Source organism: Oncorhynchus kisutch, linkage group LG27, assembly GCF_002021735.2.
Source record: "Oncorhynchus kisutch isolate 150728-3 linkage group LG27, Okis_V2, whole genome shotgun sequence".
Lineage (NCBI taxonomy): Eukaryota > Metazoa > Chordata > Actinopteri > Salmoniformes > Salmonidae > Oncorhynchus > Oncorhynchus kisutch.
In genome coordinates, this window is record NC_034200.2 from 32,500,438 (window position 1) to 32,617,155 (window position 116,718).

The following is a 116,718-nucleotide window of genomic DNA, read 5'->3' on the forward strand; positions in this document are numbered from 1 at the left end:
AGGGCCCAAAACACTGACCCACCCAAAACACAGGGCCCAAAACACTGACCCACCCAAAACACAGGGCCCAAAACACTGACCCACCCAAAACACAGGGCCCAAAACACTGACCAACCCAAAACACAGGGCCCAAAACACTGACCCACCCAAAACACAGGGTAACACGGTCCGGAGCACAAAAACACCTACGACACAAACATGAACACAAAATAATCCCGCACAATAAAGGGCGGGTTTCACACGCTTAAATAGGGAAGCAAATGAAGAAAACACAAATCGGAACAAGTGCAACTAATAAGATAAAACTAACAGAAAAAAGGGGTGGGTGGCGGCTAGTAGGCCGGTGACGATGACTGCCGAGCACCGCCCGAACAGGCGGGGGAGCCAACTTCGGCGGGAGTCGTGACAGTACCCCCGCCTCGAGGGCGACCTGGAGGGAGAGGTGCCGGGCGATCCGGGGGGAGGCGGTGGAAGTCTCTCAGGAGTGAAGGGTCCAAAATGTCCCCCACCGGTACCCAGCACCTCTCCTCCGGACCGTACCCCTCCCAGTCCACGGGGTACTGTAGGCCCCTCACCCGGCATCTCGAGTCCAGAATGGTACGTACTGTGTACGCCGGGGACCCCTCGATGTCTAGAGGGACCTCAGGCACCTCGCCTTCTTGTAGGGGACCAGCCACCACCGGCCTGAGGAGAGACACATGAAACGAGGGGTTAATACGATAATAAGTAGGAAGTTGTAACCTATAACACACCTCGTTTATCCTCCCCAGGACTTTAAATGGCCCCACACACTGCGGCCCCAGCTTCCAGCAGGGCAGGCAGAGGGGCAGGTTTCTGGTCTAGAGCCAGACCCGGTCCCCCGGTGCGAACACGGGGGCCTCACTGCGGTGCTGGTCAGCGCTCTTCTTCTGCCACTCCCCAGCCAGTCTCAACGATTCCTGGACGGCTTTCCAGGTGTCCTTTGAGCGCTGCACCCATTCCTCCACCGCAGGAGCTTCGGTCTGGCTCTGATGCCATGGGGCCAGGACCGGCTGGTAGCCCAACACACACTGGAGGGGAGACATGTTAGTCGAAGAGTGGCGAAGGGAGTTCTGAGCGAGCTCTGCCCAAAGAACATACCTCGCCCACTCACCTGGCCGGTCCCGCAATACGACCGCAGAAACCTGCCCACATCCTGGTTTACTCGCTCCACCTGCCCATTACTCTCGGGGTGGAAACCCAAGGTCAAGCTGACCGAGACCCCAGCCTCTCCATAAACACCCTTCAAACTCTGGACGTGAACTGGGGACCCCGATCAGAGACGATGTCCTCAGGCACCCCGTAGTGCTGGAAGACATGGGTAAACAGGGCCTCCGCAGTCTGCAGGGCCGTAGGGAGACCGGGCAACGGGATGAGACGGCAGGACGACCAGGATCGTGGTACTTCCCTAGGACTTTGCCCCCTCAAGCCAATGTCTCCACACCTTCAGAGCCTTGACTACAGCTAACAACTCCCTGTCCCCCACATCATAGTTTTGCTTTGGTCGCGCGCCCGAGTGCTGAGACAGCACGGCCCCTACCCCAGCCTTGGACGCGTCCACCTCCACTATGAACGCTAAAGAGGGTTCCGGATGTTGGTGAACATCTCCTTCAGATGATTGAAAGCTCTACCCGCCTCCGCTGACCAGCGCAAGCGCGCCGGTCCTCCCTTCAGCAGTGAGGTAATGGGTGCAGCCACCTAACCAAAACCCCGGATAAACATCCGGGAGTAATTGGCAAACCCTAAAAACCGCTGCACCTCTTTTACCGTGGTCGGAGTCTGCCAATTACACACGGCTGGAACGCGGTCACACTCCATCACCACCCCGGAGGTGGAAATGCGATAACCCAAGGAAGGAAACGGCTTGTTTGGAGAACACACATTTCTCAGCCTTGACATACAGGTCATGCTCCAGCAGTCGCCCAAGTACCTTACGCACCAGAGACACGTGTCATCGATGTACACTACCACTCCCTGCCCGTGCAGGTCTCGGAGAATCTCGTCTCTGAAAGATTGGAAGACGGCTGGAGCATTCTTCAACCCATATGGAATGACGAGGTACTCATAATGGCCAGGTGTAGTACTAAAGGCGTTTTTCCACTCATCTCCTCCCCGGATACGCACCAGGTTATACGCACTCCTCAGGTCCAGTTTTGTGAAGAAACGTTCCCTGTGAAATGATTCCACCGCTGTAGCGATGAGAGGTAGTGGGTAACCAAACCCACTGTGATGGAATTTAGACCTCTATAATAAATGCACGGACGCAGACCTCCGCAGACTTCTTTTTCTTCACAAAAAAGAAGCTCGAGGAGACGGGTGACGTGGAGGGCCGAATGTACCCCTGCCCCAGAGATTCAGTGACATATGTCTCCAGAGCCACTGTCTCCTCCTGGGACAATGGGTACACGTGACTCCGAGGAAGTGCAGCGTTCTCCAGGTTTATCACACAGTCCCCTCAACGATGGGGTGGTAATTGGGTCGCCTTCTTCTTACAGAAGGCGATAGCCAAATCGGCATATTCAGAGAAAATGCGCACAGTGGAAACCTGGTCTGGACTCTCCACCGTAGTCGCACCTACGGAAACTCCTATACACCTGCCTGACCACTCCTCTGACCACCCCCGAAGAGCCCCCCGGCTCCATGAAATAACTGGGTTGTGATAAGCTAGCCAAGGAATTCCCAGCACCACTGTAAATGCAGGTGAATCGATAAGGAAGAGACTAATCCGCTCCTTATGACCCCCCTGCGTTACCAGGTCCAGTGGCACCGTGGCCTCCCTGACCAGCCCTGACCTTAATGGTCGGCTATCTAAGGAGTGCATGAGAAAAGGTTGGTCTAATGATACCAGGGGAATCCCTAGTCTTAGCACGAGCCCATGATCCATGAACTTCCCAGCTGCGCCTGAATCGACTAGCGCCTTATGCTGTAGAGAGGGAGAAAACCCAGGGAAAGAGGTTAGCACAAACATATGGCTCACAGGAAGCTCTGGGTGAGTCTGATGCGGACTCACCTGGGGTGAACGAGTAGTGCTCCGCCTGCCCTCCCGACTCCCAGACGAGCTCCTCCAGCACTGGTCGGCTGTGTGTCCTCGCCGACCACAACTAGTGCAAGAGGAAACTCCTCGATGCAGCCCCTCCTAACTCCATGAGGATGGGAGCAGGAGGGCCTGGGGGTGGAATCAACAGGTCTTGTTCCGGATGCCCGCGGGGAGCCAGCAGGTTGTCCAGACGAATGGACATGTCCATCAGTTCATCCAATGAGATGGTGGTGTCCCGACACGCTAGTTCCCTGCGGACGTCCTCCCTGAGGCTACAACGGAAGTGGTCCATCAAAGCCCTGTCGTTCCACCCCGCTCATGCGGCCAAGGTCCGGAACTCCATGGCAAAGTCCTGCACGCTCCTCGTCTCCTGTCGCAACTTCGGCGGGAGTCATGACACTAAGTGCACAGTTCTGAGTAAAAGGTGAAATAAATAGCACCTGAAATAAAAATCAAAAAGGCCCGAGTCAGATGAAACCAAAATATTGTTGCGGTTTGTTGCTGATGCCAATCTTGCAGTCAAGTGATTGAAATACAAAAACAATTGTCTTTCGAGACTATGTTGCATAGGCGGCTTTAAGAACTGAAATCAGTTTTATTTGTTTAAGTAAAAAGGTCCATGAGATTTTTGCATTCAATGTTCGCACTGATCAAAGTCATAAAATATAACCGCACAGAAGGAAGAAATTTAAGGAACAAAGTCCTTTTTAAGAGGTTCATAAATGTAACTGTAGATATCTAAAAGTACAATGATTGCATATTTTTTTAAATGCAGCAAAAATGTTTATCTTCAGAACATATATTGTAAAACACAAGTAAAAACGTGGGTACATTACTCAACCTTTCAAATGTAACAAGGCCTAACGGTACCAGTTACCACATACACATGAATTCAGTCACTAACGTTCTTTTACACAAGCTCAGCCCTCAAAGCAAATTCTACCAGTAATTAATAATGCATTAGAAAAAGTCTGAGTAAAACCTTGACATAGTGTAGATTTGGACTAGAACACAGTGAAATTAATACTATTCATAGTGAGATGATTTGCAGAACATTAGAGGCTAGAGGTTACACGCTTTCAGCTGCCAAAGACAGAAAAGAGAAACTTCATATCTCTAAGTGATTTTATGAGCCTGGGTACAACGGGTTCAGGAGAATTGTTGAGAACAGGCTGAACTTGATACAGTATGTGCAATGAAATCCAAATCGTAAAAAAATGAACTGTCTCACTAGACACTCGAGGCATAAAAATGTAGAAAAGTAAAGTTATATAATAATTCATAATAAACAATAATAATAAACGGGTTTGCAGCAGCACAACATCATCTCTGTTGTTTGAGTCCCTCTCGAACATCAACTACTCGCAAACACTTTCAACATATCAGGTCAGGTGCAAAGACACTCAAACACCATTAGGCTGTTCATTAGGCTGTTCATATACCACAAACCCCTGAGGTGCCCCCTTTTATACTGATAACAAGTTCAAACAGGTGCCATTAATAAAGGTAACGAGTGGAGGACAGAGGAGCCTTTTAAAGAAGAAGTTGCAGGTCTGTGAGAGCCAGAAATCTTGCTTGTTTGTAGGTGACCAAATACTTATTTTCCACCATAATTTGCAAATAAATTCATAAAAAATCCTACAATGTGAATTTCTGGATTTTTTTTCTCACATTTTGTCTGTCATAGTTGAAGTGTACCTGTAATGAAAATTACAGGCCTCTCATCTTTTTAAGTGGGAGAACTTGCACAATTGGTGGCTGACTAAATACTTGTTTGCCCCACTGTAAGATAAGTGGTGATTACAGAAATAAAGAGAACAGGTGGGAAAAAGAGAGAAACAAAGTGAAAGAGGAACTGTGGAATAGATTTGATATCCAAGAGCAGAACAGTAGAGATAGAGAGAGACAGAGGGAACTGAGGAGAAAGACAAAGATAGTGACTGTGTGAAAGACTGACTGACTGACAAAGAAAGAAAACAAGAGAGCGAGAGAGACAGCAACAGAGAGAGAAAGAGAGACAGACATAGACAGCAACAGAGAAAGAGACAGCAACAGAGAGAGAAATAGAGAGACAGCAACAGAGAGAGAAAGAGACAGAGACAGCAACAGAGCGAGAAAGAGAGAGAGAAACAGCAACAGAGAGAGAAAGAGAGAGAGAGACAGACAGAGACAGCAACATAGAGAGAAAGAGAGACAGACAGAGACAACAACAGAGAGACGGAGACAGACAGAGACAGCAACAGAGAGAAAGACAGAGACAGCAACAGAGAAAGAGAGAGACAGCAACAGAGAGAGAAAGAGAGAGACAACAGAGAGAGAAAGAGAGATGGAGAAAGACAGCAACAGAGAGAGAAAGACAGAGAGAGAAAGAGAGAGACAGCAACAGAGAGAGAACGAGAGAGACAGCAACAGAGAGAGAAAGAGAGAGACAGCAACAGAGAGAGAAAGAGAGAGACAACAACAGAGAGAGAGACAGACAGAGACGGCAACAGAGAGAAAAAGAGAGACGGAGACAGACAGAGACAGCAACAGAGAGAGAAAGAGACTGACTGAAACAAAGAGAGAGAGAAAACGACTGACAGACACTACAAAGACCGTTGTTGGGCCCTGTTGTACCTGCCGTTCTCTCTCCTCCAGCTGCAGAGAGGAGACAGTGGCTTGCAGTCTGACCTCTGCCTGAACCACACACCTGTGCCTCCTATAGAAGACAACACACAGGTCATCTTCTAGCCATAGTAAAATTGACAGAAATACCACACTTCTTTGTGTTATAGATACAACACAGAATGCATGGTTTCATTTGGGTATTGTCCTTTTATAAACAGCAACAAAATGAAGGTTTCGCCTTGCCCCTGGCATGTTGGGTGATGCTTTCCATCGCTCTGCACAGGCTCTCCCAGCGAGTGTATCCTGCAGCTCCCCAGCCATCCTCTGGAGTTCTTGTGTTGTTCTCTCCCGAGACACAGGTGCTGGCTCTGCTGCAGAGTCCTGGAGCAATAGGTCAAAGGTCAGTTAGAGGGTGCCTACTCCTAGATGGTCAAATCAGATATCTGAAGCTGATCTGGGACCAGTTTATGGTTTCAGATGGTTCTGAAAGGTAACTGAAGACTGAACTCCATGAAATGATGTTATGATGTTACTGGTGGTGTTTTGTCAGAACAATACTTCAGGTACGCAACCATCAATCTCTCCCTCCATCCATCAGTATAATAATACCATAACTCATCTCTCCCTCCATTCATCAGTATAATAATACCATAACTCATCTCTCCCTCCATCCATCAGTATAATAATACCATAACTCATCTCTCCCTCCATCCATCAGTATAATAATACCATAACTCATCTCTCCCTCCATTCATCAGTATAATAGTACCATAACTCATCTCTCCCTCCATCCATCAGTATAATAATACCATAACTCATCTCTCCCTCCATCCATCAGTATAATAATACCATAACTCACCTCTCCCTCCATCCATCAGTATAATAATACCATAAATCATCTCTCCCTCCAGCAGTACAATAATACCATAACTCATCTCTCCCTCATCAGTATAATAATACCATAAATCATCTCTCCCTCCATCTATCAGTATAATAATACCATAACTCATCTCTCCCTCCATTCATCAGTATAATAGTACCATAACTCATCTCTCCCTCCATCCATCAGTATAATAATACCATAACTCATCTCTCCCTCCATCCATCAGTATAATAATACCATAACTCACCTCTCCCTCCATCCATCAGTATAATAATACCATAAATCATCTCTCCCTCCAGCAGTACAATAATACCATAACTCATCTCTCCCTCATCAGTATAATACCATAACTCATCTCTCCCTCATCAGTATAATAATACCATAAATCATCTCTCCCTCCATCTATCAGTATAATAATACCATAACTCATCTTTCCCTCTCTCATACCTTCCTAAGAATCCTCCTTCCCTTGTAGTTGTGCTTTTAGCAGGTCTAACCTGTCACTCAAAAACTCCACCTGTAGAGACAAAACATGAGGTGATAGTCAACAGCTCTTCACATTTATCACTATACCAGAATGGAGAGTATGTGGTTTCCAGGGTCAACAGCTCTTCACATTTATCACTATACCAGAATGGAGAGTATGTGGTTTCCAGGGCCAACAGCTCTTCACATTTATCACTATACCAGAATGGAGAGTATGTGGTTTCCAGGGCCAACAGCTCTTCACATTTATCACTATACCAGAATGGAGAGTATGTGGTTTCCAGGGCCAACAACAACTCCAAATGAGTGTAATGTGGCCTTTATGATGTCTGTCTCAGTCTTTAACCTCTTTCTCTGGTCCAGTCTGCTGTAGGGACTGACCCTTTTTGTCTATCTCCAGGGTATGGTCTCTGATGACCACGTCCAATTGGCCCAGCTGAGGAAGAGGAGGGAGACACACACAGAGAGAGAAAGGCCTTATTTCTTATAATTCCATCCATTAAGACTTTGGCCATTCAAATTAAATATACTATGGCGTGCCACACAGTTAATGTTGCCTCACACACACCCGGTGGATCTGAAGGCATGTCATGTGGAGCTGGGGAACCTACCCAGAAGCACCGGCACAACTGTGAAATCACACACGCGCACTCAAGATCTCATCTGATCACACCTGAGTAAAGGGCATTTTGTTTCACACAAACGAGGGAATCAAAGGAAAACTACTTGCGACTGTAATGCAGAGATGTTGTGTGCGTTTGAGATGAACTGCATCGCAGTCCGAGTCACTGATCAACAAATCACCTTGCATCCTAAATAACTAGTCAGTGTGTAATCTCAGTTAACCCATAACAAAAAATCTCACACAATTTGGTCAGATGTTCATGTTTAGGTAGTTCTGTCCAGGAGAGATGAATCAGTGTGTGACCCAGATAAGTGATTCTGATCCCCTCAGACAGCCTGTACTCAGTCACAGAACGTAGTCTTTTTGACGCCTTTAGTTTAACTTCAATACTACTGCATCCATGCCTGAGGGGAGGAGTTACAGCACAGTAGCTGTTCAATAGGATTTTACAGATCTACAGGTGTTGCTGTAGTTGTCATTATGTTTGAATGAGAGACGATCCACGTGTATACATGTCAAAGCTTCACAATAATCCCCATGACATAAACCCGGTTAGAGCGTGCCCTTTGACAGTTGGTGACACTGTCAACTTGTCAAGTCATGTTGGCTGGGGGACAACTGTGTATTTGACAAAGATGTTTACCAAAGATGAAGTGGCTGGTTGGTATCAAACAGAGGGCATTAACTCCATACCAGACAGACAAGAGTGATATTGTATTTGGAATGGAGAACAGGACTTCAAATGTAATATCCTGTTCTGTGTCTCTATGTACACAAAGAGACCATGTGTATCAAATGGTTTATGACTCATCACGGGTGCTTGATATCCGTGTGTGTGTGTGTGTGTGTGTGTGTGTCCAAAGCAACTGCTCTTTGTTCTCCGACACTGCGACAAAGCCTCAAAAGAATACACACTTTATACTTTCTAAAAACAATACATTCTGAAATATGTAATACAAATAGAATGATCCATATAATGAATGACAGAGTCCAACTCAGCCTGCCACTGTATAGTGCAGTTAGCCTCCTCCTCTTGAAACGGAGGCTTTCCCTTGATGATGATGATGATCACGTCAGGATTCAGTGTAAATAGGAGCTACGTTTTCAGCATTGCACCTAATTCTCAACAAATAAGTTATGCACAGTACGTAATATGTACTTAAAAAAAATAGTATATACATACTACACATATCATATTTTCTTTTTTATGTAGTAAAAAGTCACAGTAAAAAGACAAACAAGGTCCTCCAAAATCAATGATTATTAAATCTGACCAAAGAATGTTTTCATTTTGTTAAAACCAAAACAAAAACGCAGGACTTTGGATCCAGTCTTCCCAAATCGGTCTGTCAACGAAGTCGCAGACACAAATCCACAGCGCTCGGCAGGTCAGCGGTTGCCATGGTTACACTGTCCATAGACAGCACGTGTTACTTCCGGTGTGCTGGCAGCGCTTCTTCAATGAAATGTGTAATGAAATAGGTTTTAGAAATTAAATACCTTCACCTTCAAATTGCCATGCAGTCATTTTATTACATTTTCCCCTGACCGTACTTGGGGAGGGGGACTTTTGTCTGTTTGGAGATGATTTTGTTTAAGAAGCATTTCCTAAAGGTTTGAGGGGAAACCTGTCTTCTTCAATGAAGCAACAAATGGAGACCACCGGTCATGGTGTGTGTGTGTGTGTGTCGGGCGGTTGGCAGAGAGGCTCACCTGAGCTCGGCGGACAGTTTCTCCAATGAAATCTGTCGTTCATCTGCGCCAAGCTGCGTGGCCTGTAACAGGTCTCTCAGCTCCTGTAGTTTCTCTAGGGTGTCGTGCATCTCATCGCGCACCTCCTGTAGCTGTCCCTCCAGATCCTTCACATGCTGCACAGAGGTCCGCCTGTCCTCCTCACAGCAGTGGAGCTTCTCCTCCAAGTCCACAACTGAAGGGGGGAGGAGAAGGGGAGGAGAAGGGGAGGAGAAGGGGAAGAGAAGGGGAGGAGAAGGGGAGGAGAGGGTTTCCACAATGAAGGTTCTTTGTTCAGTTCAGTTTTAGAATCACAGAAGTCTAAAGGAAATGGGCCCTAATGAATGAAGAAATGAAGAAAAAAGGAAGGATCTAAAATACCCCCGCCCCCCCAGTGTCCTACCCGTGTCGTTCTTCTCCTCCAGTAGGCCCTGGGTCTTCTGCAGGGTCTCCTCCACGTAGCTGAGCTGGGAGGAATTCATACTGGTGTCTCTTCGCAGCCTCTGCAGCTCCTGCTCCATGGATGACAGCTCCCCACGACACGTATTTATCTCAGACGACAGCTGACTGGAACACACACACACACGTTAGTAGGCATATCCTCACACAGATCAAATCAAATACACTGTCACAGACATGCAGATATCACACCGGGAACTCACACACATTCTAGACACCCTCCATCTGGCGTCCACCTAACAGTGCACAACCGTGCCCCCATAATGCTACTGCACTACCCGCAAAAAACTCAGGATCTGTAGGACCTGGGACCAAATTAAAGTACTAACTGAGTAACTTAAAACTAGAATACTGAGTAACTTAAGTACTAACTGACAAGTGTTAGAAGCATCTTCCATCCCCTGTATAGACTACTACATAGAAGAAGCAAAAGTGCTCCTCTATTCTCCGCTGTTAAACTCCACCCTGAGCACAGAAAACTCACTCTTCCTAGGAACGATGCTTCAGAGAGCAGAGCGCTGTATATATATATATATACCCCATGAGAGTAGAGTGTGGGGGGAGGAGATAGGGTGTGGGGGGGGGGGCATGAGGGGGAGGAGATGGGGGGGGGTTAGAGGAGGAGATGGGAGGTTAGAGGAGGAGATGGGGGGTTGGGGAGGAGATGGGGGTTAGGGGAGGAGATGGGGGTTAGGGGAGGAGATGGGAGGTTAGAGGGGGGAGGTGGGAGGTTAGAGGGGGGAGATGGGAGGTTAGGGGAGGAGATGGGAGGTTGGAGGGGGGAGATGGGAGGTTAGGGGAGGAGATGGGGGGTTGGGGGAGGAGATGGGGGGTTAGGGGAGGAGATGGGACACAATAAGAACACTGGTTGTGGAGGCACTAGAGTCATGGGGCTGTCTCTTTCTGTCAGCTCCTCAGGGGATAATAATATCTCTCCCTCTCCCTCTCTCTTTGTTATAGGGTAGGAGCTGCTCTGTCTGACTGAACTCAAATGACTCCCATTATACAACAGTGAACAGTTGGAGTCTACAAACATAAATTATTTTGTGGTCTTATCTGATGGCTTCCACAACGCCTTCAAAAAGTATTGACACCTCTTTACTTGTTAGACATTTTATTGTATCACATCCTGAATTTAAAATAGATTATTTTGAGAATGTTTTGACTCACAATACCCCATAATGTCAAGAAAATGAAAAGCTGAAATGCCTTGAGTAAATATGTATTCAACCCAATTGTTATAGCAAGCCTAAATAAGTTCAGGAATAAGATTTTTTTAACAAGTCACATAAGTTGCATGGACTCACTATGTATGCAATAATAGTGTTTAACATTGTTTTTGAATGACAACCACACATACTATTATCTGTAAGGTCCCTCAGTTCAGCAGTGAATTCCAAACAAAAATTCAACGCAAAGACCAGGGAGGTTTTCCAATGCCTCGCAAAGTAGGGAAGTTATTGGTAGAGTAAAAATATACATTAAATAAAACATTGAACATCCCTTTGAACATGGTGAAGTTCTTAATTACACTTTGGATGGTGTATCAATACATCCAGTCACTGCAAATATACAGGCGTCCTTCCCCACTCAGTTGACGGAGAGAAAAGAAATCACACGACTGCCCTCATTTCACCATGAGGCCAGTCGTGACTATAAAACACTTAGTGTTCTACTGTCTCAGCCATTAAACTCTAAAACACCAACAACGTCGTAGTTACTCCACAATACTACTCTAATTGACAGAGTGAAAAGAAAGCCTGTACATAATAAAAAATATTCAAAAATAATCCTCCTGTTTGCAACAAGACACCACCAACAAGACAACAAAGGGATTGAACACATATTTACAGCTTTTCATTTGTAATTAATTTGTACACATTTGTAAAAACATAATTCTATTTTCACATTAAATCATATCAAAATGTTATTTGTCACATGTGCCGAATACAACAGTGAAATGCTTACAAGCCCTTAACCAACAATGCAGTTAAGAAAATACCTAAAAGAAAAGTAAGAGATAAGAATAACAAATAATTAAAGAGCAGCAGTAAATAACAATAGCGGGGCTATATACAGGGAGTGTCGGTACAGAGTCAATGTGCGGGGGCACAGGCTAGTCGAGTTATTAAAGTGACTATGCATAGATAATAGAGTAGCAGCAGCATTGATGCAGATAGTCTGGGTAGCCATTTGATTAGCTGTTCAGGAGTCTTACGGCTTGGGGGTGGAAGCTGTTAAGAAGCCTCTTGGACCTAGCCTTGGCGCTCCGGTATCGCTTGCCATGTGGTAGCAGAGAGAACAGTCTATGACTAGGGTGGCTGGAGTCCTTGACTATTTTTAGGGCCTTCCTCTGACTCCGCCTGGTATAGAGGTCCTGGATGGCAGGAAGTTTGGCCCCAGTGATGTACTGGGTCGTACGCACTACCCTCTGTAGTGCCTTGCGGTCGGAGGCCGAGCAGTTGCCATATCAGGCAGTGATACAACCCGTCAGAACGCTCTTGAAGGCGCAGCTGTAAAACCTTTTGAGGATCTGAGGACCCATGCCAAATATTTTCAGTCTCCTGAGAGGGAATAGGTTTTGTCATGCCCTCTTCACGACTGTCTTGGTGTGCTTGGACCAATGGGGTATTGTGTGTAGGCCAGTAACAACAAATCTCTAAATAATCTATTTTAAATTTAGGCCCAGAACCACCAAAATGTCTAAAAAGGGGTGTGAATTCTTTCCATATTTTCAAGCATACCGGTGGCTGCATCATGTTATGGGTATACTTGTAATCGTTAAGGACTGGGGAGTTTTTCAGGATAAAACATTTACAGAATGGAGCTATGCATAGGTAAAATCCTAGAAGAAAACCTTCAGTCTGCTTTCTAACAGACACTGGAAGATGAATTCCCCTTTCAGCAGGACAATAACCTAAAACACAAGTCCAAATCTACACAGGAGATGCTTACCAAGACAGTGAATGTTCCTAATTTATTTAAATGAGATATTTCTGTATTTAATTCTCAATAAATCTGCAACAAATTCAAAAAAAAATTGTTTTCACTTTGTTATTATGGGGTACTGTGTGTAGATGGGTGTGGGGGGGAATCGATGAATTCAGGCTGTAACAACTAAATCTGGAATAAGTCAAGGGGTGTGAATACTTTGTGAAGGCTCTGTAAAGGCAGTGTGGTATGTTTCCGTGTGGCACCAACTACAACTATAGAGGGTTATTGTAAATTAAACTTTTCATAGATTAGATATCATAATATCTGTTTTGTTTTGTGCATAAACAAAGAAACACATTTGACTGGCTTGATTAACGAATCAGCCATTAATGCAATGACTTAATTAAATTAAATAGAGTGAATTGTGTGACTGAAGCGTTCTATAGAAAACTACACATCAAATGTGAATTAATAAAAATCTGTGGAGCCGGGGGAGCTGCGGAGCCGGGGGAGCTGTGCAGCCGGGGGAGCTGTGCAGCCGGGGGAGCTGTGCAGCTGTGCACCCGGGGGAGCTGTGGAGCCGGGGGAGCTGTGGAGCCGGGGGAGCTGTGGAGCCGGGGGAGCTGTGCAGCCGGGGGAGCTGTGGAGCCGGGGGAGCTGTGGAGCCGGGGGAGCTGTGGAGCCGGGGGAGCTGTGGAGCTGTGCACCCGGGGGAGCTGTGCAGCTGTGCAGCCGGGGGAGCTGTGCAGCCGGGGGAGCTGTGCAGCCGGGGGAGCTGTGCAGCCGGGGGAGCTGTGCTGCCGGGGGCGCCGTGCTGCCGGGGGCGCCGTGCTGCCGGGGGAGCTGTGCAGCCGGGGGAGCTGTGCTGCCGGGGGAGCTGTGCTGCCGGGGGAGCTGTGCTGCCGGGGGAGCTGTGCAGCCGGGTGTTCTCTTCTCCTGCATCTCCTTGTCAGCTCCTCATCTATAGACAAGCGCGCCCACTCCAGCTCCAACGCAGACACCTGGCACAAAAATCATTCACTCTATATATCACATATTCATATTAAATTACTAATAACGAGTTTAAGCACAATCCTAAACATACAGTGCATTCGGAAAGTATTCAGACACCTTTACTTTTCCCACATTTTGTTACATTACAGCCATAATAAAAAATGTTCCTCATCAATCTACACACAATACTCCATAATGACAAAGTGAAAACAGGTTTAGACATTTTTTCAAATTTATATATTTTTTTGAATGATAAATTATTTACATAATTATTCAGACCCTTTGCTATGATGAGACTCAAAATTGAGCTCAGGTGCATCCTGTTTCCAATTGATTGAAGTCCACCTGTGGTAAATTTAATTAATTGGACATGATGTGGAAAGGCACACACCTGTCTATATAAAGGTCCCACAGTTGACAGTGCATGTCAGAGCAAAAACCAAGCCATGCGGTCGAAAGATTTGTCCGTAGAGCCCTGAGACAAGATTGTGTTGAGGCACAGATCTAGGGAAGGGCAACAAAAAAATGGCTGCAGTATTAAAGGTCTCCAAGAACACATTGGCCTCCATCATTCTTAAATGGAAGAAGCTCTCTTAGAGCTGGCCGCTCAACCAAACGGAGCAAGCGGGGGAGAAGGGCCTTGGTCAGGGAGGTGACCAAGAACCTGATGGACACTCTGACAGAGCTCCAGAGTTCCTCTGTGGAGTTGGGAGAACCTTCTAGCAGCAGCACTCCACCAATCAGGCCTGGTATAGTGGCCAGACGGAAACCACTCCTCAGTAAAAGGCACATGACAGTCCACTTGAAGTTTTCCCAAAAGGCCCCTAAAGACTCTCAGATAATGAGAAACAAGATTCTCTGGTCTGATGAAACCAAGATTGAACTTGAATGACAAGTGTCACATCTGGAGGAAACCTGGCAACCTCCCTATGGCAAAGCATGGTGGTGGCAACATCATGCTGTGGGGATGTTTTTCAGTGGCAGGGACTGGGAGACTAGTCAGGATTGAGAGAAAGATGAACAGAGCAAAGTACAGAGAGATCCTTGTTGAAAACCTGCTCCAACAGGACAACAACCCTAAGCACACAGCCAAGACAACGCAGGAGTGGCTTCGGGACAAGTCTTTGAAGTCCTTGAGTGGACCAGCCAGAGCATGGACTTGAACCCAATCAAACATCTCTGGAGAAACCTGAAAATACCTGTGCAGCGACGCTCCCCATCCAACCTGACAGAGCTTCAGAGGATCTGCAAAGAAGAATGGGAGAAACACCCCAAATTCAGGTGTGCCCAGCTTGTAGCGTCATACCCAAGAAGACTCAAGGCTGTAATCGCTGCCTCGAAAGGTACTTCAATAAAGTACTGAGTAAGGGGTCTGAATACTTATGTAAATGTGTAAATCATTTTCTTTATTTGCAAAATTTTCAAAAAACAGTTTTTGCTTTGTTATTATGAGGTATTGTGAGTAGATTGATGAGAAGAAAAAAATACATTTTATAATAAGCCTCTAACGTAACAAAATGTTGAAAAAGTTTAATTCACATTAAGTTGCTTTCATCCCTGTGTAGTCATGGAAACAAATGTTTTTTATTTTTTTATATGTTTTTACAGTTGTAAATTTTGAACTGAATGTCAGATAAGCAAAGTACAGTACACAGATAAATGAACGATAAATATTTATTTCTGTAGGCGATAGTATGTGCGTCAATGGGAGGGATTTCAAGAAGCACAAGACTTGCATTCAAATCTCTTTTTCTAGTGCTGCTTCCAGTAGGAAAACAGTGTTATTACTGTCTGTAGCCTAGTATTAGACAGACACAAACCAGGCCACATCAGCAAGTTAGATCAGAGTCCATATCACCAGAGCTAAATTCAAAACTCATGATTTTTCACTATGGACCGACCCTGATTTGTGATAATCTGTGGGCGTAACATTAAAGTTGAAACAAATGCAGACCATTGTGGATAAGAAATTGCACGTCTTAAAATGATTTGTCAAGTCAGCAACAGAACTTTGATAATTTCCTGAATTGTGTTGGGATTGACCCACAGCGCTGCATCTCACAAAGATCACGATGTCTGCTAGATATGTCCGTTTGGAATTCCCCATGATAGGGAATGTCCTCGCTGCTCGAAAGACTCCTTTCCACTACCGCAAAATAACAGTTAACATGATTCACCTTAAAACAACGGAAGACTTGGTGATACCCTAAGATTTCAAATTTTATACAGAAAGAATGTTGCCTTTGGGAAGTTCAGATCTCATGTCTCCTGTCAAGCCACGCTTTCAGAAATGTTAATCCCCGCAACTGTAGATATTTAGATTTGGTCAATGGAGTCCTTTATACTCTGTTCTTGGTGAAGAACAAGAAAAAAAGAACAGTGACACAAAAATATGGCAAGAGCATCTGAAATGAATGGAGTATTATGCAATAGTTTTTGCTTGACAGATGTGTGTTTTACCTTAGGTCTCAATGCAATGTTAGGGTTCTCCCTGTCTGTAAGACACATATTCATACCTGGCGTCTAGGTAGACCATTTGTCTTAGTCTCTCTAGTTGGTTTACCGCCCTGTAGCTGGCTCAATGGCCAAGTGTTTTACCAAGTTGGCGCTACACCTCGTTATTTGTGACGTCCCTCTATAGGACACATTTACACCCATCTAGGTAGAGTATTTGTCTTCGTCTCTCATCTAGGTAGAGTATTTGTCTTCGTCTCTCATCTAGGTAGAGTATTTGTCTTCGTCTCTCATCTAGGTAGAGTATTTATCTTCGTCTCTCATCTAGGTAGTGTATTTATCTTCGTCTCTCATCTAGGTAGTGTATTTATCTTCGTCTCTCATCTAGGTAGAGTCTTTGTCTTCGTCTCATCTAGGTAGAGTCTTTGTCTCCGTCTCTCATCTAGGTAGAGTATTTGTCTTCGTCTCTCAACTAGGTAGTGTATTTATCTTCGTCTCTCATCTAGGCAGAGTATTTGTCTTCGTCTCTCATCTAGGTAGAGTATTTGTCTTCGTCTCTCATCTAGGTAGTGTATTTATCTTCGTCTCTCATCTAGGTAGTGTATTTATCTTCGTCTCTCATCTAGGTAGAGTATTTATCTTCGTCTCTCATCTAGGTAGAGTATTTGTCTCCGTCTCTCATCTAGGTAGAGTATTTATCTTCGTCTCTCATCTAGGTAGAGTATTTGTCTCCGTCTCTCATCTAGGTAGAGTATTTGTCTCCGTCTCTCATCTAGGTAGAGTATTTATCTTCGTCTCTCATCTAGGTGGAGTATTTATCTTCGTCTCTCATCTAGGTAGAGTATTTATCTTCGCCTCTCATCTAGGTAGAGTATTTATCTTCGCCTCTCATCTAGGTAGAGTATTTGTCTTCGTCTCATCTAGGTAGAGTATTTGTCTTCGTCTCTCATCTAGGTAGAGTATTTATCTTCGTCTCTCATCTAGGTAGAGTATTTGTCTTCGTCTCCCATCTAGGTAGAGTATTTGTCTTCGTCTCCCATCTAGGTAGAGTATTTGTCTTCGTCTCTCATCTAGGTAGAGTATTTCTCTATGTATCTTGTCTCTTCCATAGGTTTCTCTACATGTCCCTGTAGCTGGCTCTGGCTGTCCTCCAGCTCGGCCAGCGGGTGCTGCTCTCCTGTAACATGTTCTGCTGCAGGAGGTACTGGAGCTGGACACTGAAGTGACTACACACCAGAGTGCTGCTACGCAACTCCTCCTGCAGAGACAACACCCGGCGACGGAGTGGAGAGGGACAGGTGGTCACACACACAAAGTGATACAAACACACATGCATAAACAGTCAAAAGCACACACACACACACAAGCATGGTAGTGGAGACTGTCAGACAGTCACAATGCTGTACAAGTAACAGGGAGGTACCTACATGTAGCACTGCAAAACACACACACCTCGTGGCTCTTGATGTCCAGCTGTCTCTGGTACCGATCCTTGGCCTCCATCTCTACAGGCCAGCGCTGTCTCTGGTACCGATCCTTGGCCTCCATCTCTACAGGCCAGCGCTATCTCCAGCTGCCTCACTTGACACACAGAAACAAAACATGTTCATGTAATCAGAAACGCTCCTGTTATCTGCAATATGTTATGTATTTATGTCAAACATACATGTTATTGTAATTTCTCCTTGCCATATTGCACATCCTTGTATTGTATACAATCCTTGATACCTATGGTATGATAATGGTAAGACATTTGATGAGGGAGAGAAGGGGAGAAGGGAGAGAACGATGAAGGGGAGAAGGGAGACGGAAAGATGACGGGGAGAAGGGAGACGGAACTATGAAGGGGAGAAGGGAGAAGGAACGATGAAGGGGAGAAGGAACGATGAAGGGGAGAAGGAACGATGAAGGGGAGAAGGGAGAAGGAACGATGAAGGGGAGAAGGGAGACGGAACGATGAAGGGGAGACGGAACGATGAAGGGGAGACGGAACGATGAAGGGGAGAAGGGAGAGAACGATGATGGGGAGAAGGGAGACGGAACGATGAAGGGGAGAAGGAAAGATGAAGGGGAGACGGAACGATGAAGGGGAGAAGGGAGAAGGAACGATGAAGGGGAGAAGGAAAGAAGAAGGGGAGAAGGAAAGATGAAGGGGAGAAGGAAAGAAGAAGGGGAGAAGGAAAGAAGAAGGGGAGAAGGAAAGATGAAGGGGAGAAGGAAAAATGAAGGGGAGAAGGAAAGAAGAAGGGGAGAAGGAAAGAAGAAGGGGAGAAGGAACGATGAAGGGGAGAAGGAAAGATGAAGGGGAGAAGGAACGATGAAGGGGAGAAGGAACGATGAAGGGGAGAAGGGAGACGGAAAGATGAAGGGGAGAAGGAACGATGAAGGGGAGAAGGGAGACGGAAAGATGAAGGGGAGAAGGAACGATGAAGGGGAGAAGGAACGATGAAGGAGAGAAGGGAGACGGAACGATGACGGGGAGAAGGGAGACGGAACGATGACTGGGAGAAGGAACGATGAAGGGGAGAAGGAACGATGAAGGGGAGAAGGGAGACGGAACGATGACGGGGAGAAGGAACGATGAAGGGGAGAAGGGAGACGGAACGATGAAGGGGAGAAGGGAGACGGAATGATGAAGGGGAGAAGGAACGATGAAGGGGAGAAGGGAGACGGAAAGATGAAGGGGAGAAGGGAGCCGGAAAGATGAAGGGGAGAAGGGAGCCGGAAAGATGAAGGGGAGAAGGGAGCCGGAACGATGACGGGGAGAAGGGTGACGGAAAGATGTAGGGGAGAAGGGAGCCGGAAAGATGTAGGGGAGAAGGGAGCCGGAAAGATGTAGGGGAGAAGGGAGATGGAAAGATGAAGGGGAGAAGGGAGACGGAAAGATGAAGGGGAGAAGGGAGACGGAAAGATGAAGGGGAGAAGGGAGACGGAAAGATGAAGGGGAGAAGGAACGATGAAGGGGAGAAGGGAGACGGAAAGATGAAGGGGAGAAGGGAGACGGAAAGATGAAGGGGAGAAGGAACGATGAAGGGGAGAAGGAACGATGAAGGGGAGAAGGAACGATGAAGGGGAGAAGGGAGACGGAAAGATGAAGGGGAGAAGGGAGACGGAAAGATGAAGGGGAGAAGGGAGCCGGAAAGATGAAGGGGAGAAGGGAGCCGGAAAGATGAAGGGGAGAAGGGAGCCGGAACGATGACGGGGAGAAGGGAGCCGGAAAGATGTAGGGGAGAAGGGAGCCGGAAAGATGTAGGGGAGAAGGGAGCCGGAAAGATGTAGGGGAGAAGGGAGATGGAAAGATGAAGGGGAGAAGGGAGACGGAAAGATGAAGGGGAGAAGGGAGACGGAAAGATGAAGGGGAGAAGGGAGACGGAAAGATGAAGGGGAGAAGGAACGATGAAGGGGAGAAGGGAGACGGAAAGATGAAGGGGAGAAGGGAGACGGAAAGATGAAGGGGAGAAGGAACGATGAAGGGGAGAAGGAACGATGAAGGGGAGAAGGAACGATGAAGGGGAGAAGGGAGACGGAAAGATGAAGGGGAGAAGGGAGCCGGAAAGATGAAGGGGAGAAGGGAGCCGGAAAGATGAAGGGGAGAAGGGAGCCGGAAAGATGAAGGGGAGAAGGGAGCCGGAACGATGACGGGGAGAAGGGTGACGGAAAGATGTAGGGGAGAAGGGAGCCGGAAAGATGTAGGGGAGAAGGGAGCCGGAAAGATGTAGGGGAGAAGGGAGCCGGAAAGATGTAGGGGAGAAGGGAGACGGAAAGATGTAGGGGAGAAGGGAGATGGAACGATGTAGGGGAGAAGGGAGACAGAAAGATTAGAGCGGCAGGTAGCCTAGTGCAGGTATACCCCTAGGGGTAAGCGCAATGCAATCGGGGGTATAAAAAATAAAAATGTAATTCACATTTAAAAAAAAAATAATAATAATAATAATATATATCGTTTTTTACATTTCTTCACATTTTTAAACAGTCCATTTATATTTTCCAATGGGGCTATACACTTGGGTGAGGTTTTTTTCTTGCTTGTGTAGCCTCGTTTCACTGCCAAAAATAATAGTAAAACATCTAGTGTTCAGCGAAATAACAACACAATGTCAAATACAGGTAGCCTAGTCAAATAATGAACATCTAATCACAATAACCGTTAGTCTCTCGCAGAAATTCCACTAACGGTCCTTATGTAGCCAAATGTAGCTGCTGCTCATTTCATTTGCTCGAAAATTGATAAATGATTTTTTTAAAGTACGGCCCACATCCATAGAGACACATACCAACTCTACTGGTAGTACTGCTACTACCAGCAGTACTACACCTGCACTGACACTGACGGCTGTGATTCTGATGTAGTCAAAGAGCTAATGCCCCCTTCCCTGGGAAAGCACCGAACAGACAGGGACGTTGGACCATCGAAGAGGCGCAAATATTATGAGAACTACATTGATTTGGGGTTCACTTATATTGGGAGTAGTGCCCTTCCTCAGCCACATATGTCCAAAAGTACTATCTCACAACTCGATGAAACCTTCACTCTTGCGCATACATTGAAAAACAACACATGCCAATTTGAAAAATAAGCCACGGGAGTTTTTCGAGCGAGAATTAAGACAACTTTCGAGAAGTAAGACATGTATAAAAGCAGGTACCATTAATAAGAAGAATCTAGAAGCGTCTTATATGGTGAACTACCGAGTGGCTAGGACAGGCAAGCCCCATACTATTGTGGAGGACTTAAATTATTCCTGCTGCCGTGGATACGGCTGGGACAATGCTGGGGAAAGAGGCCCAAAAAACTATACAGACAATGACTTCATCAAACAACACAGTTACACAAAGCATCAGTGGCAGGAGATGTTTTGAAACAATTACTGATTTCGTACAAGCCAGTGAATTCTATGCGTTACAGCTGGATGAGTCAACAGACGTGGAGGGCCTGGCACAGCTCCTGGTATATGACCGTTACGTTTATGGGGGGTCAATTAAGGAAGACATTCTCTTCTGCAAACCACTGGAAACCAGGAGAGGATATTTTTCAAGTACTGGAAAGCTTTGTGACATCAAATGGACTTTGGTGGTCAAGATGTGCTGGTATCGGTACTGATGGCCATGACAGGGAGACATAGCGGAGTGGTAACATGCGTGCAAGCAGTTGCTCCCAACGCCACTTGGATACACTGCAGCATCCACCGAGAGGCTCTTGCTGCCAAAGGAATGCCTGACAGCTTGAAAGACATTTTGGACCCTACAGTGAAAATGTTTTTTGTTAAAGCAAGGCCCCTGAACTCTCGTGTATTTTCTGCACTATGCAATGATATGGGCAGCGACCATGTAACGCTTTTACAGCATACAAAAGTGCGCTGGTTATCAAGGGGCAAAGTATTGACACGTTTTTTTTAAATTGAGAGAAGAGCTTAGAGTTCTTTACTGACCGTAATTTTCACTTGTATGACCGCTTGCATGATGACGAGATTCTCACACGACTGGGCTATTTGGGTGATGTTTTTTCTCGCCTGAATGATCTGAATCTAGGATTACAGGGACTCTCCGCAACTATATTCAATGTGCGGGACAAAATTGAGGCTGTGATTAAGAAGTTGTAATTCTTCTCTGTCTGCATTAACAAGGACAGCACACAGGTCTTTACATCATTGTAAGATTTTTTGTGTGCAAATGAACTCAAGCTTACGGACAATGTCAAATGTGATATAGCGAAGCACCTGAGTGAGTTGGTTGCGCAATTACAAAGTTACTTTCCTGAAACTGATGACACAAACAACTGGATTCGTTATCCCTCTCATGCCCTGTCTCCAGTCAACTTACCGATATCTGAACAAGAGTGCCTCAGAAATTGCAACAAGCGGTTCTGGGAAAACTGAATTTAATCAGACGCTGCTGCCAGATTTCTGGATTGGGCTGTACTCAGAGTATCCTGCCTTGGGAAATCGTGCTGTTAAGACACTAATGCCCTTTACAACCACGTACCTATGTGAGAGTGGATTCTCGGCCCTCACAAGCAGGAAAACTAAATATAGGCACAGACTATGTGTGGAAAATGATTTAAGACTGAGGCTCTCCAATACAACCCAACATTACAGAGTTATGTGCATCCTTTCAAGCACATCCTTCTCATTAACCTGTGGTGAGTTATTCACAATTTTTGATGAACAAATAAGGTTTTATATGTAAGATGGCTAAATAAAGAGCAAAATGATTGATTATTATATTATTATTATTTGTGCCCTGGTCCTATAAGAGCTCTTTGCCACTTCCCACGAGCCAAGTTGTGACAAAAACACACACTCATTCTTATATTTAATAAATGTATCATATAGTGTGAGTGTGGCAGGCTTACAATGATGTCAAAAAACAACAATTGAGAGTGCGCTGACCCTGGTGCTAGAGGGGGTACGCAGCTGGAGGTTGAACGTTTGAAGGGGTACGGAACTATAAAAAGTTTGGGAACCACTGGCCTAGTGGATAGAGCATTTGGCCAGTAACGAAATGGTTGCTGGTTCAAATACTCAGGCCGACAAGGAACTTAAACCTCATTTGCTCCAGGGGCGTCGTACTACTACGTAGACAACACTTTGTAGAATAAGGATGGTAGAGTAGGTTAGGAAAGACGTTGTGGCCTATGTGATAACGAACTACTTAAAACATTTTTTAGACCATATGATGGTGCGGTTGGCCCTGGGTTCCTCCTAATGCAAGACAATGCTAGACCTCATGTGGCTGGAGTGTGTCAGCAGTTCCTGCAAGAGGAAGGCATTGCTGCTATAGACTGGCCTGCCCATACCCCAGACCTGAATCCAATTGAGCACATCTGGGACATCATGTCTCGCTCCATCCACCAACGGTCTGTGTAGAAGTTCAGGCCTCAACCTCGGCCTCCAAGCCCAGGATCTGAGCAGAGAAACCATTTAGCATCCCCACCTAGTGAACGTCAACGATCTTCACATTCATAGTTGTTCTCACTAAGTACCTTGGTCTTGGAGCTGCCCAGTTCAATCTGGGCCACCTCCAGGTCCCTAATGAGCTGTCTGTTCTCCAGGGAGTCGTTCTCTTGACGCAGGCAACCCAGCTTCTCCCTGAGGAGGGGGCAACCTCCATCTCCACAGCCCTGGATGAGGTAGACAGGTGAAAAACTGGCATACATTTAAGAGATGCCATCAGCGACAAAATGGCAATGCATATATAAGACACATATACAAACACACAGAAGCAATGAACACCTAAATAAATCACACACAAACCCAACACACACACATCTAAGAAACACACTCATCTCACACATAATGGCTGGTTATACGATGCACCGGCAGGACAGAACAGCGGCATCTGGAAAGACAAGAGGCGGCGGTCTATGTATTTTTGTAAACAACAGCTGAGGCTAAATATCTAAGGAAGTCTCGAGCCATTGCTGGCCTGAGGTTGAGTTTCTCATGATAAGCTGCAGACCACATTACCTACCGAGAGAGTTCTCACCTATGTTCTTTGTAGCTGTTTACATACCACCACAGTCAGAAGCTGGCACTAAGATGGCATTGAATGAGCTGTATTCCGCCAGAAGCAAACAAGAAAACACTCACCCAGAGGCGGCGCTCCTAGTCGGGGACATTAATTCAGGGAAATTTAAATCAGTTTTACCTAATTTCTATCAACATGTTAAATGTGCAACCTGAGAGAAAATAACTCTGGACCACCTATATTCAACACACAGAGATGCATACAAAGCTCTCCCTCACCCTCCATTTGGCAAATCTGACCATAATTCTATCCTCCCGATTCCTGCTTACAAACAAAAATTAAAGCAGGAAGCACCAGTGACTAGATAAATCAAAAAGTGGTCAGATTAAGCAGATGCTAAACTACAGGACTGCTTTGCTTGCACAGATTGGAATATGTTCCGGGATTCCTCCAATGGCATTGAGGAGTACACCACATCTGTCATTGGCTTCATCAATAAGTGCATTGATGACATCGTCCCCACAGTGATCGTACATACCCCAACCAGAAGACATGGATTACAGGCAGCATCCACACTGAGCTAATGGCTAGAGCTGCCACTTTCAAGGAGCGGGACTTCAACCCAGAAGCTTATAAGAAGTCCCGCTATGCCCTCCGACGAACCATCAGACAGGCAAAGCGTCAATACAGGACTAAGATCGAGTCGTACTACACCGGCTCTGACTCTCTTTGGATGTGGCAGAGCCTGCAAACCATTATGGACTACAAAGGGAAGCACAGCCGAGAGCTGCCCAGTGACACAAGCCGACCGGACGAGCTAAACCAGTTCTATGCTCGCTTTGAGGAAAATAACACTGAAACATGCATGAGAGCACCAGCTGTACCGGAAGACTGTGTGATCATGCTCTCCGCAGCCGATGTGAATAAGACCTTTAGACAAGTCAACACTCACAAGACCGCAGGGCCAAACGGATTACCAGAATGTGTACTGCCAGCATGCACTGACCAACTAGCAAGTGTCTTCACTGACATTTTCAACCTCTCCCTGTCCGAGTCTGTAATGCCAACATGTTTTAAGCAGACCGCCTTAGTGCCTGCGCCCAAGAACACTAAGGTAACCTGCCTAGACCCGTAGTACTCACGTCTGTAGCCATGAAGTGCTTTGAAAGGCTGGTTATGGCTCACATCAACACCATCATCCCAGAAACCCTAGACCCAGTTAATTTGCATAACGCCCTAACAGATTCACAGATGGTGCAGTCTCTATTGCACCTATGTGAGAATGCTATTTATTGACTACAGCTCAGCATTCAACCATAGTGCCCTCAAAGCTCATCAATAAGCTAAGGACCCTGGGACTAAACACCTCCCTCCGCAACTGGATCCTGGACTTCCTGATGGGCCGCCCCCAGGTGGTAAGGGTAGGTAACAACACCTCTGCCACGCTGATCCTCAACACAGGGGCCCCTCAGGGGTGTCTGCTCAGCCCCCTCCTGTACTCCCTGTTCACTCATGACTGCACGGCCAGGAACGACTCCAACACTATCATAAAATTTGCAGATGACAACAGTGGTAGGCCTGATCACCGACAACAATGAGACAGCCTATAGGGAGGAGGTCAGAGACCTGGCCGTGTGGTGCTAGGACAACAACCTCTCCCTCAAAGTGATCAAGACAAGGAGATGATTGTGGACTAGAGGAAAAAGAGGACCGAGCACGCCCCCATTCTCATCGACCGGGGCTGCAGTGGAGCAGGTTGAGAGCTTCAAGTTCCTTGGTGTCCACATCACCAACAAACAAACATGGTCCAAGCACACCAAGACAGTCGTGAAGCGGGCACAACAAAACCTATTCCCTCTCAGGAAATTGAAAAGATTTGGCATGGGTCCTCAGATCCTCCAAATGTTCTTCAGCTGCACCATCGAGAGCATTCTGACTGGTTGCATCACTGCCTGGTATGGCAATTGCTCGGTCTTTGACTACAAGGCACTACAGAGGGTAGTGCGAACAGTCCAGTACATCACTGGGGCCAAGCTTCCTACCATCCAGGACCACTATACCAGGCGGTGTCAGAGGAAGGCCCTGAAAATTGTCAGACTCCAGCCACTCTAGTCATAGACTGTTTCACTGCTACCACACGGCAAGTGGTACCAGAATGCCAAGTCTAGGTTCAAGAGGCTTCTAAACAGCTTCTACCCCCAAGTCATATGACTCCTGAACAGCTAGTCAAATGGCTACCCAGACTATTCACATCACTGCCACGCTCTGTTGTCATCTATGCATAGTCACTTTAATTAACTCTACCTAGATCTACATACTACCTCAACTAACCGGTGCCCCCGCACATTGACTGTGTACCGGCACCCCCCTGTATATATTGCTATTTTTTACTGCTCCTCTTTAATTAATTGTTACTTTTATCTCTTATCCGTATTTTTTTAAACTGCACTGTCGGTTAGGGGCTCATAAGTACGCATTTCACTGTTGTATTCGGCACATGTGACTAATAAAATTTGAATTGATGTTATATAAACAGACAAAGTCATGGACAAGATACACACTAGTGCACAAATAACCACACACATTCACAAAGTTAAACAGTTACAGACACTGTCCACCACAAAAACAGGATGGTTCTCTCCACTGACTTATACAGTATAACCTTTGGTGATCTCTCTCACCCTGGACTCAGTACTAGGTAGGCTGAGGGATCTCTCCAGAATTGGGTTGCCAGGTGGGGTTGTTCCCCAATGCTGGAAAGTTTGTGAACCCCTGCTCTAGGGTCAAGACGACCTGGCAACCCACATGTTGTACTCTGCTCAGATCACTCACTGTGACTTATGTCCTGATTGACTAGGAGGATGGGGAAGAGAGATGTCAAAGTGAGGGCCACACATTTCGGACATTCAGCGGACCGAACCGTCTGTTAATGTTAGTCAATTAGGATAGCTATGTGGGTGATGAAATGGCATTTGTATGGCTTTGGCCAACCTGACCTGCACCAGTAACCATGTCGATTGACAATTATAAGCTAAGTTAGCGTTGCTTACCATAATTGTTCTCCCAAACTTTTCAAACTTATCTCCGTCAATCACAATTGATTCCTTAAAGTTCCTTAAAGATCCTCATCGTTGTTAAACATTGGTGGCTGTTATTTTACACACGCTAGCTAGCTAGCTAACGTTACCCTGCTTACATCAATCAACAGGTTGCTAGGGTTTATGTTAGTTAGCTAACTGAAGCTATAGCAACTGTGATACTCTGGAAAATATGTGGTGCTCTTTTTTACGGCTTGACAGTTCCCTGATTCGCTCACTTCCAAATTAAAAACAACACAACTACACGCTCCAACATCACCTCATCCGATTGGACGAGAGGGAACTGTCTAAAAAGTGATTGGTTGTACAAAGAGCTCGTGAACTGCAAATGCCACGAATGGTGTCACGATTAGACCTCCCAATTGAAAACATTGCCAGAGATTTCTAATGTATCACTTGTTCTTAAATATGCAGAAGGACCAAATAACATAATGCATGGAGATGAAGTCACTGGGTCATACCTTTTGATTCATGTAGTTGACAACATATCATGAGTCATACAGCCAAATAAATCCCCTTCAAAATGAGATTGATCTCAGACATTTGATGAGAGAACAAACTTCTTACAGCAGCGTTTTCATAAAGAAATAGAATTACTTTGAAGGTCATTTAAGAGAGAAGAAACGCCAGAAGGGGATAGTATCTACAGGTGACACATTCAATTGTGTCCCAACATGCCACCATCACAAGTGTCTTCATCTGTTAGACATTTAATATACAGATTCCGTGGAACCGACTACTTGGACTATTCGATCAACTCTTGAATATGGATCAAGTGCATTAAACATGATAGATAGGCGTGTTACACTCTGCTAAGAGCTAACACACATCTCCTGATTTACCTTATCACCCATTGAGACTTCGTGCTCCAGCCTCATGACTCCCACTGGACTCTGATCAACAAGGCACATTCTGATGGGAAGCAGGCTTTAGAGTGTGTTTATATGATAGATGTAGCTACTGTATATTAGCCAATGGGTGGATAGAAGACTGCACCATCAGTAATAGTGACCTTTGGGCGTCTGTGCAACATTTGAGTAATCAATACTGTTTTATCATCTGTTACAACCAACTTAATGAATGTGTGATTAAAGCCAGGATCACAGTATATAATGGAAAGCCTATTTATTTATGGTCAGATTGCCTCATGGTTTGCAATGGTGTATTACTCAAAGCAAAAATGATTGTCAGACCATTCGTGTCAAACATGAACCTGACTGCCAGGGACTTTATCAATATTTGAGTCCGAAGGGGAGAATAGATTAGAACAGGATTTACAGACTTGGCAGCCAGACCTATACAGTCTGTTTTGAACTCGACCGCTGGATTAAGACTCATAGAATGTCATGAAGGTTTTCTTTGAGCTTTGAATACCCATTCATTCTCTTCTTTGTCGATCTCTCTACTCTACTTTACTTTAAAAATATATACATTTCACTAAAGGACTCGTGAATGCATGAAGTGGCAGTTTATTATTGAAGGAAGTGAATATACGCTTCATGGGCATCTCCTTCCTCATTGGCGAGCAGGAGGCAAGTTCCTCCTCTGGTGGTGGTGTAGACACTATGAACAAGAGGATGTGGTGTTTAAAAAACAAGATTATAACCAATACTGATCATGCACAACACTAACTGCATGCTTTATGTCTCCCTCTGGATGGTCGGAAGGGGAGTGAGATCAACTTACATTTTTGTTGAGATATTTCTTTGGAAGCTTCGTGAATGAGATTAATAGGTGAAAGGAGAGTTTTGAAATGAGTTTTGAAAGAGTTGAAAGGACTGGTTGACAAAAAAGTAACAATTATTGGGCCTCTTCTTCCTTGTTGGGGAGTAGGAGGCAAGATGGTCCTCTGATGTAGTTGCAAAACCCGTGTAGAAGACTGACAACAGCAAATCCCACTGGGCACAGATGTCAGTTCAACATCTAGTTTTGATTTACATTTGGTTGAGTTGTCAACTAACGTCACTTCAACGTAAAAAAAAAAAATCACCATGTCATTGGATTCAGATTAAAAGTTGGGTGAAAAAAAGACGAAATGCCCTGGTTCATGACTTGTTGTAAATCCTGTCAGTTCATCGTGTAGATTTTTTAGGGTGTTGAGATGATGTGGAAGCGATGTTGATTAAACCATTTTTTTGCGCAGTGGGATGTCAGTAGGACTGAGTTGAAATGATTGGCTATGGCAGTGAAAATGAACACTTCTAGAGCCTCTCCTTCCTCGTTGTGGAGTAGGTGGCGAGATGGTCCTCTGGTTGTGTTGCCAAATAACCAAAAGGACATTTCTACTGACGCTAGCTGTTTTCAAGCCTAGACTTGGCAGAGTATACCCGGATTAAAAAGAATGGGTTATTTGGCCTTTCCTTCCTCTGTGAGGAGCAGGAGGCCAGATCTTCCTCTTGTCGTTGTGCATTCTCTGGTGTTGGAGTAGTGCAGAATACTGTGAACAAAGAATGTGGCGTTAGAAAATGGATACCAGAAAACACTGATCATGCACAGTACTACCTGTATGCTTTTGAAAGCAAAGATACATACTACTATAGTCGACATCAGCAGGATCCTTGGTGGTCTCAAGGGGAGCGATATCCCCTTGGTTGACTTTCTTGCTCTGATGGTTTAAACGTGAGGAAAGAAGAATTTCAAAGAATGTCAAACAAGCTTAACATTTATTTTTTGATTGCAGTCAAAATACCAATACATTTACTGTCCAAGTTGATCTCAATGCCTTGCCCAAAATAATGAAGACTGGGTTTTACCTTTATGAGACTGATCTTTGGGAGCTTAGGAAATGAGAATGTCAAGCTCTTGATTTTGTTTGTTGGTTTGGTCACCAAAGATCTGTTGCACTCACGGTTGATCGGGTGGACAGATGGGGTTGAATCAGTGGGCAGTGGTGCTGTGTTGCTACAAAGCCTTCCATCAATGTTCTCTCCGGGGGGAGACATATCCATTTCACTGGCTGTCTCAACCACCTGTCTTGTGATCGTAAAGACATCTATGATCACACGGCAAATCATTGACAGAGGGTTGCAGCACCCTGGGCTAACTTCAGAACTCATCACCTGAGAGGGAGTGGCTGGTCGGATGTTCTGACATGACCTGGCAACCTCAACCACTACAGATGGAGGGAGGAGGGCAGTGAGCAGCTGCTCCAAAAGGGTCTTTATAGATCTCTCGGTGATAGTATATGCTATCTCCAGCAAACCGTTCCTTGAGATCTCCCTTTGGAGTTCCCCTGTCATGCTGGACTTCGGCAGAGCAGATTCTGATTTTGACCTGCCAGACACAGATTGTGCTGTAAGTGTGCTGTTCACCATCAAAAGTTTTCGCAGCTGGTCGACTAACTTGTCAGTGTGAGGACGAAGAATACCAGAGGAGAGGAGGATGTCCAGGCTCTTCTCTGCTGACGCTGCATCCTCACGGCTGAGCACCATCCTCTCCATTAACTCCGACACAGCCTTTTTTGCATAACTTAATCCCTCTGCGTCTGACCAAGTTGCAGGGCTCTTTCTGCCACTTTCAGCCACTCTTCTCTCTGAGGAGACAGGGGTGTCCAGTCCACCTCCCTGGTGGTGCAGACTCTGCTCTGGCGTTTCTGGGGTAGTGATAATGCTTCTACCCCTGTCACTTCCAGAAGTGGTCAAAGTAGCAACAGTCTTCTGGACATCGTCCATGCTGAAAGTGGTGCTGGTTGAAGAAGTTGTCCTGGAACAAGCCTTAGACAAGCCTTCATCAACACGTTCTTCCTGCACCATACTTTCTGGTGTTAACTTTGATGGGACCTTGCCGTATAGTTCCACTGAATCCTCTGTATGAGGCATGGATCCAATGTGGAAGAGCATTCCCCCGATGGAGGGAAGTAGAGAATCATCAGATTCCGACTGAAGAACTTCACTGACCTCTGTGATCTCCTCCCTAGCGGGTTCAGAAACTGTACTAGATCCAGCTTTCTCTGCTGCCTCTTGCTCTGTACCCTCGTCAGATGATGCTGGCAGCTCAACAACTAGCCTGTGCTCTTGTTGTGCACTCTCGCTGCTCTGTTTGATCCCCTTGGAGATACTCCTCATTTTTGCTGACAAAACACGAACAAAGCTGTTAAAACAACGTTTCAACGGTCTACTTCCTTCCTTGTTGCCATCCCTGTCTCCCTCTGCTGACGAGGTGATCAAAGGAACTCCTTGGCCCTCCACCGCTGCCAACCCATCTTTGCTATAGAGCTTGGCAGATCCCACTATAGTAAGTAATTGTGATCCCGAGTAGGTTTGTTGGAGAGCCCTGGACAGGGCGGCATTGATCTGCTGCACTACCGCCTCTACAATGGCTCTAGCTTGCCTGTCAGAGACACTCTGGAATAGCTGTTGCTCTAGCTGGTTAGCCGCCAAGTAGATGTCCTGCAGCACTTCAATCACTCTATCATGGACGTCTGTGTATATCATATCCTGAGTGATACCAAAAAGCTCCTCCAGAGGGTCCATCGGGATTTGGAGGCTCACTTGTGTGCCTGAGCTGTGTGCAACCTGATCATGTGCCTCAGTGGAGGTAAGGGATCTGTAATAGAGAATGAAGGACACCGTTTGGAACATACAAAGAGTTTCATTCCACTCATGACTCCATTCTATGCACACAAAAATTACGATCTGTTTCTCTGAATTGCCTTGTGAAAGCCTAAGACTGTAAGATTGTATTTTATAATTTGTTGGCAATAGAAAAAGCTTTGAAATTATGCCCACCTGACCCAGATTGTGATTTATAATGAACCGTTCTTAGGATTGCGTAAACAACAACAGTAATTGTGTTCCAAACAAAACAACTACAAGTGTGCTTGGTCTAATTCTTCAAAGGCACAGCTAGGAGATTTTAAAAAGGCACCTTATAGTTGAAGACTCTTGAGTCATAAAAGTGCATGGAAATTACTAAGGAACTGTGCACACTTTGGAGAGGTGTGTGGCCACTTGGAAACACCAGTTAGACCTCTCACTCGAAACTTTGTAAAAAATGTTGTCTTATGTTGCACCAAGCCCAAATGTTTCAAGAATATTCGTATTATGTTACTGAATGTATCCAGAGTGTTTTCAGATTTCTTTATCAACAAATGCAGCAAAAAGTTGCCGACAGTAAATTTCGAATGTGCAAAATATCAACAGTGTAATGTTTGGATTCAGTCTTGTCAGGTGAACTGTTGTGTCCTCACCTTTAGTCTAATAATTTCCCCATAATCTCCAAATTGCTACCATGGTTATGCATATACTTTCCATATTTCTTCTGTTAGAAACATTTTCATTTAGCCATATCCATATAGGCCAATTCCCATGAGTGTAAGGGGTTAAACAATGGATATATAGCGTTTAGCAAAGAAACACATCTTAAAGCTAAAGTATATTAATTCAAATTATGAGAATAGTACTATTAATATTTAAAAAGTAATCATTTGCACACAAAGGTGAAAAATGTGTGATTATTGCATTTTGCAACAAAACTCTATCAGATAAGTGATGTCATAGACCACCTGTTTAGAACATTTTTTCAACTCTTACAAGAATGAGAATGGAATGAATTAACATAGTCAAACGAAATGAACATACAATCTTGACTGGTACGGGGTGGGCGACCGTACACTACTGCAATACGTCTTCAAGCTTCCACTCCTCTCCGGAATTGGGCTGCTTTCGAAGGGAACTGTTCTCGACAGAGAGCGACAATCCATAGTGTCCTTGTCCAGCACTCTGTCGTTCTCCTCCTGAAGAATACTGGAGAAGGACATCCGGTTCAGGGTGAATGAAGATAAGTCGATATCTGGCACCTTGACCTCCACCTCATCACATGTATCCACCCTCAGGGCCCCTTGGTACTGCAGCTGCTCTAGGCTCTCCCCTGAGTTGTTATCCGTGTTGACTGTAGATGTAAGGGACACTAGAGGAAAGGAGATCAAATGTCTGACACTTATCTTACACATTGGACATTGCTGGTGTTATCGTAGTGATACAATAAAGTAATCAAGTAAAGATTAAACACTGACCTGAGTCAAAGCTTGGAATACATCCAAGTGAACACCCAACAGAGGACGAACCTAGGTTTCCCTGTTTCGAGACAATTGTAAACCGTGTCAAATATACTAATATAGGCAATGCAGCATTCATAACATTTGATAGCACATTGAGTTCATAAAGTAGACGATGAAATGCAGCCGTTACACTGGGTAAAAGAGCAAGAGCTAATAATGTTTGACGAGAGTGCCCTTGGCTTTTGAAGGCATGTTGGCAGGTTATTTGTGAGAAATGGACCGACAGTAACAATAGATGATTGCTACCTTTAGTCTCTTTCTCTGACTTTCAGTTGCTTCCACTTGTTCACCATTTTCTTGTGTTTGACTGTCCATCACTTGATCCAAGGAGCTAAGCATCTCATTCTGTGAGCATAAAAATCTATTGATTAATAGCTTGCTAGGCTAAAGGTACTAGATAACCTATTGTAGATTAGATTGCTATCATGTTTTATGCTTTTAACTAGACCCAGCAGATTAGAAGACATTTATGCTCAAGATTTCTTCAACAATTTCAATATGAATTTTTCACCATGTGTTCCATTGCTCCAGAGAAGGACACATCTGTCATGGGCAGGACAGCAGGCTCAGGTGACGGGTCCCTGTAGGCCACAGCACGTCTGAGTTAACCATTGAGATTTGGTTGTTGAGTCTATTTAGTGGTCGTAAGTGGTTGTTGAGCACCTATATAGATCCATTTTTAGATCTGTCAGTCTGTCTGCTTTAAAAATAGCTACCTGGACTCCTCAGGGGATGCCTCGGACTCCTCGGGACCAGTTCCCCCGATCTTCACAATGTAGTCAGACATTTTTAGGATGAAGTTGTCTGAAGATAAACATATATCTTATTCCCACAACTCAATTAAATGAATGTGTTTTTAGGTTTTAAAGGGGAAATCAGCAGTTGTTTTCGCAAAAAAAGCTGAGGGATGGGGCTGGAGACATGGAACCACTCTCAAATTCATAGACAGAGATATGGATGCAAGGACTGACCATCCATTATATCACAATTATAGTTGGAACCATGTTTTGAGGGTATATAGTGTTTGTTTACATTTACTTTGTTTACACACATTGGAGTTAAACAAGCTTATATTTTGGAGTCTAATGGGATATGACAATTGAACTAAGCTCATGAGGCATTTAAACGTTTTTTTTTCAAGAATCAAATGGGTACATATTAATAAGTCCGGAAATGGATGTAGGGCCTAGCAACTGCTCTAACTTTGTTCATTCGTTTAGCTATATAACTTGTAAATAACAAAATAAAAAATCTATGTACCTCAAAACCGTTATGTCGGTGTGACTTACAAAGTTGAGATGAGACAGATGACAATTTTAGTTGAACAAGACTATGGCATCCAGTGAAAGTGATGAAATACATGTTGGTGACATATAGTGGTTTATGAGAGAATTACAGGAGGGGGCGTTTAACCCCAAACCACCCTGCAGCCTAGTCCCACCACCACGTAAACTAATAAGCATTATTTTTCTTTGACATCCTTATGGGTGTTAATCCTCAGTGCCCTGTTAGCAACACGTTTATCAAACATCTAGAAAACTCAGGCGTAAACAAGGTTAAAATTCCTTACTGAAGGGGCAGAGAAACATTTCCCTGCGTGTGACTCGTGTCCGTTTAACATTACATAGAAACCTACGGCAGCATTTCCTTTTCCTAGCCTCAGCCACAGGCTTCCCTCTCCTGAGTGAAGCCTGGAGCCGAGGCTGGCAACGCATTGACGGGTCATCTGCTAGACAAGTCGCAGTGGTCTACAATCAACATACATGTACCTCGTGGATTAGTCTACATTAGCATCTGTGACAGACTTGACCTCACGAAGTCTGAGCGGGTGTCCTTTCCTAGCTGATGGTAGTTAGGCCTGAAACTGACTGACTCCTTGATGAAGAACTGACCCAAGAAGTCCTGTCACGCTCAAATGCAAGTGACGTATTTCTAGACCAGATTACGTCATAGGCGAAAGAAGAAAACAAAACACCCGACAATAGGCTACACTTATTATATAGTATACCATCTTGCCTTGTGTCTTCGGACATATGCCGCGTTCAAAACAACTCTGAACGCGAAAATCTCAGACTTCAGCCCGTTCAAGACCAATGGGAACTTTAACATAACGAGCTCCACACTGGGAACAATCGGAATTCCAAATCGGAAACTCTGGCATCTTTCTAGATCTCCAACCTGAAGATCACCGTCGTCATGATTTGACCTTATTCCCAGTTGTCTCGAAACTCCCACTTCAGGGTGGACACATTCATCTTTGGAATAAAACGTATACATATACACTACCCTTGTATCATGTCAATGATGATCGCCAGAGATGACCACGTGACCATAATGACACAGCTGAGATGTGAGCCAACTACTGGAGTGAAATAAACACTAAGAATGATTATTTCTGGGTTAATGTTAACTAGCTGGTGACAATGTGTGACCTGAATTAATTCTCTACACTGTCTTACTTCATGGAAATGTAACATGCCATATATTTACAAAAAAAAAAAAAAAAAAAAGTGCCAATGTGAAGAAAATAAATAAATAATGATATCAGTAGGCTTTTAGATATTTATTATTCGGCTGAAGAAGCCTGCCCAAAGCCAGTAGAAAACATAAAGATCCAGGGGTCTAACACTGGAACAACATACACACACACACACAAGCATTTCACTACACCCGCAATAACATTTGCTAAATGTGTATGTGACCAATAAAGTTTGATACAGAAGAAAAGCTTAAAATAACTTTTAAATAAAGAGGTATCAACGTCAAGACCCAACTCCACTGCCTCAAGGGGAAAATGGCATTATCTGAGAATAACAAAACACATCCAACAGCAAGAGGAATTAACTGCTTGAACTCTTACAATGAAGCTGGGGGGGGGGGGGGGGGGGTGAACCTAACCCCTCAGAGGTGAAGGGAACTAAATATAAAAAATAAAAAAACACTTCATGAGATAAGTGGAAGATCATGTTTTCAGATGAACTAAGACATTTGTGACCCTGTAGCATAATGGACTGAACTGCAGCTTTTTGAAAACAACCAGTCACAGAGGAATAACTAAATGAATGCTACATTTTTTTTTTTTAAATGAACTTCAATGAAATACTGACACCACAGAAAATGTTCCAATGTTCCATCAATAACATGTTATATTCCAAATCTTTGAGTACATCATACATAGAGTAAAGTTGCTGAGCATATCCTGAGTGGGTTCTAGGTGAGCTTGGCTGTACCAGCAGACGTCTGGCTAAGTGCACAGTTCTGAGTAAAAGGTGAAATAAATAGCACCTGAAATAAAAATCAAAAAGGCCAGAGTCAGAAGAAACCAAAATATTGTTGTGGTTTGTTGCTGATGCCAATCTTGCAGTCAAGTGATTGAAATACAAAAACAATTGTCTTTCGAGACGTATGTTGCATAGGCGGCTTTAAGAACTGAAATCAGTTTTATTTGTTTAAAAAGGTCCATGAGATTTTTGCATTCAATGTTCGCACTGATCAAAGTCATAAAATATAACCGCACAGAAGGAAGAAAATTAAGGAACAAAGTCCTTTTTAAGAGGTTCATAAATGTAACTGTAGATATCTAGAAGTACAATGATTGCATATTTTTTAAAATGCAGATCTTCAGAACATACAGTGGGGCAAAAAAGTATTTAGTCAGCCACCAATTGTGCAACTTATTTTCCACCATAATTTGCAAATAAATTCATTAAATAAATTCACTACAATGTGATTTTCTGGATTTTTTTTCTAATTTTGTCTGTCATAGTTGAAGTGTACCTATGATGAAAATTACAGGCCTCTCTCATCTTTTTAAGTGGGAGAACTTGCACAATTGGTGGCTGACTAAATACTTTTTTGCCCCACTGTATATTGTAAAACACAAGTAAAAACGTGGGTACATTACTCAACCTTTCAAATGTAACAAGGCCTAACGGTACCAGTTACCACATACACATGAATTCAGTCACTAACGTTCTTTCACACAAGCTCAGCCCTCAAAGCAAATTCTACCAGTAATTAATAATGCATTAGAAAAAGTCTGAGTAAAACCTTGACATAGTGTAGATTTGGACTAGAACACAGTGAAATTAATACTATTCATAGTGAGATGATTTGCAGAACATTAGAGGCTAGAGGTTACACGCTTTCAGCTGCCAAAGACAGAAAAGAGAAACTTCATATCTCTAAGTGATTTTATGAGCCTGGGTACAACGGGTTCAGGAGAATTGCTGAGAACAGGCTGAACTTGATACAGTATGTGCAATCAAATCCAAATCGTAAAAAAATTAACTGTCTCACTAGACACTCGAGGCATAAAAATGTAGAAAAGTAAAGATATATAATAATTCATAATAAACAATAATAATAAACGGGTTTGCAGCAGCACAACATCATCTCTGTTGTTTGAGTCCCTCTCGAACATCAACTACTCGCAAACACTTCCAACATATCAGGTCAGGTGCAAAGACACTCAAACACCATTCACACCCCCTACCTAGCCACTCCAAACACCATTCACACCCCCTACCTAGCCACTCCAAACACCATTCACACCCCCTACCTAGCCACTCTACTAAACACCATTCATTTTACATTCTGCCAAAGCTGATCTCTTAACCTCTTCAGTTTACAAAACCGAAACAGATCTCAAACACAAAAGACAAGTCACAGAAAGACCATATCACTGGAGCATATCAATGGAAACGCAAGCGCCGTTCCAGACTGGGCAACACAACATTAAGCAGAGGGGGCGTGGTGTATGGCCAATATACCCACGGCTAAGGGCGGTCATTAGGCTGTTCATATACCACAAACCCCCGAGGTGCCTTATTGCTATTATAAACTGGTTACCAATGTAGTTAGAGCAGTAAAAATAAATGTGTCATACCCGTGGTATACGGTCTGATATACCACAGCTTTCAGCCAATCAGCATTCAGAACATTGTGTTAAAATGCTTTATAAACGCTGTATAAACATGTTAAGCGCTACGTATGTGTAATAAACTACGTAAGCGCTATGACAAGTTTAGGAGGCAGTGACGCCCTCCCACTCCACCAGGTATTGAACCTTGCCGTCCAGGGTGACCCGGCGAGCTAGGATGCGGTACTTCTCCCCGCACTCCAGGCGGCCTGCCACCCCAAAGTAGCTACTGATTGAGCTCTTCAGGTGGGACAGCTGACCACCTTGGCCCAGCCCGTGCACTATGTCCGTGGAGTGGAGCCCCGGCAGGGGGTTGGGGGGCTCTGGGAGGTGGTGGGGGTCTGGCTGGTGAGGAGGGGGGATCTCAGGGTTGGGGGGCTGGAGGGGGGCCCGACGTGGCCGGCCCCGTCTCCTCTTCATTGGGGGCTGGGCGATGGGCCAGTGGCGACCCGTGAACGTCTTACTGGAGCTACACAAGCTGGGGAGGAATAGGGAAGAGAAAGAGCGAGAGGCGAGAGAGAGAATTAGTGAGGTTGAGCACTGATGTTGGGCTATTAGGTCTGGCTCGCAGTCAGCGTTCCAATTCATCCCAAAGGTGTTTGATGTGGTTGAGGTCAGGGCTCTGTGCAGGGCAGTCAAGTTCTTCCACACTGATAGACAAATCATTTCTGTGTGGACCTCGCTTTGTGCACAGGGGCACCGACATGCTGAAACATGAAAGGGCCTTCCCAAAAACTGTTGTCAAAGTTGGAAGTACAGAATAGTCTAGAATGTCACTATGCGGTAGGATTTCCCTTCACTGTAACTAAGGAGCCTAGCAGGAACAATGAAAAAAATAGGCCCAGTCCATTATTCCTCCTCCACCAAACTTCATAGTTGGCTAAATGCACTGGGGCAGGTAGCGTTATCCTGGCATCCACCAAAACCAGATTCGTCTGTCGGACTGCCAGATGGTGAAGCTTGATTCATCACTCCTGAGAAGGCGTTTCCACTGCTCCAGATTCCAATGGTGGCGAGCTTACGCCACTCCAACCGACGCTTGGCAACGCACATGGTGATCTTAGGCTTGTGTGAGGCTGCTCAGCCATGGAAACCTATTTCATGAAGCTCCCAACAAACAGTTATTGTGCTGGTGTTGCTTCAAGAGGCAGTACAGAACTCGGAAGTGAGTGTTGCAACTGAGCACAGACCATTTTTACCCGCTTCATCACATGGCGGTCCCGTTCTGTGAGCTTGTATGGCCTACTACTTCGCAGCTAAGACGTTGCTGCTCCAAGACATTTCCACTTCACAATAACAGCACTTACAGTTGACCGGGGCATCTCTAGCAGGATAGAAATATGACAAACTGACTTGTTGGACAGGTGGCATGCTATGACGGTGCCACGTTGAAAGTCACTGAGCTCTTCAGTACAGGCCATTCTACTGCCAATGCTTGTCTATGTAGATTGCATGGCTGCATCTCGATTTTATACACATGTCAGCAGCGGGCATGGCTGAAATAGCCAAATCAACTAATTTGAAGGGATGTGTCCGCATACTTGGTGTACCATAATGCTATTGTAGAATGTACCTGGACTGTCTGGAGAGGCTATTTGAGGTAGTTTCAGTGGTGCGGACGGCACTGATGGATTCCATCTCGGAGGTACTGGACGAGGGAAGAGATCTGTCACTCCTGCTGCTGGGAGTAAAGAAGAACACCACCATTCAACAGTTTCACAAACTGAGCAAAATTTTCACAAATTACATTTTTGAGGGATAGCTGACCTTCTTAAGGACTGGATATCCAGAGGTGGTGGTGGCTTCATATCCTTCAGGGGGGATAAAGAGGTATTACACATCTCAATGGATGAACAACATACCTCTAAAAATGTTTTAACTTTGGGTAAAGGTGTTAACGTTGATCAATAGAAGTAGTATTAAACACACACCTGGGCCAAGAGTTCACTGGAGCAACTTCGCTTGGCCAGAGTCGCCAGGGAGTGACCTCCCTGTTTCTTCATCTTCTTGGCCTTCTTCACCACGCCATTGGTTACTTCACTGGAACAACCAGATTCACACCGTCAAATTGAGTCATCATAGTTTACTGAAAAGGATAATTCTCTTTGCTGGTCTCTTATCTTACCAGTCAACTTCAGGCTAACCAAACCCAACCAAAAGTACGGCGATAAAAACCAAAACAGTCTTACCAGGATACAGTGGGGCAAGAAAGTATTTAGTCAGCCACCAATTGTGCAAGTTCTCCCACTTAAAAAGATGAGAGGCCTGTAATTTTCATCATAGGTACACTTCAACTATGACAGACAAAATGAGAAAATAAATCCAGAAAATCACATTGTAGGATTTTTAATGAATTTATTTGTAAATTATGGTGGAAAATAAGTATTTGGTCAATAACAAAAGTTCATCTCAATACTTTGTTATTTACCCTTTGTTGGCAATGACAGAGGTCAAACGTTTTCTGTAAGTCTTCACAAGGTTTTCACACTGTTGCTGGTATTTTGGCCCATTCCTCCATGCAGATCTCCTATAGAGCAGTGATGTTTTGGGGCTGTTGTTGGGCAACACGGACTTTCAACTCCCTCCAAAGATTTTCTATGGGGTTGAGATCTGGAGACTGGCTAGGCCACTCCAGGACCTTGAAATGCTTCTTACGAAGCCACTCCTTCGTTGCCCGGGCGGTGTGTTTGGGATCATTGTCATGCTGAAAGACCCAGCCACGTTTCATCTTCAATGCCCTTGATGATGGAAGGAGATTTTCACTCAAAATCTCACGATACATGGCCCCATTCATTCTTTCCTTTACACGGATCAGTCGTCCTGGTCCCTTTGCAGAAAAACAGCCCCAAAGCATGATGTTTCCACCCCCATGCTTCACAGCAGGTATGGTGTTCTTTGGATGCAACTCAGCATTCTTTGTCCTCCAAACACGACGAGTTGAGGTTTTACCAAAAAGTTATATTTTGGTTTCATCTGACCATATGACATTCTCCCAATCTTCTTCTGGATCATCCAACTGCTCTCTAGCAAACTTCAGACGGGCCTGGACATGTACTGGCTTAAGCAGGGGGACACGTCTGGCACTGCAGGATTTGAGTCCCTGGCGGCGTAGTGTGTTACTGATGGTAGGCTTTGTTACTTTGGTCCCAGCTCTCTGCAGGTCATTCACCAGGTCCCCCCGTGTGGTTCTGGGATTTTTGCTCACCGTTCTTGTGATCATTTTGACCCCACGGGGTGAGATCTTGCGTGGAGCCCCAGATCGTGGGAGATTATCAGTGTTCTTGTATGTCTTCCATTTCCTAATAATTGCTCCCACAGTTGATTTCTTCAAATCAGACTCAGTCTTCAAGCCTGGTGCAGGTCTACAATTTTGTTTCTGGTGTCCTTTGACAGCTCTTTGGTCTTGGCCATAGTGGAGTTTGGAGTGTGACTGTTTGAGGTTGTGGACAGGTGTCTTTTATACTGATAACAAGTTCAAACAGGTGCCATTAATACAGGTAACGAGTGGAGGACAGAGGAGCCTCTTAAAGAAGTTACAGGTCTGTGAGAGCCAGAAATCTTGCTTGTTTGTAGGTGACCAAATACTTTTTTTTCACCATTTGCAAATAAATTCATTAAAAATCCAAACAATGTGATTTTCTGTAATTCTTCCCCTCATTTTGTCTGTCATATTTGAAGTGTACCTATGATGAAAATTACAGGCCTCTCTCATATTTTTAAGTGGGAGAACTTGCACAATTGGTGGCTGACTAAATACTTTTTTGCCCCACTGTTTTTAGCATGCAAAAAAAAAGTGTTTTTAAATTAGTATGTTTTTTAAAATGAGTTTCTCATAACATAATTTAGTAGAAACTTGAGATCCACCTTGTGTTGGTAAGAGGCTTGATAGCCTTCCTGCCTTTGATCTTGATCTCGTTGGAGGCCCTCTCTGGCTCCCCTCTATTGGCCAGCAGGTCAGAGCTCTGGGGACCCGGAGGAAAACGGATCCTCAGCCCAAAGAGGTGCTTCTTCTTCTTGATCTCCTTCCCTGACATGAACCTAAGAGAGATGGACAAATGAGGGTGGATTTGTATGCTAACATTACAGAAATCATAAGGTCAGAGAGAGTTACTCACATGCTGTGGTTGCTATTCAGTGCTTCCAAAATACTTTCATATCGGTCCGACTGAGGAGTGGCTGAAAGCTGGATTTGGAAAAAATGAAAGAGTCAGATTTAATTTAGTGTTAAAATGTCATATACTGCTGTATCAAATAAAATAAACTCAACAAAAATATAAAAACGCAACATGTAAAGTGTTGGTCCCATGTTTCATGAGGTGAAATAAAAGATACCAGAAATGTTCCAGATGCAAAAAAAAGCTTATTTCTCTAAAATGTTGTGCAGAAATGTGATTACATCCCTGTTAATGACCATTTCTCCTTTGCCAAGATAATCCCTCAACCTGACAGGTGTGGTATATCAAGAAGATGATTAAACGGCATGATCATTACACCGGTGCACCTTGTGCTGGGGACAATAAAATGTCACTCAAATGTTCAGTTTTGTCACACAACACAATGCCACAGATGTCTCAAGTTGAGGGAGGGTACAATTGGCATGCCGACTGCAGGAATGTCCACCAGAGCTGTTGCCAGAGAACTAAATGTTAATTTCCCTACCATAAGCTGCCTCCAACGTCATTTTAGAGAACTTGGCAGATTGTCCAACTGGCCTTACAATCGCAGACCATGTGTAACTCCGCCAGCCCATGACCTCCACATCGTCTGAGACAAGCCACCCGGACAGCTGATGAAACTGAGTAGTATTTCTGTTTGCAATAAAGCCCTTTTGTGGGGAAAAAAGAACTGATTCTGATTGCCTGGGCCTGGCTCCCCATTTATTTATTTTGGTTTTCCATTAAAACGATAAGAAAAGTGTAAAGAGGCTGAACAATATTTTGGGTCTCACGGTGTGTCTTTCAGATGGTTAAGCAATGCACCTGTACTACAATTTTTGTACCTCAATTCCAGCTTGCACATTTTTTCCATTTAACTTGTCAAAGTACTGTACTTCCATACAGGACTTTGCTGCTGTCGCTTGCCTTTGGTCAGAGCGTTGGGCCAGTAACTGGAAGGTTGCTGGATCAAATCCTCGAACTGACAAGGTAAAAATCTGTCGTTCTGCCCCTGAGCAAGGCAGTTAACCCACTGTTCCCCAGGTGCCGAAGACGTGGGTGTCTTTTAACTTCTTAAGGTTTAGGGGTTAGCATTTTCACTTTTGGATAAATAGCGTGCCCGATTTAAACTTCCTGCTACTCATGCCAAGAATATAAGATATGCATATTATTAGAAGATTTGGATAGAAAACACTTGAAGTTTCTAAAACTGTTTGAATTATGTCTGTGAGTATAACAGAACCTAGCAGGCAAAACCCCGCAAAACCCAGAGGACTAACCGTTCAGAATTGTGTTTTGTTTTAGGTCTCTGTCTGTTCAGTGAATTCTCACTGGGAAACGGTATATCTTAGGAACTTGTTTTCAGTTCCTACCGCTTCCACTGGATGTCACCAGTCTTTGGAATTTGGCTGAGGTTATTCATTTGTGCAATGAAGAAGTACGGCCATCTAGGAACTGCGTAACACTGTTGAGAGTTGCGCAAGACTTGAAAAGTAGCTTGGTTTGTTGTCTTCCTGTATTGAACACAGATAGACCCGTCTTCAACTTGATTGATTATTAACGATAAAAATACCTAAAGTTGTATTACAAAAGTAGTTTGAAATGTTTTGGCAAAGTTTACAGGCAACTTTTGAAATATTTTGTAGTGACGTTGCGCAATTTGGAAGCTGTTTTTTTTTCTGGATCAAACGCGCCAAATAAATGGACATTTTGGATATATATGGACGGAATTAATCGAACAAAAGGACCATTTGTGATGTTTATGGGACATATTGGAGTGCCAACAAAAGAAGCTCGTCAAAGGTAAGGCGTGTTTTATATTTTATTTCTGTGTTTTGTGTCGAGCCTGCAGGGTTGAAATGTTCTCTCTTTTGTTTATGGAGGTGCTATCCTCAGATAATAGCATCGTTTGCTTTCGCATAAAAGCCTTTTTGAAATCTGACATGTTGGCTCGATTCACAATAAGAGTAGCTTTAATTTGCTATCTTGCATGTGTGATTTCATGAAAGTTTGATATTTATAGTAATTTATTTGAATTTGGCGCTCTGCATTTTCACTGGCTTTTGGCAAGGTTTCAGTAAGCATTTCAGTAAGCATTTCTCAACGGCTGGCCATGCTTTCCACCTGGCTATCCCGGCCAACATCTCAGCACCCCCTGCAGCAACTTGCCCAAGCCTCCCCCCGCTTCACCCAAATCCAGACAGCTGATGTTCTGAAAGAGCTGCAAAATCGGGATCTCTATAAAAATCAGCTGGGCTAAAAATGGTCTGCCGAAATTGTTGCGACCCCTATTTCTAGCCTATTCAACCTCTTTCGTGACGTCTGAGATCCCCAAAGATCGGAAAGCTGCCGCGGTCATCGCCATCTTCGAAGGCGGAAACACTCTAGACCCAAACTGTTATAGACCGAAATCTATCCTACCCTGCCTTCCTAAAGTCTTCGAAAGCCAAGTTAAACAGATCACCGACCATTTAGAATCCCACCGTACCTTCTCCACTATGCAATCTGGTTTCCGAGCTGGTCATGGGTGCACCTCAGCCACGCTCAAGTCCTAAACATTATCATAACCGCCATCGATAAAAGACATTACTGTGCAGCCGTCTTCATCGACCTTGCCAAGGCTTTCGACTCTGTCAATCACAAGCATTCTTGCTTTCGCCGAAAAGCCTTTGAAATCTGATATGTTGGCTCGATTCACAACAAGTGTAGCTTTAAATTTGCTATCTTGCATGTGTGATTTAATGAAAGTTTGATTTTTATAGTAATTTGTAGCCTTGGCTTCTCAAATGACTGCCTCGCCTGGTTCACCAACTACTTCTCTGATAGAGTTCAGTGTGTCTAATCTGAGGGCCTGTTGTCCCGACCTCTGGCAGTGTCTATGGGGGTACCACAGGGTTCAATTCTCGGGCTGACTCTTTTCTCTGTATATATCAATGATGTCGCTCTTGCTGCTGGTGATTCTGTGATCCACCTCTACACAGACGACACCATTCTGTATACATCTGGCCCTTCTTTGGGCACTGTAATAACAAACCTCCAAACGAGCTTCAATGCCATACAACACTCCCTTCCGTGGCCTCCAACTGCTGTTAAATGCAAGTAAAACTAAGTGCATGCACTTCAACCGATTGCTGCCTGCAACCTCCCGTCCGACTAGCATCACTACTCTGGACGATACTGACTTACAATATGTGGACAACTACAAATACCTAGGTGTCTGGTTAGACTGTAAACTCTCCTTCCAGGCTCACATTAAGCATCTCCAATCCAAAATTAAATCTAGAATTGGCTTCCTATTTCGCAACAAAGCATCCTTCACTCATGCTGCCAAACATACCCTCGTAAAACTGACTATCCTACTGGTCCTTGACTTCAGCGATGTCATTTCCAAAATAGCCTTCAACACTCTACTCAACAAATTGGATGTAGTCTATCACAGTGGCATCCGTTTTGTCACCAAAGCCCCATATACTACCCACCACTGCGACCTGTATGCTCTTGTTGGCTATATGCTCTCACTACATATTTGTTGCCAAACCAACTGGCTCCAGGGCATCTATAAGTCTATGCTAGGTAAAGCCCAGCCTTATCTCAGTTCACTGGTCACCATAGCAACACCCACCCGAAGCATGCGCTCCAGCAGGTATATTTCACTGGTCATCCCCAAAAACAACACTTCCTTCGGCCGCCTTTCCTTCCAGTTCTCTGCTGCCAATGACTGGAACGAACTGCAAAAATCACTGAAGCTGGAGTCTTATATATCCATTTTTATCTGTAAGCATCAGCTGTCAGAACAGCTTACCCATCTGTAAACAACATACCCAACTACCTCATCCCCATATTGTTACTTATCCTCTTGCTCTTTTGCACCCCAGTATCTCTACTTGCACATCATCATCTGTACATCACTCCAGTGTTCATGGTAAATTGTAATTGTTTTGCCTCTATGGCCTATTTATTGCCTTACCTACCTATTCTTCTACATTTGCACGCACTGTACATATATTTTTCTACTGTGTTATTGACTGTACGTTTGTTTATGTGTAACTCTGTGTTATTTTTGTCGCACTGCTTAGCTTCATCTTGGCCAGGTCGCAGTTGTAAATGAGAACTTGTTCTCAACTGGCCTACCTTGTTAAATAAAGGTGAAATAAATAAAACAAAAGGTCTTTATAGCCTATCATCTAGTTATGCTATAACACAGAAAATAATATGTTTGTGATAACGGCACTGTGATAATTTTTTAGGGGGGGAAACTATTTTTTTCTTGCCGTCAAGGATCACAATTTTGTTTAAACGTTTTAACGTTTAAACATTCACACCCCTATTCCCAACTGTGTCAAGCTTCGTCCTACCTCCCCGAGCTGCATTTGCTCCCAGTTGTCGTTGATGTAAGTCATCAGCTCCAGCTCAGAATCAAAGTACTTCTTCTTGTGAATCACACTCATGTTGTAGAGGCTCAGGTGTGCAACGTCCACCCTATTGGACAGAAACAAGGAAGGAAGCACAGAACAGCCACAAGTCAATGATTCAGTATGGGGATTGACGTGGAATAGAATAGCTTAATTTTGCCTAGAGGGAACTATGATAGACTGCTACTCCAGTTTCATCAAATAAATACACACACACACACTACTGTTAAACTGATTCAGTGTCATTGGGTTATCTTGTTTCCACCTGTTGAAGCAAACAATTGATCAACAGCTCGAGTGAATAACATCAATCCGTCTCGTACACCAATCAATTCGACACAAGTTTCTCTCACCATCTAAGAGGCAGTCGTTTGAGGTACTCTGGTTCACTACTGCAAACTGAGCAAATAAATAGATAGAACCTGATGAGAAAGAAGCACAAGAGTAGATTTATTTTCTTGCATGCCAAAGGTAGTCACTCGGCACATGTTTCCTGAGAGATGACTTATCATACGAGGCTTGTTTAGTACCTGTCTCCATAGAGCATGGGCGTCTTAAAACACTGGATACATGCCTCGTGGAACCACTGCTTACACCTGTTGCACTGCAGCATCTTCAGGTACCAGCTAAAGGAGAGAGGGGTTAAAACAGTGAGTGTGTGTGTGTGTGTGTGTGTGTGTGTGTGTGTGTGTGAGTGTGAGTGTGTGAGTGTGAGTGTGAGTGTGAGTGTGAGTGTGTGAGAGACTCACTCTCCAGGCCCTCCACAGTAGCAGTAACATTGCTGGATGTTGGTCTTGTGGCCCTGGTCCCAGGCCAGGTCCTCTAGGGAATAAGGTAGAGACTGCTTCAGCTCCTGCAGTGCTTTGGGACCCTTCTGTCAGAGAACACATACACCGGACTGTGAGCTCAATTTGGTTGGATCGTTCCCATTATTACTACAACCTTTTCACACAGTGGTTCTGTAATGTGAATATTATGTGTGTGTTCACTTTCCAGTGTTTTCATATTGCATTATGTTGTATTGTATTACAAACTGGGTGGTTCGAGCCCTGAATGCTTGTTTCCTGAAAACAGTAGTACATCAGACTGTATACCACGGGTATGACAAAACATGTATTTTTACTGCTCTAATTACATTGATAACTAGTTTATAATAGCAATAAAGCACCTCAGGTATTTGTGGTATATGGCTAATATACCACGGCTAAGTGCTTTATCCAGGCACTCAGCGTCGAGTCGTGCAGAGAACAGCCCTTAGCCGTGGTATATTGGCCATATACCACACCCCCTCGGACCTTATTGCTTAATTAGTGCATTTATTTTTGTGTACCTTGCATGCTGAACTCACTAAAGAGTAAATGGACAATATACACAGACAAAACATTAGGAACAGCGTCCTAATATTGCGTTGCACCCCCCTCTTTTGCCCTAAGAACAGCCTCAATTCGTCGGGGAATGGACTCTACAAGGTGTCGAAATCATTCCACAGGGATGATGGCCCACGTTGACTCCAATGCATTCCACAGTTGTGTCAAGTTGGCTGGATGTCCTTTGGGTGGCGGACCATTCTTGATACACATGGGAAGCTGTTGAGTGAAAAACCCAGCAGCGTTGCAGTTCTTGACAAACCGGTGCACCTGGCACCTACAACCACACCCCATTCAAAGGAACTTAAATATTTTGTCTTACCCATTCACCCTTTGAATGGCACACATACACAATCCATGTCTCAATTGTCTCAAGGCTTAAAAATCCTTCTTTAACCTGTCTCCACCCCTTCATCTACACTGATTAAAGTGGATTTAACAAGTGACATCAATAAGGGATCAAAGCTTTCACCTGGTCAGTCTGTCATGGAAAGAGCAGGTGTTCCTAATGTTTTGTACACTCAGTGTTAGTAATAATATAGTATCGTAAGTACCTCTGTTGTGGCGAACACACACTCCCTACAGAGCCACTTCTCATCGGTGTCGATCAGGCTGGAGTCGATGATGGGTGAGTGGCAGAGCTGGTGGTATCCTGAAAGGTAAAGACGGGTCACAGTTAAGAGAGAATTACTATTGTATCAATACATTTTTCCAGAGGTGGGACCTCTAATGACTAGATAGCAAACAAGGAATCCTTAAATGGGATAAGAACCTACAAACATCTGGCCCAAAGCATAATTTCCCAACCTTGTCTTTGCGCTACAGGAAGAAGAAGTTACATTTTGACCAGAGGCGGAACCCTCTTGACAACGCGTCGCTTCACTTGAAATTAGCATAAAGTTTTTCCACCCCTCTGTTAGCAGGGCTTCACCCTCCCACCATTTCTCTGCATGTCCTCATTGAAAATTAACGGGGGCGGAACATCTCTTGCCGAATTCGTTGTTGGTGAAAATCCACTCTTGGGATGGTGATTAAGCCCAACCTTGTCCACATTGTTATGATGGTGATTAAGCCCTACCCTGTCCACATTGTTAGGAAGGTGATTAAGCCCTACCTTGTCCACACTTGTCGCAGATGACAATCTCGTTGGGATCCTCTGAGCACTCATCCTGGCATATTGTGCAGACCATGTCCTCTCCTCCCTCGTCCCCTAAAAAAAACACAGGTGGGATGGGTCATTCCTCTAGATCAGGGTTTCCTAAACTCGGTCCTGAGGCCCCTCCTGGGTGCATATTTAGTTTTTTGACATAGCGCTACACAGCTGATTAAAATAATCAAAGCTTGATGATGAATTGGTTATTTGAGTCAGGGTGCTAGGGAAAAAAACTAAACGTGCACATGTGGGGGGGGGGGGGGGGAGAGACCAAGTTTGGGGAACTCTGCTCTAAACGACAGAGAATGATCAACAACGCATAACAGTTAACTTTTGTACTTTATAATGACAAACAAAGGTGCGAGACCATGGTGGGAAGTCTCCATTTCACCAATGTGATGTGTGCACAGTGCTATATGCAGTCCTGTCTCCACAAACCTATGCCCATGTGCTACCAACCCAACATAATCAAACAAGATATGCTATTTTCACCCAAAGTTGACTGAAAAAGGAATCTGTCATTCATATCCAGCCCAAAGAGGGAGGGACCCTTTTTTGAAGTGGATGTCATTTAATATAGAAGTTAAACACTTTTATTTATTTTTTGCAACACCTGCAACCTCACAAAATAAAATGGCGTAGTCTAGCATGCTAACCACACCACTCCCGTCTCGTGCGCTGCAAAATAATGCATGTTATTCAATCATTGCACCCACACTGCTCGCGCGTGTCTGCGTAGCAAGGTGCTAAAATATAACTTGGTTCTATTTGTGACGCTTGACGCACTGCAAGTCCCACCTCCTCATTGGTTTTCAGGAGCATATACCCACGTGGGTGATTGAAAGATGAACTGAGGTCCACACTCCAGTCCAGTCGGTGGTGCACCTTAAAGTTGGTTGCCAAACGCCATATAAAGTCCAAAGAAGAAGCCTGAAGGAGGAGCGATTACTAGAAACAAACTTTTACCCTTTTATCTATGGATTAATTGTCGGAGAAGACCTAGTGCATTTAAGGTAAAATAACAACCCAATGTTTATATCCCAGGACAAATTTTCTAGCAACAACAAGCTAGCTAGCTAAATTGCCATAAATGTCTCATGCTTTTCGACCTGTCCCCAAATTAATATAGTTGGTTCAGAGTTTGTTTTGATATTTCAACCTGCGTGTCCTAATCGTGTCTGGTGTAGGTGGACAAAATGGCGATGGCGGACGCAGAGTCTGGTCAGAGTGTAAGCATCAGTGTAGGTAGCCCATCTGTATATAGCCCATCTATCTACCTCATTCCCATACTGTATTTATTTATTTAGCTCCTTTTGCACCACAGTATCTCTACTTGCACATCCATCTTTTGCACATCTGCCATTCCAGTGTTTAATTGCCATATTGTAATTACTTCACCACCATGGCCTATTTATTGCCTTAACTCCCTTATTTGACCTAATTTGCACTCACTGTATATAGACTTTGTTTTCTTTTTTCTACTGTATTATTGACTATATGTTTTGTTCATTCCATGTGTAACTCTGTGTTGTTGTATGTGTCGAACTGCTATGCTTTATCTTGGCCAGGTCACAGTGGCAAATCAGAACTTGTTCTCAACTAGCCTACCTGGTTAAATAAAGGTGTTCTCAACTAGCCTACCTGGTTAAATAAAGGCGAGAAAAAAAATCTGTGCAAAGGCCATAGAATATGAACTTTATAACTTTAGGTGACTTTAGTTGAGAGGCCCAACTTAAATTAATTCCTACTCAAATACAACTGGGGGTGCCATTTGAGCTTCAACATAACACAATCACATTTTCTGCCACTTAGAATAAATATGATTGTCCAATTCCAATATGTCCAACATCAGTCATGAGTCATCACTAAAAATAGGTGCTAATAGATGACAATTAATTTCTAGGCCCCTCCCTGAAGTGGGACTCATTAACATGTATAAAATTAACATTGTATGAACACAGTAGTAACACGGGCTGAGGAGTGCCTTCCCTATGCTTGTCTGTGGGGAATTTACAGTTGGTGTAGGAGATTCTGTGGTCTGTTAACTGTCAGGAACAAATTACAAAAGATAAACCAGGAGGAGATTGAAGAAATCTCAACCAAGGATATCAAGACAAGCGGAGATAGAATGACTGAGGGCAAGCCTAACGGAATGAATATACACATTTAACTGAAACTGTACATCCTGGAGAAGAAATTATACTTTCTGAAAGCAAAATTTTAAGGATTCTGCCCACGGTCTATTGGCAGTATCTATGGAGAATATAGAAAGGCGTGTATTTTTACTAGCAGACGGCTTTTTTCTTTAGAGTGTAATAGACACATATTACACAGATATCCAACAAGATGAAAGTTCAACATACTATCAAGCAAGCATAAAACAGTCCATCGCATTGACTATCAAAAATATGACTGGAACTTGACATGGCAGCATGTCTTGTGTAGAAGAACTACTTGCCTGTCTGAATGTCCTTCCACAGAACCCAGGACTTGGACCGATCTTCAAAGACAACAAAGCAGCGGTGCTTGTCCTTATTTATCTGAGTGAGAAAAAAAATATCAAGATCCTTTAATGCAAAATGACATAAGATGTGTCTGAAATTGCATTTACACCAAATTGAAACTTTCCACCTAGTAACTACAGGTGCTTACCTTTGTGATAGTCCCCAAATAAAACAGCCCATCCGACCATCGGGCTAAGACCTCTTGTCCCTCGTCAAACTTGTTGCCGAGCTTGGTGTCCGTGTCCCCTCCATGTCTATCCTCGGTAGAGTGGACGCTGGTCAGGGACACTGGCGTCTTGCACTGCTGCCGAAGGGAAGGTGCTTTCTGCTGGTGGACCGGCAAGCGCTCTAATGCCGTTGAGTCTCTGTCATATTGGAAGAGAGAGGTGAATTAATTCCTACATCGTCCACCCCCCAAAAAAATAGGGGTCACTGTCAAGCGTTCATTGTATTGAAGCTACAGGCCAATTGAGTCTCACCAAAGCAGCAGATCTGAGACACATATTAAAAGGGGATTATTTCAATGGGAACACTGGAAAGCCAAATCACATTTTTTAAGTAACAGTAGCAAGTCATGCACGCTTCTCAATATACAATTGTCTAGAATTTGACAGGTTGCGTCAACTCAGCTGTCAAGTACCTCAACATACTAGATATCTGTGAGAAAATGAATAGTCTTGGGGTGTTTAGAGCCCTATCCCACTCTCTGCACCGTCACTTTTTTCCTTTTGTTCGTGGGCTAGTTTGCTAGCTAGCTGTCTGGACATTTGCATCCGGGCTGAAATAATGAATTGACACTATTAACTTATACGTTTTCAGTTCAATGGCTAGCTGGATACATCATGTATGCAATTTGTCTTAGCAGTTGTCTACAGGCACAGGTTTCGAGCTATAACAGACGGAATTATTCTGGAGCGCACCCTCAGCGAATAACATGTTATTTTGATAAGTTTGCGAGCTACCTCATTCGGTCAGTTAGGAGGGTCAAAATGCCATATATATTGAAATACTCGGTCGTAACCGGTGATTGGGGTCTTGTCCAAATATCGGTAAATCTCTTTGAAATGCTCCTCTCAAAATATGACACAATATAAATTTTGTTTAGAAAATAACAAACGGGTCATTCTCCCCTAATACATTCGCCATTTTTATTTCCCGCTGATATGGGAGTGCATTGTGGGAAGCGCTCGGTCAACCATGGCAGAAAGGGAGGCCCTACTCGGCGGGAAATTTGTTTCCCTCCAGCAGTTAGTGTTGTTTCGCCCACCAAGCAAGGAGTTTTTGTATGGAGGTCAATGAGAGTGTCGAATTTGGTTAACAACAAAAACATGTATGTCTTATTTGCTACGTGATATTTATTTGATCCAATAGAAGGTTCATAATGCTGATATAAGTAGGGAAGGTGACATCCCGGAAACTTAAAGAAAAAACACTTTATTATCGGAGACGTCTCGAGATGGCTATGCATGTTCATTAAATGAGGCTTGTAGCATAGCTTCACTCTCCACTGAATACAGGCAGTTGATGTCAACAACCCCCATCGAATATTTAAAAAAGGACAACAATAATGAGATGTATCCATTACAGGGGATGAGATGTATCCACCAATCAAAAGAAAGGATAAGGCGGGAGCGAGACAGCCAGCACTGCCGCTTTGTGGACAATGACTCCCATTGTAAAGGCAGAGACATGTATCTTGGCACTATATCAATCATCTTTGACCCACTAGATACATTTGAAAATGAAGACAGGGCACTTTTCCACCCACGACCCACTTAACAATATATATGTTTTACTGTCAGAACTTGTCCAAGTATTATGATCTACACTTATTGTTTAGTCCCACCTAGACTGCATATCCAGCTTGTGAGCACACAACTAAATTCTAGTGTGCATAGTGGACATGGCAACCTACTATTCTGGGATACTTTTGAAGTATAGCTGTAGTAGACTAGCCTATAGTTATTCATATTTGTAATATTATTTTAATTCCAATCAAATATATGAATTAATCAACCGTCCACTTGTCGGCGCTATAGTGAACCATGCACCATATTCACCTCTGTTACTATAAGTAGTCCTGTAACGTTGTGTTTTGTTACATTGTGTAACAATGAAAGGCTGAAACCTTGTTGCTTTATATGACTGCGAGCTGCTGTAACAGTTACATGTGATGGCAAATCCAAGCATTCATGAAATTCCGAATTAATGCGAGAGAGGAGTTATAATTTATAAATATATAATGATTTCATAGAAATTCAAATGATTTCATAGGGAAAATTTCATAGGAAATGTGATGGTTATGCATTGCTTGCACGGAGGAGATCAACGCTTTTGCGTCGCCCAAAAAATCGTCCCAGGGCCTTTATTTTCTGTGGTCTTTCTTGTGAGGTGGTGATCAGCAGCTGCACGGACAAGACAGCAGCGATGCGTTCAGAGACAGGCTTTGGCTGTAACTACACGAAAGGGTAACTAAGAATAACTGCAACGGATATATTCAGTGTTAATAGAATCTGCCTCGAACGCATAGGAATGCACTGAAATGCATTCTCCATTTATCTGGATTCTCTTTCGCAGCTCCGCGTATGGAGATGATCTATTTTTGTGATGGCGAGGCGTCTGTTTCCACGTGCCTGGATAAATAAATCGTTCTATTTCCAGGTAACAGTTCTAAACCGTTTTACAATTTTATATTGACTGGGCTCAGTCTACAATTTGTCGAGCAATATTACGCACGCGGGACACAGTGCACCGTCTTAAAATTCTGAAGGGACTCAAATGTTGGTTTTGTAGTAGCCTATGTATGGCCATGTATGCGAGGACAGCCACGAGCTAGACATTTAGAGCCACGAGCTAGACATTTAGAGATGGAAAATACTGTTTTGTTGTAATGCATATTCTTTGCATGCTGCCATGAAGTGCGTCAATTTGGTTTGGAAAAATGGGCTACCCCAAAGAACTGGCAGAAATAAATTATGCCAGACTGTAATATGATGTTTTAGACTATGGCTATAGGCTACACTATAGCTTTATACACTCTTATTGAATGTAGGCTAATTCATTGGCCCAATGTAGTCCTGCGATCCTATTTTCATAATATTGTTTTATATTTCATTACAAATTGGTGATGGCGTAATAACAGGTCACGTCCAACAGTAAGGGGTGGATGTGGGTCACCTTTGTCCCTGCCTGAGGCCACCAGCGGCATATTTGAGATACGTGTATCCAGTGCGACAGCAAGAATAATCCGCTGTGCTGGATAATATGGCTGAACTAAGGGTTTTGGGCACTCGGGGACTGCAATTCCACTACACCATTAAAACGCTTAGTGGGAAGAGGGAGAGAGGGGCCACCCAGTGTGTGTATATGTGTTTCTGTCTATCTGTTAGTTTGTTTTGGGTTGGATAGTATAAAAGTTTATCTCACTTGGATGTGATAGAGTTGCTTGTGTACTCAGGCTTCGCATCACTGCCCTATCACGATGGTTCCCAAGCCATCACTGTGGTAATGTTGACATTGCTCTCAATGTCTGATAGGCTTGCTTTGCTTTTGTTACATATATCATGGAGACTTAGCTAATATGTAACTTTTTCAAGCTCCTGAATACATTTCTGACTACTGGCTGTAGGGGTGTGTTGAGGGCATTCAATAGCACATGATAATATTATATTTCCATGTTTAGCTGTACTTAACAGTTGTTCCACCATCTGCTGAAACACAGCATGTGGTGTATTCAGAGAGGGGAAATGTTCTGAACATTGCAGATATAACCAGAATGAATAGAGCACACACGATTCCCTGTTCAATCTGACAGACAATCATATCTGTTCTACAAAACACATTTCTATCTGAATGTTCTGTAACACTACATCCTCCTGAACAGACCCGTGTTAGAACAAGATTACTACTCTCTGTAGAATGTGGCCTCTTGGCAGGGCGGTCAACAGAATACGCCTGCTACAATGATTAATGATGTGACCATAAATCCAAACAGACTTGACCGGACCAGACACCGGAAATGTAAACGTGGCTCAGCAAATCCATTTATTTATATATATTTCTTCCCATAGAGGCACTTTAGTTGAGCAGTTTCCTTTTGTCTGTACATTCATAGGATTGCAGACACTTTAAATGTAGTATAGCCAGAGAGATTGGAGTATAGCTGTTGTTTTTGCTAGTTTAGATATAAAAGGATCCTTGACTACTTATTAATACAAGTGGGTTGAGAGGTTTACAGAGTACTCAGTCCACCACCTATCTGGCACCAAACCCCTTTTCTGTGTTGCCAGGCTGTCATAGCAACAACGCTATTTGTTGGCAGGCCATGTAAGTTCTTCACAATGCAAAAGGTTGGGCTGCCATAGGCACAGTACTATTTGATTGTGAAGTGAAATACTGTCTGGCATAGGGTCTTTATGACATCTAACAACCTATGTTCTCAGCCACATCAAATTATGTTTCACCCTGTGTGAATTCCTGAGCCCCCCCCCCCCCCCCCCCTCCCATGTTTTCCTGAGGTTAACCCCACTTGCTAGCATCTGGCTAGTTATTTTCCCTCCCATGTTTTCCTGAGGTTAACCCCACTTGCTAGCATCTGGCTAGTTATTTTGAGCAACGCAAGGTTATAAAAAAGTTTATTGACAACACACTAACACAGCAAGGAAATACTGTGTTTACTCAGTAGTTAAGAGTTGCCCTTAAGAAGCAGTTATGAGAGAGAGCAACAGAGAAATAGATAGCAAGGAGCAGTGTGGGAGTGAGCAAGGCCAATAGCAAGTGCTATTATTTCCTTCAGTGTAAAGACAGTCTGTGCTATGTGCAGACTAACCCTCGGCAAAGGAGGTGTTTGAAACAATAAAAGGTGATTTTACTATTTTTACTGACACTGCATTATGAAACATGCGTTAGTGGATGTGACCCGTGGTGACTTAAGTGGCAGGCCTGGCTTATGCAGTGATGCTTTTACTGTAGAGCTAGCCCTGGCCTGGAGTAGGGGGGTGCAGGGTATCATGACAGCCTTTATTGCATAATAGTGTCAGGGAACGTGAAAATGGCATACTGTAGACTCTTAGAAGCAAAGAGCAATGGGCTGTAGGATAAATGTTACTCACACATGACAGCCGCTAACTGTCTATGAGTCAAAGTGCAAACCAACGGCGTGAAGTCTTTTAAACCTATTATTATATCCATTATTGTTGCATAACACGAACACAATTAGCATTTTGGCACCTCATTGACTGCAACTGTTTTACTTATCAGACGGAAGCTAGTAGATGTGCAATTTTGATCTCACCTGTTTCAACTTGTGAGACTGGAGTATTATTACTGCATGCAAACCAAACACATCGATCAACACACACACCCACACACAGCTCCTCATCAAAACACAAGCACAGGTAGAGGTAGTTACTCTCTGACACTCACACAATTACTTTTCAGACATCCTCTGTCTGCCTACAAGCAGTTCTAAAACTCTCTTTGCCTCACTCACCCCTATCTGAGATATCTACTGCAGCCCTCGTCCTCCACATACAACACATGTTCTGCCAGTCACATTTTGTTAAAGGTCCCCAAAGCACACAGATCCCTGGGTCGCTCCTTTTCAGTTCGCTGCATCTAGCGACTGGAATGAGCTGCAACAAACACTCAAACTGGACAGTTTGATCTCAATCTCTTCATTCAAAGACTCAATTATGGACATTCTTACTGACAGTTGTGGCTTCTTTGCGTGATGTATTGTTGTCTCTACCTTCTTGCACTTTGTGCTATTGTCTGTGCCCAATAATGTGTGTACCCTGTTTTGTGCTGCTACCATGTTGTGTTGCTACCATGCTGTGTTGTCATGTGTTGCTGCCATGCTATGTAATTGTCTTAGGTCTCTCTTTATGTAGTAGTGTGGTGTCTCTCTTGTCATGATGTGTTTTGTCCTATATTTGTATTACATTTATTTATATATTTTTAATCCCAGCCTCCGTCCCCGCAGGAGGCCTTTTGCTATTTGGTAGGCCGTCATTGTAAATAAGAATTGCCTAGTTAAAGGTTAAATAAAGTTTTAAAAAGTTATCTTGTCAGATGATATGTGACCTGTGACATAGCCTTTAGCCCAGGGCTTGACTTGGGCAGGAGATCACCGGAGCTGAGTACTGGCACCTCAAATGTTCTTCTGTTTGAGTTCCTGCATCTCCTATAGATTATTACCACAAAAGTATTAAGGAGTTCCTGCACCTCCTATAGATTATTACCACAAAAGTATTAAGGAGTTCCTGCATCTCCTATAGATTATTACCACAAAAGTATTAAGGAGTTCCTGTACCTCCTATAGATTATTACCACAAAAGTATTGAGGAGTTCCTGTACCTCCTATAGATTATTACCACAAAAGTATTAAGGAGTTCCTGCACCTCCTATAGATTATTACCACAAATATATTGAGGAGTTCCTGCACCTCCTATAGATTATTACCACAAAAGTATTGAGGAGTTCCTGCACCTCCTATAGATTATTACCACAAAAGTATTAAGGAGTTCCTGCACCTCCTATAGATTATTACCACAAAAGTATTAAGGAGTTCCTGCACCTCCTATAGATTATTACCACAAATATATTGAGGAGTTCCTGCACCTCCTATAGATTATTACCACAAAAGTATTGAGGAGTTCCTGCACCTCCTATAGATTATTACCACAAAAGTATTGAGGAGTTACTTCACATGAATAGAAACAGTACCTGCACCTATTTCAGTCCAATTCAAGCACTGCTTTAGCCTATTGGTTGTAACTCAATTGATTTTACAACTAGGCCGATGTCTCGAGTCTTCAAACACAGACTCATCATGGAGCCTCATACCTAAGTGACTGCAAGAGCCCTGTATCTTTAAAGTGTGTGTTAGCCCACACACACACACACACAGACACACTACAGGGGTCAGATCAGATAGTGTAGCAGCGTGTGCTCCTCTGGTGCCTTCCGCTAGTGAGGCTTTTGGGAGGGGAATATCTGATCCCTATCTGTTACCACCTTTCTGTGAGGACAACACTGAAAGATGTGGGTCGGGTTCATTGGGGCATAAAGTGGCAAAACAAAATGCAAACGAGCGTTTCTCATACAAGTTCCATTTCCCACCATTTCAGAGGTCCGACCGCTTTCTTCCATTTCGTGTCTGGTGAACACAACTCAGGACTCTCACTCTCTCTCTCTCTCTCTCTCTCTCTCTCTCACACACCTTTAAGCCATAACTCTGTCACTGTTCAAGCTTATGAGGCGATTAGTCCCTGTCGCCTCATAAGGATCTTATTGGTCGCAATTGCCTTTCAGACATGCTCTGATTACAAAATCCACACACTAGCATACCACTTAGTGTGAAGCAATGTATTGTCATGGCAATGGGGCAGCACTTAACGTCAATCCCTGATTGGGTATGCAACATTAGTATGCTAGTATGGACATTTGAACGTAGCCTATGTCTGCATACATGCCACAGCTGAAGTCATAACTCAATTGGTTTACAACTATGTCTCGAGTCTTCTATTACATTAGGACCAATCCAACGCTTAACCCCCGAACTCTGTTGTTTAGTCTCAAAGGGACATTGTTGGGCCACTGTGGTTATGAGATCAATAGCTTGAATGTGTGTGACCCCACCATCACTGTGGAAACTACAATACGGCAGGTAGCCTAGTGGTTAGAGCGTTGGACCAGTAACCGAAAGGTTGCTGGATCGAATCCCCGAGCTGACAAGGTGAAAATCTGTCGTTCTACCCCTGAACAAGGCAGTTAACCCACTGTTCCTAGGCTGTCATTGTAAATAAGAATTGGTTCTTAACTGACTTGCCTAGTTAAATAATGTAATAAAAAAACTGCTGGGCTGTCAGTTGTTGGTCACATGACAGTGTTGATTAGGAAGTATTAATTAGTATACTGCCATTGACCAGGCCGGCCTGATTTTTCCGTCTCATGGCTAAATGAGGCATGTTTTTTATGTTCTCGCTCCATTGTTTTGTACTGTAAGTTGTGTGTGTTATATTTAAAGTCAGTGGTTCCCAACCTTTTCCGGTTACTGTTCCACCAACTGAATTGTGCTCTGCCCGGAGTACCCCCTGATAGGCCAAGTACCCCTGATAGATCAAGTACCCCTGTGGATAGGTCAAGTACCCCTGATAGGCCAAGTACCCCTGTGGATAGGCCAAGGGCCCCTGTGGATAGGCCAAGTACCCCTGTGGATAGGTCAAGTACCTCTGTGGATAGGCCAAGTACCCCTGTGGATAGGTCAAGTACCTCTGTGGATAGGCCAAGTACCCCTGTGGATAGGTCAAGTACCTCTGTGGATAGGCCAAGTACTTCTGTGGATAGGCCAAGTACCCCTGTGGAAAGGCCAAGTACCCCTGTGGATAGGCCAAGTACCCCTGTGGAAAGGCCAAGTACCCCTGTGGATAGGCCAAGTACCTCTGTGGATAGGCCAAGTACCTCTGTGGATAGGCCAAGTATCCCTGGAGTCCTAGTACCCCTGGTTGGGAATCACTGTTATAAATCATAACAGAATAGCTCACCTTAACCAGATCATGAAATTAGTGAAAAATCCATTGTTTCTGATGCATTGACAATCAAATAACATCAACGAACTGAACTTAATATACAAATAGTTATATCACATGGTGTGATGTTTACTATGTAGGGTAGGTGCTCGGCACACTATAATTTCACAACATTACATGGTAGAACTCGTTGACGCATGCTCATGCATTTAAAGGGAATGAAGCAATCAACCAACCGACTTTCTCTGTTTGATCCCTACAGGCTCGTATCTCCTTTGTGCGGGTGAAATACCTGTTCCTCACCTGGCTGACAGTGTTCGTGGGAGGCTGGGTGATCTACGTCCAGTATTCCAACTACACCGAGCTGTGCCGAGGACATGAGTGCAAGAACTCCATAGTGAGTACAGACACATCAGACATATCATATTCATGACCAACTTTCATATTGTTATGCTTGAATTGATAGACAGTCGTTAGGGGAAACAGGAATGACAGGAGGGGTGTGTCAAACAGGCTATGGGACAGATTGGAATGACTACATAATATGGGGGTGGCCGATCTGCGATACTAACTGCTGGACCAGCCAGGTCACGACCCAGTTCTACTGTGATACTGGAACATGTGTCGGTTTCTTAATCCATTCTTTTACTTTTAAATTTGTGTGTATTGTTGTGAATTGTTAGATACTACTGGACTGTTGGAGCTGGGAACACAAGCGTTTCGCTACACACGCAATAACATCTGCTAAATATGTGTTATGTAACTAATCAAATGTGATTAGATTTTTAGTAGTTGTACTAGCAATGCTGTAGTGCAGAGCAGGAATCATTAACTAGACGATTATGTTTTCCTGAGTGGATGGTCAGGGGGCCAGAGCAAATTGACCTCAAGAAGCCCATAATGTTGAACTGAAAAGGCATTTCAAACCTTGCTTACATTTGTATACGATCGCGTTTCTCTTTTATGGGAATACTTTGGAACAGATTTCCAAAATGTAAATAACTTGCACCTGATTTGCTGGTGTTTTTATGGTCTTTTATGTCCAAAAATGTTTTAAAAAAATATATATAATAATAATCATACGCGGGCCAAATTCGGCTTGCGGGCCGCCGGTTGGGGGACCCTTGTAAAGAGCATCACCCATACAATATCACCCATTTTTATACTCCACCGTTTTGACATCATCCATCTCATTCAACCATTAAGGGTTAGAGCACTGAGACTTATGAAGCTTACAGACACAAAGGCTCAAAGACAAGCTATTTGGCATTCGGACCCTTGCTGTTACCAGAACTGCTACCACGAGACTGATTTCATTCGTACTTGGCTAAACACGGCCACCCAGTGTTCATGTAACATGCGAGCGTCAAACAGAGAAAGAAGTTAGTGAAAGGTCTTTGGGGCAGTCTGTGGCAGTTAACTTTCATCTTGCATGAAGTGTTGTTGGTTCTGACCATAGAAATAAAACAACAGCGAGGTCACTAAGATTAAAATCTGTCACAAGTGGTTAAAGCGCTATGGTACTGACTTTGTAATACCTAGCATATTGTTGTATTGAGTAAATAAGTGGAGAGGAAGAGACTAACACCAACCCTCCACTTGTCAGTGTGACAAATACAGGAGGGGCATTATTGACGGCTCGGCCTGCAGCAGTCTGTGTGACAAGGACACCCTCTACCTGGGAAGATGTCTCTCTACCAGCCCCAACCACCAGGTGAGGTAACAGACCCTACCTTTGACCTGCAGGGGTTACTGTAAATCTAATCAAACTTTATTTGCCACATGCGCCGAATACAACAAGTGTAGACTTTACCGTGAAATGCTTTACTTACAATCCCTTAACCAACAGTGCAGTTCAAGAAGGAGAAAATATTTACCAAGTAGACTAAAATAAAAAGTAAGAATAAAAAAGAACACAATAAGTACCGAGTCAGTGTGGAGGTTATATACAGGGGGCACCGGTACAGAGTCAGTGTGGAGGTTATATACAGGGGGCACCGGTACAGAGTCAGTGTGGAGGTTATATACAGGGGGCACCGGTACAGAGTCAGTGTGGAGGTTGTATACAGGGGGCACCGGTACAGAGTCAGTGTGGAGGTTATATACAGGGGGCACCGGTACCGAGTCAGTGTGGAGGTTGTATACAGGGGGCACCGGTACAGAGTCAGTGTGGAGGTTATATACAGGGGGCACCGGTACCGAGTCGGTGTGGAGGTTATATACAGGGGGCACCGGTACCGAGTCGGTGTGGAGGTTATATACAGGGGGCACCGGTACCGAGTCGGTGTGGAGGTTATATACAGGGGGCACCGGTACCGAGTCGGTGTGGAGGTTATATACAGGGGGCACCGGTACCGAGTCAGTGTGGAGGTTATATACAGGGGGCACCGGTACCGAGTCAGTGTGGAGGTTATATACAGGGGGCACCGGTACCGAGTCAGTGTGGAGGTTATATACAGGGGGCACCGGTACCGAGTCAGTGTGGAGGTTATATAGCGCCTTACGGTCGGATACTGAGCAGTTGCCATACCAGGCAGTGATGCAACCGGTCAGGATGCTCTCGATGGTGCAGCTGTAGAACCTTTTGAGGATCTGAGAGCCCATGCCAAATCCTTTCAGTCTCCTGAGGGGAAAACGTTTTTGTTGTGCTCTCTTCACACCTGTCTTGGTATGTTTGGACCATGATAGTTCGTTGGTGATGTGGACACCAAGGAACTTAACTCTCGACCCGCTCCACTACAGCCCCGCTGATGTTAACGGTGGCCTGTTCAGCCTGCCTTTTCCTGTAGTCCACGATCAGCTCCTTAGTCTTGCTCACGTAAAGGGAGAAGTTGTTGTCCGGGCACCACACTGCCAGTTCTCTGACCTCCTCCCTATAGGCTGTCTGTTGTGTTGTCAGAAAACTTAATGATGGTGTTGGAGTCGTGCTTGGCCATGCAGTCATGGGTGAACAGGGAATACAGGATAGGACTAAGTACACACCCCTGAGGGGCCCCAGTGTTAAGGATCAGCGTTGCAGACGTGTTGTTGCCTACTCTTACCACCTGGGGGCCCGTCAGGAAGTCCAGGATCCAGTTGCAGAGGGAGGTGTTTAGTCCCAGGGTCCTTAGCTAAGTGATGAGCTTCATGGGCACTATGGTGTTGAATGCTGACCTGTAGTCGATGAACAGCATTCTCACATAGGTGTTCCTTTTGTCCAGGTGAGAAAGGGCGGAGTGAACATGGCAGTTAACCCACTGTTCCCCGGTAGGCCGTCATTATAAATAAGAATTTGTTCTTAACTGACTTGCCTAGTTAAATAAGTATTTTTTTTATTGAGCCATGTACAAGCTGTTGGTAGCACTGTAGAGCCCTGTACTGTACAAGTAGTCTTGGTTTGTTCTAAGTACAGATCCAGGTTTTGTAAAACCAACCTTGGGACAACCTACTACAACCGGGACCTACAGCCCTAATGTCGACTCAAGAAGGCACTTCAGCAAGTTCCAGTATGTAGCCAATGGTTTTATTGAAGGGTGTGGTGTCTTCAGTAGAAGTTCACTATAGTATTTCCCACGCAGTCAGTCCAGAAGAATAAGTCAGAACCATCGGTTCTTCTTATCGACTGTAGGTGTATAATAATGTCATTCTATAATAATGTAATTCTCCTAACTTGGGTGTGGTTGTCCTTCTCGTTCCCCTTGCCTGGGCCCTCAGGTTTATACAGGTGGTTGGGGTGACGTGGACGGGGTGATCCGCTGCCGGGTGGGGGAGGTGCTGCACCATGAGCTAGGAGAAGAGCCGGAGCCCCGGAGGGAGGCTGCAGTCTTCGACAAACCCACCCGCGGCACGTCTGTGAAGAAGTTCAGAGAGATGGTCTTCAATCACTTCAAGGTTCTGGAACTCCTGCTGCTGTGACTTTAGTATATGCTGTGTCACAATGGCAACAACAGCATAGTATTACAACTATAATTTGTCTTTTGTTGAAAGTCATTTTGTTATTTCACCATCAGTTTTACCAAAATCTCCAGATTGAGCATGAGAACATCACCTTAACTTCTTTCTCTTTTCTTCCTACCTCCGCTTCCCTAACTCCTTCCGTCTAAAGTCAAAGCTGGGCGAGCAGGCCAACCTGGCCAGCCTGGTGACCAAGATCCTCACCGTCGCCGACGGCAACAAGGACGGGCACGTCTCCCTCCCTGAGGCCCGTTCAGCCTGGGCTCTTCTCCAGTTGGATGAGGTGCTGCTGGGCCTGCTCCTCCAGGACCGGGGCCACACCCCTCGGCTGCTGGGCTTCTGTGGGGACCTGTACGTGACCGAGAGGGTCCCCTACGGCCCCCTGTACGGTCTCGGCCTCCCTTGGCCACTTGAGGCCTGGGTCCCCAGTGAGGCCCAACGCAGCATGGACCAGTGGTTCACACCCTCTTGGCCCCGCAAAGCCAAGATCTCCATGGGTCTCCTGGAGCTGGTGGAGGACATCTTCCACGGCAACTACGGCAGCTTCCTCATGTGCGACCTGAGCGCCAACCATTTCGGCTACACGGACCGCCACGACCTCCGCCTCACTGACCCCAGGGCCATCGTCTCTGAGGACGCGTTCCGGCGAACCATGCGCGCGCTGCACTGCGAGAAGGACGACGACTGTGTGCTGGGGCCGGACTGCCGGACATCGTGTGACATGGCCCAGAAACGATGCAGGGAGGAGGTGACCCAGCCCAACCTGGCCAAGGCATGCGGGGCGCTGAGGGACTACCTTCTGAGAGGGGCGCCGTCAGAGCTGAGGGAGGAGTTAGAGAGGCAGCTGTACGCCTGCATGGCCCTCAGAGGCTCGGCGGGACAGATGGACATGGAGCACTCCCTGATTCTGAACAACCTCAAGGCCCTGCTGTGGAGACAGATATCCCACACTAAAGACTCATGATGAGGGGACAACACAACCGAGTCCTCAAATACTTAAAAGGCAAGATTAACCCATTTTGAACATTGTGTTTGTGCATCTGAGTGATGTTCTATCGATTCCAGGGGTCATTTCATGTGTCTGAGCTATTGCTGTTCAAGCAGGCAAGAAATACTAGAACATTCAAAATGGGTGGATCGTTCATTCAAGATGTACTACATTGTTTTATGTTTTCCTGACTCATTGGAAGAATAATAATTATAATTCCTGTTCAGGATGCTGGAAAATAACTGTAGAGCTGCTGTTTACGACAGGGCTCATGTAGTCTTGTTTTCCTCTTGGAAAAAAGATGGAACATTTGTGGTAAGTTATGAACTACACATTGGAAGTAGTACACATTTCGGTTTCTTCAACGTGACCAAGGAATCTATCCGAAGAAACAGTATTATAGAGGTCTATGGTATTGTTCCAATTATCTCCTTTCCAGTGTGCACTTGTTCCCTTCTGATTTGAAAGAAAATGACTGGTATAACAAACATGGTGGAAACTCCCTGTACCTCAACCAATCCAATGCTTTTAGATTTATGGGAAATAGCGGAGTGTACACCTCAGGAGACGTTGGAATGTACCCAGGTGTCGTCCACATCGCTGGACATTTCCACCCTCACTTGTTTAATGGCATTGCTGAATCGGCCTATGAGCCATTATTCTTGGTTTGTGTACCATGTACATTTTCACTTGTAGTTTTCCACTAACCGTGTAGCGTCTCATGAGTACTTGTGTCAAATACAAGAGAACTATAAAACTTGGAATTAGTCAACCACGTATGAAGGAGGTACTGTACATGAACTGCTCGCTTTATTCAACTTCCTGTTTCTAAATTCTTTCAAGCGCAACTTTAAAACGAGAAGGTCACTATCTTTTAAACAGGAAGCCCTGTCCGGTTTCTGAAGCACACAGCTGATTTTGAGAGAACGATGTATGTTTTCTTGAGGTTTGAACCAGCATGATTTTGCACAATAAAACCACATACCACTCACTGTGGTCTCATCTTCATTTCTTTGTCAGCCGAGTTGTGGGTTATCCTGACTGTAGTATGCAGTGACAGTCTGAGGAAATGTAATAACCAATACGTTTCGTCATACCCAATTACTTGTCAAAAAATAAAGTTTTCCATTGGGTCTATCATTCAATCACACCAGAATTTCCCCAAAATGTCTAACACACGACACACTGGCAGTATTTCCATAAAGAGCAAAGTGAAGTCATTTGTAATACATTTATTAAGCCGATGTGCAGTGGTTGTCTTTGGAACAGGCAGTGGTCCCCGTCCCTCTAACCGTCCGCTGCCTCTGCTTCCTGTGCTCGTAGAAAGCTGGCCTTTTTCTGGGCGACGCGGTCCTTTCTCTGTGCCAGCGAGAGTTTGGCGCGGTTCCACCTGCGACAGAAAACAATGCCCCCATTAACCATCAGCACAGTAAACAACAAATGGCAGACCGCTCAAATGTTTTTTAATACTACAAGTGAATATACAGTATACAGGTTGCTTCTCTCAGCCCCGTCTTGAAAGGACAATGGACATCAGCCGTTGCAAATGAAGGACCAACTACATTTTGCTCAGCATACTTTGTATCATCATAAAGAAGCACTACTCCAAAGTGTTCCCAAGCAGAAATCCAGCAACAGTGACAAACCCACCTCTTCTTTTTGACATCTTTTTTGGGTTTCTTTTCGTGGACTGGGTTCTCTCTGATGGCGGTGTGTGCTTTCTTGTACATCTCCTCTACCTGAAAGAATGACACATTGTTTAGACAGAGTTAGGGTAGCGGTTTCGGGACGAGAGTCACAAAACACAGACAAATAACCTTTCGGCACTGGTAATTAATCTCGCTTCTCTCAGCCCCGTCTTGAAAGAACAAAAAAACATCAGCTGTCGCAATTGAAGGACCAACTACATATTGCTCAGAGATCTTGGAATCATCCTCAAGAAGCAGCAAATTTACACAGCAAACTGTGTGAGAAAGGAGTTGCCAAAACAACTGATATCCTCACACACCAGGAGTAACTACCATCAGTCTGGCAGCATTACACTTCTAATATCTAATTCAGTGGGATGTGCAAACGGACTTACTGTGTCTGGCGTGACTCCGTTCTTTATGAAGCGCGAGAACTGTTTCTTGTAGGCGTCTTCGTCCTCCTCCATCAGGTAGCTCATGTAGTCCGACACGTTCATGCCCATTATGTGTTTGCGATGCATCTCTGTGTTGAACTCTTTGCTCTCCACGTCGTAGCCAGGGAATCGTTTTGTGCTGAGGAGAAGAGGATGGTGATGTGGTACAACACTGGATTACTTGGGTTGATTTAATGACTTTGAATCGTCAAATAAAACAAGTTTTTCCAGAATCACATTGTATAATGACACAGGCCATGTCTTATTACAGGGCCGATGGTCTGGTCTTGATCATTCATCACACAAACAAATCCACGGCGAAGAGACATGGACACATTGTATCTCCCGACAGGATCCGCAGTGAGGTGTTCAGCCTTCACTACAGGTTTATGAGAGAACTATCATCCTCTACCCCTCTGTGTTGATCATATAGGACACTTCAAGTCTTAGATGGGCAAAAAAGGGGATACATATTCAGCTTTATGCTGCACTTAAAGGGATAGTTAGTGATTTTGATCATGAAGTCATTAATCTACTCCCACCAGAGTCCAACGAACTCATGATACCATTTTGACATCTCTGCATCCAGTATCAAGGAAGTTAAGAGTTAGTTTTGCAGACTAATGCTAACCAGTGTTAGTTAGCACAATGACTGGTGGTCTCAGGAACAGCTGTTCCCATAGACTTCGTCATTGCGCTAACGCTAATTAAAAACTTCCTCCATGCATACATCGATCCAACTGGCCCAATGCTCTAACCACTAGGCTACCTGCCGCCTCTAAAGTGCACACCCACTTAAATATTTTGCTTTTTGACTTGGAATTTTAATTTAGGAGCACCAGTGCGCCTAGAAAAATTAAGGATTCTAGTTTTAATATCTCAGACAAAAAGACAAATGATATCCACGAGTTCATCTGACTGGTGGGGTAGATAAAGAACTTAAATGCCAAAATCTCAAACTAACCTGTGAGGAATTGAGAGCCCACCGTCGACAGCACCCTTTAGTGCTCCGAACACCTTGTTTCCTGTGGACGTCCTGGCGAGCCCGGCGTCTAGGAAACACGTGAAGGCCCCCGGCTGGCCGTCTATACTCTCCACGTTGAACTCGTCTCCAGTCACCTCCACCTGGCCCTCATACACCTGATCCAGGCCGAACTTGTTCAGCAGCTGAGGAGACAAAGATGTTTCATTAGAGAAATATAGTAAAAAATTTAGCAGCAACCCCAGTTGACAATTCATATCGTCTAATGAATAGAATCTAGATAACTGAAAATTCATTGCATTAACTGTGCTGCTGGATATCAGACTCAGTTAAGGAATATCCCCACACCAGCTTACACACCCCCACAAAATCAAAGAGTTCAGAGTATTAGGAAAAAAATAAGCATTTGCTAGCATCAAATCTATACACAAAGTCCACAAAGCCCAGGTCTGTCTTGCTTTGTCAGCACAATGATACTGGTTCTGGCTCTGGTGGAAGGGTTTAGTCAAAAGCCCCCAAACCCAACATCAGCAACAATTCCTCTCCCTTCATTTAAAAAAAGTATCCTTTGCCAGTGCAGAGCTGCAGATGACTGGCTACACAGGTGCCATCAACACCCTGACATACAACTTCACTCAAGGGGAAGTCATGCCTGTTGAATCAGTGATGTCAACAATCTACCTCATGAAAACAGAAAAATGAACTGAGAAAAAGTAGAAAATCTTAGCACGAGTGTGCACGCTTGCGCATATGTGGCCATCTCTATGGGATTGTACAAGGACATGTGTAAGCATGTCATAGGGTGTGTGTGTGTGTGCTACCCTTACCCTGCGGGCCAGCAGAAGGCCTGTGCAGTAGGCTGCAGCGTAATTTGTCAGTCCCACGGTGATACCATATTTGAGCAGCTCATGGGAATAGGCAGCAGCGACAATCTGGTCTCCCTCGATCTTGGCGTAGGCAATCTGAAGCAATTGACAAAAGTGGTGAGGGCCAGGATGTTTTTTTTTTACAAATCTAAATAGTTGTTGAAATCCCACCAAGTCTGCACGCAACAGCCCACCAGCAATCACCTGGCAACAGATATCTCTGTTGGAGAACCTCACAATCATCCTGTATTTGGGTGTGTTGTACTTGTTCTTGTCTTGGATGACCAGGCGCTTACGGGCAAAGTAGTCAGTCTTACCCTCTGTCAAAGACAAATCACACCAAACACACAACTGGTTAGTATGCCAGCATTAGCCAAGAGGACATTGACAATTACAAGACTAACTTGCTTCTCTCAGCCCCGTCTTGAAAGAACAAAAAAACATCAGCCGTCGCAAATGAAGGACCAACTACATATTGCTCAGAGATCTTGGAATCATCATTAAGAAGCAGCGAATTTAACGCACAAGTTGACTGGTTAGTATTCACCATTAAAATATGCCAATTAAACACTGTTTTAAAGTCTATTGAGTCCGTGGTTCGTAAATGTGCATTACATAAACAAAATGGTATGATTATTCACCTCGCCTTCTCCTGAATTTCACCTGGTATCTCTTGAAGTACGCCTTACTTTTCACTACTTTCACGAAGCCCTGTGGAGAGGAGAGGTGAGACAGCTGCCATTGCATATTTCTGGTGACATGGGTGTCACTCACCTAACGTGCAATACATATTACTGCAGTGTACGTTCTCCATGGACCAGCTAGCTGTTGAAACACTTTTCTTCAGACTGGTCGCCAATTTGCAAACTTAACTTGCTGGGTAACGTTAGGACTTTCAAGCAAGAGTATCGACTGACGACTTCTTCACACAATGACCAGTTTCATTCGCATGGAAGATAAGCAGGCCGATATATTAACAACAAACACGTTATGCAATTGGCATGACATTATTTATTACTAGGAAATGTCAAAGTAAGGCCTTTGAGCGCCATATCACCACGCTGGAACCTAGCATTCAGCTGACCGGTGAAAGTTTATATCACAAATCCAACGTCATCCATTTCAAAAGAAACAAACACCAAACATAGAAATGCACAAGACAAGTAATAGCATAACATGTTTAATGTTGACAGTATATGACGACAGTATATTTACCATTTTTGCAGTTTTTCCAACTTCTCAGTTGACAGCCTTTTCCAGAGAGCTGGTCAAATATGCTGACGTTGAAGACAGGATATGTGTTCTTGTGAATAGAAACTGTAATGCACGCCACCTAGTGGATTGGAGGACAAATTGTATGAATATTAACAAAAAAAATAAAATGAATCTCAAATCGCTAGCCTCGGCTTCAGGTGAATGACTGGGCAGAGGCTACAATATTAGTAATAAATAAGTATATAATATTAGTAATAAATAAACCATCACAGATAAACCATCACAGAGTTTCAAGTTTTTATGTCAAATGTAACCTTTATTTAACTAGGCAAGTCAGTTAGAACACATTCTTATTTACAATGACGGCCTACACCGGCCAAAACAAGTGCACAGGTACAGTGAAATGCCTTTCTTGCGAGCGCCAAACCCAACAATGCAGTAATCAATATCAATGTAGCACTAAAAATAAAAAGGTAGAATAACAGGTAGTATTAAAACACACCAGAAATAGAAATAAGAAACAAAGGGTCATTGTCCTGGCTGACATTTACCAAAACACCAGCAGAGGGCAGCAGCAACCCATTCCAGTGGACAGTAGCCCAGCCCTGCAGTATGTGATCTCGGAATGAGGCATTTGGGTTCGTGGCGCCTTAATTGGGGAGGACAGGCTAGTGGTAATGACTGGAGCGGAGTAGGTGGAATGGTATCAAATACATCAAACATACAGAGGGCATTCGCTAATTTCCAGCCATTATTATGAGCCGTCCTCTCCTCAGCAGCCTCCACTGCTCACTACTTATGCTAGGCACGGCATTCCTGAAAGTCCAATAACTTATGCTAGGCACGGCATTCCTGAAAGTCCAATAACTTATGCTAGGCACGGCATTCCTGAAAGTCCAATAACAGTGTTTAAAAAGGATGTAGCTGTGCATCAGAGAGGACTGGTGAGAGGAGCAATAGGAGGATGGTCTCATTGTAATGACTGGAATGGAATCCATAAAACGGTATCAAACACATTGAACATATGGAAACCACATGTTTGACTCCATTCCATTCATTCCACTCCAGCCATTACAATGAGCCTGTCCTCCTATAGCTCCTCCCACCAGCCTCCTCTACTACACAGTGGTATTCAACGAAGTCCGAAGCCTGCTGGTTTTCTAATGTACCTGACAAGTAATTGCACCCACTGGTGAACCAGGTTCCCTCCTTTATTAGAGGGGAACAATGAAAAAAGAGCAGTGGAAGTGCTTCAAGGTCATGAGTTGAATTTGAGAGGCCAATAGCCTATATACTTTGTACTGTTTCAAAGGAGAGTACTTCTTCCTTTTTTGGATAGGTATAGATTAGATCAAGATGGGGAGACAGAGTTACTGGTCATAGAGCAGGTTTCAAACCCATGCCCAAAGGGGCTATGTGTAGACCCAACTTGGCAGCACTACCACCAGACCAGACTGCCACTGCTTTATTGTAGTTGTTTATGCTGCCTTCTGAAATGAATTCATTCATATTTTGTAAAAAATACAAAATAAAGTAATCTGTTGTTAATGGCATTTTTAAATAGACTGACTATAAGCCATCTGAATTGAATAGGATGTTGTGATATTAATCACAACCTCATGCTCCTTTGTAAACTGCATTGTGAAACATCATGACTCATGAAAAGTGGGATTTTTTAGAACTAACCCAAGATAGACCCCAACCTGTAGTGGGCAGAACAACCAAGGTGGTGGCCAAAGCCAAGCATGAGTTAGCGAGAGCCTATTGGCACATTCTAGCGTGTACAGTATTAGCATATTTCCATATTTGCATATTGGTCACAAGCATTTCGCTACACTTGCAATAACATCTGCTAACCATGTGTATTTGACCAATAACATTTGATTTAATTGTATTTCATTAGGGAACGCCAACTCTGTGAAGTGTGAGTGTGCAATAACTCAATTCACCCTTGCACTCCTTCTAAAAAACACATTTTTTAAAAAACTTTGGCAAAGGGTAAAGTCTACAAACTTAGTCCACTCTGTTTGCAACATATTCTAGTTTGGGAAAAAGAAAACTGAGATCAAATGTTTCATCGATGAGAAAATTAGCAGAATGTAGTACAAAATAAATCTCGCCCCATCTTCTCCCACTGTCGGCCACTGGGCTTCCTCTCATGGCCATATTTGGTAGTGAGTGAAAACTCCAACCGGATCCTTCACATTTAATAATTCGGTGAAAAATCTGCTTCATTGTTCTATCTGTGACTGAACTAGCTGGCTAGCTGAATTATGCTAGATTTCATCCTCATTGAGCCCGCCAGTTTGTAGTCTGGCAACTGAACACTGAACCACTGCTCCATTTGGTTGCCCATCAGTATCTGCTCTGCTGTCCTAGAGAGCGATGGCAGGGACAGCCACGGTATCTGCTCTGCTGTCCTAGAGAGCGATGGCAGGGACAGCCACGGTATCTGCTCTGCTGTCCTAGAGAGCGATGGCAGGGACAGCCACGGTATCTGCTCTGCTGTCCTAGAGAGCGATGGCAGGGACAGAAAGAAAGAAAGATAGATAAGATAAAATATAAAACATTTAGATTTCTTCATCGCACTATGAGTTTGTTCAAATTTAGCCCTATCTGTAGATCACTCAACCCTTAAAAAGGAACCAATGTCTTCTCCTTTTCTGGATAAAATGACTGATAAGATCTTTCTCTCTCACTCTCAGTGAGAACATCACTGCTGTCATTCAGTCACATTGGGTCCTAGTGAACAGGTCACTGTCATTCTCAAGCTCTGTTCTGTAGAATTGGTTTCGCAAGAGAGAGCAACTGTGAAAGGAGAGCCGGACTACCCCATTTGGGGCCCCAGGGGACCAACCTTTTTTGGGGGGTGAAAACAGATAATTTCATGCATTTCAACAAATTGTGTGTTGAATTTTTTTTTTTGAATGCTATTCTACACATTTTTGTCATGAGGCTATGAGGAAATGTACAGTTTTAAAGCTAATTTCCTGCAATTCTATACTTTTTGCAATGGGTCAGAGAGAAAGAATGTGCTGTTTTATAGCTTATCTCATGATATTGTTCACATTTTCTGCTATTCTACACATTTTTCCATTAGACTGAGTGATAATTGAATAGTTTTAAAGCAAATTTTCTTGTAATTCTAAAGATTTTGCTATCCTATGGTATCTGGGGGTCCCCAACCTCAAAAATATTTTGGTTGGTAGCCCCCTTGAAGGTCGGGGGCCCTGGGGCACGTGCCCTGAGTGCCCATCCAGTACAGTCCAGTCATCTTGTAGTGCCTGTAATAGGCCTAGGTGGTTGAGTGAGAAGCCACCCATGGTTGACTGGTGCTGCAGCAGAACAGACATATCTTGCATAGGATGACTGTGGATGCAGAACGTCAATTCAGTGGAGTCACGGTATCTGCTCTGCTGTCCTGGAGAGCGATGGTAGGGACAGCCACGGTATCTGCTCTGCTGTCCTGGAGAGCGATGGCAGGGACAGCCACGGTATCTGCTCTGCTGTCCTGGAGAGCGATGGCAGGGACAGCCACGGTATCTGCTCTGCTGTCCTAGAGAGCGGTGGCAGGGACAGCCACGGTATCTGCTCTGCTGTCCTAGAGAGCGATGGTAGGGACAGCCACGGTATCTGCTCTGCTGTCCTAGAGAGCGATGGTAGGGACAGCCACGGTATCTGCTCTGCTGTCCTGGAGAGCGATGGCAGGGACAGCCACGGTATCTGCTCTGCTGTCCTAGAGAGTGATGGCAGGGACAGCCACGTTATCTGCTCTGCTGTCCTGGAGAGCGATGGTAGGGACAGCCACGGTATCTGCTCTGCTGTCCTGGAGAGCGATGGCAGGGACAGCCACGGTATCTGCTCTGCTGTCCTGGAGAGCGATGGCAGGGACAGCCACGGTATCTGCTCTGCTGTCCTGGAGACCGATGGCAGGGACAGCCACGGTATCTGCTCTGCTGTCCTGGAGACCGATGGCAGGGACAACCACGGTATCTGCTCTGCTGTGCTAGAGACCGATGGCAGGGACAGCCACACCCAGTTAAGTAAGCAAGGGTAAATTCTAACTCTATAAGAAATTAGTTAACTATTGAAATGCAGTTTAAAAATGGCCACATTGCAATACCCATACTAAGTATACCACTTAGAATGCATGTTCAATACATTGCTTCATACTAAATGGTATGCTAGTGTGAATATATTGGGACAGAGTCTCCCTTGACATTGAAGCAGCCATGACCAGTCTGCTGATCCAGCTCTTCCCTGGTAGGGCTGGTGGTGATGAGTAGAGACCATTGACGTATATGTGGTAACCTCACCCAATGAGCACTCTGCTTTGATTATTCAACCTAGTTCATACAGCAGTCAAGCCTTGGGAAGGTCCTGACTCACAGGGGTCAACTATAGGACAGGGTGCTTGAAATGTTTATGTTAAACATCACTATTGTGTGTGTACCTCACTCGCAAGGTGAAATATTGATGACTCTTTGAAAAATCCAAACAAATGTTATTACCATACATATTGAAGTTGTCTATCATTCATTGTTTATTAAATTATGTTAAAATCACATTACCCGTCCTCCTAAAATTGAAACTTTTCCCACCTCCTTGTCTTTGTTTGTGAAACGGACTTTGAGATAAGATCCAAAAGGTCGACAGTTCATTTGAAGAACATTGAAAACGTTTTAGAACGCATTCTGATTAGCCAAATTATGTTCTCTTCGCACTATATTACAAACTTTACAGTGTTTCTCATTTATAATTATATATATAGAGAGAGATAACAGTACAGTAGCACATCAATGACGGATAAACTATTAAATAACGTTTCCCAGAGTTTGATATGTCCGTTCAAGTACATAACAAACAACTGCCTAGCCGGTCGACTCAAACCCCGGTCTCAGGATATAGAAAGATAAAACATTTAGATTTCTTCATCGCACTATGAGTTTGTTCAAATTTAGGCTTATCTGTAGATCACTCAACCCTTAAAAAGGAACCAATGTCTTCTCCTTTTCTGGATAAAATGACTGATAAGATCTTTCTCTCTCACTCTCAGTGAGAACATCACTGCTGTCATTCAGTCACATTGGGTCCTAGTGAACAGGTCACTGCCATTCTCAAGCTCTGTTCTGCAGAACTGGTTTCGCAAGAGAGAGCAACTGTGACAGGAGAGCCGGACTACCCCATTTGGGGCCCCAGGGGACCAACCTTTTTTGGGGGGTGAAAACAGATAACTTCATGCATTTCAACAAATTGTGTGTTGAAAAAATGTTTTAGAATGCTATTCTACACATTTTGTCAAGAGGCTATGAGAAAATGTACAGTTTTAAAGCTAATTTCCTGCAATTCTATACTTTTTGCAATGGGTTAGAGAGAAAGAATGTGCTGTTTTATAGCTTATCTCATGATATTGTTCACATTTCCTGCTATTCTACACATTTTTCCATGAGACTGAGTGATAATTGAATAGTTTTAAAGCTAATTTTCTTGTAATTCTAAAGATTTTGCTATCCTATGGTATCTGGGGGTCCCCAACCTCAAAAATATTTCGGTTGGCAGCCCCCTTGAAGGTCGAGGGCCCTGAGGCACGTGCCCTGAGTGCCCATCCAGTACAGTCCAGTCATCTTGTAGTGCCTGTAATAGGCCTAGGTGGTTGAGTGAGAAGCCGCCCATGGTTGACTGGTGCTGCAGCAGAACAGACATATCTTGCATAGGATGACTGTGGATGCAGAACGTCAATTCAGTGAAGTCCTAGTTTTTTTCCATTCAACACAAAAGTGGTTTTAAGCCCTAATTACAATAAAGGCCTACATAAAACCACATTTGTGTCAGTACCTACTATGGGCTGTCTGGCTCGGAAAAGGCAAATTTGTCCAAAGCTTACTCATTACGATAGATTACCCTACAAGGAATAAGTAAATTACATGCCAAATATATAGCGGAAATAGTGGAGATGGCGCTGAGATCTAGCAACTCCTGTTTGAAAAAGTGTTTTGTGCTCAGTCAGCTATGTGACACTTTGACCAGACTTCTCACACCTTATTCAGAGAAGCAGACAGAGTTTATTTTCAGAAGAAAATTTCTCTGCCAAAACTAGGTCTGCAAAGCTACTGGTAATTTACCAAAGATAACTGATCTACCAAAGATAATCTTCTGTAATTTTGGTAATTAGCAGGTAATCTATAGCAATATATGGTAACTTTGGTAATTTATACTTGAATAACCTTTAAATATATTAATGTAGAGTATTATCTTTTTAAATATCTGTGTCTACTTTCTAGTGGATAGGGAAAGGGAAAGTGGGATACCTAGTCAGTTGTCCAACTGAATGTATTCAACTGAAATGTGTCTTCTGCATTTAACCCAACCACTCTGAATCAGGGAGGTGCGGGGGGCTGCCTTAATCGACATCCACGTCTTCATGGACAGGTTAGACAGGTTAGACTATTTGGCCTAATTAATAAATAAAAAAATCTAATCAACAATGGCATTATTTTCCATTAACTCTGAAACTCTTCCAACTATTAACTTTTTTTCACAGCTGCCACCAGTTTGACACCAAAACATTTACATTAAAGACATTTTAACAAAGTGAAATAAATACAAGTGTGTAAAACATCTTTTAAGGATATTTCATGCTGAAACACTTCTATTAAGCATTAGTGGTATACACTAAGTTGATGGTTTATGCAGGGCCTTCAGAAAGTATTCACACCCCTTGACTTTTTCCACATTTTGTTGTCTTACAGCCTGAATTTAAATTGAGATTTGGTGTCACTGGCCTACAAACAATACCCCATAATGTCAAAGTGGAATTATGTTTGTAGAAATATTTACAAATTCATTAAAAATGAAAAGCTGAAATGACTTGAGTCAATAAGTATTCAGCCCTTTCATTATGGCAAGACTAAATAAGTCATCGTAAATAAGAATTTGTTCTTCACTGTCTTGCCTAGTTAAATAAAGGTTACCTTTAAAAAATGTAAAAGTTCAGAAGTCAATATTTGCTTAATGAGTCACATAATAAGTGTTTAACATGATTTTTCAATGACTACCTCATCTCTGTACCCCACACATAAGGTCCCTCAGTCGAGCAGTGAATTCCAAACACAGATTCAACCACAAAGACCAGGGCGGTTTTCCAATGTCTCACAAAGAAGGGCACCTATTGGTAGATGGGTAAAAAAACAGACATTGAATAACCGTTTGAGCATGGTGAAGTTATTAATTACACTTTGGATGGTGTATCAATACACCCAGTCACTATAAAGATACAGGCGTCCTTCCTAACTCAGGAAGGAAACCGCTCAGGGGTTTCACAATGAAGCCAATGGTGACTAAAACAGATAAAGACCTTAATGGCTTTGAGGATGGATCAACAACATTGGAGTTACTCCACAATGCTAACTTAAATGACAGTGAAAAAGGTGAAAATAAGGAAGCCTGTACACAATACAAATATTCCAAAACATGCATCCTGTTTGCAATGAGGCACTAAAGTAAAACTACAAAACATGTGGCAAATAAATCAACTTAATATCCTTAATATCTTATTTTGTCCAAACAAGTCAAACATCTTATCAATATCAACAATGAGCTCTGAAGCAGTCCTTTTAGGAATATTTAACAAGGGAGATTAAAACTACCAATGTACTGAGAAGACAGTAACCAGTGGCTACCAGGAAGACTTCAATGTTACTATGAATCATAGCCCTTCAACACAGAGCTGTAAATCAATAACCTATCAATAAGCTCTTTGCACTGAATGCAGTCAAGTGTATCAGAAAACCACACGACACGGAGAGCGTGGTTGTGAACCCTGACCTCTCAGCAACAAACTCCAACATGCTCCTAAAGAGGGGCACAATAACCAGGAAGCTCTGAGTAGATTTCCACACGTCTGTTTCCATGAGATTCCTAGTATTTGCCCACTTTGGATGATTTACAACCAGAAATTGGCCTGGCGGCTTGCTAACAAGGGGTCTTGTTGATCAGATTGATGAGGTACTCCTTTTCTGAGGAGGTGATTTGTAACCTGTTTATAGCATCCAGCAAGTCCAGGAGAGAGTGTTTTCAAAAACTTAATTATTGACAAAATCATGCCAATATATAGACAAATAGGCCTACAGTCTGTAGCTGTATATCGTTTACCTTTCTGTGCAGTTTAAGGAAAATGCACATTCAAGTTGCTGTTTGGTCCACTTTCTTGACCTTCGTAATTCATAATCTTATATAACATACAATACAGGGGAACCCAAACGAAAGAAGAAGCATGCATGACTCATTGATGGAGAAACTGTAAAGGTACACACTGATTTGAAGAAGAAATCTTATGATCATACACTCTTAGAAAAAAAGGTGCTACCTGGAACATAAAAAAGGCTATTTGGCTGTCCCCATAGGAGAAACCTTTGAGGAACCATTTTTGGTTCCAGGTAGAACGCGGTCCACAGAGGGTTCAACATGGAAACCAAAAGGTGTTCTCCTATGGGTACAGCCGAAGAACCCTTTAGGAACACTTTTTTCTAAGAGTGTAGGACAGTTGGAAAAGAAATGAGACATAGTGTGGACAGAAGGGGACTATAGGGTTTTCTTCCTCACAACCACTGATTTACTAGTTCAGATGACAAGATTTGAAGGGAGAACAAGATGCTATCCCTCTGAGAGAAGAACTGTCTTGTGGTTTTGTTTCGACTGCGACACAGTAAATCATGCATTGTGTTCTCGATTGCAGCCCTATCTGGAGGGAGCAGTTGGCAGCTGGGGGTTCAGTCAGATTTGGCTTGTTGTTCCCATTGGGCTGTGGTTGAATGAGGGGAGGCAGTGGGTGAAGTTAAAGTAAGGTTTGTGTGTGCGTGTCCATGTGTTTTTTTCCTAAGCTGTGTGTTTGTGTGTGTGTGTGTGTGTGTGTGTGTGTGTGTGTGTGTGTGTGTGTGTGTGTGTGTGTGTGTGTGTGTGTGTGTGTGTGTGTGTGTGTGTGTGTGTGTGTGTGTGTGTGTGTGTGTGTGTTTCCTTAGCGCTTCACGTTTGTGTGGTTTGTGTGAGTGGGCCAGAGGAACTTGTGAGGTGATTAGATAGCGGTGTGGTTTTTATAGAGATGTCTCAACACTGATGGAGGCTCCACAACAGACTCCACTCTTACTGGATTCCAACCCCCATGATCTGCCTCTGACTGCTTGACGTACATTGGGGAGACTATTTTGATACACTGTGTAGCTTAATATTCTATGGTAAATTGGACAAGAATCCAAACATGCTTGAGTCACATGAGCTACAAAATGGACTGTGGAGGCTCACAGTCCACTGAGCTGTTGATAATGTCTGAGAATACCTGCTCGGCTTTATAAAACCCACAGATACATAAGATTAGTCTATCAGTGGTAGGCTTATTTTTGTACCTTTATTTAACGAGGCAAGTCCGTTAAGAACATATTCTTATTTACAACGACGGCCTTCCCTAACCTGGACGAGACGCAGCCCTATAGGACTCCTAATCACGGTCGGTTGTGATACAGCCTGGAATCGAACCGCGGTCTGTAGTGACGCCTCTAGATCGCTGCACCACCCGAGAGCTTAACAGACCTGACTTTAAAGGCATTTTCCTTGTTGCATCACTTTTAGAGTGGATTGCAGTCAAGAAGATTCAGTTGAAACTTTCAGGGCTGGTTTCCCAGACCAAGTTTAAGCCTAGTCCTGGATTTAATAGCACTTTTAATGGAGGATCTCCATTTAGCACAACGTTTTAAGTCCAGGAGTAGCAGACTTAATCTGGGTCTGGAAAACAACCCTCAAATAACTAACATATTGCACAATGAAGTGTTTTGAACTGAGTTGTCTTCTGAGAGATTCACAGGGACTGTGTGGTGTTGACGCGACAGCATTGCACAGGTAAAATACTATATATACTTTCCAGGAACAGCAGTCACATACTTTCTCTCTGCGCAGATATGGTTTCAAGAACATTAGCTTGAGCTGCAGATATAGACTGGTGGTTCAGAGACAGCAAGTCAAAGCCCACGTTTATTTCTATAGCATGTTTGAGAAAGTTGAAAGAAAAAAACCACAAGCTGTTATCACAGCGACTCTTTGCAGCTATTTCAATCACATATTTGGCTGAGAGACTGTAACGTTTACCACCAGGGTCTCTGGATGGTGAGAAAAGGAGAGAGAGAAAAAAAGCCCGGCTGACGAGATGATGACCTGCCGCAGTGTTGATAGCACCTGCTCTGCACTGTGTTTGATTTCCTGTTCTGCCTCTGAGTTTATACTCTCCAATTCCTTCAGCTCTGCTCAGATAGATATCACTCTGCAACACTGCACAAGGTCAGTCTGCTTTGCCTTTACCTCAATGCAGTGTGATTGTGATTGACTGCTCAAAAGGATGCAAAGATATTTGCACTCCTTTTAATTTTTGTAATGGCTTATATGGTCATTATTATAGACAAGCCAGAGTGTTGGGCTTGATGCACTTGATGCTCTTAGTTTGCTTGATGCTCTTAATGCCTCAGACACCATATTAAGTCTGTACAGTATTTTGCATGTCAAGCTATTTATCTAATCAGTCTCATTCTCAAGACCCTAAAAGGCACATAAAGGTGCATCCTCAGATGTGATATCAAATCTATAAAGAGAAACAATGAAGGCCACTATGCCCTGCCCTGTGTGTAAGAGTAGGCATTGGTGCATCAAGTGACAGTCCGTCTGGCTTTCAGGTTGGATGCCTTCTATTCCAGTGAACTCCATCCAGTGACAGTCCGTCTAGTTTTAAGGGTGGAGGCCCTCTAATCAAGTGAACTTCCACCTGCAGGAAAGTGAAAACCACGAGAGAAGACAACAATGAGCTATTCATGTCAGTCAAGATGCCTGGTCAGTTCAGTACACAAATAGTTCAGATAATGAATAGTTGTGAGATCCATTTAAAGGAATGTTTAGCATCTGTCTGAAATTACACAGCTTCTGTGTGGGCATTGGCACTGTCACAGCTAAGGATAAGTCTAGCCAGCCCATAACCCATAGGTCTAATATTGGAAACATCATTACAAACTCACAGCCCTACCTTGAGCTGTAAATAGACAAACAGAGTAAAATTGGGATATGGAAAAGCTGCTTTGGAACATGAGTTGTCTGTGGGAATTTTTAAATGATGATTCATTGGGTGTTGTGTTATTAATTCATGAGGAGGTATAACTTTGTTATAACATCAAATCAATTTGGTTGAAGTCATTTCATATAACTTGATTGTCAAACAAGGTAGAACAATTGAAGTAAGAGTACAAATTATTTAGAATAGCCCTTTATGTCATTAGTGATCAGGCCTAATCACTGTCTATTTACTGAAAGTTGTGCAAAAAAATCTGAAGTTCAGGAAGTTGTCAGCTGTTTAAAGGTCATGACAGCCGCACAGCTGCTGTGTTCAGATGAGAGAGAAGGAACGCTGCAAGTGGCGTCTATTACGCATGTGGACACCGTGTACGGGTAGGTCTCAATGCATAAATAACAAAAATTGTAACTGAAACTGTTTTGTTTCTTGACAATTTTAACAATGTAGACTAAATGTTAATGCTTCTTTGTGTGGTTGATTGAGTGTCAAATGTTTTAAGGTAATGAATTAAATACTTTTTGGGGGGAGAGGGGGGGCAATACTTCTGATGTCAAGTGATTTATCAATTACTTACAGTTGCAATGTGTTGGAGGTGTTAGTTGTTACTCAAAAGGCTCTGTAAATAAATGATAATAAGCACGGGTAAACTACTTTGGCTATGAGTATCGAGCATGTGTTCCAACTTTGCTTATCTCAAGTTGTACTTGCAGGTTCAACTAACAACGTTCTTTCCCACACCGTCCAGAAATCGATATCACTTTGCTTTCAGACAACGTCGAACACCAACTTTGAACACGAAAATCCTCGCAATGATTTAATTTGAAGCTTAGTGATTTCTGGAATAGGATAAATGACAACATCTCAATTCACTCCAACTTGTTTTAATCAATGGCGAGCAGAGCGTCTCATTTCATTGAAATGACGGGAAAAGAACGGTGATTAAACCAGTGTGCCCAGTGGGTACTGATATAGCAATAGAGCCTTGACATGCTTTTGCATTACGCATTTGGATAAGATACATTTGGAAGAAGTTATTGGGTCTATACGGGTGAATTAGCCAGCATGTTAACTGACGGCGGTTCAGTAAGGGATACCTCAGGTCCGCACATGCAGACGGTTGCATGGAGAGGGCTCGTCACCTTGCCGTGCATGCGTCATTCATGGGATATCATTGCCGGTGGGTGAGCTCTGAGAAGGTACCGCAGGATCCGTTTACATTGACATGGGCCTAGCTGCATAGGCCATTAATGAAGGGAGGGTTAGGGCTTTAAATCGACAAAAATATTCTAAAGACTCCACATCATAATCAAAGAAATTCCAATAAGATTATGTCAATTTTAACCCAATGCACACACGTTTAAACCAATCATTGTATCAAATGATATTCTGTCATCTGATTCTGAAGAAACTCAAATATTACCTGTCATGAAAGGAAACAACTACTATGGCCTCTTAATGACCTTTTTGAAATATGATAAGTTGTGGTATTCAATCACACACTCCGCAGACCGTGGAGGGCAGTAAGTTCCTCTGGCCACCTGTCTAACAACACCTGGTGAACGCGCAGGTGCCTTTGGGCAATGCGCATGCTTCATCTCCTGCCAAAAAATCCCTATGCTGGATGAACCTGTCAACCAATGGTATTCAAATCTTTCCAGAGATAAAATAGGTCCGTGTGGACGAAGAGGATTTCATCACAAGTGACCAGGGATCTTGACAGTCACACAGCAGAGAGTAACCATGCCGAGGTCATTTTTGGTGAAGAGTAAACGAGCACATAGCTACCACCAACCACGATACCTGGATGATGACTACATTAGAATGGATACTATTTTAGCCCATATATGCGCAGGTATGTCTATCTGTGATGCTGCTCTCAACATATGTCATGCCTAGGCCTGGACTTAATTATAATACATTATGCACGTCACACACAACTCTGTTTGGATATGGATACGATTCAAATGTCTCTAAATTCGCGTCAAATATTTATGTTTACTTTTTAGAATTCACAAATAAAATATAAAACTATGACGAATATTGTGAGCTTGAGTTAAGTGCCAGTCCTTGCTCTCTTTCTCTGTGGCTATAGAAAGCAAATTGCAGGTTGAGTTTGAGGGGAACTGTGACGCGCAGGTTGCACCTAACCTCTCCCCGGAATCCCGTCTGGTGCACACGGCTGACCACTCGCCCATCTACCCGCTGAGCTGCGAGGGCAGCGTGTGCGACCGCTTCTCGGACTATGACGACTACTGGCGCCCTCCATCTCCATCTGCATCACCAGGTTTGTGTTTATAGTTTGTTGTGATGTCATCATTACGCATATGCGCACTGCATCTCCAAACATGGTTATTTGAGGCTGTCCCTCTGCTTTTCATATTTTAGCACTTTTATCCTTCAATATAGGCTACCAGAATATTAAAGGGTGTATTATTTAATAACTATTACCTATTTTTGTCAATAGTATTTGGAAACGTGACGACTCATAGTCCAAATGTTTTCCAGATTCGGAACAATGCTTCACTCCGTCAGCAGACGACGCTCACCCTTTCGCCATTCCATTTCGCCCTTATCCATGGATTGCCTACTCTGGCTCCGAGCTCCGGCACCTTGTACAGCGAACATATCAACACAATCTCCCCACAACCCTGGAGCCCGACATACAGATGGGCCTCTATGGATCCGAGGATGGTGCCACCAACTCCCTCATTTACGCACAGAGGGGCCCACACACTGGATTTTACAGGGACTTTGGGTCGACGGTGTTCCCTACCTATAGAATGCGGGACGCCGACCAGTTATATTCGGACCTCAAGCTGAAGACCAAGGCCTCTGAAATCAAGTCTGAATCCGATCTCATCTGTTCCCGTATAGAACCAAGTGGATCGTACAAATGCATCAAGTGTTGCAAGGTGGGCCTAGCCACACTCATCTATCAAAACGTATGGCAACGATAAACAATTGTTCGGTTTCAATTGGGTGATTGTCACTTATTAACACATAATACCGTCTCGTTCATCCTTTCCTAAAGGTATTCTCGACGCCGCACGGGTTAGAGGTTCACGTTCGTCGGTCGCATAGCGGTACTCGCCCCTTTGCCTGTGGATTGTGTGGGAAAACGTTTGGGCACGCAGTGAGCCTCGAACAACACAAGGGCGTTCACTCACAGGTAAGGCCCAAATGCCTATGTCACTTAATATTTGGACCTTTAGGCCTACTTTCTCCTATGCCTATTGGGAATCAATACCACGTGTAATGCATGCGTAAACGACAAAAACGCAATGGATGAAATTAAAAGGCGCAGACGGCCACATGTCACATGCACTCACATCTTACCTGGTTCACAGGAGAGGAGCTTCAACTGTAAAATATGTGACAAAAGCTTCAAGCGCTCGTCCACGCTGTCCACGCACTTGCTTATCCACTCGGACACGCGGCCCTACCCTTGTCAGTACTGCGGGAAGAGATTCCATCAGAAGTCCGACATGAAGAAACACACCTTTATCCATACAGGTGAGAGATCCCGCACCAACCACAAAAGATACGTTACTGATTTTAAAAGATTATATAAAATATTTTACAAACGCCTGTTATTTAAAAGTGTCAACCAAACAAAAAGTAACTTTTCCCTCTGGGCACACACTGGTTGAATTAATGTTGTTTCCACGTCAGTTCAATTAAATTACGTTAAACCAACGTGGAATAGACCTTGAATTGACCTCGGTGCCCAGTGGGTATGCATATTATGCTTCTAAAAGTCAGACAATTAGGCACGAGAACAATCACAGCAGATATGGAGAGCTCAAATTGACACTTTCATAATGCAACTTGTATACATTATCAGGTGAGAAGCCGCACAAGTGCCAGGTATGCGGGAAGGCCTTCAGTCAGAGCTCCAACCTCATCACGCACAGCCGCAAGCACACAGGCTTCAAACCTTTCGGCTGCGGCCTCTGCGGCAAAGGATTCCAAAGGAAAGTGGATATGAGGAGGCACAAGGAAACACAACATGGATTGAAATGAAAAACTGTCAACACCGAAAAACTGTGCTGGAGAATTGTATGTAATACATGTAGCGTAAATATGTCCCTTTCAAAATACGTTTATGTTATTCTATCATTGCTTGGCTATATGCCTAATTGTTTTCATTCTTGAATTCTTGTTTTGAAAATTAAACATGTATTTATTAAATAGGCCTATAGATTTTCATTAGCTACAGGCCAAATTCTGAATATCATTTCACACAACACAAAAATACAGGATTTAAAAGTTTTGGTTGTGATCCACAAGGATTGTATTTGCGCATGATTCGTTTTAGCCTAGCCTATTTGTTTTCTTCTCGAGAAGAAACCGGCTGGTTAAATGCTATAGCTTAGCAGGCTATTTATCGGAACATTTTAATGTTAATGCCTGTTTAATTAATTAACGCCTTTAATTATCCAACACAGTCGCTTTATAATCTGCTGTGTATACCGAATCCATGAGTTTATGAATTTATGCTCTTTTGTCTGAATATACATTTGAAATGTTCCCTTGTCTTTTGTAAAAAAAAAAAAACAATGATAGGCTTATAAGTGAAGACATCTAAACCAAACATGTTCATATATATATATGGATGAAGGCCTATATATATATAATAGGCCTTCATCCAAAATTGTTGTCAGTGACTTGAATTGTTGTCAGTGAAGTGAGTGAATTGATACACTAGGTTGAATTCTGAATGGGAAGAGTAATCGGGCAAACTTCAGTCTCCTGTAACCTTTTCAGACATCTCTCCAACATATTACATGATACATTTCTGAAATCCTCAAAATGTTTCATAATCACGCACAAACACACATTTTTATCACAGAAGGCCGGCACACCCATTTGTGTACACTGAGTCAAAACCCTATTTTCAGTTCTCACTTGGTAGACAGCAGGTTAGATAAACTGGGACACCATTATTACAGTCCTAATTGTACCCCAAAAACAATTCAATGTTGTGTGATTAGGAAACATCTGAGAATTTCAGAAATGTATCATGTGTTGTATATGTTGGATAGATAAAGTGTCACATTTTTTCTGAATTCCTTCAAATAACAGTACTAATAACAATTCTACAAGAAAAAATGTACAAGAAATAAAAGTAGTAAACCGGATCTTTCCTCCATTGGAAAAGCCTAGAAGACTGTCCTACTTTAGCTAGCTATGTTTAGTAAAGCGGGACAACAAAAAAGTGCTGAATTACAAAATGTAAACATAATATTGGCAACTTAAAAAAAATATGTATTTGATGCACCAGTAGTATGCACATTTACATCACAACTTGGCACTGTTCATTATGAGTTGTATGGCCAACAGAAAAAAAGCTATATGTCACTGTGCATTGTAAGGTGAACTTCCTGTTTGAAGTTTGCTCTTGGTGCTTTCAAGACAACTGGGAACTCAGAGAAAAAACGAGGTCTAATCACGACGTCCAGATCGGATATCTAGAAAGAGGTTAGAGTTGCTGACCTGGAATTCCGAGTTGAATCACTGTTCAAAACGATTTTCCCAACTCAGAGCAAGTTTCTTTCGGGAGTTCCCAGTTGATGTGAACTCACTGACGTCGGAGATTTCGGTCTAGTACCCAGTTGTTTTGAACGTGGCATCTGCCCCCTCTATGATGTCAAACCAACGAAGTGATGTGATTTTTATCATGTGGTTGGTTTCTCTGCAAGGGCATTTGTTTACTGTTACAAACTGTCTTTCTATTTGTGTTGCGCAACTAAATTAATCGGAACTAGGAATCTCAGAAATGTCCGCTTTACTAACTAGTTAAACATGGCTCGTGCATAACTACAACCAGTTTGCAAGTGTGGCATTTCCGAGTTTTCTAGTAATATGTGAACGTTGCATTAGTGTTGGTGCTTTCAAGACAACTGTGAACTCAGAAAAAAACGAGGCATCAGTGATCTTCAGGTCGGAAAGTCAGAGCTCGAGAAAGATGCCAGAGTTTCTGATTTGGAATTCCGAGTTGGATGACCCTTCAAAACGTTTCCCCCCTCCAAGTTCCCAGTTGTCTTGAACGCACTGATGTCGGAGATTTCCAAGTTGTTTTGAACGTGGCATAACAATAATTGAGATTTTCTCTTGTCAGACCAATAAATATATGCTTCAGGATTAAGCTGTCCCAGTTTATATGATGTTCCACTTTCTGAATTCACCCTATAGGCTTTTACAATTTCGACACAATTCCATTGCACAATATTTTAATTACACAAATGTTTAAATGAACAAGGAAAAAATGAAAACTCGCACCAACAAAATCAACATGTTATTGGCTTCAAGCGAAAAGCTTTAGAAATAATATACTATGGTTATATCTGTAACCGTATCGTCCTAAAATGTTTGAATAATAAAATACACAAAATATCCATAAAGAATCACGATAAAATATTTTTATCGCCTCCAAAATGCTCCTCAGATAATGTTTCAATTCGCGCGAGCCACCTGGTCCAAAACAAATATTTTCAGACACAACTTTCTTGTCACACTTGGAACAAATGAGATTACAACACCATAAACTTCCTGTGAAGGAAGCTGGGATAAACAGCGACACATTTATTGCACCATCCTCTTCCAGTATGGCAATATAGTCGATCACATGACATTTTTATACACAGTGGAAAACCTGAGTGTGATTTATTTGGTTGTATAGAAGCATGGGGTTAAACATTGGGAGGCTTGTAACTTTGAAGATTTGATTTAGACATTTACAGTATCATCAGATTCAGTATATCAGTGTTTGTTTGAAAATTAGGAGAGGCATAATACGACTATACATTTCCGCCATGAAGCTGTAAACTATGCACCTGTGTAATAACAAGCCTATTCGATGATACAGTACGTCTGCACAATCTTCTTGGAAATTACAGTCTTCATTTCAGAGCACTAAAGCCTCAACAAGTACTGTCCATATCCCGAGAGAAGATGAAAAGTAATTTCTCTCAATTCTCAATAGCTGTATCAATAAAACTGAAAAATCAACCAAACCAAAGTAATACAAAAAGGCAAGGCAAGGTTCTCCAATAGTGATTTCAAATAAAAGTAAATCAATGATATCAGAAGCGCGATTACCTCCAGCTCTTGCCGTTCTGATAGGAAACATGTAAAGATGTGGCTGTAACAGTAAAGAAAGTAGTATATAGTAGAGGCTACTGGATGGCTATGGTTGTGAGTAGCTTGACTAGGCTCTGTAGGACCTGAAGTGACAGCTGCTACATCAGAATAGAGAGGTATTCGACTGAGGTCGGGCTCTTCAGGGCCTCCCGTACACCACTGATAACCTGCCACACACAAACACAACATGGTCAGAAAAAACCAAGGGTTATCCTACAAAGCAGGTTTGAGGAGTTAGCGAGGTAACTTTGGTCAACTCTTGAGTTCAACTCGGGATAACCGTCATTCAAAAGTGGCTCACCTTTTAAGCCTGGTAAATTTATATGCAACGAATCCATCAGAACTATAACCTGCTCTGGGGAAGAGCAACTCACGGCCAATGCCACTTACCCTGAATGAAATGACTGAGCCACGAGTTGAGGACCAATGAAATCAGATTCCCTCCTTCATTTGAGGAAGACAACTGATTAAATATTTTATTAAAATGTCTGTGTTAAAAAATAAAAAATGTTAAAATATATCACATTACCCATTTAGTAATGACAGAACGCATTTTAAACTTCACGCACAGTAACACTTTTGTATGACTTAATACAATTATTTTATCGACCAGAGTGGTGGGAAAGGTGTTTGTGCATTGATAAGCACACCAAAGCAAACCAAAGTCGGCATTAACAATAATAAAATACAGAAGGCAGTTCGAACATTCTATTTCACGCCATAGCTTGCTGAATTTGCAAGAAAAATATTATTTAATTTTGATTTCAGCACAAATGAAAATGTGGCACTTACTCGCCCATATATTGACGTTTCAGTATTAAGTCACTGAAGAGTTTTATCGTCCGACTAACCATGTGCTACATGAACGCGTAGTTACAAGCCTGCTAGAGTTAGCAGCAGACGGACGAGCAATATCCACCGTCATAGTACGGACGAAGCCTATGCAATGCGAAGCTAATTGAAGCTGATTAGCTTTAGAAAACCCTGAGTAGATCTAGCTTGCTTCATAGGATTCCCCCCTGGATTCTAGCAGATCGCACCTTGTCGGCTATGCACCCTTTGGGCTCCCGAGTGGCGCAGCGGTCTAAGTTTCAACTGAATCTTCTTGACTGCAATCCACTCTAAAGTGATGGGTCAACTTTTGCAACAAGGCAAATTACTTTAAAGTGAGGTCTGTTAAGCTCTCGAGTGGCGCAGCGGTCTAGAGGCGTCACTACAGACCGCGGTTCGATTCCAGGCTGTATCACAACTGGCCGTGATTGGGAGTCCCATAGGGCGGCACACAATTGGCCCAGCCTCGTCCGGGTTAGGGTTTGGCCGGGGTAGGCCGTCATTGTAAATAATAATTTGTTCTTAACTGACTTGCCTAGTTAAACAAAGGTTAAATAATAAAAACATTAAAGGCAATGTTCCCACGTTTGCTGAGACCGCATTCCATAAATGATACATCTGTCGGCTCAATAGTAAATTACCTTTGGTGGTAGCAAGCAGACTAGGTATCAACAGACAATCAAGAAGGGCTGGAAACTAATGAGCTTCGATTGGCCAACAGTAACGAGATGTCGCTGAGTATTTGCATAAAGTTCCACATTCCCCAACTTTGGTCCCGCCCTTTTCAAGTCCCTAGCCCACGTTCTTTTTGCCTAACGGTACCGCCCACTTCGCTTCTGTCATTGAAAATAAACGTGCTCTGTTGTTTCATCGCCCCCGACGTGACATGCAGATCTCCGCAGGCATCTATAGTAAATATGTATATGATTTCTGGGTGGCAATAGGACTAATCTCCTCAGCAGCACAATGCACATGTTTGTAAAGTTTACAAAGCTGTGTGTTTAAGGGAACACTTTATTTTGTATAGCCAGTAGGGATGGGTAAGGCATTCCAGATGATATATTTGCCTTTGGTGATGGGAAAAGTATCTCGGAAATAGGCTAACCAGAGGGCTGGTAAATATGTTTTAGGAATACAGGAGCACAGTGAGTATGTCTCCTGGAGCAATGCTGCTACCTGGGTCTAGTGTTGCATGAGGCCCATCTATTATTCACATGATTCACCTAACAACAACAACAGAGGCCTGACTAATTACACAGCTGCCATGCAGTAGGTAGGCCTCAACTGCAAATTATTCATGAGATGGATAGTTGGATAGTTGACTCAAATGCTAATGGATTGGTGCTGTTCTATGGTCCTGCAGATATATTGTTAGTAAGTAATAAAAAAAATTTGATAACACTTCGGATAAGTATGTATGCTTTATGATGTGCTTATAATGCAATGTAAGACTTGTCATAAGACTACTTTATAATTTCTTATAATAAACATCATTATGAGCAGGACTAAATACGAGACATTTTGAGTTAGTTGAAACCATACTGCAGCCAACAGCCAGGTACAACGTTCAATTATTTGTTGAGCACCTCACTCAATAAGGCATGTTCTTTACCATCTACTTATCAGATTGGATGAAGACAACATCTATAGCCTTGATAAGGTGATATCAGCTCAAGAAAGCGTCCCATTTATTTAGACAGCTATAAATCAGAGCTGAAGTTATGTCACTGGTTTCCTCTCTGGGGTGGTGTACACAGTGGATCAGTTAGGGACCAAATGGAATGTTTCCCAGGGCGTGTGTGTCGCCCCGGGCTGCTGCATCACGGATCTAGAGAGGGTAGGGGGGGTAATCAGGTGGAGGAGATAAGGCCCGAGAGGCGTCTGTGTGTACACAGACGGGAGCAGCACGGAACTGTCCCACACAGCGCCTGCTAGGCTCACGCCCTGCCACCGACCTGCCTGGGGAAGTAGTGCACACACACACCACACACACGCCATCTGGCACAGGTCAAACAATGCAAGGGCAAGCACACAATGCAGATTGGAGATGCCACACACACACACACACACACACACACACACACACACACACACACACACACACACACACACCACTGTATATTTCACAGGGCAACATAAAACATAAGGAAACCTTTGAGTTGCTGTGCCTGTGGTTATGTATATGCGTTTTTCATAACAATGAATATACAATTTCTAATTCTATGCATATCTTAATGAAATCATGAGTTTTAACAGGTTGGCATTCACTTTTGTGATGTTTAAAATGTACCAAAGAGAGCATCCAAAAGAACACACACACACACACTGCAGTGCACCCTGGATACACACAAGTAGAGATAAATCACTAGGTTAAGTTTGTTGAGAGGGTGTTCCCCCAGGTAAAACAATGTTCTCTGATTTCCTCTGACGGATCCTACTGAGGCACAGGCTCTCCAGCTGTTCCTGCAACAGCACATGACACACACACACACACACACACACACACACACACACACACACACACACACACACACACACACACACACACACACACACTTACAGATTGAGGAGCACCATAACGATCATGGTCCCCTCTGGGCCTTTGTGGATAATGTTGGTGTTTGTGAACCTGCCATGGAAAAAAATACACTGTATAGTAAAAAAATGGCACAGGTCTGAAATCGCACTGCCACCAGGCCGGACATCGCACTGCCAGCAGGCTGGACATCGCACTGCCACCAGGCTGGACATCGCACTGCCACCAGGCCGGACATCGCACTGCCACCAGGCCGGACATCGCACTGCCACCAGGCCAGACATCGCACTGCCACCATATTAGCCTAATGTCCAACCATATCAGAGACACCTCATCATATAGATTGAACAATTATAGGTTTTTATTTGACAGTTTGCAGTGTAATGTCTGGCTGCTGCTCCAGCAGGCCTCAGTAGCTAGCAGATAATTCCTGGAAACAGGCCTCTTGCTGAAGGTGTGACTCAAGTGCCTCGCTATTAAATCAGAGCTACAGGAAGTCAATAGCACTCTGCCAATCACTACTTCCTGTTGACTGCACCTCTATCAGCCAATCAACGCCCAGTTAGTGCCCATGACAGGAACAGAGTTCACCTCTGGCAGTTTGGGGCTACCCTGAAAAGTTCACTCAGTTCGTGGAAGCCTTGTCGCCACATAACTTCTCCATAAATACCAGAGCATGTATTCATAGTGTCTCAGAGTAGTAGTTCTGATCTAGGATCATGTGTGTCCTCGTCTCCCGTCCATGTAATCTTATTCACTATGATCAAAAAGCCAATACTGATTCTAGATCAGCACTTCAGATAAGATGGTTTATGACTACGGGACCAGGTAAATATTGACTGAAATAAGAGTGTAAAATGTCCAGTTTCTCTCCCTGACAGTATTGGACACTGTAGTAGGAAATGGTGTGTTAAAACAGCAGTCTGCGGTGTAATACATCCATTTTTGGACTTATAAATGAATGATACATACCCATTGATTCTTGAAGAATATAACTTAGAAATTGCTTTATTAGCTAAGTTCAAATGTCATACCCCATCAGAACCCAAAATATAAGCTTGTTTCACTCCAATGTTAGTAAACAAGCATTTAGCTACACCTTCAGTAGCATCTGCTAAATATGTGTATGCGACCAATACAATTAGATTTCAAATATAAACAAACACTGTATTGCCTCAAAACATGCTTGAAACTCTAATCTAGGACGCTCAGGCCTTGCATCCATAGCTCTGTCTATGAATTTGAGAAGAGTTACATTTCTCCAGGCCCATCCTTCAGCTTTTTACCAAAACAGAGGCGGGGAGGCATTTTTTATTGTTTCAATTAAGGATTGGCCCTTTAACTCTAAGAGTTGACATTGGCACTGACCTGAAGGTCCTGACCAGGCTGTTGTGGTCACTGGAGATGTCAGTCATGGTGAGACATTTCCCAAGATGAGGAAAACCGGACATATAAATATATACACAGAACTTGATTTTATTTCTTAAGTTGCTGAGATGCGAAGTTCAACAAGACCGAGCTAGTACTTACCAATGCTTCTGTAATATTGCTGGTTGTCAACATCAGTGACCACATTTCCATTGCATAAAACAGTTTTTTGAATTTTGAAAACCGTAGCAGCATTTTCATACAGACACACACACCCTCTAGTGAGCTTCTCAACCGTTATGTGTTTCTGTATGAGGTGCTAGGCATGGGAATCAACCAACCACCCTGGTCCTGGGTGGGTGGGGTGGGGTGGAGAGAGAGCATGAGAGAAAGAGCGTGAAAGCAGGAGAAAGAGTGTGAAAGAAGGAGAGAGAGCGTAGATGGGAAAGGAGAGGAGACACAGAGTGAGGGAAAGAAGTGAGGTGAGACATAAAAAAAACATCTTCATGGTAAAAGCCAACCTCAAAAACAAGACCATCATCATCATCACGCTTAACTCCAATTTCCAATGCTTATACATAGTGCCCCCATCTGGACACTGACGGTTACTACACTACACTTATCCCCCACTCACCTCTGAGTCTCAGGGCCCGTTTCCCTGACACCCAGTGGGCTTCCTCCCCTTTGTAGAACTCCCTGACCCTCTGGGGACCCGCCGTCCCCTCCATCCCCAACCCCTTCTACAACATCCTCCAGGTTATCTTCATCCAGTTCTTCTTCTTCTCCTCCTTTTTCTTCTTCGTTTCTACTGTTGTTTTATTAAAGTGGTCTGGGCCATATAGGAACTTCATAGTCTCCTCAGTCCACCATTCATCGAAGGAACTCCATAGGACTTCTAGAAGGTTCAGTCAGACCGAGCCAGGTTTTGGAGTCGTTTCGTGGCCCTTGAGGAGCCCCTGGGCCCCCCTCCTGCTCATGCCCAACTGGGTGATCCTGAGGCCCGGCTGGGTGGGCTGTGCTGGGGTTGAGTCCCACTGAGGGTTGGGGGTTGGAGCTGGATCTTGATTCTGTACACTGCATTGTGTTGACGGTTGTTAGTACAGAAGATGTAACCGTGACTGGATCTCTATCCTGCATTGTGACTTGGCTCAGTAGTGCTGCGGCATCCTCCATAGACCGGCCCGCTGGTGAGCCTCTCTCTTCCAGGAAAGGCTGCTGCTTACTGGGGTGGTTTGTATCTGTTGTGTGTTGTTGGGGTCCATCTATGTCATTGATTGTCTTTGTTGGTTCTTTCTGTGATTCTTCTGAATTCTCCTTCCTTCTTGTCTTCAGCCTTGTTTGTTTGTTTTGGCATCTTTGTGTTCTTCCCTCCCGACCTTCTCTCCCTCTTCTCGTTCCCTCCCCTCCCCTTCGTTGGTGTGCTTGGGCAGACTGCCCCAGCGCACCCTGGGTCCCTGTTGCTGGGAGACTACGCTGGAAACAAAGTGCTGTTCTGTGTCGCTGTGACCGGCTGTACGGGATCATCTGGGGTTCTCTGGGGCCACAGAGTACAGGGGAAGGTTCCTCACATCCTCCTCTCTGAAACACCTTAGTCAGCCTCTCCTCCTCTCCAGTGCTACCGCTACAGACAGACAGAGGGAATCAGGGGGAAGTCAGTCAGTCAAGCCACCAATCAATCAATAAATCAATGGATCTATAATTTAATTTGATGTATACAGTCTGTGAATTATTTAATTATTATGCCGTAATGATTGATAAATGGATCCATCCCTCCATCCCTTATAAATCAGTTGAATGACAGCTACACATCTTATCAATTAATCGAGACTATATGAAATTGTAAAAAAAAAAAACGAATGTACATACCAATCTCCTTTATTCATTAAGTTTACATCTGGGGGGTTGCAAACAAAAAGAGGAAAAACATGGTCATAAGAGGACGAGAGTCAACATTTTGGTCATATCTGGACCTAAAGGAAAATGGTGGCCTACCTGAGCACGGCTATACAGTGCCTTGCGAAAGTATTCGGCCCCCTTGAACTTTGCGACCTTTTGCCACATTTCAGGCTTCAAACATAAAGATATAAAACTATTTTTTTGTGAAGAATCAACAACAAGTGGGACACAATCATGAAGTGGAATGACATTTATTGGATATTTCAAACTTTTTTAACAAATCAAAAACTGAAAAATTGGGTGTGCAAAATTATTCAGCCCCCTTAAGTTAATACTTTGTAGCGCCACCTTTTGCTGCGATTACAGCTGTAAGTCGCTTGGGGTATGTCTCTATCAGTTTTGCACATCGAGAGACTGACATTTTTTTCCCATTCCTCCTTGCAAAACAGCTCGAGCTCAGTGAGGTTGGATGGAGAGCATTTGTGAACAGCAGTTTTCAGTTCTTTCCACAGATTCTCGATTGGATTCAGGTCTGGACTTTGACTTGGCCATTCTAACACCTGGATAGGTTTATTTTTGAACCATTCCATTGTAGATTTTGCTTTATGTTTTGGATCATTGTCTTGTTGGAAGACAAATCTCCGTCCCAGTCTCAGGTCTTTTGCAGACTCCATCAGGTTTTCTTCCAGAATTGTCCTGTATTTGGCTCCATCCATCTTCCCATCAATTTGAACCATCTTCCCTGTCCCTGCTGAAGAAAAGCAGGCCCAAACCAATGATGCTGCCACCACCATGTTTGACAGTGGGGATGGTGTGTTCAGGGTGATGAGCTGTGTTGCTTTTACGCCAAACATAACGTTTTGCATTGTTGCCAAAAAGTTCAATTTTGGTTTCATTTGACCAGAGCACCTTCTTCCACATGTTTGGTGTGTCTCCCAGGTGGCTTGTGGCAAACTTTAAACGACACTTTTTATGGATATCTTTAAGAAATGGCTTTCTTCTTGCCACTCTTCCATAAAGGCCAGATTTGTGCAATATACGACTGATTGTTGTCCTATGGACAGAGTCTCCCACCTCAGCTGTAGATCTCTGCAGTTCATCCAGAGTGATCATGGGCCTCTTGGCTGCATCTCTGATCAGTCTTCTCCTTGTATGAGCTGAAAGTTTAGAGGGACGGCCAGGTCTTGGTAGATTTGCAGTGGTCTGATACTCCTTCCATTTCAATATTATCGCTTGCACAGTGCTCCTTGGGATGTTTAAAGCTTGGGAAATCTTTTTGTATCCAAATCCGGCTTTAAACTTCTTCACAACAGTATATCGGACCTGCCTGGTGTGTTCCTTGTTCTTCATGATGCTCTCTGCGCTTTTAACGGACCTCTGAGACTATCACAGTGCAGGTGCATTTATACGGAGACTTGATTACACACAGGTGGATTGAATTTATCATCTTTAGTCATTTAGGTCAACATTGGATCATTCAGAGATCCTCACTGAACTTCGGGAGAGAGTTTACTGCACTGAAAGTAAAGGGGCTGAATAGTTTTGCACGCCCAATTTTTCAGTTTTTGATTTGTTAAAAAAGTTTGAAATATCCAATAAATGTCGTTCCAATTCATGATTGTGTCCCACTTGTTGTTGATTCTTCACAAAAAAATACAGTTTTATATCTTTATGTTTGAAGCCTGAAATGTGGCAAAAGGTCGCAAAGTTCAAGGGGGCCGAATACTTTCGCAAGGCACTGTATCTGCGGTTAACCATGACTCAATGTAAAGTGAAACGGAACATAATTACCTCTCGTGCTGCCTCAATCATAGAGGGCTCTTTGAAATCTGCAGCTCAAATGACTTGGAGGCTTTGTAGCAGAATTACTGCAGAAGGACTAGGTCAGAGACGAAAAGGGCATTGTTTCAGTCTTACATCAGTTACGTTCTTAAATGGTGCTGGTCATAACACAACAGAATATCTGATTCTGTACACTGACCGTGCGTTCTGTAATGTCATTGACTTTATTGGTGTTGGTGGAAATGTTTAACTGTTGAGTGGGGGCCTATGAAAAGAAATATCAGAATGAGTTGGTTTTGACAAAACACTATTTACTCAAAGGCAAGTAAAAAAGGGATGCCTTTTATAAATAAATGAAACGTTACCTAGCCCAGTTTATTTGAACAGACAGGATAGCCACACAGCTTCACAATAGATCTCTCCTCAACTGTCTTTGTAATTGGCAGAAGTGATCAAGCTTTCCTGCAAATCAAGGACAACATCATGAATACATGACAGATACCCCACACTACCTGAAATAGCGATGTGGTGCTCCTCGATCAACTGATATCTATTGACAGAAACTGTAAAGTCTTTCCATGAGGTCATAGATCCTCTTCTAATACTCAAAAGTGGAACCGTTCCAAATCCGCATGTCACCATCTTAGCCACCAACCAAAGAGCAATCTTGTATTTGGATCAGTGTATTTGTAGACCTCAATCTTTATGGTACTCACACAGTCAACCAGGAAGTCCTCCAGTACGCTATCCTCCAAGAGACACTCCACCACCTGCAGAGGTCTCTTCTCCAGGGGGGGATACATTCTTGCTTCCTCTGCAGAGGTCTGTGCTTTGACACTCTCCCCATCTGTCGAATAAGTGACATTAGGTGTCCGTGCTCATGACAGAACGTAATAAGACAGTTAGCTGTAACTTATACTGTAATTAAGTATTAAAGGCTACCGTTGTATGGTTAGCTATGAAACATGGTAGCTAACTATATGTAAACACAACTGTAGCTGCAAGATTGATATCTCCATTTTCATTACTTTTTGAGGACCTACAGAGACCCAACAATATCCAAACACAATGTTAATACCGGTCTGATGATGCCTTGTAAAAACGAAACCTTTTACATTGCTCCTTCTTCATGCTGGTCCAATGTTTTGTGCTAATTTCAACTTTGACCTGTGACGTATTACATCTACGGCAATTCATCAGGGTCAACGCTGCCGAAACACTTCCGAATCCACGCGACTGACAGTGTCTCCGATAATTGACATGTAAGTAGCGATTCCTCTAATAAATTAAACCGATTAATACTTTAACTATGGCCTTATATTCTTTATCGTGGAAATTAAGCTGTAGATCCTATATAGCTTTATGAAACGATTACACTTAGAGTCGATTGTTGCCTCGATTTCTCGCCTCAAGGCAAAGCAGCCACAATAATGAAGTGATTTGACTATTCCGTTCTTGCTTATTTCCTAATCATGTGCGTTTTAGACTAGGCTAGCTACGCCACAAGCATAAACAAACAAAATACAGTTTTATTAAATCACTAATGATGGAGTTAAACCAAGATACATTTCTGACGTTACATCCATTATGTGTGCCACTCACTCACAGCAAATCAGCTGGTGCATACTAAATAGTCCTACTTTGCCTTGACTCTCTGTTTTGTGTGCCACGGTTTCATACATAAAACAAAACTGTGATGACTGCATTCGAAACGTGTTATTTAATAACCCGTACTACTGAACACACATTTTTTTCCCCCTTACAGGAGTGTTTAGTGAAGAGATACCCTCTGTTGGAGAACAGCCGAGACAACGAGGATGGCTCTAGAACAACTGAGTGATGTCGTCCAGAGATGTGTAAGTCATAAGAGTACACATAAGGCAGGGGTGTGAAATTCCATTTAGGGCTTAGTGTCTGCTGGTTTTAGTTTTTTCCTTTCAATTAAGACCTAGACAACCAGGCGAGGAGAGTACCAAATTAATTAGTGACCTTAATGTATCAATCAAGTACAAGGGAGGAGCAACACACAGACACACAGCCCTGCATGGAATGAGTTTGACACGTGTCCTATGACAACTGAGTTCACCAGAGCATTGTGTTATGGCTGGTCTCACTCACCAGACGTCCTCCCCAAGCTGGTCTCGTTCACCAGACGTCCTCCCCAAGCTGGTCTCGCTCACCAGACGTCCTCCCCAAGTTGGTCTCGCTCACCAGACGTCCTCCCCAAGCTGGTCTCGCTCACCCAGGCGTCCTCCCCAAGCTGGTCTCGCTCACCCAGGCGTACTCCCCAAGCTGGTCTCGCTCACCCAGACGTCCTCCCAAAGCTCAGATGCTTAGTATAGCATGTGCGCAGTAGCTTGGGGACAAGGTTAGTAAAGGACAGACTTACCAACCCCCCTTTCCCTCTCTCTCTTTTTCTCTACCCCTTTCTCATGCAGCAAGCCATCCAGGATGACAACTATACGACTGAGGATTATTCCGTGTTCCAGATAGCTGGACGTACCTGTCTAGAGGATGGAGAGAGTGCTCAGGTTCTGAGTATCGTCCTAGATGAGGAAAATAAGGTGAACTAAAGATTGTACCAGACATCTATACCAAGTGTATAGTAAAAAATAAATACAAGTTGTATTATCACATATACACTGGATAGGTGCAGTGAAATGTGTTGAAAAAGAGTTGCTCGCTGTGTTGTTTTACAGGGTCAGTCATAGTAGTACGGCGCCCAGGGAGCAAATTAGGGTGAAGTGCCTTGCACATCAACAGATGGTCGTTTGGATGTGGTGTGCTGCTTCTCAGCTGAAAGGCTCTCTCTCTCTTAAAGTAGCCTATATATGTACTTTTATAGGGATGTATGGTTGGAACCTGAGGTTTTCCTAACCACATGATCTGACCAGGTAAACCTCTGGGTCATAATGATGGTATATGTTAGTTATTACATAGTGAAGTAATACTACTTCTCCCCCTGTTTTTCTGTAGAACATAGTGAAATGTATGGGCTGGAACCTGCTGGGTCCTCTGGTTCAGATTCTGCTGAAGAAGGAGGAAAATAATCTTCCTCCTCACTGCCTCGCCATCCTCACACACCTGCTGGAGGTCTGTTGACATGTTCTAATTATTATACGTTATTACATGTCTAATACTCTGCGTTTTGACCAATCATATCAGAACTTTTCACATAAGCTCTTTTTCCGAGCTGATCTGATTGAAATGGGCTGCCTGTCTAAACGCAGCCATATTGTTGTTTTGGTTATAAAATGTAAATGTTTGCTAGTCTGGCCCCAGATCACCATAGGAGTTGGCAAGATATTACAAACAGATCTGAGATTAGGCTACATGTTTGCATGTCCAGACACGGAAGTGCATTGACACAGAAAAAGGAACCCTATATTCTTGTGTGTGATTGGTCAGGTTTGCAGTCCCAAGGAGCTACTGGTTGGCTTGCTGGAGCAGGTTGAGGAGGCTCACCCTGACTCCATCGCAGAGACCGTCATCCTCCTGCTGCAGCCACTACAGAAAGGTGAGGAACACCTTTCCACCGCTGAATGGAAAACCCTCAATATTGTTTGACTTTCTTGACCATTAAGAAGTTTCTGTATCCCTTTCCCATGCCTTAATGCCTACTCTCTGCTACCACTCTCTCAATCTACACACCCCTTATCACCTATCCACTCTCTTCCCACCTTCCCACCCACTTCCGCTACTCCCACCCTAATGCCCTTTGCCCCTACTCACATTTCCCTGTCTACTCCCACCCTTTCCCATGCCTTAATGCCTACTCTCTGCTACCACTCTCTCAATCTACACACCCCTTATCACCTATCCACTCTCTTACCACCTTCCCACCCACTTCCTCTACTCCCACCCTTTTCCCCACACTGAACCTCTCCCTTACTGTTCCCACCTCTCCACCCTCCCCCTCAGTGTTGTTGCGGCTGGGCAGCCGGAAGGCCTCCTCGGTGGGCATGGCTCTCTCCACTCTGCTGGACCAGGTGGCCAGGCTGCCCGTGCCCCAGACCAAGGAGCAGGAGGAGGACGACGTGTTCAGCCTGTGCCGCTGCTGCTCGGCCCTGCTGGTCTTTGTCAGGCCCTTCGTGGAGGAGGCCAAGCAGAGCAGGACGCCCAAAGAGGATGAGCTGAGGACTGAGCTGCTCAAGTTGTAGGTCTACATGTGTTATTGGGGAGCTATTGAGTTAGCATGTGTATTTTATTTATTTGTATATTTTTTTTACATCGGGACAGATACAATACACCATCATACTGTAGCTTAGCAGAGGAGAATTGGATTCTGATTGTTTAATAGTCGCATGTACAGGGTTGCAGGTGTGATTGCAGGGTACAGTGAAATTCTTTGGCTCCGAGCATTAAGTGTCTAGGTGCATGAAGAGAGTGTGTCTATAACGTGTGTGTATAGAGTGTGTGTGTGTGTGTTGTCACCCTAGCAGTATGAAGAGTCTTTGTGAGCCTCTTCTGGAGGTGCAGCTGAAGGATCCTGAAACCCTAGCAGAATCTCCCCTCAGGAACTTTGCCACAGAGATTCTGGTAAGATGCCTGCTCAGATTGTGACCATTGCTCTTAGAGCTAGCCTTGTTCCAGATCTGTTTGTGTTGTATATCTAAATCCTATGGGCATTGACAACGACTATAGGAGACTGTTAATACAGCACAAGCAGCTCTGGCAACAGGCTAGCTCTTTTTATACTATTCATGAAGATTATATTTCACTTCCATTTAAGTGTTTACATTAGTCATTTTGCAGACGCTCTGGACTTACAGGAGCAATCAGAGTTAAGTGCCTTGCTCAAGGTCACATCAACAGATTTTTTTTACCTAGTCGGCTTGGGGATTCAATCCAGCGACCTTTCGGTTACTGACTCAATGCTCTTAACCGCTAGGCTACCTGAGTTCTCATACAGCTAGGTGAAACTTAATCCTGTATAGGGGTAACTAACTAATAAAGGGCTAACCCTCTCTATACTTAGGTTAACCCTGCTCCTCCTGTGTGTGTGTGTGTTTTGCAGGGCATCCTGTCAGACATCGGGGAGTCCCTCCCTGACCTACTGTCTCACAGCCTGCTGAGGAGGAGAGAGGTGCCTGGGTTCCTGGAGGAAGAGGTGTGCTACCCCAAAGAGTCTCTGGCCTGCCTGGCCTACCTGCTGTTCGTACAGCACATTGCCATGGATACTTTCCCCACAGTCTTCAGGTAGGGAATAAAGACTGTGTGTTTTCAGTTCATATTACTCTGAAAGTACTGTTTGCACCTGGCTAAGAAGTTTTTTATTCAATTTGTATTGTATGCCTCGGTGGTATTGGGGTTGGTTGGCTCTTAATGTAAGTGCTAAAACAGTGTTGATTGTCCTAACACTCTTTTCTTCTTTCAGCTCAGTGTTTATTCTTCAGTGTAATATGGAATACATCAACCTCTTCTTGAGCAGGTACATATTCATTTACTTTTGACTTTCTTTTCCAATTTATGTAAATGACAAAGTATAGCATTTTATAGACTTCTGTAAAGTATTGAAAATTGGTTTTTGATTGTGTCTAAATCCAAACAATATATTTGGTGCCCCCCCCCCCCCTCCCCAGAACGGAAGAATCCAGACTGCAGAAAGGACTGGTAAGGATCCTCTGTATAAAAGTCGGAAGACTAGCAATTCTGTACAAGTAACACTTTCTCATTGACCTTCTACAACTCTTAATTGCTTGTTTGTCCTTTCCTAAGGACCTGTATGAAAAGAGCCTGGTTAGGGTTGAGGACAACAGTCTCCCAGTCCAGCTAATGGAGCTCAAATCTTTCTTCAGTGTCCCTCAGGTAAAACAAAACATCCAATATTGATGTAATGCCGCAAATACTTGCGATAGTTTGTGTTTTATCAATCAGTAGAGAGGAATTGCTTCATCCCATCTCGCTGTGTGAATCACAATGACATTTTATCCTTTACATTTTAGAATTTGGTGAAAGTCATGACATTGTGTCCAATTCAGCATTTGGTAAGTAACCTGTATACATATACTATGACTACTTTGTCCTCTGGAGGTTGGATTTATAACACATATATATACAGTGGGGCAAAAAAGTATTTAGTCAGCCACCAATTGTGCAAGTTCTCCCACTTAAAAAGATGAGAGAGGCCTGTAATTTTCATCGTAGGTACACTTCAACAATGACTGAGAAAAAAACATCCAGAAAATCACATTGTAGGATTTTTTAAATGAATTTATTTGCAAATGATGGTGGAAAATAACTATTTGGTCACCTACAAACAAGCAAGATTTCTGGCTCTCACAGACCTGTAACTTTAAGAGGCTCCTCTGTCCTCCACTCGTTACCTGTATTAATGGCACCTGTTTGAACTTGTTATCAGTATAAAAGACCCCTGTCCACAACCTCAAACAGTCACACTCCAAACTCCACTATGGCCAAGACCAAAGAGCTGTCAAAGGACACCAGAAACAAAATTGTAGACCTGCACCAGGCTGGGAAGACTGAATCTGCAATAGGTAAGCAGCTTGGTTTGAAGAAATCAACTGTGGGAGCAATTATTAGGAAATGGAAGACATACAAGACCACTGATAATCTCCCTCAATCTGGGGCTCCACGCAAGATCTCACCCCGTGGGGTCAAAATGATCACAAGAACGGTGAGCAGAAATCCTAGAACCACACTGGGGGACCTAGTGAATGACCTGCAGAGAGCTGGGACCAAAGTAACAAAGCCTACCATCAGTAATACACTACGCCGCCAGGGACTCAAATCCTGCAGTGCCAGATGTGTCCCCCTTCTTAAGCCAGTACATGTCCAGGCCCATCTGAAGTTTGCTAGAGAGCATTTGGATGATCCAGAAGAAGATTGGAAGAATGTCATATGGTCAGATGAAACCAAAATATAACTTTTTGGTAAAAACTCAACTCGTCATGTTTGGAGGACAAAGAATGCAGAGTTGCATCCAAAGAACACCATACCTACTGTGAAGCATGGGGGTGGAAACATCATGCTTTGGGGCTGTTTTTCTGCAAAGGGACCAGGACGACTGATCCGTGTAAAGGAAAGAATAAATGGGGCCATGTATCGTGAGATTTTGAGTGATAACCTCCTTCCATCAGCAAGGGCATTGAAGATGTAACGTGGCTGGGTCTTTCAGCATGACAATGATCCCAAACACACCGCCCGGGCAACGAAGGAGTGGCTTTGTAAGAAGCATTTCAAGGTCCTGGAGTGGCCTAGCCAGTCTCCAGATCTCAACCCCATAGAAAATCTTTGGAGGGAGTTGAAAGTCCGTGTTGCCCAGCAACAGCCCCAAAACATCACTGCTCTAGAGGAGATCTGCATGGAGGAATGGGCCAAAATACCAGCAACAGTGTGTGAAAACCTTGTGAAGACTTTCAGAAAACGTTTGACCTCTGTCATTGCCAACAAAGGGTATATAACAAATTATTGAGAGAAACCTTTGTTATTGACCAACTACTTATTTTCCACCATAATTTGCAAATAAATTAATAAAAAATCCTACAATGTGATTTTCTGGATTTTTCTTCTTCTCATTTTGTCTGTCATAGTTGAAGTGTACCTATGATGAAAATTACAGGCCTCTCTCATATTTTTAAGTGGGAGAACTTGCACAATTGGTGGCTGACTAAATACTTTTTTGCCCCACTGTATTACTAACATTAGCGGTCAAATGTTATTTTCTGTTCACAGAGAATTAAAGGACTAAAAGTGCTGCAGTTGAGCATCGATAAATTTGACACGGAAGCCAAATACAAATTCTTCCAGTTAAGTTCACCCCTGTAGAACAATATGGCCGCTCTTTTGTTCCGACACCTTTCCGATAACTTTTCATGTCGTTTTAGGTGCATGCTGAAGACAAGTCACCATGCAGGAGTAGAGGGCTACATCATCAAGAACATCAAAAACCAGATCGACTTTGCCTTTAAGGTACGGTGCTCATGGTTTTGCGCCTTTTCAGATTTACACGGATTGCAAATGTAAATGATTTAAAAATTTTGGGTTAAAACTTCAAAAAAATGAACTATACCTTTACCAAAGGTGCTATATTACCTATGTAAATGTACATATCTTTCCTTGTCAGCCGGACAAGGGTAACGAGTGGTTCATGGGGGCACACCTGTTCCCTCTCCTGCGTCAGGTGCTGTGTCTCCCCCAGGGTCCTGAGACCGACCTCCTACAGAACCTGGACAGGTCAGTCCACTCCACACCCAACTACCAGTAGTTGATTGATGCAATGTTTTCCACCCACCATCCAGGCAATATTCACTACAATAATTGATCGATTCAAACAAGTTTAGCCCAGTGAGCAGTAGTAGGGTGTAGTGAGACTTAACGCCTTGGTCTTTCTGACAGGGTGATGGAGTCTCTGAACCTGCTGCGCTATTTACTCATCAGAGACAAAGCGTGGAGGAACCAGGTAGCTACTGCCTCAACCACAACACTTATCCATATTGCAGAAGGGATGCATGCAATGTTTATGAACACAAAAAGTTAAATTTTTATATAGTGAGGATGACTGAGGATGTTTACACTATTGCCTGGTCTTCTTTGGGTTCATTGAATGCACACACTAATCATTCTCTGGTGTCCAGACGGGGATCTGGACTGAGCTGTATAAGATTGAGGACTACTACATGAAGCCACTACGCACAGGGTTGAACATGTCCAAAGCCCACTACGAGGCTGAGCTTCAGAACACCAAAGACAACAGCAAGAAGACCAATGCTAAAGGTGAGACACAACCACTTAGTCTCGTCTAGGTGCCAGCTGGTATACCTTCCTAAACTCAGCAAAAAAACTCAGTCTTTCAAAGATCATTTGTAAAAATCCAAATAACTGCACAGATCTTCATTGTAAAGGGTTAAACACTGTTTCCCATGCTTGTTCAATGAACCATAAACAATTAATGAACATGCACCTGTGGAATGGCCGTTAAAACACTAACAGCGTACAGACGGTAGGCAATTATGGTCACAGTTATGAAAACCAGGACACTAAAGAGGCCTTTCTACTGACTCTGAAAAACACCAAAAGAAAGATGCCCAGGATCCCTGCTCATCTGCGTGAACGTGCCTTAGGCATGCTGCAAGGAGGCATGAGGACTGCAGATGTGGCCAGGGCAATAAATTGCAATGTCCTTACTGTGAGATGCCTAAGACAGCGCTACAGGAAGACCGGACAGACAGCTGATCGTCCTCACAGTGGCAGACCACGTGTAACAACACCTGCACATGATCGGTACATTCGGACATCACACCTGCGGGACAGGTACAGGATGGCAACAACTGCCCGGGTTACACCAGGAATGCACAATCCCTCCATCAGTGCTCAAGACTGTCCGCAATAGGCTGAGAGAGGCTGGACTGAAGGCTTGTAGGCCTGTAGTAAGGCACGTCCTCACCAGACATCACCGGCAACAACCTCGCCTACGGGCACAAACCCACCGTCGCTGGACCAGACAGGACTGGCAAAAAGTGCTCTTCAATGACGAGTCGCGGTTTTGTCTCACCAGGGGTCATGGTCAGATTCGCATTTATCGTTGAAAGAATGAGCGTTACTCCGAGGCCTGTACCTTGGAGCGGGATCAATTTGGAGGTGGAGGGTCCGTCATGGCCTGGGGCGGTTTGTCACAGCATCATCGCAGGCAATCTCAAAGCTGTGTGTTACAGGGAAGACATCCTCTTCCCTCATGTGGTACCCTTCCTGCAGGCTCATCCTGATATGACCCTCCAGCATGACAACACCACCAACCATATTGCTCGTTCTGTGCATGATTTCCTGCAAGACAGGAATGTCAGTGTTCGGCCATGGCCAGCAAAGAGCCCAGATCTCAATCCCATTGAGCACGTCTGGGACCTGTTGGATCGGAGGGTGAGGGCTAGGGCCATTCCCCCCCAGAAATGTCCCGGAACTTGCAGGTGCCTTGGTGGAAGAGTGCGGTAACATCTCACAGCAAATCTGGTGCCGTTCATGAGGAGATGCAGTGCAGTACTTATTGTAGCTGGTGGCCACACCAGATACGGTTACTTTTGATGTTGACCCCCCCCCCCCCCCTTTTGTTCAGGGACACATTCAATTTCTCATAGCCACATATGTGAAACTTGTTCAGTTAAAACTTATGTTCATACAAATATTTACACGTTAAGTTTCCTGAAAATAAACGCAGTTGACAGTGCGAGGACATTTCTTTTTTTGCAGAGTTTACTTCTGTGGTGTCTATTTTGGCTCCCTGGCGTCTTAGGGAACGAATTGGCTTTCGATCCATGTTTTCTTCATGTGATAGTAACTTCTGTTTGTCTGCGCAGTGTCCCAGACCCAGGAGTCAGTCTGCTCTCTGACAGTCGGGAACGAGAAGATGCCTAACATGACGCCAGAGATGCAGCTTCAGGTAAAACATTTAGATACATCTGTATAAAAAAAATATTGTTTCTGTCTTTGGGTCATTTGAGAATTAGCATAATTTATACATCTCTGCCTACTTTGTATGTAAATGTATTTTTAATCTCATTCTTGCCATTTGTAGGTTCTGCACTCAGCACTGCACACGTTTGACATGATGGAGAGCGTCCTGGCGAGAATAGAGGAAATCATCGAAGTGAAAGAGAAACCCTGAGCAGCAGTGGATCTGGGTTACAATTTCACGGTGTTGTATTGAGGCCTCATAATTGAAACTCCCTCCCTGTTGCCTAGTTAAGTGATTTGGGTCATTAAGCGAAGCACTTTGGATCACTTGTTTCTGGTGAACTTTCTTTGTATTCTGACAATGTGGTGATTGTTTTATTTTGGCATCGTTACCTAAATATGTCAGGTTCAGGCATAATGACACCAAGACCAGCTTCTTGAATACCTGTAATAAAGCATGTTCAGTCTTCAACTCGACCAGATTAAATGCTCGATGGCAGTTTATCGTTTTAAATGTCTGCCATGGCCATTTATTTAGTTACTCAAATGCCACTAAGTTAAATCATGTTGATGGATCTTTGTTAGACAGTTAATAAACTCTAGCCTTTCTAATCATGCTTTGCAAATGGCTTCATCAGTTCCCAAGAGAGCCTTAATACATTTTATTCTGACAATGTAAGTACAATTTTATATTTAACAAGGCAATCATAAATTATATGGTAACGAGGAACAATTCAAGTAAATAGCACATCTTCACATTTGAAATTCATACACTTCCTTGGCAAAGATGAGTGAAAACAGTAATCTCAGAGGTCTGTAAAAAGTGGATGCTGCAGTGCCTGTGCAGCTGTGATGCGTTTGGCTGGATTCAGGTCCAGCAGTCTATCCAGCAGGTCGTAGGCCTCGTCAGGCACGCTGTCCCATCCCCTCTCATCCTGGGCCTCAGGCTCTGCTAGGGTCTGGTCCTCCTCTGGGTGGTGCTGTCTAGAGGGCTCCCCAGGGGGATGAGTGGAAATGGGGGAGTCATGGGTACGGTGGTGGCGTGTGGTAGTGTCTCTGTGGGGATGTGGTGTGGCCTCATCGTCCGGGGATGGTCTCCTTCCTCTGAGGGTTTCACACAGGGTCCTCAGGTCCTGCCGGGGGAGCTCACGGCTGCACACCACTGATTTACCTGTGGTTGAATAATGGTCATGTTATGGTCAGACTACTGTACTTTACTATGGGTTTACAGTTTTTAATATTACCAGTGGCATCCTGCCCTTACTCTTGTAATTCAACTCAATAATTAAAGCATTTAAAAAAGTTTAGCCTTTTTTGTAAATGGCTTTTTAAAGTTATGAACTAAGCTACATTATTAATTGGAGCCTCTTATTGCTGTTTTTTAAGTGACATGACTAAGAGGAAATTAGATGATCCAAACAATTACATTGATAACAGTAACAGGTCTTTGGTAGGCCCATTACGACATCAAGATACAGGACTTTCCTTCCATGACATAGGTGAAGTGATGTCAGTGACAACTTTTTGCAAATACAATGGCTTGTGACTCAATCTGGTGCTCAGTGTTGCTTCATCAAGCAACGGAGATACAACCAAGATATTTCTGTGGCCTCTTCAAGCATCCTAGGGCACAGAAGAGTCTGAAGAGCAACAACAAAAATACCATGGAGGAAGGAGAGGAAATGACAGACAAAAAGGTCTGTATGAAGATTGAGGAGTAGTTGAGGGTCCAAGGAGATGTGAGAGACCGCTTGTCTGAGTTGGTTGGGGGCACCTGGGGTGTGGCGCTGCAGAAAAGGGGGCAGAGTGGTAGAGTTGACCACACCCTCTTCCCCTCCAGGGAGGACATGAAAAAGAAAATCAATAATCTGACTGAGACCACTTCTCCTAGATGGATGGGAGGCTTCCCGGCCCTGGGGCTACCTGCCCTCCATCCAGCAGGAGCTGACACTTTCTCTGGCTGGTCAGATGCAGTGTCTACTTCCTGCCGGGGAAGACCCTATTGGCTGTCCACATGGCAGCATTTAAAAAAAAAATGTATATGATATTTAGCGTCGAAATCACAGCGCAACTTGGGTAATTTCCCTAGCAACGTTCTGACGTTGCTATGTTTCACCTTGGTTACTTTAGTTGTACACCGGTACAGATAACCATTTGTAGTAGTGGTGGTCCGTATAGTCTGCCTGGCACTAAATTAGAAATAAAATAAAATGGCTGACTGGGTTGGGAAAGAAACGTCTTCGCCCGTTTGGCAGTTATTCGGTTTCAGGAGGAATTATCAAGGTGAGCCAGCAGACCTGATCCAAGTCACTTGCAGAATATGCAAAACGATAATCAGGGCAAAGGATGGACAGACTACAAACCTCTCAACATTTACAAGTTCGCTAAGCTGAGTTTCCAATTGCATCTTATTTGAAAGACAGGCTAAAATATTTCTGTACTTATTTTGTTTAGGTTACATTTAGAGTTTGTACAGTTTACATAAGCTAAAAACAAATAGGAAAAAGGGCTAAGTCAATGTTTATTCATTTTTAAGTGTTAAATAATACGATGGTTATCTGATTGTATATTTTGGATTTCTACAGTTCGAGAGGCAAAAGGCTTCGCCTAAGCCAAGGTTCATTAAAGAATGTTATAAACTGGATGGGTCGAGCCCTGAATGCTAATTGGCTGACAGCCGTGGTATATTAGACTGTATACCACGGGTATGACAAAACATGTATTTTTACTACTATAATTACATTGGTAACCAGTTTATAATAGCAATAAGGCACCTCATTGCGTCATGCCGAAGAACAACCCTTAGCGAGGTATGTTGGCCATATACCACACCCCCTCAGGCCTTGTTGCTTAATTATAGGCTAAATAATACATTTGTTTTAGCTGATTGTTGTTGACTTTTATATGTACAATTTGTAAGCTATTCAAAATAAAGTTGTTTGCAAGACAATTCCGACAGACTCATCATTAAAGCTCAGCGGTAAAAGCTCCGCCTTCTCAGTTCGCTGGTCACGATAACACCCACCCGTAGCACACGTTGCAGCAGGTATATCTCACTGATCATCCCCAAAGCCAACACCTCAATTGGCCGCATTTCCTTCCAGTTCTCTGCTGCCAGTGACTGGAACGAATTGCAAAAATCGCTGAAGACTTATTTCCCTCACCAACTAACCGATCGCTGCAGCTGTACATAGTCCATCTGTAAATAGCCCACCCAATTTACCTACCTCATCCCCATACTGTTTTTATTTTATTTACTTTTCTGCTCTTTTGCACACCAGTATCTCTACTTGCACATCATTATCTGCTCATTTATCACTCCAGTGTTAATCTGCTAAATTGTAACTATTCGCTCCTATGGCCTATTATTGCCTACCTCCTCATGCCTTTTGCACACACTGTATATAGACAATTTTTTCTACTGTGTCATTGATTTGTTTGTGTTTTTGGCTTGTTTATTGTTTACTCCATGTGTAACTCTGTGTTGTTGTCTGTGTCACACTGCTCTGCTTTATCTTGGCCAGGTCGCAGTTGCAAATGAGAACTTGTTCTCAACTAGCCTACCTGGTTAAATAAAGGTGTTCTCAACTAGCCTACCTGGTTAAATAAAGGTGTTCTCAACTAGCCTACCTGGTTAAATAAAGGTGTTCTCAACTAGCCTACCTGGTTAAATAAAGGTGTTCTCAACTAGCCTACCTGGTTAAATAAAAGTGGAAAAAAAAAAAAAAAAAAAATCTCACATTTATTGAAAATGCTGCTGCTGGAGCTTATGTCTGATTGCCCGTTGCACAATTCAAGGACATGAATAGACACTGGCAATATTACAAAATGTTAGTTTATAAGTTTAACTTGTCAAAGTAATACTTAATGCAACTTTTATTGACAGTACCCTAGTGTAGGCCTATATTACTGGCTGTTTGGTTTGCGAGGAGGGATTTTCCGACGGCACAATTTACTTTGCCAGCACTTTGATAAAGTAAAGCAAAAACGAAATGTGACTTCCTGTTCAGGACTTCCTGTTCGGTTAGTCGACTTCCTATTCGATTAGTCTATCTTGCAATTGTTTGTTCTCTCTCTCTCTCATTATTACTATACTATGTTTTTATTCAGGCTATTCTGAGATTGAATTCATCTATAGGCCTAACAGAGTTAAATGTTTGATCATGAAAGAATAGGCTATGCCTAGGTCAAAAAGTCATTCAAATCTAAAGGGAATTGAGGGAAAAAAAAGAGACAAAATATATTTTTAAAAGCGAAGATTTTAAAACAACAAGCCAGACAACGACGTGTCCGCTGCAAAAGGCCAATCAGACGGAGGAGGAAAACACCTTGGACCCCATGTGACATTCAGCTGCTTTGATGCTCTCCTCTCTTTCTACAATGCACATTGTTCACTTGCATTATGTTAATAGTCAAACTACCACATACATATTAAACATTTAGGCTATGGGGAATAGGCCATTTGGCATGTTGCCCTGCTTTGTGCGTTGCCAGATTCCAGCATTAAAGTCAAGTTCAAATATGCTAAACCATCGTTTGTGACATCAAGATGTCGTCACCACCGACAATGGCTGTCAACATGGTCGATAAGACGAAATACACACCGAAAGTCATGGCAGCCTGGATGGTTTCTCTGGAGCCTCGGATGGTCATGATCTGTGTGAGGGCAATGAGGTCGTCACTGGCTTTGAAGAAGGGGTACCTGCCACTCAGCAGGGAAAGCAGGATCACACCAGCTGACCAAATGTCTATGGCTGCAGGGAGACAGGAGTGAAAAATAAACAAGTTGACATCTGTGAAATATGATTGAGAACGCATTCTAATTTACAATGCAGAGAGCAACATTGCAGTGGAGAGGAGTATTAGTAGAGATGTGAGGTGTAGTACTGCTGAGGATGGTATCTGTTAGCCTTACCTGTTCCCTGGTTGGGACACTTGGTCAGGACCTCTGGTGCTCTGAAGCCAGGAGTTCCGGCCCTGGGAGCCACCTGCTGTTTCCTAGACATACAGATGTTACAGACTCTGTCGGTGGAGTAGCAGCTGCAGGTGAAGCCCAGGTTGACCGCAGCAGGGGTCATCCTCTGGTTGGGTCTCTGGTTGCTGACAGGGGTCCTGACAGGTACTGGGCGCCGGTGGGCAGAGATAAACTTGCGTGTGGCAGGGTCCTCTGTTTTAGTGGGCTTCACCAGCTGGCCCAACATAGAGACAAAGGATTGTTATGATCCGAGGAAAGTCTTTCCAAAAAAAATCTACAGTTCATCGTCTGGTTTGTTACTGCTGGAGGGCGGTCTGACTGAGTATCCAGAAACATGTATTTGTTGGTGACAACTCCAAAAGACTAAAACAGAGTTACAGCCAGCTAAGATAGAACTGAAAAGTATACCAAACTTGTGCGGCAATATGTCTGTCAATCAAATGTGTTAAATACACACTGGATAACAGAGTAGCTATGGATTGAATGTAACAGGAGAGAAGGCAAGCATTTCCTACCTCTAACTTGGGGTCAGAGGTTTTGGTGGGGACGGAGGTAAAGCTATTCAGGTTCCTCTCTCCAAATACGGCCCGCGGTGCTTTACACAGACCTGAGAACTCCTGGTTAAAAAAAGCAAACTAAGTCACCTCATGTCACTAATGAACACCGCAGACAAAGTACATAAAGCAAGATAACTACATGTCACCGTATACATTACAACATCCCTGAAGTGTGTTTTCAGCTCAAAACATCTTCAGAGTATCACAACACTTTATGGTCCAATAACTACAAGGTCAATGAGTTAATAAAAACTAAGCCTATAGACAAATACCATAACACCACTGTAACCAAATGAAGTGCAAGAGATAGATCCAGTGCAGACAACCTTGGTGTGTTTAGAGCGGGTGGTGGAGGAAAATGTGGAGACCGAGACCCGCTTATCTGGTTGTTTTGAGGAAGTGGAAGAAGAGGTGGAGGAGGAAGAGTGAGGTGCTGAGGTCCTGGGGTGTGAAAGTGATTGTAGAGGTGGGGCTAGGGAGGTTGGTGCCCGTTTCCCCTGTGATGTCTCCGGTTTCCCCGTGGAGCCCCCACCCTTTTGGGTCTTCTGCTTCACCACCTTCAACAGCTCGATCTGGGTGTCGGTCGTGCCCTGTGCCAGCCCAAAGTCCACCAGGGAAAACCTGCAAATCACCATGAAAACAATATATGGTAGGAATACGCACCCCAACAAAATGCGGGGGAGTTGCAGGCAGCAAACAATTAATGGGTTTATAAATGCTTGAATTTTGGACTAGAGACTATTCAAGACAGGAGATTAAGACCAGAAGACATGATCTCTGGACCTGACTAACTGAGTCACGTATTCCAGAGTGTCATAGAGCTGAAGGTTAGCTCCAGTGATACAGGGGTATTCAGTACTCACATCTTCTCCTGCCGGTTGTAAAGGAAGTTGGTGGGCTTGATGTCACGGTGGATGATGCCAAACTGGTGGACATGTCGGAGAGCTTTCAGCAGGTGGTAGATATACTGACGCACCTCCTCGAAACTCAGCAGGCCAATGATATCCTGATAGGAGAAAGATTTCCGTCACTTTGCTAGTGTTATGCCAAAAAACAAGGTATAAACACACAAACCAGGTAACCAACTACACAGTATTGACTCACCACAAAGGTTTGATGCTCCATATAAGGCATAACAATCACACAGTGATCATCCTTTCTGAAGCAGTAGGTCACGCCCATGACGTTTTCTTTTCCACTTAGAGGGAAGAAAAACATTGAGAACATTGTGTTGTCTAAACCTGGAGTCTCCCAACTTTTTCTAGCATGAGAGATACTTTTAAAAACTCAAACATGCCACAAGCTCCTTTTTCTAGCTTTCAAATAGTGACATTCTCCTCCTCTCCCCCGGGAACATCAGTGTACAAGAGAAAGTAGTGCACTGTTTTTACTGCCAATATACCTGGTAAAATAATGGTTAATAAACTACTAAGGGGGGGCCCTATAAAATCTGTGCTTCTACACCTGCATTGCTTGCTGTTTGGGGTTTTAGGCTGGGTTTCTGTACAGCACTTTGAGATATCAGCTGATGTACGAAGGGCTATATAAATAAATTTGATTTGATTTGATTGACTTGTTGGAGACCACTGTAAACGAATGCAGTGCAATCCTATTCATGCATCTCTTGAGAGAATGTTCCTCTACAAGTGGATCAGTCTATGAAAATATTAGTGCTTGTGGTAATATTTCTCCTACACCCAGAGCATGTAAAGTGTGAGACTTACCCAGCCACAGTGAGGCACTGGAGCTCTGCAGCGATCCTCACAGGGTGACTGGTGGGGATGAGGTGCTTCAGGGCAAATTTCTCTTTCTTCCCATTAGCCATCAGAGCCTCACCCAGGTACACTGAACTGAAAGTACCTACATAAAACAAAGTATTTTTTTGTTTTGCCAAAAACAACTGATATAGGATAACCCTTTTTTAAACTGATATTTGTTCATTGCCAAACTGTGGCTAACCCGCAGTCATCTGCATATGAAGACATACAGAGTACTACAACATACCTTCCCCAATTTTGTCTAAAATGTGGAAAACTGTGGACAGCTGAGGAACAGCTTCGTAGAGGTACTCAATGTCATTCTCCACATCCACTGGAGAAAAATAGAGTTACCATACAGAAGGCATAACATAATTGGTAAAGACAATATCACCGAAAGAATGGCTCTACTTCCTGTTGCACGATCAAACTCACTTGATAGTTTTCTCCTTCCAATGTGCTTGTCAGCTTTGACGTAACTTTCTGTGCTGTTGCTGTCATCGCAGACAGAGGGAATGACTTCCATTTGTTCTGTGGATCTAGAAATACAGATGAGCATTTAAACCAGTGACAATTCTGACATGATGAATGTGATGAAATGTTAACATGTAATTGGGAAATTTAAGTTGACTAAAGTTAATATTTAGTTTAGAGTGATCAACATCATGTTTAGTATATGTCCAGTTTCTGTAATACACATCTTCCTGTGTTCCTTGTTTGTGACAGTCAAGATGTGGGTTGACTAGAGGCACAATGACCGAGTACACACTGATTATTCTGTAGAGCAACTGTCAGCTAACCAAGTTACTGTGCATGGGATAGCTGGCAAGTTAGCTGACTTTTAGCAATCTGCTAACTCCGGTTTGACTAGCTAACTATGTTGAAACAAGGTGTTTAATAAGGAAACAAGCAGATACAGAAAATGTACTTTATGCTGATATTACTCAATTGTACACTCTTCAAACAACACAGACCTGAACAACTAGCTACAAGCTCAACTAGCTAGCTTCTAGTTTGGAGAATGTACACTGAACAAAAATATAAACACAACATGTAAAGTGCTGGTCCCATGTTGCATGAGCTAAAATAAAAGACTACAGAACTTTTCCATACGCACAAAAAGCTTATTTCTCGCAAATGTTTTAAACAAATTTGTTTACATCCCTTAATGAGCATTTTATCCTTTGTCAAGATAATCCATCCACCTGACAGGTGTGGCTAATCAAGAAGCTGATTAAACAGCATGATCATTACACAGGTGCACCTTGTGCCGTGGACAATAAAAGGCCACTAAAATGTACATTTCTGTCACGCAACACAACGCCACAAATGTCTAAAGTTTTGAGGGAGCGTGCAATTGGCATGCTGAGTGCAGGAATGTCCACCAGAGCTGTTTCCTAAGAATTTTAGGATCATTTCTCTACCATAAGCTGTCTCCAATATTATTTTAGAGAATTTGGCAGTAGGTCCAACTGGCCTCACAACCGCAGACCATGTATAACCACGCCAGCCAAGGCCCTTCACCTGCAGGATGGTCAGAGGGGTGAGGTGGGGTGCTGGGGATTATTTCAGTCTGTAATAAAGCTTTTTTTGGGGGGGGGGGGGGGGGGGGGGGGGGGGGGGACTCATTGGCTGGGCCTGGCTCCCAAATGAGTGGGCCGATGCCCTCCCTGGCCCTACTATGGACGCGTCACTGCCCAGTCATATGAAATCCATAGATTAGGGCCTGATGAATTTATTTCAATTGACCGATTTCCTTATATGAACTGTAACTCATATTTGTATATTTTTGTTCAGTATATATTAGAAGACTGCTTTGAACTACCAAGCTACTTGCTGTTTAGCTAACTTAGTTAATGTCTAGGTTCAAAATATATCCCATCATCAACCTAGGCTAACGAGCTGAGCTAGCCAGCAAAGTTCTTTGCAAATAGAATTGACGTTACAAAACTTTATTTTACCTTTATCGTACAAATCGCTTGTAAAGGATAGCCGATGATACTAATTGAATACTCTCTGAGATTAACTAAAAAAAAAAAAAAAAAAAGAGATCCTGGAATATTACAAAGCAGAACTTTATAAAAGACAAACAAATCCAGAAGTGCTCTTCCCCCTGTCCTTTTCCGCAAACAACAAACTCCGCGCTAAAAATGTACGTCAAATGACGTTTGACGTAATACGCACACACGTTTTTCAGGTTTCATATATTTTTCTAGTAATGGCGTCTTTTTTGTATGCACGAACTGCTCCATGGTTCTTTGAACAAAGCCCATGGAAATGTATGGAGTTCTTGTAACGTTTTTTGATAAACGCCGAAAATAAGGTCTGTGGTAAACACAGGCTTAGGAGATCTCAATCAGCTAACGT

General features: G+C 43.6%; 8 protein-coding genes, 2 long non-coding RNA genes and 1 other non-coding gene across 28 annotated transcripts; 3 read left to right on the top strand and 8 right to left on the bottom strand.

Moving 5' to 3' along the window:
• Window positions 1-5,552: 5,552 nt before the first annotated feature.
• On the bottom strand, window positions 5,553-10,414 carry LOC109871630 (coiled-coil domain-containing protein 18-like). Of its 5 annotated transcripts, none has more exons than XR_004205750.1 (4): window positions 9,791-10,414; window positions 9,370-9,583; window positions 6,993-7,062; window positions 5,553-6,043 (listed from the first exon to the last, which is right to left on the bottom strand). XR_004205750.1 is itself a non-coding variant. In XM_031806722.1 (3 exons), exons 1-3 carry the CDS (start codon window positions 9,906-9,908, stop codon window positions 5,824-5,826), a joined length of 552 nt encoding a protein of 183 aa, XP_031662582.1. In that variant the 5' UTR covers window positions 9,909-10,414; the 3' UTR covers window positions 5,553-5,823. The 5 variants fall into 5 exon arrangements, 3 of the variants coding, with proteins under 3 accessions (XP_031662582.1, XP_031662585.1, XP_031662583.1); XR_004205749.1 differs by having other exon boundaries at window positions 6,993-7,467; XM_031806722.1 differs by lacking the exon at window positions 6,993-7,062.
• Window positions 10,415-10,943: 529 nt separating this feature from the next.
• Window positions 10,944-35,334, bottom strand: LOC109871610 (uncharacterized). 2 transcript variants are annotated; one of them, XM_031806616.1, is made up of 12 exons: window positions 33,567-35,334; window positions 33,362-33,431; window positions 33,097-33,195; window positions 32,806-32,866; window positions 32,372-32,699; window positions 29,546-31,337; window positions 29,325-29,397; window positions 28,479-29,229; window positions 26,745-28,355; window positions 23,210-23,347; window positions 17,655-17,808; window positions 10,944-13,781 (listed from the first exon to the last, which is right to left on the bottom strand). In XM_031806616.1, the coding sequence occupies exons 1-8, from the start codon at window positions 33,635-33,637 to the stop codon at window positions 29,084-29,086; spliced, it is 2,640 nt and encodes an 879-aa protein (XP_031662476.1). In that variant the 5' UTR covers window positions 33,638-35,334; the 3' UTR covers window positions 10,944-13,781; window positions 17,655-17,808; window positions 23,210-23,347; window positions 26,745-28,355; window positions 28,479-29,083. The 2 variants fall into 2 exon arrangements, with proteins under 2 accessions (XP_031662476.1, XP_031662477.1); XM_031806617.1 differs by lacking the exon at window positions 10,944-13,781 and adding an exon at window positions 15,432-17,485 and having other exon boundaries at window positions 17,680-17,808.
• Window positions 35,335-35,398: 64 nt separating this feature from the next.
• Window positions 35,399-52,528, bottom strand: LOC109872198 (metal-response element-binding transcription factor 2). Of its 4 annotated transcripts, none has more exons than XM_020463341.2 (15): window positions 52,324-52,528; window positions 51,510-51,726; window positions 51,316-51,397; window positions 48,819-48,914; window positions 48,259-48,356; window positions 47,087-47,211; window positions 46,868-46,963; window positions 46,691-46,759; window positions 46,281-46,404; window positions 41,887-41,954; window positions 41,636-41,809; window positions 39,703-39,811; window positions 39,539-39,582; window positions 39,345-39,452; window positions 35,399-38,249 (listed from the first exon to the last, which is right to left on the bottom strand). In XM_020463341.2, exons 1-15 carry the CDS (start codon window positions 52,326-52,328, stop codon window positions 37,877-37,879), a joined length of 1,788 nt encoding a protein of 595 aa, XP_020318930.2. In that variant the 5' UTR covers window positions 52,329-52,528; the 3' UTR covers window positions 35,399-37,876. The 4 variants fall into 4 exon arrangements, with proteins under 4 accessions (XP_020318930.2, XP_020318931.2, XP_031662479.1 ...); XM_020463342.2 differs by having other exon boundaries at window positions 39,345-39,449; window positions 52,324-52,522; XM_031806619.1 differs by lacking the exon at window positions 52,324-52,528 and adding an exon at window positions 52,002-52,269.
• A 933-nt stretch (window positions 52,529-53,461) lies between these two features.
• LOC109871762 (divergent protein kinase domain 1A) lies at window positions 53,462-65,804 on the top strand. The gene is made up of 6 exons (XM_020462753.2): window positions 53,462-53,829; window positions 53,939-54,022; window positions 60,155-60,289; window positions 61,499-61,606; window positions 63,586-63,762; window positions 63,977-65,804. The coding sequence occupies exons 2-6, from the start codon at window positions 53,969-53,971 to the stop codon at window positions 64,787-64,789; spliced, it is 1,287 nt and encodes a 428-aa protein (XP_020318342.1). The 5' UTR covers window positions 53,462-53,829; window positions 53,939-53,968; the 3' UTR covers window positions 64,790-65,804.
• On the bottom strand, window positions 65,602-70,123 carry LOC109871763 (60S ribosomal protein L5-like). Of its 2 annotated transcripts, XM_020462754.2 has the most exons (8): window positions 69,999-70,123; window positions 69,425-69,494; window positions 68,988-69,103; window positions 68,745-68,879; window positions 67,900-68,102; window positions 66,897-67,074; window positions 66,464-66,552; window positions 65,602-66,203 (listed from the first exon to the last, which is right to left on the bottom strand). In XM_020462754.2, exons 1-8 carry the CDS (start codon window positions 69,999-70,001, stop codon window positions 66,101-66,103), a joined length of 897 nt encoding a protein of 298 aa, XP_020318343.1. In that variant the 5' UTR covers window positions 70,002-70,123; the 3' UTR covers window positions 65,602-66,100. The 2 variants fall into 2 exon arrangements, with proteins under 2 accessions (XP_020318343.1, XP_031662746.1); XM_031806886.1 differs by having other exon boundaries at window positions 66,031-66,203; window positions 68,745-69,103; window positions 69,999-70,110.
• LOC116357855 (small nucleolar RNA SNORA26) lies at window positions 67,270-67,393 on the bottom strand. Its single transcript, XR_004205897.1, has one exon. It is a non-coding gene; the product is annotated as a small nucleolar RNA SNORA26 (small nucleolar RNA).
• A 10,010-nt stretch (window positions 70,124-80,133) lies between the features above and the next one.
• Window positions 80,134-85,656, top strand: LOC109871576 (zinc finger protein Gfi-1). Its single transcript, XM_031807247.1, has 8 exons — window positions 80,134-80,321; window positions 80,711-81,473; window positions 82,758-82,951; window positions 83,192-83,383; window positions 83,605-84,011; window positions 84,131-84,268; window positions 84,447-84,612; window positions 84,944-85,656. Exons 3-8 carry the CDS (start codon window positions 82,840-82,842, stop codon window positions 85,120-85,122), a joined length of 1,194 nt encoding a protein of 397 aa, XP_031663107.1. The 5' UTR covers window positions 80,134-80,321; window positions 80,711-81,473; window positions 82,758-82,839; the 3' UTR covers window positions 85,123-85,656.
• A 1,992-nt stretch (window positions 85,657-87,648) lies between these two features.
• On the bottom strand, window positions 87,649-89,777 carry LOC109871623 (uncharacterized). 2 transcript variants are annotated; one of them, XR_002252318.1, is made up of 2 exons: window positions 89,715-89,777; window positions 87,649-88,409 (listed from the first exon to the last, which is right to left on the bottom strand). It is a non-coding gene; the product is annotated as an uncharacterized LOC109871623 (long non-coding RNA). The 2 variants fall into 2 exon arrangements; XR_004205860.1 differs by lacking the exon at window positions 89,715-89,777 and adding an exon at window positions 88,633-89,446.
• Window positions 89,778-92,588: 2,811 nt separating this feature from the next.
• On the bottom strand, window positions 92,589-97,835 carry LOC109871650 (uncharacterized). Of its 2 annotated transcripts, XR_002252328.2 has the most exons (7): window positions 97,734-97,835; window positions 97,372-97,502; window positions 97,021-97,117; window positions 96,855-96,920; window positions 96,665-96,752; window positions 94,844-94,871; window positions 92,589-94,598 (listed from the first exon to the last, which is right to left on the bottom strand). It is a non-coding gene; the product is annotated as an uncharacterized LOC109871650 (long non-coding RNA). The 2 variants fall into 2 exon arrangements; XR_002252327.2 differs by having other exon boundaries at window positions 96,665-96,920; window positions 97,734-97,823.
• On the top strand, window positions 97,801-108,365 carry glmna (glomulin, FKBP associated protein a). Of its 3 annotated transcripts, none has more exons than XM_020462574.2 (19): window positions 97,801-97,917; window positions 98,421-98,511; window positions 99,094-99,219; window positions 99,632-99,748; window positions 100,064-100,172; window positions 100,577-100,811; window positions 101,095-101,194; window positions 101,673-101,854; window positions 102,033-102,086; window positions 102,238-102,268; window positions 102,374-102,463; window positions 102,601-102,642; window positions 104,351-104,424; window positions 104,503-104,587; window positions 104,742-104,851; window positions 105,014-105,077; window positions 105,253-105,391; window positions 106,966-107,048; window positions 107,184-108,365. In XM_020462574.2, exons 2-19 carry the CDS (start codon window positions 98,473-98,475, stop codon window positions 107,271-107,273), a joined length of 1,770 nt encoding a protein of 589 aa, XP_020318163.1. In that variant the 5' UTR covers window positions 97,801-97,917; window positions 98,421-98,472; the 3' UTR covers window positions 107,274-108,365. The 3 variants fall into 3 exon arrangements, with proteins under 3 accessions (XP_020318163.1, XP_020318164.1, XP_031662269.1); XM_020462575.2 differs by having other exon boundaries at window positions 101,098-101,194; XM_031806409.1 differs by having other exon boundaries at window positions 97,879-97,917; window positions 98,777-99,219.
• cdc7 (cell division cycle 7 homolog (S. cerevisiae)) lies at window positions 107,540-116,485 on the bottom strand. Of its 5 annotated transcripts, none has more exons than XM_020462577.2 (11): window positions 116,313-116,485; window positions 114,787-114,890; window positions 114,599-114,685; window positions 114,319-114,454; window positions 113,699-113,792; window positions 113,458-113,600; window positions 112,921-113,215; window positions 112,553-112,654; window positions 111,978-112,251; window positions 111,667-111,816; window positions 107,540-108,233 (listed from the first exon to the last, which is right to left on the bottom strand). In XM_020462577.2, exons 2-11 carry the CDS (start codon window positions 114,875-114,877, stop codon window positions 107,869-107,871), a joined length of 1,737 nt encoding a protein of 578 aa, XP_020318166.1. In that variant the 5' UTR covers window positions 114,878-114,890; window positions 116,313-116,485; the 3' UTR covers window positions 107,540-107,868. The 5 variants fall into 5 exon arrangements, with proteins under 5 accessions (XP_020318166.1, XP_020318167.1, XP_031662272.1 ...); XM_020462578.2 differs by having other exon boundaries at window positions 107,708-108,233; window positions 113,152-113,215; window positions 116,313-116,469; XM_031806412.1 differs by lacking the exon at window positions 116,313-116,485 and adding an exon at window positions 115,469-115,544 and having other exon boundaries at window positions 107,710-108,233; window positions 113,152-113,215.
• Window positions 116,486-116,718: the final 233 nt, after the last annotated feature.

What these genes read in the sequence shown, in the direction of transcription:
- LOC109871630 (XM_031806722.1), bottom strand. Translation starts at nt 9,908, where the DNA reads ATGGAGCAGGAGCTGCAGAGGCTGCGAAGAGACACCAGTATGAATTCC. An exon ending in GGAGGAGAAGAACGACACGG is followed by an intron (nt 9,584 to 9,790) that starts GTAGGACACTGG and finishes TCCCCCCTTCAG; the next exon opens with TTGTGGACTTGGAGGAGAAG. An exon ending in AAACTGTCCGCCGAGCTCAG is followed by an intron (nt 6,044 to 9,369) that starts GTGAGCCTCTCT and finishes CTATTGCTCCAG; the next exon opens with GACTCTGCAGCAGAGCCAGC.
- LOC109871610 (XM_031806616.1), bottom strand. Translation starts at nt 33,637, where the DNA reads ATGTCTGACTACATTGTGAAGATCGGGGGAACTGGTCCCGAGGAGTCC. An exon ending in GCATCCCCTGAGGAGTCCAG is followed by an intron (nt 33,432 to 33,566) that starts GTAGCTATTTTT and finishes TGTGGCCTACAG; the next exon opens with GGACCCGTCACCTGAGCCTG. An exon ending in GTCAGAGAAAGAGACTAAAG is followed by an intron (nt 32,867 to 33,096) that starts GTAGCAATCATC and finishes GTCTCGAAACAG; the next exon opens with GGAAACCTAGGTTCGTCCTC.
- LOC109872198 (XM_031806619.1), bottom strand. An exon ending in GTGGAAGGACATTCAGACAG is followed by an intron (nt 48,915 to 51,315) that starts GCAAGTAGTTCT and finishes TGTTTTTTTTAG; the next exon opens with GGGACGAGGGAGGAGAGGAC. An exon ending in GTGTGTTCGCCACAACAGAG is followed by an intron (nt 47,212 to 48,258) that starts GTACTTACGATA and finishes GTTCTCTGACAG; the next exon opens with AAGGGTCCCAAAGCACTGCA.
- LOC109871762 (XM_020462753.2), top strand. Translation starts at nt 53,969, where the DNA reads ATGGCGAGGCGTCTGTTTCCACGTGCCTGGATAAATAAATCGTTCTAT. An exon ending in ATGAGTGCAAGAACTCCATA is followed by an intron (nt 60,290 to 61,498) that starts GTGAGTACAGAC and finishes TCCACTTGTCAG; the next exon opens with TGTGACAAATACAGGAGGGG. An exon ending in TGGTCTTCAATCACTTCAAG is followed by an intron (nt 63,763 to 63,976) that starts GTTCTGGAACTC and finishes TTCCGTCTAAAG; the next exon opens with TCAAAGCTGGGCGAGCAGGC.
- LOC109871763 (XM_031806886.1), bottom strand. An exon ending in GCCTTCTGCTGGCCCGCAGG is followed by an intron (nt 68,103 to 68,744) that starts GTAAGGGTAGCA and finishes TTGTCTCCTCAG; the next exon opens with CTGCTGAACAAGTTCGGCCT. An exon ending in GGGCTCTCAATTCCTCACAG is followed by an intron (nt 67,075 to 67,899) that starts GTTAGTTTGAGA and finishes TCTTCTCCTCAG; the next exon opens with CACAAAACGATTCCCTGGCT.
- LOC109871576 (XM_031807247.1), top strand. Translation starts at nt 82,840, where the DNA reads ATGCCGAGGTCATTTTTGGTGAAGAGTAAACGAGCACATAGCTACCAC. An exon ending in TTTAGCCCATATATGCGCAG is followed by an intron (nt 82,952 to 83,191) that starts GTATGTCTATCT and finishes CTGTGGCTATAG; the next exon opens with AAAGCAAATTGCAGGTTGAG. An exon ending in ACAAGGGCGTTCACTCACAG is followed by an intron (nt 84,269 to 84,446) that starts GTAAGGCCCAAA and finishes CCTGGTTCACAG; the next exon opens with GAGAGGAGCTTCAACTGTAA.
- glmna (XM_020462574.2), top strand. Translation starts at nt 98,473, where the DNA reads ATGGCTCTAGAACAACTGAGTGATGTCGTCCAGAGATGT. An exon ending in TCCTAGATGAGGAAAATAAG is followed by an intron (nt 99,220 to 99,631) that starts GTGAACTAAAGA and finishes GTTTTTCTGTAG; the next exon opens with AACATAGTGAAATGTATGGG. An exon ending in CTCCTACAGAACCTGGACAG is followed by an intron (nt 104,852 to 105,013) that starts GTCAGTCCACTC and finishes TCTTTCTGACAG; the next exon opens with GGTGATGGAGTCTCTGAACC.
- cdc7 (XM_020462577.2), bottom strand. Translation starts at nt 114,877, where the DNA reads ATGGAAGTCATTCCCTCTGTCTGCGATGACAGCAACAGCACAGAAAGT. An exon ending in TACAACCGGCAGGAGAAGAT is followed by an intron (nt 113,216 to 113,457) that starts GTGAGTACTGAA and finishes GGTGATTTGCAG; the next exon opens with GTTTTCCCTGGTGGACTTTG. An exon ending in CCCGCTCTAAACACACCAAG is followed by an intron (nt 112,655 to 112,920) that starts GTTGTCTGCACT and finishes TTTTTTAACCAG; the next exon opens with GAGTTCTCAGGTCTGTGTAA.